General features: G+C 34.5%; 21 protein-coding genes and 1 non-coding gene across 39 annotated transcripts; 10 read left to right on the forward strand and 12 right to left on the reverse strand.

The window, feature by feature from the left end:
• The first annotated feature begins 534 nt into the window (after positions 1-534).
• LOC101220729 (protein IQ-DOMAIN 1) lies at positions 535-5,327 on the forward strand. 6 transcript variants are annotated; one of them, XM_011659935.2, is made up of 7 exons: positions 551-863; positions 976-1,120; positions 1,725-1,832; positions 2,479-2,613; positions 3,580-3,807; positions 4,395-4,508; positions 4,615-5,327. In XM_011659935.2, exons 3-7 carry the CDS (start codon positions 1,758-1,760, stop codon positions 4,993-4,995), a joined length of 933 nt encoding a protein of 310 aa, XP_011658237.1. In that variant the 5' UTR covers positions 551-863; positions 976-1,120; positions 1,725-1,757; the 3' UTR covers positions 4,996-5,327. The 6 variants fall into 6 exon arrangements, with proteins under 6 accessions (XP_031743405.1, XP_031743403.1, XP_031743404.1 ...); XM_031887545.1 differs by having other exon boundaries at positions 535-1,120; positions 4,655-4,940; XM_031887543.1 differs by having other exon boundaries at positions 549-1,120; positions 2,482-2,613.
• Positions 5,328-5,591: 264 nt separating this feature from the next.
• LOC101217880 (nudix hydrolase 15, mitochondrial) lies at positions 5,592-8,370 on the forward strand. Of its 2 annotated transcripts, XM_004134624.3 has the most exons (6): positions 5,593-6,153; positions 6,352-6,494; positions 7,227-7,346; positions 7,457-7,642; positions 7,798-7,950; positions 8,033-8,370. In XM_004134624.3, the coding sequence occupies exons 1-6, from the start codon at positions 5,793-5,795 to the stop codon at positions 8,120-8,122; spliced, it is 1,053 nt and encodes a 350-aa protein (XP_004134672.1). In that variant the 5' UTR covers positions 5,593-5,792; the 3' UTR covers positions 8,123-8,370. The 2 variants fall into 2 exon arrangements, with proteins under 2 accessions (XP_031743402.1, XP_004134672.1); XM_031887542.1 differs by having other exon boundaries at positions 5,592-6,153; positions 7,798-8,370.
• Positions 8,371-8,446: 76 nt separating this feature from the next.
• LOC101217637 (magnesium-chelatase subunit ChlI, chloroplastic) lies at positions 8,447-10,477 on the reverse strand. Its single transcript, XM_004134623.3, has 3 exons — positions 10,244-10,477; positions 9,969-10,075; positions 8,447-9,642 (listed from the first exon to the last, which is right to left on the reverse strand). Exons 1-3 carry the CDS (start codon positions 10,347-10,349, stop codon positions 8,593-8,595), a joined length of 1,263 nt encoding a protein of 420 aa, XP_004134671.1. The 5' UTR covers positions 10,350-10,477; the 3' UTR covers positions 8,447-8,592.
• Positions 10,478-11,429: 952 nt separating this feature from the next.
• Positions 11,430-13,131, reverse strand: LOC101220490 (spermidine coumaroyl-CoA acyltransferase). The gene is made up of 2 exons (XM_004134887.3): positions 12,133-13,131; positions 11,430-12,035 (listed from the first exon to the last, which is right to left on the reverse strand). Exons 1-2 carry the CDS (start codon positions 12,936-12,938, stop codon positions 11,486-11,488), a joined length of 1,356 nt encoding a protein of 451 aa, XP_004134935.1. The 5' UTR covers positions 12,939-13,131; the 3' UTR covers positions 11,430-11,485.
• A 1,125-nt stretch (positions 13,132-14,256) lies between these two features.
• Positions 14,257-23,981, forward strand: LOC101220259 (uncharacterized protein At4g18490). Of its 6 annotated transcripts, none has more exons than XR_004217218.1 (17): positions 14,259-14,568; positions 14,970-14,990; positions 15,093-15,220; positions 15,518-15,608; positions 15,962-16,088; positions 16,305-16,493; positions 16,618-16,905; positions 17,030-17,767; positions 18,071-18,253; positions 18,639-18,740; positions 18,880-19,065; positions 19,162-19,336; positions 19,475-19,542; positions 19,631-19,667; positions 19,760-19,912; positions 20,156-20,449; positions 23,619-23,981. XR_004217218.1 is itself a non-coding variant. In XM_011659941.2 (17 exons), the coding sequence occupies exons 3-16, from the start codon at positions 15,545-15,547 to the stop codon at positions 20,428-20,430; spliced, it is 2,487 nt and encodes an 828-aa protein (XP_011658243.1). In that variant the 5' UTR covers positions 14,260-14,568; positions 15,093-15,220; positions 15,518-15,544; the 3' UTR covers positions 20,431-20,449; positions 23,619-23,981. The 6 variants fall into 6 exon arrangements, 2 of the variants coding, with proteins under 2 accessions (XP_031742549.1, XP_011658243.1); XR_004217219.1 differs by having other exon boundaries at positions 14,975-14,990; XM_011659941.2 differs by lacking the exon at positions 14,970-14,990 and having other exon boundaries at positions 14,260-14,568; positions 20,156-20,266; positions 20,365-20,449.
• Positions 23,982-28,348: 4,367 nt separating this feature from the next.
• Positions 28,349-31,665, reverse strand: LOC101217409 (GDSL esterase/lipase At5g45920). The gene is made up of 5 exons (XM_004134622.3): positions 31,403-31,665; positions 31,027-31,254; positions 30,271-30,338; positions 29,989-30,153; positions 28,349-28,742 (listed from the first exon to the last, which is right to left on the reverse strand). The coding sequence occupies exons 1-5, from the start codon at positions 31,499-31,501 to the stop codon at positions 28,580-28,582; spliced, it is 723 nt and encodes a 240-aa protein (XP_004134670.1). The 5' UTR covers positions 31,502-31,665; the 3' UTR covers positions 28,349-28,579.
• Positions 31,666-32,830: 1,165 nt separating this feature from the next.
• Positions 32,831-35,810, forward strand: LOC101217174 (pyruvate decarboxylase 1). Its single transcript, XM_004134621.3, has 7 exons — positions 32,831-33,456; positions 33,634-33,797; positions 33,975-34,536; positions 34,634-34,722; positions 34,934-35,051; positions 35,140-35,328; positions 35,416-35,810. Exons 1-7 carry the CDS (start codon positions 32,980-32,982, stop codon positions 35,584-35,586), a joined length of 1,770 nt encoding a protein of 589 aa, XP_004134669.1. The 5' UTR covers positions 32,831-32,979; the 3' UTR covers positions 35,587-35,810.
• Positions 35,811-38,251: 2,441 nt separating this feature from the next.
• LOC101220019 (GDSL esterase/lipase At1g28570) lies at positions 38,252-40,100 on the forward strand. The gene is made up of 5 exons (XM_004134885.3): positions 38,252-38,624; positions 38,702-38,938; positions 39,199-39,347; positions 39,444-39,711; positions 39,798-40,100. The coding sequence occupies exons 1-5, from the start codon at positions 38,360-38,362 to the stop codon at positions 40,070-40,072; spliced, it is 1,194 nt and encodes a 397-aa protein (XP_004134933.1). The 5' UTR covers positions 38,252-38,359; the 3' UTR covers positions 40,073-40,100.
• A 581-nt stretch (positions 40,101-40,681) lies between these two features.
• LOC101219778 (pentatricopeptide repeat-containing protein At5g66520) lies at positions 40,682-42,598 on the reverse strand. The gene has a single exon (XM_004134884.3). The coding sequence runs from the start codon at positions 42,596-42,598 to the stop codon at positions 40,682-40,684; it is 1,917 nt and encodes a 638-aa protein (XP_004134932.1).
• A 579-nt stretch (positions 42,599-43,177) lies between these two features.
• On the forward strand, positions 43,178-46,589 carry LOC101219537 (GDSL esterase/lipase At1g28570). Its single transcript, XM_004134883.2, has 5 exons — positions 43,178-43,456; positions 43,567-43,797; positions 45,440-45,585; positions 45,685-45,961; positions 46,157-46,589. The coding sequence occupies exons 1-5, from the start codon at positions 43,222-43,224 to the stop codon at positions 46,408-46,410; spliced, it is 1,143 nt and encodes a 380-aa protein (XP_004134931.1). The 5' UTR covers positions 43,178-43,221; the 3' UTR covers positions 46,411-46,589.
• Positions 46,590-46,959: 370 nt separating this feature from the next.
• LOC101219299 (adenylate-forming reductase 06235) lies at positions 46,960-49,634 on the reverse strand. The gene has a single exon (XM_011659942.2). It carries the CDS (start codon positions 49,285-49,287, stop codon positions 47,656-47,658), a length of 1,632 nt encoding a protein of 543 aa, XP_011658244.1. The 5' UTR covers positions 49,288-49,634; the 3' UTR covers positions 46,960-47,655.
• Positions 49,635-52,523: 2,889 nt separating this feature from the next.
• On the reverse strand, positions 52,524-54,589 carry LOC101219059 (phospholipase A1-IIgamma). The gene is made up of 2 exons (XM_011659943.2): positions 53,633-54,589; positions 52,524-53,326 (listed from the first exon to the last, which is right to left on the reverse strand). The coding sequence occupies exons 1-2, from the start codon at positions 54,344-54,346 to the stop codon at positions 52,709-52,711; spliced, it is 1,332 nt and encodes a 443-aa protein (XP_011658245.1). The 5' UTR covers positions 54,347-54,589; the 3' UTR covers positions 52,524-52,708.
• A 7,301-nt stretch (positions 54,590-61,890) lies between these two features.
• LOC101215972 (protein CHUP1, chloroplastic) lies at positions 61,891-65,714 on the forward strand. The gene is made up of 5 exons (XM_004134617.3): positions 61,891-63,374; positions 63,911-64,224; positions 64,307-64,418; positions 65,154-65,288; positions 65,371-65,714. The coding sequence occupies exons 1-5, from the start codon at positions 62,208-62,210 to the stop codon at positions 65,503-65,505; spliced, it is 1,863 nt and encodes a 620-aa protein (XP_004134665.1). The 5' UTR covers positions 61,891-62,207; the 3' UTR covers positions 65,506-65,714.
• Positions 65,715-66,419: 705 nt separating this feature from the next.
• LOC101216458 lies at positions 66,420-70,617 on the forward strand. 4 transcript variants are annotated; one of them, XR_004217559.1, is made up of 5 exons: positions 66,420-66,796; positions 66,892-66,968; positions 67,218-67,329; positions 69,134-69,346; positions 70,033-70,617. XR_004217559.1 is itself a non-coding variant. In XM_004134619.3 (4 exons), the coding sequence occupies exons 1-4, from the start codon at positions 66,534-66,536 to the stop codon at positions 69,261-69,263; spliced, it is 582 nt and encodes a 193-aa protein (XP_004134667.1). In that variant the 5' UTR covers positions 66,420-66,533; the 3' UTR covers positions 69,264-69,580. The 4 variants fall into 4 exon arrangements, 2 of the variants coding, with proteins under 2 accessions (XP_004134667.1, XP_031743479.1); XR_004217560.1 differs by lacking the exon at positions 70,033-70,617 and adding an exon at positions 67,497-67,795 and having other exon boundaries at positions 69,134-69,580; XM_004134619.3 differs by lacking the exon at positions 70,033-70,617 and having other exon boundaries at positions 69,134-69,580.
• LOC101216213 (protein trichome birefringence-like 38) lies at positions 69,764-72,948 on the reverse strand. 2 transcript variants are annotated; one of them, XM_004134618.3, is made up of 5 exons: positions 72,187-72,945; positions 71,832-72,003; positions 71,354-71,529; positions 71,112-71,270; positions 69,764-70,357 (listed from the first exon to the last, which is right to left on the reverse strand). In XM_004134618.3, exons 1-5 carry the CDS (start codon positions 72,477-72,479, stop codon positions 70,069-70,071), a joined length of 1,089 nt encoding a protein of 362 aa, XP_004134666.1. In that variant the 5' UTR covers positions 72,480-72,945; the 3' UTR covers positions 69,764-70,068. The 2 variants fall into 2 exon arrangements, with proteins under 2 accessions (XP_004134666.1, XP_031743478.1); XM_031887618.1 differs by having other exon boundaries at positions 70,225-70,357; positions 71,071-71,270; positions 72,187-72,948.
• A 3,984-nt stretch (positions 72,949-76,932) lies between these two features.
• LOC101216704 (50S ribosomal protein L34, chloroplastic) lies at positions 76,933-78,167 on the forward strand. The gene is made up of 2 exons (XM_004134620.3): positions 76,933-77,236; positions 77,605-78,167. The coding sequence occupies exons 1-2, from the start codon at positions 77,026-77,028 to the stop codon at positions 77,859-77,861; spliced, it is 468 nt and encodes a 155-aa protein (XP_004134668.1). The 5' UTR covers positions 76,933-77,025; the 3' UTR covers positions 77,862-78,167.
• Positions 78,168-78,347: 180 nt separating this feature from the next.
• On the reverse strand, positions 78,348-80,548 carry LOC101215729. Of its 2 annotated transcripts, XM_011659944.2 has the most exons (5): positions 80,283-80,548; positions 80,068-80,182; positions 79,798-79,954; positions 79,098-79,207; positions 78,348-78,895 (listed from the first exon to the last, which is right to left on the reverse strand). In XM_011659944.2, the coding sequence occupies exons 2-5, from the start codon at positions 80,158-80,160 to the stop codon at positions 78,764-78,766; spliced, it is 492 nt and encodes a 163-aa protein (XP_011658246.1). In that variant the 5' UTR covers positions 80,161-80,182; positions 80,283-80,548; the 3' UTR covers positions 78,348-78,763. The 2 variants fall into 2 exon arrangements, with proteins under 2 accessions (XP_011658246.1, XP_004134664.1); XM_004134616.3 differs by having other exon boundaries at positions 80,068-80,547.
• Positions 80,549-80,964: 416 nt separating this feature from the next.
• On the reverse strand, positions 80,965-83,579 carry LOC101218829 (U-box domain-containing protein 7). Its single transcript, XM_004134880.3, has 2 exons — positions 82,912-83,579; positions 80,965-82,209 (listed from the first exon to the last, which is right to left on the reverse strand). The coding sequence occupies exons 1-2, from the start codon at positions 83,394-83,396 to the stop codon at positions 81,357-81,359; spliced, it is 1,338 nt and encodes a 445-aa protein (XP_004134928.2). The 5' UTR covers positions 83,397-83,579; the 3' UTR covers positions 80,965-81,356.
• A 3,222-nt stretch (positions 83,580-86,801) lies between these two features.
• TRNAG-GCC lies at positions 86,802-86,872 on the reverse strand. Its single transcript has one exon. It is a non-coding gene; the product is annotated as a tRNA-Gly (tRNA).
• Positions 86,873-87,132: 260 nt separating this feature from the next.
• LOC101215499 (ubiquitin-like modifier-activating enzyme atg7) lies at positions 87,133-91,634 on the reverse strand. Of its 2 annotated transcripts, XM_011659945.2 has the most exons (14): positions 91,348-91,632; positions 90,694-90,911; positions 90,399-90,590; positions 90,251-90,305; positions 90,068-90,162; positions 89,719-89,908; positions 89,516-89,621; positions 89,294-89,438; positions 89,071-89,229; positions 88,782-88,970; positions 88,519-88,701; positions 88,319-88,434; positions 87,987-88,146; positions 87,133-87,435 (listed from the first exon to the last, which is right to left on the reverse strand). In XM_011659945.2, the coding sequence occupies exons 1-14, from the start codon at positions 91,478-91,480 to the stop codon at positions 87,256-87,258; spliced, it is 2,121 nt and encodes a 706-aa protein (XP_011658247.1). In that variant the 5' UTR covers positions 91,481-91,632; the 3' UTR covers positions 87,133-87,255. The 2 variants fall into 2 exon arrangements, 1 of the variants encoding a protein (XP_011658247.1); XR_004217764.1 differs by lacking the exon at positions 87,133-87,435 and having other exon boundaries at positions 88,004-88,146; positions 88,247-88,434; positions 91,348-91,634.
• A 974-nt stretch (positions 91,635-92,608) lies between these two features.
• LOC101215258 (olee1-like protein) lies at positions 92,609-96,606 on the forward strand. Its single transcript, XM_031886616.1, has 2 exons — positions 92,609-92,877; positions 96,104-96,606. Exons 1-2 carry the CDS (start codon positions 92,718-92,720, stop codon positions 96,448-96,450), a joined length of 507 nt encoding a protein of 168 aa, XP_031742476.1. The 5' UTR covers positions 92,609-92,717; the 3' UTR covers positions 96,451-96,606.
• A 790-nt stretch (positions 96,607-97,396) lies between these two features.
• On the reverse strand, positions 97,397-98,333 carry LOC101215015 (cyclic dof factor 4). The gene has a single exon (XM_004134613.3). It carries the CDS (start codon positions 98,203-98,205, stop codon positions 97,684-97,686), a length of 522 nt encoding a protein of 173 aa, XP_004134661.2. The 5' UTR covers positions 98,206-98,333; the 3' UTR covers positions 97,397-97,683.
• Positions 98,334-102,020: the final 3,687 nt, after the last annotated feature.

Genomic DNA, 102,020 nt, shown 5'->3' on the forward strand with positions numbered 1-102,020 from the left:
CATCAATGAGTTAAGTTTTTGTTTTTCGGTTAATTCACAATTTTAGTCATTTTTTAATGGTAATAGATCAAATAGGTTAAGATTAAGTTGCCCTCAATCTTCTAATAATTTATTTTTTCTATTTTGTAAAATTTGACATGAAATTTCAAGACTTGATTAAAGGAGGTAAAAGTTATTTATTAAATTTAAAATTTTGTGAACATAATATGTGATAGCTTTTTAAAGCTTACACTTTCGGAACATTCCAATATTTATATTGGTTAGAAACGTTTTATATTTTTAAAAATTCATAGCTTCATTAAATACAAAAAAGAAGAAAAACTTGAGATCAAACTTCGTGTTGTAAACGGAAGCAAAGAAATCAAAGATAAAGAAATTTAGGACTCCGTTAATTTATTACTACATAAGAAATTTAATTATTTATAAATAATAACAATAATTTAAAAAGTGTCTATCTCAAAATAATAATAAGAAGAATAAGAATGAGAATAAAAATAAAAATTGTGAATGATTGATTGCTTAGAAAAGAGAAAAAGAGAAAAAGAAAAAAAAAATGACGGCCGACAAGAATTGCGTAATGTACAGATGTCGCAAAGGAGTGCCGGTGAAATACCAATTTTGTAACGTTTTGCTTAGTTCAATTATTCTATGGTGCTTCTTTCTCAATAATCCACAGATTACACCTGAAATGTTCCTCCGCCGAGGGAGATGAAGGCCGACCCATTTCTCGATCGGAGAGTTCGTTCCCACGTCGCTGTAGAGAAACCCACCAACCCTTTAATGGTGACCGTACGATCTTCCTTCTCATGAGCTGTTGCGCGTTGGTTGAGCCTCTGATTGAGGGCGGGAAGAATATTTTAAGGGTTTTTTTCTTTTCTCTTTAAAATTATTTTCATTGGGAATTTTTTGGGAGAAAAAAGGCTGGTGATGGGCCATGGCCAATCCACATTGCAACAACCACTTTTATTCTCTCAGGATTTGCCTTCATCTTTACTACTACGACTTCACAAAGCTGGACCAGTTGTCGACTGCCTTCTCTTTCCAAATTGGAATGGCTATGCTTTAGAAGTTTAGAACTGTCTCTTCATTGATTTCTTCTCCTGCCTTTTCCTTTTCTCTGGTATGTCTATTCTTCACCCTCCATTTTTTCCCTTTTAATATCACTTACATTTCTATGTTGACATTTGAGATATGGGATTTTGTATTTGGTAACAAATGGTAGATCTGGAAGTCTTAGAAGCTTACTGATGGGGGATTTTATAAGTTCTAGTGCTTGTTGTGGTAAATATTGACTATGTTTTGTGATTCTTTTTCGGATTTCCCATATCTTCTGTGGTGATGACTGTGATAGTAGAACTTATAATATGGTTTTCGCTGTTCTTTGGAGACTCGGAGGAACAGAATATCTGTGTTGCTTGTTAATGAATCTCGTGATCTTGAGCGACTGGTTGAAAAACTAGTTGCATTGATCTGAGATTGATGGTTTTGAAATGCGTGGTATGTTTGGTAGGCAAATGTTCAATTGGTAACATCTTATCTTTGTTTCTTTCGTGATTGGTTTGTTTCAAGCTCAATTCTGCGTTTACTGTGGGATCTGCACTTATAATTTGAAGTTCTTAAGGGGAGACTTAATAATGGAATATTGTTGAAGCAGACAAGGCTTAGTCAACGCTTGCTTACTGATGATATTAGTGACCATTTGATTAACGTAGAACTCTTTCTAGCTTGTTTAGGATACAAGCACTTCGTTTGCAAAGATGGGTTCTGGACGTTGGTTTAAGGCAGTAATTCGCTTAAAAAAAGTGAAAACCAGCAGTTCGAAACAAACTAAGGTATGACTATGCCATTTCCTGTGCTTAGATTGTGGCTGTTTTAATTCATTTTTCTTTGTTCAAATTATGATTCTTGGCTCTTCGGTATGGAAAAGAAGGGAAATGAAATGGAGAAGTTTTAAACTTCAATTCATTAGTTCGCATTCTTTCACTCTCTTGTACATGTCTTCCATGTTCTATAAGGTTTGGGCATTCTGTTATAGTTAGGACTGGTCTTCTTTAAGCTTGCCCTAGCTCGATCATCTTTTCATCTGTATGCTTTTGCTAACCTCAAAGGTTAGATTGATACTTTAAGGGATCACTTGGTGGAAAAAAACTTGGGTAGAACTCAATTCTCATTAGTAATTAGAATATAAACATTTTTGCGGAGAAAAAAACAACTAGTTGGGATTCATGATGTTTTTGCCGGAGTTAGTCTTTCCCAGCGATTTCATAGTACCAGTTAGGGTTATTTCCTTTGGTTGAACAAAGAGCTGTTGAATAGTCATACAAGCCGTTTCCCCCTTTTGATAGCTGGTTTCCCAGTCCTGCTAGCTGCTCAAAAACTAACTGGATTTTTACAGATTGGTGTTCAACTGTTAATATACTCCTGTCTTAGTAGTTTTCTTTCTTCTTTTTTTTTTTTTTATGGAAATCATCATGTCAGGAGAAATTGGATGATTTTCAAAAAGATTCCCCAAGGTTTAAAAGTGATGGTGCTAATGGGAACAGTAAGTCTCTTTCAATGCCGATTGAAGATGTAGCTGCAGTTCGGATTCAGACGGCATACCGAGCATATCGTGTGAGTTACTATGTCTACTTGGCCTTCTTCCCATCTAAAATATAGACTCCAAGATGGGTTTATTAATCTCACATGCTTCGTTTGTTTGTTACCCATATGCTTTTAAAAATGGTGTTTATCATTTCTAGATTTCATAACCAGGATTGTTGGAACATGCAAACATTTAGAACCCTGGCTGTTTGTGTATCTCAAGAAATGAGGAATTTGTAAATGCAGTAATCTTACCATGTGAGAAAGTGATAGAGCGAGATAAATCAACTTGAGCGTAACTCAAATGTTAAGATATTATAATCTCAGTCAAAAGGTTGGAGGTTTGAATTTCCACCTTTAGATATTGTTGAATGCGTGAGAGAACTTGTTAATGCGCTATAGAAGGAGGCCAACTTGAAAATAATTCAATTATAACCTCAAACAGAACTTTGAGCTTTAGTAGGTAATGGTTTTGTGGAAGAAGGATTTGCCTCACTTCCTACCAACGAGACAATCTTTGACTAGCTCCAGCTGTGTGGCTGGTCAAGGCATTATTTCAACGTCAGAAAGTCCCAAATACCTTTTAATACATGGTTGTAATTGGAAACTTGATTTAAATGAGCAAATAACATAAAAACTGATTCTTAAAATTATATTTTGTTATCACTCTCAATGATTATGTAATGGAGATGCTTAAGCCTTTTTTTTTTTTTCCTTTTAATTTCTTTTTTTTTGAAAATATATGCTGGTTTGGGATTTTATGTAACCAAAGGGTGAGTGTAAACATCACCTGGATATGGAAGTCATAGGATCAGAAGCAGATAAAGTCTCTCCATGTCCGTATAGAGATAAAGTTTTGCTTCCTCGAATTTTGCAATAATAGATCTAAATTGCCTATTATGTGTTATAAATAAGCATAGTAGGCTGCGGGCAGGATTTTATTATCTTGTGTGTTCACATAGCTGTTAATGCTTTTTATATTTTTATATATTTTAGGCCAGGAAAAATTTACGTCTCTTGAAAGGGGCCTTCAGACTGCAGAATTTGACTCAAGGTCATTCCGTTAGAAAGCATGCTACATCTACATTAGGTTATCTTCATTCATGGAGCCATATACAGGCTCAAATTAGGGCTCGTCGACTTTGTATGGTGACAGAAGGACGACAGAGACAAAAAAGATTAGAAAATCAACGAAAACTTGAAGCTAAGCTTCATGATATAGAGGTCAGTCTGCCTTTTCTCATATGTGTTTTAAGTTCTCACATCTACTTGATTTTACTCTCGATATACAGTTCTTGTTTTCTATTTTGTTTTTTGCATCCTGCAGTTAACCATTCAACCAAGGCTTTTCTTGATCATTTTCTTTTTCACGTGGCTTAATGATTATTCTCGCTCTCACTCTCTAGCTGAGTGAGACCAGGAAAAGGACTTTGAAATGGTACAAGGAAAACTAAGCTTATAGTTACAGAAAGCTTGTTCAAGCCATATATGCCAAAAGAAATTCAAATAAGCTGTAACCACAGACTTTCCTCCCCTATTTCCCAGATGACCATCGATTGAGAGCAAATGTGAGGAGAGGCTAATTGGTGTGGAGAACTGTGCGCCAATTGAAGTTGAGAAAAGCTTGAGACTACAAAATTGCTTGCCAAAATGACATTTTAAGAATAAACGACTCTTTATGCAATTGGTTTGAATAAAAAGAATGATGTTTGAAAATTGCAATTATTTACCTTTTCCATATTTCCTGCACAAAGAGCAAAATGATCATGGTCATATTGGTCCTATTAAGCAGTAGTTTGAATGGATTGCAGGTGGAGTGGTGTGGGGGTGCAGACTCCATGGACGGGATTCTTTCAAGGATACATGATAGAGAAGAAGCAGCTGTTAAGCGCGAGCGTGCTATGGCATACGCATTCTCACATCAGGTATGGTAATCCCTTAAAACGTTACATTTGGTACATCACAGTGACCATAATCTCCATTCATGCAATCTAACAAAGGGTTCATTTCATAATGCCCTAAAATTTTTAGTGGAGAGCAAACTCTAATGAGATGTATGGGTTGGGTAAAGATGAACTTGGTAAAGCTGATTGGGGTTGGAGCTGGAAAGAACGATGGATAGCTGCTCGTCCATGGGAAAGCCGTGTACCATCTCAGTTTGTTAGTCCAAAGAAATCTACAATCAGACAATCAAGCAAAGTCAGTAAGAGAAACTCACCATCCCCTAAAGCACGAGGTCCAATGAAACCTCCTTCCCCGAATGGGAAATCATCTGCAAAGGCTCGGAGGTTGTCTTATCCAGCAACAGAGAAAGCCGAGAAACTGGCTACACAAGAGAAAGGCGTCAAAGAAAGCGTTAAAAATGACAAGAATGACGAAGGGAACACCAAGAAAGAAGAAACAACACCCTAATCGATGCCATTTATAGAATGCAAAACGTGTTCATATTTTATCAAAGAAAACCAGAGAGGAAAATAAAAAATGTAGAAGCCATTTGTTTTCTGTATGTAATTTCTGATGATGTTCATTCATTGAGTGGTGTGAGGTAATGTATTATTGGCATGCAGACTGATCCCCGTGTCATTATTTCTTATATGTCCTTTCCTTTTTCTTGTTATGTATATTTGAAAGAAAAAGAAAGTATTACCTAAGTTATAATGTATATGATACGAACAGTGTTGATGATTTTGACATTATTTGGTAGCTTGAGATTGCTATATAACCTCCATAAATGGTTTCAAATCTTTCTTTTCCTGTATCTAAACAACCATAATGAAAACAAAGAAACTTTTGTATGGTAATCTAGTCACGTTCAAATTCCTCCGTGTAAAGTTATGATCTGTTACAACACCTGTTCTCCTTTGCGATCCATGTTCGTGAAGATGCAATAAGTGAATAGTGAGCCAATTCTCAGAGTTACCTTTTGAATATTCACGGTTCATGTTAGGTATTTTAACGTGTCACGTAAACAGTGGAAATAGCCATTTATTAATAGCCATTTATGAACTTTTTTCGAGAAAGAGAAGAAAAAGGAAAGCTTTTGAGTTTCCACGTTCTTTCTTCCAATCGCAGAGGCCAGAATCAAACTCCTCATACAAACCAATGCCTAAAGCTAGAGAAGGCCAAAAACCCACCAATTGTTGTCGGTAACGGATTGTCTCATTTATTTGATGATTTATTCGTGAAGAAATTTGAAGGGCTTTAAATTCATGATTTCAATATTAAGAAGGCTATCGAAACCATTTTTGTGCACTACTCGTGTCTCAAAACTCATGGATTCTTCTGCGGACTCTTCTGGGTGCTCAAGAAGATTAGTCGCTTTGGCTCAGCAACTCCGCCTTTACAAGCCGCCTCCATTGTTGGACGACATAGAGGAGCCAAGCAGTGAGGAGAGCAATGGAAAGGTTGTTTCTCAAGTGGGTTTTCCTGAATCAACCACTCCAATTCCTCGAGACCCAGAAAGATTCAGACCCAAGAGAGCGGCTGTGTTGATTTGCCTTTTTGAAGGGAATGATGGCGATCTGCGGGTCATTCTCACCAAACGATCCTCGAGGCTGTCTACTCACTCGGGTCAGTGCAGTTTTGGTTGCCCCTTTTGGTTTCGATTGAATCTAAGAATAAGGAAATTAGAATTTACTTTGATTTTTTCCCCCGAAAATGGAAAAGGATTCATATATCTATTGACTACATATCAAGTCAACCCGAACCATGTTACAATTTTCCTTTTATTAGTCGTTAAGCTATAATTTGGGGGGAATTTGTTTGCAGGTGAAGTTGCATTGCCTGGAGGAAAAGCAGAGGAAGGAGATGAAGACGATGGGGCGACTGCGACGAGAGAAGCAAAGGAGGAGATTGGCTTGGATCCTTCGCTTGTAAATGTTGTTACTGTTCTCGAACCATTCTTGTCTAAGGTATTTACTCTACCTCTCCCACAAAATTTCTGGACTTTCGATAACTGATGAGTATTTGATTGATCATTGAGGCACCTTCTTGTGTGGTACAAAACAGACTTTATTCTTAAATCATAGGAAACAATTGGTTTATATTTAAGATCAAATTAAGTAAAAGCTTCAAATTTTGGTACTCTAATGCATGAAACGATTCTGTTTCCAAGAGTTTTTGTGAAAATTCTCTCTACCTGAGTGCAGATTTCTAGGTAAACTTCTGCTAATCCCAACTATAAATAACTATTGTTAAACAAAAAATGAGGATTTAGGGAATGTCAGAAGGTTTATTTGCTGGTACAATGGAGTTTTATGATGATTTGGAGTTTGGTTCCATCACTTATAGGGCTTCTTAACGTCGAGTTATGAAGACTCGAAGACGTTTCCAATGCTTTCTATGATTAGGTAACTACACTTGGCCTATATAGAAACACCAATAGTAATTATTCTTTTGTTCCTTTGGGACTCGAAGAAACCAAAGTTTCTTTAAGAAATCTCACTTCTTTCAGTGGAAGAACTATCGTGTATCCTTGTCCAGGATTCACCAGCATCGTGTCATCTCTGAGTTTATAAGCTTCGTTAGACTCCAGAGCCTAACCTTCGGAATTTTAGTAGTTTTGACTGCAGCAAGAAGCATATACTTACACTAGGGATTGTGATGATCAGCTCAGTACATGTACCATATTTTTTTCTTTGCAGCATCTCCTAAGAGTGGTTCCTGTTATCGGCATTATGAATGAAAGAAATGCATTCAATCCCAGGCCGAATCCTGCTGAAGTGGATGAAGTATTTGATGCTCCACTTGATATGTTTCTTAAGGTTATTATCTTCATTTGGTGGATAATTAAAAATACAACTATCTTCTGTAATTGTTCTTGAACCCTTTATTGAATTCTCGATGTAAATGTTCTCCTAAACATCTGATGCAGGATGAAAATCGGAGATCGGAGGAAAGAGAGTGGATGGGATGCAAATACCTTGTTCATTTCTTTGATTATGAGACTGAGAATAAGAAATTTGTGATATGGGGTTTAACTGCTGGGATCTTGATAAGGGCTGCATCAATAGTACTTCAAAGCTCACCACCTTTTCTGGAGCAAAACCCTATCTTCAAGGTTCCAAGAATTGTAGCTAAAGATACTATTATGCCTTAGAGTTGAGATTGTTGTTGGGGGTGTAGACTACATTACAGTCCTGTGTTATTATGGTTTCAAAGTCGGACATTAACTGAAATAAGATTTTGATGTTAATGTTTGATATGAATAAAAAGGTAGAAGATTCCAAAGATTATTGCACTCATCTGGAGCCAAAAATAAAATTCCAGAGTAGAGGAAGCCACCAGTATCATGTGCTGAGGAAAATATCTTTGAGAGTGAATGCTAGGAACAAACTTGCTGCAGTTGCTGGTATAACGTCTTCAATGGTATATCTCTCTCTTCCGTTTTTGCTCTATGCTTGGTGCAGAACTCTCCATAACTTTAAGGCATCTGATATTGAAAATGCAGAACACGATTCACAGCATGGAGAGCTTAAGCAGCTGTCCGTTAACAGGGCTGGCAAGTGTACGTGGGTTCAGAACTCATTCGTTCTTCTAGATGATAACATTACTTACCATCGTCTATGGTTCCAAAGTTCAATAGTGATGTTGACCAAAGTGGCTAATTTGATTAGTAGCAAAGACAAATTATTGTAAATCAAAAACCGATTGCTTGTGCTGCAAAAACTTCACTGCTAATCTTGATGTTCCTTCAATGTAAATATATTCTTCAACTTGAGCTTTTCTTGTAGACAACATTCATTTTACTGTTGGATTGAAATGGAGATACTCAAATGAATTATAGGATGCATGAAGTTCTAAGGGGAAATAACTGGACCTTGTTTTACAGCAAAGTAGATATCATAAATTTCTCTCCATATAATTAAGTATTAAATTACCTGTGCATTGGAAATCTGTAAATTCTGCTCATATAAACGGAAGGGGAAACATGAAAAAAAGCACACTGGTGTCACTTTGTTACAACTAACAAAAAGAGTTGCAAAGAGAAGGCTATTTATTTCACCTTTCTCAGCTAAATACCTCATAAAATTTCTCAATGACAAGTAAACCGGAATCAATAGACTCCAGTGGATCCTTTCTAAGACGATGTCTTAAGCAGTTGGGAATGACGGTAGCTATGTCCTCAGCAGCAACTTTATCCCTTCCCTTCAGAGCTGCAAGAGCCTTTGCAGCTCTATTTGTCACTATGTCTCCTCTCAATCCATCGACATTCAACTCGGCACAAACCCGGGAGATTTTCACTTTCAGATCCTGATCTATCTGAACAGAAGAAAGGGAACTCCTAGCTGACGAAATTTGTTGCTGCAACTTTTCTTGCTCTGCCTTGTAAGATTCACGGAATTCCTTAGGATTCTGGTCGAACCGAGCCCTCTCCTCGACAATCTTCACTCTCAACTCTGCATCTCTTACAGTACCAACTTGTGCATGCATTCCAAACCGATCGAGTAACTGTGGCCTAAGCTCCCCTTCTTCTGGATTTCCCGAACCAATCAAAATGAATCGAGCAGGATGGGAAATGGAAATGCCCTCTCTCTCAACTGTGTTCCAACCAGAGGCAGCCGAATCCAGTAGGACGTCAACTAAATGATCATCCAAAAGATTTACTTCATCCACATAGAGAATACCTCTGTTAGCTTTAGCAAGAAGTCCAGGCTCGAATGCCTTCACACCTTCAGTGAGTGCTTTTTCAATGTCAATAGTCCCACAAACCCTGTCTTCGGTAGCACCCAATGGCAGATCAACCATATTAATTTTGGTCATCACCACTGATAATTGCTCTCCTTTCCCCAGACTTTCCCTCACTTCAATACCCATTGATTCAGGGTCCTCAGGGTCAGAATTGTAGGGATCTCCAAACACAACCCTGATTTCAGGGAGCAAATCAACCAAGGACCTAACTGTGGTTGATTTTCCTGTTCCTCTATCACCCATGATCATGACACCTCCAATTTTTGGGTCAATAACGTTCAGTAGAAGACATAGTTTCATCTCATCCTGCCCTACTATGGCAGCAAAAGGATAAACTGGCCTCTGACTCTCTTTTGAGATATTCACAGCCTGAAAAATCAGTAATATATTATTATTCACTCGTATGACCTTGAAACAAACAATCAAACAATTTTCTACGTCATTTTTTCAATGGTAGAATTTTCCCCTTTGTTATTCACTCTTAAAGAAACTGTAAAAAGAATCGTTTAAATCAAGATCCATTTAGTTCATTGACCGGTAAAGATATCAAATTTCTTCAGTTAGCTTTCACAATGCAGTATACATTTAGATTACTGGAACTGGAACGCGAACAGCAATTTAAAGTTTTAAACAGCTTCATGAGTGCAGCTTGTATACACAGAAACAGACTAAATTCCAGGTGGGGAATAACAAACCTGCTCGGCAGTGTTTATTTCAGTCGCAACATTGCATTGGACCTGAGGCCTTCCCTTCTTCCCCTGAATCCTAATACTCCCAATAGATTTCTTCCCATTACCATGAGCTGCAAAATTACCAAATGCTTTACATCTCCATGAGAACAACAAATAGAGACGAGTAAAAGAAATTAAAAACGAAACCGGAAACATAAAAGAGGAATTAAAAGACGGCAATAAGCAAGAAACGGAAGAGTAAAGAAAGAAGAGATTGAATAATTTGTAAGGAAATGTACCTGGGGTTAGAGAGAGGAGAGGTAGGAAATGCCTAGGGGAGGGAGAAGAGAGGGATCGAGAGGCCAAGATCGCAGTTGAGGAAGATCCTCCGAGAGCGAACGCCATGGCCGAGTTTCTGTTCTGCAATGGGTGGGAATCCTTAGTGATTCGTTCCCAACTTTAATAAATGGTTTGTATTGGTTTGTTAGGTTGCGGATAAGAGAGGATAGATTTCAATACAAACGTCTGCCTTTTGCTTCTCGTCTAACATCCAAGCCTACTCATACTATGCAAATACCCAAATTTTTAGTGCCACGCTAGCCCATACTACCAATTTCATTTATTAACTTACGCTAAGTGGTTAACAATAAACTAAGGTAGTAAGAAAACTTTTCCGTAAAACTATATTACTAAAAAAGAATTTCATACCGATGCTCATAAAAATAGATCAGATAAAAATAGGTCGAATAGTTTATTTTTAGTCTCGTACAAAAAAGTTAGATCTTAGTTCATATGAATTATTAACAAGTTTTCGTCAAGTTTTAGCGATCAAATTTTTATTTTTAGAAGTATAGAGACTAGAATTTGCAATTTCCCAAAAAAATATCTTTGATATTTTGCATATTTTAAAAAAACATTCCAATTTTTTCAAAAGTTACCCCGGATTGTATGAAAGCTTCAAAACTGATTTGAGAAAAAACAAATTAACAAAATCAATTTTTCCAATTAGACAATAATTTTTTTGAGTGATTTTTTAACAAAAATTATCTATCGCCTAATTCCTGATTTTGATTAAAGAAAATGTAAGGTGACCTTTTCAAAATCACTCCAAAGTTCAACTCTTATAAGTAATTTTTATTTTTTTTTAATTTAAGGGATAATAATGATAGACTTATGTAAAAATAGCAAAAAAGAAATTATAATAATAGAATTCATATTATAACATTTTTTAAATTTACAAAAATAGCAAATTTAAAAATGACAACACTATGTTAGTATTATAATTATTATTTGTTAGTCATATGATTATCATATAGACGTATAATATTACTAATTTTACAATATTCACAATATGGAGATGAAAAAAAAAGTGCCATTAGCTATTTTTTTTTTTTACATTCTAAATAAAACTAAAAGTCTATTAAGTAATTACACATTTTTGATATATTTGCAGGTTTATTAAATATGATTATTTTTCAATCGAGAAAAGTAAATCAAAATAAAAAAATTATTCTGAAATTCTTTTATATTATTCCGTTAATTTAGTGTCGCGAATTTAGGTCAACAACCCCGAAATGATCAGCACCGAATTTCTTCATCTCCTCCCTAAAAGAAGGCATCGCGGTTTTTCTCAAAGTGACGGAGACCTTAAAACCAGCCTCACTTGAAGTTGCACAAGAATGAGGCAAGAAAAAGCAAGGCTCTACGCTTCCGAGAAGGAAACGAGAAACCGGCAACACCGTAACCGGACCTCCCCAGCCAAAATCCACCGTCGAATGCCCCAAATGTCTCCAGTCTGTGAACGCACTCACCTCTTTCCCCCCCGTGATTCCATCCTCACGATGAATCTCTTGGAAGTCCACGAACGACCGAACATACCCATCATTTATATTGATTTTGCTCTTCTGGATCTTCATCGCCGTCTCCCAAATGGGCTGCTCTCTGAGCTCCTCCGCAGTGACTGTAACGTAAATTGGAACACAACCGTTCCCCCAGTAACCCACTGGCAACGGCGGTTTTAGTTGTTTACGGATGTTCGTTGAATACACGAATTTCACTTTCTCACTCCCTGCAATTGCCGAGGCTTTTACTCTGAAAAATGGAAAGAAATCCCAAACAAAAAGTAAGAACAATCAAAGATCAGACACCAGGGATATCAAATTAGCAGAAATACTAAAATTCAACTCACTTGGCCCGCCATATATATGCACCCAAGGCTTCAAAGGCGGTGAATCGAGAACCAGACTGTTTGAACAAAATGCTTTTGAACTTCTCCAATTGATCGTCCGAAACAGGGAAGCACTCTCTCACCACCTCTCCAACTTCTTGACTGTAGGGTAAATTTCCATGTTCTAAACTCAAAAATTCCCCGATTGGTGCCTCAATTCGGGGCAGATTCCTCGGGCCCAGCAAATTTGCTCTATCCCAGACTGGCTCGATCGAGACCGTCCTCGCTCCACGAGCCAATTCAGCCACAGCATTGAAAAACTGAGTTGCTCCAAGTCCATCGCACACAGAATGATGAATGGAAGCTCCAAGAGTGAACCCACCACATTCGAAGAGCGTAACTTGTAGAATACAAGGGTGATTCAGCCCCTCATTCTCGTCCGGATCGGGCACCAACTGTTCCACAAAAGTTTCATCCGGGTTATCGAGGTAATCAACGGACGCGAGTTCACAGTCCACAGTGGCGCGAATGAGAGGGACGCCTTGACCGTGTGCACAGAACAGCTCGAGACGGTGGCTGTGACGACGAAGAGTTCCGGCGAGGGGATAGTAATGGAGAAGGGCGGAGGAGAGGGCAGTGGCAATGACGTCGAAGGGATCAGGGGAAGGAGATTGGGGGGTGTTGGTGGAAACATAGGCCCGAAGGTAACGAAAATTGACACGGAGATTGGGATCTGTGTCGAGAGGAGAAAGAAAGAGGACATGGTTGTGAGCGAAGGTGGGCCGAGAAGGAAGAACCGGAGTGGTTGCTGATACCGTGACTCGCATGGCTGTATTGTTCGAGTTATGGTTGCTGAAGGTGCATCCGATCTCTATTGATTTTGTAGTGCGTTTTCACTTTTGCAACGGAACTCGGTAGCGGGGGTTGGTGGGGGTTAGGGCCAGGGGTACGTTGCTTTTTGCTGAGTGGTGAATGCCAATGGGCGCGACGTGGAGCATACTGCTTCTCTAATAAACTCTTAACCTAACATTTTATATTTTCTCAACATTAAAAAAAACATTTATGTAATTACTTATGTAATTTTATTTTGATTTGTGTGATTTCTTGTTCCACTTAATAAAATATAACAATAAAATTTAATTCCATTTACTTTATAATGGGATTATTAGGAAAAAAAAGGTGTTTTAATTTTTTTAAAAAAATAGGTTTTCAAAACTATTTAGATAAAAAGGTGATTTTTTTTTGGTGTGACGGGTTCATTTCTATAAATTATTCTTATTATTATTTAATTATAAAAAAATTAGTTGAACAATCGAAATGGTAACTTTATTGTTTAATTTATTTCGTTTTTAATAAAATTAACTATCTTTTTTTAACTTTATAACTTTTGATATTGTATAGATTCAATTTCAACAGTCTAACTTTTGATATTGTATAGATTCAATTTTCAAATGATTCATTTTGTTACAAAAAAAATTTAGTAATTTTAAATTCATGAAAATTACAAATTATTTATTATTAAAAATAAAGGTAATAGGAAATGGAAGGATAAATTTAAGGATAAGATATAAATCAATAATAAATCAATTATGTGTATATGCTTGTGATTGAAGAACAAAAAGTAAATCATCCTTTTTAATTTTATGAAAATAATTTTACAAAAATTTTATTTTTATGTGGATTTTGTTATTTTTAATTTTTAATATTGTAAACTTATAACAAATGTTGGAACATTGTACCATCTTATAAATTCAAATTTTTACTTAAAATGTATACAAAATCGTATTTAAAAGCATGTATGTGTATATACATAGGTAGATAGATATATAGATATATAGATAGAGCAATAAAATAATAATAATAATATTATTATTATTATTAATAAAAATATTAAGAATAATATTAATATTAATAAATATTATTAAGAATATTAATAATAATAATGATACTAAAAATAATAATTGATAATAATTAAAAATAATAAATTAAATGAGATGGGACACTTACGCTTTCTTTTCCTTCTTTTAGGTATCAAGAAGTGAGAAAAAAAATGACTCAAGAGACCCGTTCTAATAAAACAAAAAATCTACCATTTTTATTCAAATACTTTTCGAAACACCTTTTTATCGATTTAAAAAAAAACCATCCATTTCTTCCATTAGCCTCAGTCAAATAATTTCAGATTGTGCCAAAATTGCTATAGTTTATTATTAACATTGACATATTTGCAATTGAAAAAAGAGAAGTTGAAATCAACGGACTTGCGCGCCATGGACGAAGGAGATTGGGGGGCGTTGATGATCCTTGCGCGCCATGGACACAAAAAATGCATATAAATAGAGACATTTGAATAAAGCTCTCCATGTTCCGTTCTCGACGAGAGCCTTCTCTGGCCTCAGCCACTTCCGACGAAACACAGGCATTGTTCGCTTCTCTATTCTATCGCTGAAATTCCAGGTCTCCCTCTATCTCTATCTCTCTGATATCTATCTAACTCGCAGATATTGTTGTTTGTGAAAACCTCATCGCTCATTTTGCTTCTTATATCAATATTTTTTTTGGATCTTTTCATTACCGTTCAATGTGCAGTGGAAAAAGTAAAGGACGAAGTAAAGCTGTTCTCCGCTGAATCTGTTTTCGTTTGATTCTGTATGATTAGTGTCCGTTAATTTCTTTGAAGTTCATCTGTCATCCTTTGGAGATTTTTGTTTCTGCATTCTTTGCATTTTGTATTTGTCGGAATAATTTGCTTTCTTTCTGTGCTTGATTTTTTTTTTTTTAGTCAATAATTTTCGCTGATTGGTTCATTTGATAGTTCGTTGGAATTTGATAGTTTATCATCTTTTAATGCGTCTCAGTGCAGGTGCTTGTTGTACATGGTACATTATCGAACTATGTTCAATCTTGTTTGCATTATAACTCATCTTGTTCTAGAACACCATTCATAGAGATCTCAGTTGATGCTTTTGTTTCAACTTTAGACAAGTTCTCTCTGGAACACGTTCTCAAGCAATTTGGTGTAGACTAATCGCTGGAGTTTGTGGTTCCCCATCAGAAGAATTATCGAGGGCTATTTTGTATTTTGTGTGTGTTTAATCCTTAATTACAGGTTAGCAGCTCTGCAGCTTGTTCATTTTTTAAGATTTTCACTATGTTTCCAAAGAATAAATTTGTTTAATTTAGCATCCTGTTTCCTTTGTATATTAGTCGAATTTACAATCTTAGCCAATCAGGCAAAAAATTTAGATTATTCAATCGACCATGATTTAGCCGTAGAGTTTATTTTTTTTATTTCTTGATAGGAATAGAAAATATTGAGAAATTTAGGCGAATGCTTAGTGGGAACACCATCTTCAAATAGTTTATTCTCTATGGAAACATCATCTTGTCTGATCACTGTCTCTAGGGGTCTCAACGAGTCCAGCATAAGCGGATGGCAGAATCAAGGAAAGGAGCATCTTCAGCTACTGATCTTAGAAAAAAGGATTCTCTTCTTGGTATGCACTTTTAGCTTTCAAATATAGAAGGAACATAGCTTAGTACTTTGTTTGTATTACCCTACTAAGAAAAGATAGATACATAACTTAATTTTTAATTTGCTTTCTTGCCATAATCCTTTTTGTTAGCAGTTTGCAAAGTTAGAAACTATGACTCCTGAATTGTTATAAATAAGGGAAAGGATACCTTTGAATGTCACGTTAGTATTCTAGGCATAGGATGAAGTGTGAAGCAAGTTTATCTATCTATTTTCAGATGCCGTGTTCAAACTCCAATTAATGTAAACATGGCTGAATTTCTGATTGTAAGGTCCTAAAAAAAGGTAATGGAACCTCTACTCTCCTTGACACAGATGAGGACATCGATAACGAATTTATGAAGTCCTGGAAATCAATATCAGTGACAGAGGATGACATGGTGGACTTCAGTTTTAGTACGGCCTCAAAAGGGAAGATTAAGGCCTTTGATTTCGGAACTTTGTAAGTATCACAAACTAGAAATTTGAAGTATTTTGGATAGACCTTCAATCATCTTCCAAGCCTTATCAGTCTCATTTATGGATAGTTGTCTTGCCACAATGTCATTTTCATGTTCATGCACTAAAAGATCCAGCGATGTGGGATCTCAAACTCCATGGCAGGAAATAATTAATGGATGCTACATGTCATTGAAAAATATTATTTATTTTCTTCCAGGGATGATGATTTCAATCTGGATGGAAGTTTTGAAAAGTTATCATCGTTCAAGATTGACATGCCAGATCTCGACTTTTCATCCCCACCCAAAAAGACTGAAAAGGCTAGGAGTAGCGGTAAAGAAGGATCATCCAATGGAAATATTCAAAAAGATATAGACAACTTAAATTTCTCTTTTGATTTTAAAGAGTAAGTGGAGAACACAATTAGAGAAAAGTTTCTTATTACTCAAGAACTGTCTTTTGAATTTTAGACAGCCATGCGATTGAAACCTAACTTACAACTTCTCATTTTTACTCATGTCTGGAATAAGATTGGATAGCTTTGATGTTGATAAAAGTTTACAAAATGGAGAAAAGACTTGTATACAACAGCAAGATTCCAAGGCAGTTTCTTCTTCTAGAGTTGAGTGTGAAGCTTCTAATATTCACAGAGCTGAAGAAAACACTGCAATTGATAATAGTATAGCCAAGAGACTTCCAGCATCAGGAAACGAGAAGAAAAAGATTGAAAAGGCCAGGAATAGCGGTAAAGAAGGATCATCCCTTGGAAATATTAAAAAGGATATAGACAACTTAAATTTCTCTTTCGATTTTAAAGAGTAAGTGGAGAACACAATTAGAGAAACGTTTCTTATTACTCAAGAACTACCTTTTGAATTTTAGATAGCCATGTGATTGAACCGTAACTTACAACTTCTCATTTTTACTTATGTCTGGAATAAGATTGGATAGCTTTGATGTTGATAAAAGCTTACAAAATGGAGAAAAGACTTGTATACAACAGCAAGATTCCAAGGCAGTTTCTTCTTCTAGAGTTGAGTGTGAAGCTTCTAATATCCACATAGCTGAAGAAAATACTGCAATTGATAATAGTATAGCCAAGAGACTTTCAGCATCAGGAAACGAGACTAGTTCTACAGTCGAGAATTTTCAGGGAGATTGTGGTGAGCTAGTGTCGGAAGAAGCGGATGGTACATCACATGAAGCAATAACTTCAACACCAACTACAAATGAAGAGGAAAAAGGTTGCTTGTCTGAAAAAGAAGTGGCAAAGAGTAGTCATCAAGTCATTCATGATGTACCGGTCAACTGTGTTGCCAGAAATGCACCTGAAAGTACTTCAGAAACCCAGTCTGAAATTTGTTCGGAAAGAGGAGAACTAACATCAGTTTCAGGTGGAACTAGAAATGTCACTGATGAAAACATAGAGTCTGATGTAACTTGCTCTAGAAAATTGCCTCAAAGCTATTTGTCTCTAATAAATATCCCTGCATCGGAAAAGAATAAGTCAGAATGCAACCAGCTGAATAAACTTGTTGATAATGTTCAACTGGCTGAAGTTCATTTAGATCTCAAAGATTTTTCAAATTCAGATGTCCCGAGGAAGCTTTTGCCTGACACGCAGAAAATCAGAGAAAACCAAAATTTGAAATTGAAATTGTCTACAGTTCCCTTAAGCAGGTTAAATATTCTGCTTTATCATATTACAGTATTGGATAAACAAAATATTTTAGTACAAAAATTTACTTTAGATTAATTAATTCTGATCTTCTCCATTGGAAATGTGAAAGTCGTTGAACAGAAGTACACAGCTGGAAATTATTTGCCTCATGTATTTGCACAAACTCTAAACTCATGTTTAATGAATTACTGTGCTAGAGATGTTGTGCAATAATGAATAGCACATCCATGACTTGAGCTTTCAAAGAAATGCATGATAGGATCTCATAAATTTGTTTTTTCTTTTGCGAACTCCTGATGCAGAGGACCGCCGCCAATAAATGAAGTGACAGTTAAAGAAAAAGAAATGGGTAGGAATTCATCATTGTCAAGGACAGATGATAGCAAACCTCAGCTACATCAATCATCATCTATTAGTACAAAACTTTTCTCTTTAGGCACGAATAAAACTGATGCTCCAAATCAAATTCCGGCAGCTGGAGACGGGTACGCTGTTTTCTAATTACTAATGCCCCTTATGAAAATGTGCTTTATATTACAATCGCACTACTGGAGCCTGGAGGCCAGTTGATCAACTATATGGTATGACATTTGATGGTTGACAAACAACAAACACGATGATTGCAGTATATGACCATGGAAAGACTTTAATAGCAGCATTGGTAATGTCAAGCTAGGCTTCTTAATATGAACTTTTCAGTTCGAGCCTCTACAGCTTCATATTGGCTTTGTTAAATGTCATTTTACTATAAACGTTTGAAATTCCGATTTCATGACAGTTGGAAATTGCACTTTTCCCATGATTTGGCAATGGCCATTCCATACAATAATATGGCCACGATGTTTTCTTCTGATTATAGACAAATCACAGGAACCTCTGCAGAGACTCTCGATCACATAATAAAGGAGCAAAGACAGCTCCGCCAGTTGCAATACAACGTGAAAAGAACTTAGGAAAGCTTGGTGCTTTAAGGTTAGGCATACTATTGGGTGTTCTATTTTACGTTTGGACTATGTCTTAAACTTCATTTTGAGATGGAATCGCCTATGCCTAACAAGGGTGTGCAGAATAGTATATGTTTTATTTTTTATATTATTTCTTATTCTTGCAGTGCCAGAGTTAATCCTAGCAATTCGTGTGTAAGAAAAAGTACTCAAACACATTGCAGTATGGAACCACAAAAATCATCAATGCTACATAGTCAAAACGCAAAGACCATTTCAGCTCAAGGGAATAAACTATGTTCTATTAAAGCTAGCTTAATATTTCCGAATCCTTCCAGCTTGAAGACTTCTAGGTATGGTGTTCGTGTGTTCTTTTTTTTTTTTTTCAAACCTCTCTTCAAAACATACTGATTAATATTTGTAAGATCACGTCATTCTTTTTTGTTTAGAGGATTTGGAGGAAAGCAAGTCCTTTTGAGTACTGGAGGTGTGCAAGAAAAGAAATTATCAGAACAAGCTACGGAAGCAAGACAAAGAAGTAAAAAGTTTGACATTGGCTACTGTGCTGAAAACCCGGAGAAACAAAAACTTCCGATCTCCAACATGAAGCGTAAAGCACTAGAGGTTTATATCTTTAGCTCATAAGTCCACGTCACTAAGGTGTTTAGAATAATTTTTCTTTTTAGTCCCCAGACCTCAAAAAATTCTCTCCCTAAGATTCAAGTAGACATTACAGATTTTTTACTCCAAAACTATTTACAGGGACCAAATGTAGATTCAATGTTGTTAAAACCTCTGAAGCTCTTTTGTATATCACCTGGTGAATTTAGGTGACATCATACCATTAATCTCATTCATCTTTTTCATTCATTGGATGATTCTCTTGATTAATTAGTTGCTTTCCCAAATCACTTGCAGAAACTCCAAAGAGCCATTGGAGAAAAAGATAGAACAGGTTCGGCAATTGGTTGAATGGATTTAAGAAATAAAAATACGAATCAATGTCTGTTATTTTTCCATTCTGTTTTCCATTTTTGGTGAAATCAGGTTGAACGAATGAACACTGCCTCCCATGATCAATTGCCCAACAGTTTTGAAGATACTTGTGTGCCAAATATGATGGAATTGAAAGTATCTTTGGTTTTTGAAAATAATCGAAATGTTGAAAAAGCAGAAGCCTATTCACAGCAGCTTGAGGATGTAAGTGAACTGCAGAATATTTTGTCCTTTGTCAGATTGAAAAGTAACATTCTGGTGATTTTCATTTGGAAAAAGGAGCTAAAGATGTACAATGACCACGTTGAATTGACAAAATGGAAACATGAAAACAACCTTGCATCGGAAAATGAAATGCTTTCAGTAATGTTGCAAATACAACCTTTAAGCTTTTAGAGTAACCTGATGTAGAGACCTCATGAATCTATTGTTTAAATTTCTTACCAGATGTGCAATATGCTGAAAAAGAAGCAAAATGAGGCCAAGGATATATTAGTCCGAGCCCTTGTTAACGACAATAATCTACTCATGCTCAATCATCCCAACTATGAGGAAAAGATATCCTTCTATGGCATTTTCATTTTTAAAATTTTGGGGTTTTCTTTTCTCACTTCTTTATCCAAAGCCCAACTCTGAATTCCTTCACGATTTTGAACATTATGAAGGTACAGAAATTTGCTACCCAACTGTTGTCCAAGAAGCTTCAGACAGAAGCAGCTTGAGCCTTAATTCCATTTACAGGTATGCAAATATCTAACCAATTCGAGACCCTCTGCACACATTTTGTTGGGTTCATTAGGCATTTTTTCGCTTTGTTTCGGAGTAAATGGAGAACTAAAATGTATATCATGTTGGGAATGGCGGGTTCTCATTTTCCTAAGCGACAGACTAATGAGATATAATTTTCTAGGACAATGAATAATGTTTACACACCTAAAGATATGGAGTGAAAACTTTAGTTATTATACATCTTTTTATCTCTTTCTTTTCTGCTGTTCGAATCGCAGATGGGATTGCAGATCAAGAGTGAAAACTTGGGTTCTAGGTAGATCCTATTTTTAAGATAAAAGACTGAAGAAAATCAATTCAATAGAGATTTGTTGGACTTTACGGATTAACTTTATAAATTGTGGATTTGGAAAAGCGTTTAAAATAGGTGTTTTATCTTAATGATTTTTAAACTACATTCAGATTAGCTCAAAACTGCCGAAGATGGGTTTGGAACAAGCTCAATAGTTCACCTTCATTTACTAGGGATGAAATTAGATATCAACTTCCAGTTCTCAGTTAGAAAAGAGGAAATGACTTGCTCAAATAAGAGTGCACCTAAAATAAGCTCCAGTTTGTCTTGGTCCATTTGTTGCGGCGGGCAATTTGCCAGTGGCCAATTTCCCATTGCTAGCATTCGCATTAACTTCAACTGGCCGCTTCTTCTTTAAACTTCATCCAATGTCTACATTTCTTTTCCTCTTTAAACCGTCCAACTCTTTTTGACTGCCTTCCACAAATCTGACATGTATACGATATCAAAACGTGGCCACAGGGAATAATAAGACAAATTTTTTATTTTTGGTTCAAATGCTAGTCAACATCGAAAAAGTCTTAACCAAAAGACAAAAATAGAAAATAGTAAACTACCACTAACATATATTTGATTTCTATTAGTTCTTTAAGTTGATAAGTTGGATAAAATTGAGACTCTGGGCGGAAAAAAAAACAAAAAAAAAAACAAAACAAAACAAAACCAGACAAACAAACAAAGGGGAAATTAGGCTGACTATTTGCTGAACTACAAAGGAGCTGGGCGATGAGGACCATCTTTTCAACTTTGGCTAGCCAGATAGACAAATCCAATTATCACTCTGCACTTTATCACATCTACGTACACCAACCTCAGAACAACCTATGTATGAGTCGTTGTACCAGATTTCTCTTTGGGATATATTTATTTATTCAAATGAAATCTCTTTGGGATATATTTGATCTAGTTTTATATAAAAGTAATATACAGAGTAGCTTCATAAGAAAATTTAAACCTCCTCATGTTTATCCTTGGTGCATCGTCAAGAGATAACTAAAAAACACTCGCAAGTAATTAAAAGAAAGAGTAAAGAAGGTTTATAAGAAAAAGCCGCAATAGTCTTAAAAAAAAGAAGAAGATGTAGATAAAACAACTATATCTTTGTTTTTTTTATCATTCCTCTTCTGTGGGCCTCAAATCCTCTAACAGTGCCTCAAGAATTAGCTGAAAATTTTATGGCAGTTTGTGGATGCTTTATATACGGCATTGAATTGGTACTTGGAACCGTATTATATCATTTACTTCAAGTTGTCAATTAGGTTCCAGCCTCTAGAGTATTATCAATTTCTCGGGACATTTATTGCAGAATATTAGGTCATGGTAGGCTGTAAAGCAAATTCTGTTAAAGGAGGATTAAAATGGAAATATCTTTTGTGAAAATAAGGTAGTGTTCCTTAGATGAAGTAAAGGATGGATACCAGCTAATTTCAGAAGCTTTCATTACTTTGGATATTTTCATTTTCCACGGGCTGTTTTTCTTTACAATCATATGATTCCCTTCGTTTCCTCTCTTTCATGCCTAGTTCCAGTCGAGGCTTCCTCTAACTGTCTTAAAGAATTAAATGAATGGTTTAGCATGAATAATATTAGAGAAGTGTAAATAGCTGCCAAATTGGATTCACCAACCAACCCTATCGAAGTATTAGGAAATGGAAATTTGAATTGCAGTATCACAAAAACCACTACCTCTTGAAAATACAATGTATTCATCTCATTTGAGGATAACAAAAACAATCGTCCTGACTAGGATTGAGGAGAAAAGTTCTAGCACTATGGTAGTATGGGATGCTTATTGGCTAGTGATTGATTTCTATTCATTTTTAATTACATTATTAGTTGTTTTAATATTTCATTTTAGGTTATTATAAGCTTCTTTTTTGAACTTTAAGACTTGTACGTGTTTATTTAATTTGTGATTTCCTAAACCTTTAGAATTAACCATATAACCTTTATACTTCGAAAAAGTTTCTAAATAATATCGCCTATAAAATTTTAATTTTGTTTAATAGATCTGCCATTCCTTCACTTGGTTTAACAATTTTTAAGTCCATTGAAATCAACTTGCCATGTAGTATCCTTAAGTATTGTGCCTGATCAACGTTAAAAGTATAGTATAGAGACTAAATGGATACAATTACAATTAACTTGAGAGTTTTGAGACAACTAATTGGTTGATGTGTTATAATTTTGCCCAAAAGGTTAGATGTTGAAATTCTCAACTAAAAGCAATTATTGAAAGAAAAAAAAATTCACATTATAATTTACCAAAAACATTTAACTTTTGGGATTATGGAAGCTTGGTGATCTAGGTAGAGACAGGGAGCCGACCGACAGTTGCTCCAAAGGCCTCGTCTTTAAAAAATAATCAGAATAAAGTCTTAAAAATTAATTAGGATGTATTCTTGTGTAGATCATTTTTTTTTCCTGTTAGGCTTCACCTCGAGTCATTCGTTGCTTTGCCTCGCTAATCCCAAGTAACAATTACATTTCCCTATTTGAGTGAATGAAGTATTGATCAACAGATTTTTCACGACAGTTTAAAGATCTAAACAATTTTCTGCTTAATTGGCCCGATAGATATCATGCTAAAGCTATGTAAGAGGACAAAATATGAATTCTTTAAGTTGAGCCAATAAATTCAGTTAGGAATAATTAGATTAAAAAAACGTAAAGATGGTTTTGGCTCGAGTATAAAAAGCTGCCATATCCCAACACTACTTAACACATCGCCAAAAACTATTGCTTCAAATACAAACAGATATTAAATAGCAATGGCCAAGCTTAGCTTGTGGGTATGCCTGATCTTGGTGGCCTCCTACTGTTTTGCAGGCTCTGAATCTCGGCAACTTGAACCAAAATTAGCTGCTAAGTCACATCGGCCAGCGCTGTTGGGTTCCAGAGACAACTTTCACATTGGAATGGTAGCCGTCGAAGGCTCCGGAAGCATTCCTCAACGAGGGGTGGCTCGCCTGTCACCGGGAGGCCCTGATCCCCGCCACCATTGATCTTTAGAATCCTTCTCCATGTGTTGTGTAAGAGAAGTTAGTCTAGCAGGCTCCGATTCTGTTATTACCGTTTGACGTAGGAGATCTGAAACTAAAAAAATTGGTATTTGGATTTCACAATTGAATAACTTTTCGTCCATTTGACAGTAATGACATTTTTTTTTCACTTCTCCTTATCACCTTGCAATTTTGTGCCCTTTGGAAGTTTTGAAAGTAATTGTTTCAATATTGAAGGTTGGTGGATTTGAATAATCTTTTGTTTGCCTCATGTAACTAACACATCAATAGCTATCCACATGACATTCAGTCTCAGACAAGAATATTCCTGTTCAAAATCCTTCACTTTCATTCTTGGATGATCTTCAACAACGTGGAAACATTTTAGTGTTTTTACAAGTTTTTGCCACGTAATCAATAATTTGTTTTTTTGCCACGTAATCAATAATTTGTTTTGAAATGAAAATGAGAATCGTATCAACTTCTTTTTTCTTCACACAAACGACAATAAATATCAAAATTCGAATAGCGTGCCTTCAAAAGTCTACCATAGAATTACATTATTTTCTAAGTCAAATACCAATTAAACCACATTTATAGGAATTTAAAATTCTAAAGCTCTTAAAATTTCTTGTTTCATTGGCTAGATATGTTATTACATCATATTTTATAGAAAAAATGTTTAGGTTTGCTCTTCACTCTGTACCTAACGGTTTTTTTCCTTAAAAAAGAATATATATATTTAAAGTTTTCTTCTTTTCTGCGTAAAAAAAATTATACGAGAGGTCGGCAATTGGTCAAGATCACATCATATTAGTTCTACCAATTGTTTAAGTTGAACCAACAAATCCAGTACGGAATAGTTGGATTAAAAAAAGCAAAGATGGTTTCGGCACTAAAGTACTATAAAAACCTGCCACATCTCAACACACTACTACTTAACACGTCGCTACGAAAACTATTGCTAATTGATATTCAAATTCAAATACAACTTCCCTTAATATTAATAACAAGCAATATGGCCAAGTACTTTAGGTTGTGGGTTTGCCTCATCTTGTTAGCCTCCTACTACTTTGCAGCCTCCAATTCTCGACTACTTCAATCAGCTGATTTTGAGGCTAAGTCATATAAGCCAGCTCTGTTGGGTTCCAAACACAACTTTCAACTTGCCCTTGTGGCCGTCGTCGAAGATTTTGGAACCATTCATCAACGTGAGGCAGCACGTCAGTCACCGGGAGGCCCTGATCCCCACCACCACTAATCTTCGTAAAATCTTTTCATTCTCACATGTTATTGTATTATAAGATTAGGAATTGGCTTGAGGATTTGTGATATATTATTATTGGTGTTGTGATGCCGAAGATGCACAAAAAAAACTACAAATATTGGGAATTGACTATGTATTCCTCTAATTAATGTCAAGTTTGTGTTTTTCTTTCGGAATATTTTTGTAATTTTGTGGCCTCCAAGTTTTTCTTTTTGATCCAATTTTATTAGTTCTTTGTTCACTACGTTGTATACTCTTGCCTGACTTCTTTTATGAAACTAAACAGCGGTCCTAATTTCTTAATCTTAAAGTTGAGAAATTAACTTCTTCCTCCACCCTTCCTTTTTTCCATCTTAATTAATCTCTACTTTTGCAATTATCGCAATCATGGATAACCTCCGTCATACTATCGATAACTCTAAAGGATTATTTAATTCAACAAAAGTATTTTGAGATTCGTTTTTTAACAGAAAAATTAGTTTTGAGATAAAATCTCGTATTATTTAGTATGTTTGAACACTCGATCTAGAATGTCAAATAATAAAAAAAATATATTTTGAAAGACAATTTTAAACCATTGAATCGTATACTTTGTTTAAGATTAATTTATGAGTTGTTTAAGATTAATTTATGAGTGGTAAGAGAGATAATAAAAAATAGATTCCTTGTTGCTAATATTTTACGAGGAAGAAAGTTCATAAATCTCATTTTAAGAGCAGAATTCTTCTATTCTTATTCATTGTTTTAATTATCATAATTTGTTCAAGAGGTTTTCATGTAAAACTCCCGTGTTATTCTCTTCTTCTTCTCTTCTTTCAATATTTTTACAATGTAAAAATATTTTGAAAGACAATTTTAAACCCTTGAATCTTACACTTTGTTTAATATCAATTTATAAGAAAGAAAGTTCATAAATCTCATTTTAACAGTAGAATTCTTCTATTCTTACTCATTGTTTTAGTTATCATAATTTGTTCATGTAAAATTCCCGTGCTATTCTCTTCTTCTTTCCATTATTATTATTATTCTCAATCTATTTTAACTTCCTTTCTCAACCTAAAAATCTCCAGATTAAGAAGATGTTTTATAAGAAAGGTGAGTACCAAATCATAAAAGTTCATCCCCAATTCTGTGACATCACATATTCTTAGCGTCGACTAACGATACATTAGGAATTAAAAACATACTTTTAGTTAGAACTATACTTTTATTTAGAAAACAAGAAGTTTAGAACACAATTAAGAATTGAAATAACGACAGAATATTTCAGGCGATGGAATATCTACAATAAACTATATAAGAAGTAGAATATGTTGAGGTCATTCGTACAAATAATGATAATGCACATTGCATACCCACACCCCCTTTTTGTTACCTTTTGTTTTGTGTGTGTGTGTGTGTATATTATATATATATATGTTTACTGTATGAAAATTAATTAGTGTGAAAGCAGCCGCCACTGAGATGGCCGTAAATACAAAAACGACAGAAAAATAAAGGAAGAAGAGAACCACAAAGCTCAAATGTGAAGCCGTTTTTTTTCTTCTTTTTCTTTTTCCTTTTTCCCTCTTTGTTTTTCTAGTAGGGAAAGTATATTTTAAAGAAAAATGGAAGGTAAGAAGAATGAAAAGTGATGAGCAAAGACAAAAAGGATGGAATCTGCCTTCTCATTTTATTTAAACCCTAAAAGGGTATTGCGTCCAAATAATCGCATGTAAAGTGTATAAGTCTGAGTTGGTTTTCCACATTTGGGCACTCCCCATTCAAAATTAATACTCCATTTTTCAAAATGCACGCCCACGTGGCTGCCACATCATTTTCATTTACCATTCATTTTTCAACTCTAAATTCTTTGCAAAAAACAAAATCAATTGACTTTTTGCTCAAACTAAAACCACTTTTACTTCTCTCTAACATTAATACTCCATTTTTCAAAATGACTTTTTGCTGAAATATTCAGTGAATATTTCCTTCTCTATCTCAAGATTTTCAATTCCTATTCTCATACTAAAAGATATATATTTAGTTTAAGATGAAAATGTGAAGTAATTTTTTAATCCCAATTCCCAAGTGTTCCAAAAGGGCTTCTCCTTTTTCTTCTTCTTTAATACTTGAAAATTTGACACATATTGGTTGATGATACATGCATAAATGTGTTTTCAACTAATCATTCTTTTAATTTGAAACTTAATATTTTAATTTCTTAACATAGTTACAGATTAGTACTAATACATATTATATATAGAATGGTTATTTATATTTTTGTCCGTAGTGGTATGCTGTAGAGATTTTGGCGACGTCATATAGATGTTTTCTTTTTTCATTTATTCATCCTAAGATTTGTGCATTATCTTTTTCAAGGTAAAAACAAAATTTCGTTTTGGCTCTATTATTATATAACGAAATTCCTTTTTCTGTACTCGAAAAAAAACAAAATCCAATTTCCATTATGTTAAAGTATGATTTACATTTCTATATTTTAACGTTGTAGTTATTATATATATATAATCTCATTAGAATCTCCAAATTATTCCATTATGTTAAAGTATGATTTTTAATTTCTCTTATAATCTCACTTGTTCATTGTTTATGCTATTAGTTTTATATTAACATCTCTATATTAATGACAAGTCAATGGTGGTCTACATTACATCACATCTCATTTTGAATGGTTGGTGCCAATGTATAATATAATTTAACAGTATCTATATAATAAATGAAAAAAATTGGGCAAGTGTTACAAAAATGTTTTGGGTTATATATAGCAAACTAGTATCCTTTTGTAATAATTTTTTTTTTTAGTATTTTCATTTTTTTCCTAATCATAATCTACTGTTGATTTTGATATCATTTTGTGAATCTTAGTATATCAAAGTCATAAAAGTCACACTATGATATTTTATTGTTATTTTACATAAAAGCATCATCCTTTTCATCGATGTAATTTTATAGATGAATGATATTCTTTGAATGCTAAAATACAAGGTACAAGTAAAGTCTATCATGTATAGTCAATATTAGTAAACTTAATTTTATTAGTTATGTCGGTCATTGCCATACTAAACTCAGATAATTCTTCTTAAAAAATTTCTTTTTTCAGTTGTTTGGAGTAATTTGAATTCATGGTTAAATTTGCCATACTATAAATTAGCAGCATTGTTACACTTAAACTTTTGTCTGCCCCACCTATTGAATCGTAGAAAAATATAAAGCTTGTGCACGTAGTCATCTTATGATTGAGTTTTATCCCTGTTTGGTTAATATCATTACTAATTATCCATCGAATTGTATGTTGTATAATTGGAGAAAGACCATTTATTTATTGACAGATCTGCATGCTCACAATCCCATAGATGTCTAATAAAGAAGTTTTGAACGAATGAAATCCAACTCTTAATGGTAATTAAGCATTATTATCATCTGTAGAGGAGTTTCAATTTCATTCTCACATCTCAATGGTTGTGAATAAGTTGCAGTGCTCCTCGTCCTCGATGGCATCCTCGGTTTCAGTTAACTGATTATTATAATTTTTCGAAAGCTTGCAGTGGATTATTAAAGTCTATTTCTGAAATAAGTGGAAGATCAGCAGGCAACGTTACTGGACTCAATCCTTCTTCTTCCAGCCTCTTGACAACTTCCTCGAACACAATCGTGTTTCCATTTCGAGTCAGGTGCAGTCCATCACTGCAAACAAATGGATAGATTAGGTTCAGATCTTGTAGAGCAAAGAGTGAAGGTTTCATATAATAAGTTGTTCTAATTTCTATGAAATCTAGATGCTTCTAATACAAAAATCTGACTTGATAGATAATCTTTCCAAGTTACTTTTCATTCAAGTTTGTTTTCAAAGGTATTTTTAACTTAGGAGTAAGGATAAGAGAGAACACAAACCAGGAATGCTGATGCACATTAATGATAAACATGATCATAAAGAAGTTTCTAAATATCGGAAGAAAAGACACTCAGACAGCATCTTAAGCAGAACCACGAGCAACAGATATGCATGCTATAGGCTCTTAATATAAGCTCAGAGCAGCATGCCAGCACCAAATGTCTGAGCTAGCTAGTTTTGCTATGTCCCAATCTCGCCTGTTTGGTAAACCTTTTCGAGAAGAGTGAAAGGGAAAACCGGGGAGTAGAAGCCATCACCAGCACATGCAAAGATTAACTAACACCCCCTTTTGATAACCATTTAGCTTGTGGTTCATGGCTTATGAAAATTACTTCTGCATATGATTTTTTTTCTTTGTTATCTATGTTTTACAAATGCTTTTAAAATTTTGAAAACTAAAAAAATTAGTCTTTAAAAACTTGTTCTGGTTTTTGGAATTTGGCAAAATGTTCAAATGATTCCCTAAGAATAAAATCATCATAAAGAAATAATGATAAAACAAATTCCATTGTAAAAAACTGAAACAGAAACAAATAGTTCTTGTTGAAAGGCAAAGTAGAGATATAGTATCATATTAGCCAAGGGTAAAATGTGACTTACGAGTGAAGTATTAGTCCTCTCTAACTAAGCGTTTCATACTGAATAGCCTCATTTTTGTTTTGTTTTAGCAATCTGAACAATAGCTCCAGAGCTTTTCAATGGCCAGATATTTAAGAGAATACAGAACGAAATTGTTAGGAAAGATAAGAGTTTTGACAGTTCCTAACTGTCCACCAACACGAGGGGAAGAGGGCAACTTAAGCTTAAGCACTCTATTACATCTAATTTTATGGCCACGTGATGTGGCAAAAATGTACTCTTGTCCAAGTTTACAAATTCTAATATACTGAAATCATTCCACATCTTGTTATTTCCGAAATCTATACATAATCAGAGTCCAACAAAACATACTAATAGATGGTCATGATGCAAGTAGAATATACGAATCAATTGCTTATGTAAAAGATATCAGAAACATAAGAGTGAATCTATGAATACCTTAAACAAGCTTTTTCCCAGCCAGGAACTTGCTGCATCTTAGTCCAAATATCAATAACAGAAACCCCACATTCTTTAGCAACAGCAATGCAAGCCTTGGCATAAGCACCAGCAGCATCGTTAGTCCTCTCAGGCTCATTTACTGGATTTGAAACATAAGGGTTCCTGCAGAGATTGTATCATTTCCCATTATCAGAACTACAATTAAAAAACTGAGAGAATCGAGATCTCTCAAAATAATTTGTGCCAAACAAAGAAAGTGGGAGAGATAGATAACCATACTGTAAACGCCCTTCTTCATCAATAGGAGGAGGAGTGATAAGCAAAATACGTGTTGCAGGCCATTTCTTCTGAAAATCCAATAGAAACAAACTTAGACTCGACTTGAATTGCTAGAAAAGATAAGTTCAATGGATAAAAATTATTGTGTTTGTTGTTTTGTTTGTGAATAGAAGAACATGTAGGCACCACAACCGAAACACTATACTTAATTTCAATAACAAAAAGTTTTCACAAGAAGATTTAGAATAAAGGTATAGTCACATTATAAAGTAAAACTTCACCTACAAAGCATTTACCATTACAGTAAGAGAATCCAACAAAAAACAAATTCTAATCATCAAAAGAAAAGCCAATTAAAAGTGATCCTCCTTATTCAAGCCAACCAAAAGGGTGTCTTTCCCAAAAAAGCTGCTAATTTTCCTTGGAAAAAATATTAGGCTAACACATATAAATCACATCTTTAAATAGTATAACACCATCCCCCGATCCCTTTGGGCCCAAATCTCACATTGTTTTACTTTAAAATTCATCGCCCTTCATTCGATATCCAATCTAACATCTTCTCCACTTCTAGCCAATGTTCAAATTCCAACACAATAAATCCAAAATTTTGGGATGAACCGGAGGGCCCTTTCAACAAATCCTTGGCTAAATCAATAAAGAATAACCAGGCAACGAAAAATAGCTTACACTTCGGCAACGACAGATTCTACATATGTGGGGAAACAACATTGCAGCCGTGAAGCAAGAATATACCTTGAAAAAGGAGACGATTGAAATGAGGTTTTGCTTGTATTCATGAAGGGGCACATGTTGGAAGGCGCCATATCTATCTGGAAGACAAGCGTCATTAGCTCCAAAGAACACCGTCACCGCAAGCGGCGAGGCAGCTTCACGTTCTTCTGATGGCGGGAAGACTCGTTCAATGACCTTAAGCGCCCATCTCGTGTTGTAGCCACTGTATCCTCTAACCACCACATCGGCCTAATCACATTCAAACAAAAGAAAAACACCCAAAAATTTTCAGACTCGAAACAGATGATGAAAGGGAAGTTGGGAATCAAATTTTATAGCGGGTTAACGCAAACAGTGGAAGAAAAAAACAAAGAGAAGAAAAGAAAAGCAGCCGAACCTTGCGAGTGAAATGATTGGTTAGAGCGGATCCCCAGCCGCCATCAGCGAAAGAAAATTCTGTAATGGAATCGCCAAAAAGATAGATCTTTGGTCTCATCTTTCAAATGGGTTATTTGCAAAGAAGCATCCCGAAGATTATCACTTCCAAATATTGAATCTCCCACATTACTATAATCAGGAAATTCCAGCTCCAAATGTTTTTCGACATTTTTTTAATATCGTAAATTTTAGAAGTTTATATAAAACTATATACTTCTCGACCTTCTTTTTCTCCAAGTATGGTAGTTTTTATGAAGAATATAGCAACGTTTAGACAAATGTCGAACGTCCAAAATACTAACCAATAGATCATTAGAAATGATTCATCTCATCAATAATTGAGTCCATCACTAACATATGTAGATTTTGCTTGAATTTTTGTTTTTCTAGAAAATGAAAGGTCTAATCAACCAAGAATTTTTTATTTGATTTAAAGTAAAAATAGTAATATTAAATGAAGAGATTTAAATGTAAAAGTTGTACCTATAGACTTTAGTTGGTTGGATGGGTAAATTTGTGTTTGAATCATGATTTTAGGTTAACTATTATACAATAAATACATATAAAGTTGGTGTGTAAAACTAATGAAGAAAGTCCTTTTGTCGAAAAGAAACCTTAAATGAGCAATTTTAAGAAATTATCCAACCTTTTCAAATCACAAATTTAACAAAATGGTGCAAGGAAATATTTTGTATAAAAGATTGGCACCCAAAACTCCGAAAACCGGGTTGGAACTGGAGTTCACAATTCTGTCCCACTCTCCTCCTTATTCTGTTCCATCAAATTATTCTGCATCAAATTCCATCAACACTCAGTATGGAAAATTTAACGGGAAATTCCCACAAATTTGGAATTTGTTTCTGTCACCTCACATCTAAACAAAATTCCCATCAACATCATCCACTTTTCCTTTTACTCACCCTAATTAAAGGGCTGTTCTTTTGATGGTTCATCCATGGCGGAAACAATGGATAGGTAAAGAACTATACCTCCATTTCTGACCATCGAGAGGCAAGGAATTCCTATGCAAGTCGTCATAAACAGCGGAATAACATATGGTTTCGGGTTTGAAACAGGGGTCAAACCTCATATGAGTCCATGACCAAAACAGTCAACAATAATACTATTATAAAAATAGATTTTGAGGAATAATCAGATCCACCCTGCACCACGTTAGATCGAAATCTTTCTTTCCATGTCGGGTTCCACTCCCAATTGCAAATTGGTTATTGCTATTAGGTACAATGAAAAGTGGGGGATTATTTTAAAGAAAAATACTTGAGGAAACTACAGTGCTGACAAACAGGGTGGTAAGCTGGTCATGGTTTTGTTTCAAAAGAATCCACTGGTTGTAAAGTTGGGCTGTTTTTAATGAAGACAAATGTTGGAGTTTCACTTTAGAAATTAAAGAATCATCGGGACGCCCATAGTTTTCAGAAAACCATCTCAAGTTTCAAGCTTTTCACATTCTCCAATGATCCTATAATAAGAACACCAAAACTCACAAATAGTAACTTCAAATCGGAACCTATTCATATGGAATCTGCTAATTCGATTGGCTCAGGGGCTCCTCCCACTTCAGTTTCAGTGCCGGTGGCACCCAATGCTTCAAGCGGCACGCTCGGCAGTCACCTTGCTCGGCGGCTCGTCGAGATTGGAGTCAGCGATGTGTTCTCTGTTCCTGGGGATTTCAATTTGACCCTTTTGGATCACTTGATATCCGAGCCCCAACTCAACTTGATCGGCTGCTGTAACGAACTCAACGCCGGCTACGCTGCCGATGGCTATGCTCGTGCCAAGGGCGTGGGTGCATGTGTCGTCACTTTCACTGTTGGTGGTCTTAGCGTATTGAACGCTATTGCTGGTGCTTATAGTGAGAATTTGCCTGTGATTTGCATTGTGGGTGGCCCAAATTCCAACGATTATGGTACTAACAGGATCTTGCATCACACAATTGGGCTTCCTGATTTCACCCAAGAGCTTCGATGCTTTCAAACAGTCACTTGTTACCAGGTAACTCTTTTGATATTTCAAAGTTTTTTTTTTTAAAAAAAATGGAAATCTGCCTTTTGGTTTTACTTTGGAAGCTGAATAAATGAAAATTCTGGCATTAAACTCGACAAGAGTGAACAAGTATCCAACGTTTTTCAAATTGAGTTTAGTTAAGTTTATTAAATGTTAATGTGGCAGGCAATTGTGAATGATTTGGATGGTGCGCACGAATTGATAGATACTGCGATTTCAACTGCTTTAAAGGAAAGCAAACCTGTTTATATCAGCATAAGTTGCAATCTTCCTGGAATCTGTCATCCAACTTTTGCTAGGGATCCTGTTCCCTTCTTTCTTGCGCCGAAGTATGATCATTCCTCTTCAATTATATCTCCCCTTCCTTTCCAATTATGATTGGTTATAGTCTGATTAATAGCATTGCTTTAATGGAATGTTATATTCAATACCCATACATTGGTAAGTGTACATAAGTTTGAGAATTCGTGTGATCTCACATAAAATTATGGATTCGCCACTCACAGGATCAGTAACCAATGGGGGTTGGAAGCAGCAGTTGAAGCAACTGCAGATTTTCTGAACAATGCAGTGAAGCCAGTGATTGTGGGAGGTCCCAAGCTTAGAGTAGCAAAGGCACAACGGGCATTCGTCGAGCTTGCGGATGCAAGTGGATATCCAATCGCCGTTATGCCGTCTGGGAAAGGGCTGGTGCCAGAGCACCATCCACAGTTTATAGGGACGTATTGGGGCGCTGTGAGCTCCAGTTTCTGTGGGGAGATAGTTGAATCAGCTGATGCTTATGTCTTCGTTGGGCCAATTTTCAATGATTATAGCTCTGTTGGGTACTCTTTGCTTGTCAAAAAGGAGAAAGCTGTGATGGTGAATGTGAACCGTGTGACCATCGGCAATGGGCCATCATTTGGCTGGGTTTTCATGGCTGATTTTCTAACTGCATTGGCCAAAAGGTTGAAGAGAAACCCCACTGCTCTTGAGAATCATCACCGAATATATGTCCCTCCTGGAATGCCTCTCAACTATGCGAAGGACGAACCTTTACGAGTCAATGTTCTCTTCAAACATATTCAGGTTAGCCATTGAATTAAAATCAAAATTTTTAATGATCAGAGGATAAAATTTCAACTTTTTTGACAATGGGTTTTCATTCATTCTTACTTTCCAACAGCAAATGTTGTCTGGTGACACTGCGGTAATTGCTGAAACTGGTGATTCATGGTTCAACTGTCAGAAGCTTCGTCTCCCTGAAAATTGCGGGTGAGCTTGTTTTTTTAGTTTGTTAGAATGTGTTGAATATGTGGTTTCACTTATGACAATAGTTGATCTCTTCCATTTGCTCGTGGACATTGCTAACTCAAGCCACATAAATCTTTGCGTTGATTTTACTATTGAGTTTTCTAGATTACTTTTATTTGTCAATTTCATAATATGGTTAAGAGTTGTAAACCCTTTGGTGTGGCTGGTTCAGCTATGAATTCCAAATGCAATATGGATCGATTGGATGGTCAGTTGGAGCCACTTTGGGATATGCTCAGGCCACTAAACATAAGCGTATAATCGCCTGTATTGGTGACGGGAGTTTCCAGGTTTGTGATTCGTTAGATGAATGTGTTTGATTTGTATGAACTCTAACTTAAGAACCTGGAATCTATGATAAACCTTTGGGATTTTCAGGTTACAGCTCAAGATATTTCAACGATGATTAGATGTGGGCAAAGGACCATCATCTTTCTCATCAACAATGGCGGATATACGATTGAAGTAGAAATTCACGATGGTCCATACAACGTTATCAAGAACTGGAATTATACTGGTTTGGTTGACGCCATCCATAATGGTGAAGGAAAATGCTGGACTGCCAAGGTTAGCGCAAAATTTTTTACTCAAACATTCTTCATAGTTTAGGCCTTTGAGTTGATGGTTGATTCAACTTCTACTTGATCGTTACAGGTAGGAACAGAGCAAGAACTAACAGAAGCAATTGCGACAGCGAGGGATGAACACAAAGAATCTTTGTGTTTCATCGAAGTTTTGGTACACAAAGATGACACGAGTAAAGAGCTACTAGAATGGGGCTCTCGTGTGGCTTCTGCCAATGGTCGCCCTCCAAATCCTCAATAAGTGGCTGTTGTTGAGTAACATCAAATAGTGAATAAAGAGAATAAAAATAGCAAAGTTTTTCATTCATTGTATGTTGTGTTCAAATGAAGAGCTTCCTCTGCTCTTTGGTGTTGTTGTAAATGTATGGTTATGGGTTTGATTGACATTTTTAAACCCTTCAGTCACTGAAATACTTTATGCATGAACTATTTAATATAATATTACATCAATTAGTTGCTCAATCACTACAAAATATACATAAATAAATATTTTCATTTAATACATTTATTTTGATTTAACTATTAAAAATAACTAAATAATTAATTAAATAATAAATAGGACTCATGTTACAATTTAAAAGCCCCTCTAATAGTCGAACTATATATGAATTATTTCATATTTGTCCTATTTACAAAAGAAAACGAAAAAAAATGATGTAATTTCCGTACAATCTAATTATTTCCCTCATAACCCACAAACACAACAGCGACGTATGCCTGAAAGCCGATCAAACGTTAAAGACTTGAAAAACCAAATTTTAAAAAGAAGAGATTTGGGACAAATGGGTACATGAAATATCTGAATTACCCTTTAGTTTAAAAAAGCTCTAAAATTTTGAAACCCCCCATTTCTCCCCCACGCAACACATATTCTGCAGGTGACTCCATTCGCATTAAGGGAAATGGAAATGGAACAAATTAAGAAAAAAAAAGGTCACAGCCATTTTTCTCAAATTTTGTTCTGTTCACCTTTTTTTTTTCTTTATGAACATTATTGAAAACTTCTATCTACGGAAAAGGAAGGAAGACACTAATGGATTGAAAAATTATCTAATTGTTGATGGATTTTGTACTTGCTCAAATATATTAAATTCTATCATTCGACCTCAACTTTCTATAACTAATATATAAATTACTTTGATTCACACTTCATAGATGTAGAAAGACCAGAAGAAACAAGTTGTGGGTCGTCTAGTTTCAAAGTTGATGTAAATTTTCCTAGTTCATTAGCAACTGCTGCACTCAAGTATTTTTCCATAAAATAGTGCATAGTGCAAGAAGCAAATAAGAGATGAAGAAGAAGCAAACCATTAATTTGTGAACTTCTTGAATGGTTCTTTTTATCAGTTTTCTCCGTAGTTTTTTTTTTTCCTCATTTTTTCCTTCTAGTTACGTTCTGTTTTGCAACATGAACGAACATTATATGTAAGGTTGGTGCTAAATTGCGATTTCTTTTTCTTAAGTTAATTTTGCTGTTAAGATAGTAAGTTTATTAGGTTCTTATGTTTTATCTCGCGGCATCTTGCACCTATCTCGTACACATCTCGCACATATTTTGCACATTTCAAACTTTTACTATTAGTTTCACAATCAAATTGCTACCGTTCCTAAACAATTTAGCGTGATACTATGCATCTTTAGTAAGTTTATTAGACCCTTATGTTTTATCTCGCACACATATCACACCTATCTTACAACATCTCACACACATGTCGTAGCATCTCGCACCTATCTAGTAAGGGTTGGAATAATACATTAAAGACAATGAAAGAACAAAATTCTTCTCAATCACATCGGTCACAGCCTCTATATCACAAATGATCAACTTCAAAAATACAATTAAATGGTTCGGCATAAGTTCAAAGAGATACAAAACAGTAACTCCAATTTCTGAAATGTCTACCCTAAACCTAATTACACCATGTGTCTCCATATCTTTTACTTTTAATAAGGCATCAAGCGTTGTTTGATACTTGCTTTCCACTAGTTGTCTAATCTTCAACTAGAGCAGCCAAATTTTCTACGTGGTATACATAAGTAACATATAAACAATAAAAATGAGGAAAAAAATCTATCGAGAAAACCGATAAAAAGAACCACTAAAAAAGTTCACAAATTAATGGTTTGCTTCTTCTTCATCTGATTCATTCTTCTTCATCTGATTCATCTCTTATTTATGCACCATTTTATGGATCCTTTTCAAGATATTACTTTTTTGAATTCACTATTATTGGATCAAAATTTAATTTAATTTTTTTAATGAGTTGAATATTCATTTTAGTTTAAGGATTTGATACCATATTAGATAGCATGAGGCTTCTTTCAAAATTAATTGGTAATGATAGAATTGACTCATCTATCTTATAAACATTATGGAGCCCTTGATTGGAATCATCGTAACTAATGTGGGTAAAAACTTAATAACTAAGGATGGTAAGCCAAGTTAGACCTTGATTGGAATCATTGTAACTAACGTGGGTAGAAACTTAATAATTAAGGATGGCAAGCCAAGTTAGAGAAACGTATATCATCCAAAAACCTTGTTGCCCAACCCAAAATTTAAACCATTAAGAACAGAACTAAATGAAGCTAAAGAACTTTTTGAAATCGACTCCCTTCCAACAAACTGACTTCGGTTTGATCGGTCAACTTGATTTTTCGATCTATCATGCTTACTTCTATCTCCATAGTAATATATTTGTAAAATTTATCTCACACAAAATTTATAAAAAAGAAATAAATGTATTTAAAATTTTGGGATGATAACACACAAATTCCAAATAATACGTAAACTCAACATCATCTTCAACGTATATATATATATTTTAAATTGTCACATTTGTATATACAAGTAAATGCATATTCTAATTCTGGCTCACTCAACAACTTCAACTTCTTTCTAATATATAATACGAGAATGGTTGGAGCCACCTTCCACCCACCTAAACCAAAATACTTCTCTTTCCTTCCTTCCATCCCATTTCTAAAAGTCAATCAAACCTTTTTCTTCTTCCATGGATTCATCCTTAATCTTATGCCTGAATCGATGGTTTATCATATTTTTTGTGGCAACACCCTTCAGTCCATCCACAAATGTTTTGGCCAACTGCTTTAACTCCATCTTCAACTTCGGAGATTCCCTTTCCGATACTGGAAACCTCTTCATCAATTGTAATTCTAACAACCCTCCCAATTTTTGCTTTACTCCATATGGAGACACATTCTTCCATCGTCCCACCGGCCGATTCTCCGACGGACGTCTTATTATAGACTTCATTGGTAATTGATTTCCTTTTCTTGATCCATGACACTCTGTTTTGCTCTGTTTTTATCTGTTTTCAATTTGCTCTTCACAGCTCAATCTCTGGGGATTCCCTTGCTACAGCCATATCTGGGTGTAGAAACACAGAGGATGAGCATTGATGAATTTGAGAAGGGGTTGAATTTTGCGGTCGGCGGAGCAACGGCTCTCAATGCATCGTATCTTCGAGAAAAGGTGTTTGTTGAAGTACCCACGAATTACTCTTTGTCTGTTCAGTTGGAATGGTTCAGGAAGGCTTATTCTTTGGCTTGTCCGTCCTCTTCCTCTACAAGTACGTCTCTTTCTTTTTTCATGTTACTATATTCCCTACTAATAATAATACTCCAATGCCATACTTTACTTCTTTGTGTACTCAATTTCTATGTTTTTCAAGTGAAGGACTTGTTGAAACAAAATGGTTGGGAGAAATAAGCTAGAAGTTTGGATGTAATTTTGAAGCCAACTTTTCCCCTTAATTTTCTGCCCTTGATAGACTGATAATCTTATTTATGTCTCCAACTTAGGCTGAGATAATATGATTTTGATTCACAGGATGCACAGAAATCCTGAAGAAATCGCTATTTGTGGTGGGAGAAATAGGAGGCAATGATTACAATTACCCATTTTTCAAGCAACATAGCTTTGAAGAAATTAAATCACTCGTGCCATTGGTGGTTAAATCAATTGGTTCAACAATTACAGTATGCATATATAATATTCCCATTTCCCACTCCTTAGTTTTGCCAAATGCTTACCCAATTTTAATGACCAAATCTTTCCAATTTTGATTGCTATAGGAATTGATTCATTTGGGTGCACAGAGTTTACTGGTTCCTGGAAATCTTCCAATTGGGTGTAGTTCAAAATATCTCCAAATTTATTCAACTTCAATCCAAGACTCTAAAAATGGTTGTTTGGATTGGCTGAATCAATTTTCTGAATATCACAACAAATATCTTCAAGAAGAATTGAACCGAATTCGATCTCGACATCCCAATGTACAAATCATATATGCAGATTACCACAATTCTGCCATGCAATTCTACAATCACCCAGAAAATTTTGGTACGAAATAGATTTGCTTTCCAAGTTTTCAAGAAAAGGTTTGTTTTCTTCTTCTTGTAAGGAAGTGTTTTGAATGTGTAATGCAGGATTGAAAAATACCTTGGAGGCTTGTTTGGTGGATAGAAACGAAACATTGAAGAAAGATGGGAAATATGGATTAGGAGGAAAAACAAAAACAAAAACAAAAATAGAATGTGATGATCCTTCCAAATATGTTAGTTGGGATGGTGTTCACTTGACAGAAGCAGCATATAGGTTAATTGCCATGGGTTTATTACAAGGTCCATACACTCACCCTCAATTCACTACTTCATGTATTATTTCACACAATCTCCCTACTAACTTATTTCAATTGCAATGAACTCTAAGTTGTTCTTATTTTTTGTCCTCCTCTTTTTGCTTATTTGTGTTCCAAACTTCTGTATGTACTAATTTATCTGCAATAGTTTCTTATATTTTTCGTCTTACTAATTAAAACAATCAACTAAATTTAAATATATATATTTTTTATCTACATTTTGATATGTGTAAATTGACTATCTATATTATTAAAAAAAAGTTGAATTGAGTGGAAAAAGAGAAATTTCACCTTTTTGTGTAAGGCCATGACATAGGCCTTAGGCCTTATCTATGAGAAATTCAGATGTGAATGCAGAATTCTGAGGTCAAATCTAGAAATTTTGTACCAAACAAGAGTATCAGAAATTCTTATTAATTCTCATCCTAATTCTCTTATACCAAACAACCCCTTAAATGATTGAAGGTGCCACTTAATCATTGTTACTTTATTCTCCCATCACTTTTGAACTTGAGCATTGAATATAGAATTTTTATCTTCAAGAACTCTTCAGCCAACTTCTACAGTTCCTGTTGCAGGTGAATGGATCCTCATTTCCACAATTGTTGAACCTTTTCTTTTTTTTCTTTTTTGAATTTTGGTGTTTAGAATTTGGATGGATTAAATCATCTTTCACCAATAATCTTGACAAGAACAAATACCCTTCTTAAAATGGTGAAATCTACTGCCATCTCTAACAATGATCTCTCTTTCAAACACTAGAGAAATTATCTTGCTTACCTCGTGGCAATCGCCACAAACTCTTAAATTCTTGATGATACGAATACAATCCCCATCTTTAGTCACCAGTAAGCCAAAGGCAATCGCCAATCTTTCACTGTGCTCTTTAATGGCATTTTCTTTTTCTTCTTCTTCAATGTCATGAAGAACTGATGAAACATTTGCCGAGTATCCTGCTGCTGCTATTCTTACTCCCATTATCTCCAACATCTTGTAGATCTCAGTAGTTCGCTCATGTTCCTTATCTCCAGCAACAAATCGGTGAACTCTTCCTTCTGCTTCAATCAAGCTCCAGCCTGCAATTTTGTTAGAGTTTCTTTCCGCCATTAGCCTTCTAACTTTGCTTACGTCTTCCCACTTTCTTAGTCTGGCAAAGATACGAGCCAACTGGACATAATGCCCATTGTGTGTGGGATCCATTTGAATCAACTTGTTTCCAATTTCTTCACCCAGTTCTATAAACCCGTGAACTTGGCAAGAACCAAGCACCGATGCCCACAAGACAGGGTCTGGAGGAGCAGGCATTCTGTTAATCATTTCTACAGCATCATAAACAAACCCGGCTCGGCTTAAGAGATCAACCATGCAACCATAATGTTCCATCTCTGGTTCAATGCCATATGTGTCCGTCATTAGCTTAAAGAAATGTTTTCCCTCACTAACTAAACCAGCTCTGCTACACGCAGTCAAGACTCCAATGAATGTCACATTGACTGGGTGGAAACCCTGTGTAAGAAACTTTTCAAATAATGCAAGGGCTTCTTGCCCAAGACCATGAGTTGCTAGCCCACAAATCATAACATTCCAAGACCATTTATCCTTCTCAGGCATTCTGTCAAACAAGAATCTGGACTCATCTATACAGCCGCACTTAGCATACATGTCAACTAGTGCTGTGCCAAGAGAAGCAGTCATTGGGAATCTCAACGAGTTTGCAATGGAATGGATCCTTTTCCCATACTCAAGCGTACCAAGTTGAGCTGCTGCTGCGAGCAAGGACACCAATATTGCCTCATTCGGCCTCAGTTTTTGTTCTCCCAACTCTTTAAAGTAATCTAACGCCTTTTCCAATTCCCCATTTTGAACACACCCAGATATTATCGTGCCCCATGAAATCACATCTTTCTCAGGCATTTCAACAAACAGTTTCTGTGCAACACTGATTTGTCCAAGTCTAACAAAACCTACTATCATCGAATTCCAAGATACAACATCTCGACTACTAGGAACTTCATCAAACACCTGTTTAGCAGATTCAACTCTGCAACAAGTACAATACAAGTGAATCAACGCATTTCGAACGAAAACGTCTTTGACAAAACCAAGTTTAATCACATGGGTTTGAACTTGGGCCCCTTCGCGAATGGCGAAAGCGTTACTGCAAGCCTGTAACACAAAGGTGAGAGTATGTTTATTAGGCGCCGCCACAAAACTTCGGCACATGTGTGAGTAAAGAGAAATGGAGTGGCGAGGTAAGTCCCCTTTTACGAAGCAGCGTATCATGTTATTGGTGGCAAAAACAGTTGGATGAGAAATAGAATTATAAATCGATAGGGCGTAATCAGAGGGAAGTGAAGAGGAAGAAATGGCAAGAAAAGCGAGGAGGTGAGAGGTGATGCGTCCATCGTTAGCAAGGCCAAGGACGAGAATGCGGGCATGAGCTTGCTTAATTTGGGTGATCCCAGGTGTTGGAGGAAGAGAAGAAAAAGGCGGAGGTAAGCGAGGGTTAGGAAGAGTGGAGAAGAAGTGGAAATTCAATCTCTGTTTTGAAATCCAGAAGAAGAGGAAGTTAGGCCTACAGAGTAGCATAAAGAATGATGGGCAGTCGAAGAATCGGAAGTTTATGTTCAATGACCGCAATAACAGATGTTTGGTAGATGCAATGCAATTCTGCCTACATCCTCATGCTCCTATTCCCGACTCCAAGTATTTCGTGCTAAACTATGTATATATTGAAATAGAGTCAAACGGAAATGAATCACTGCGTAATTAAAACCCCAGAAGATTAAGGAGAAAGCTCTTCCTTCTGTTTTACTTCTAATTGTCAATTATAAGACTACTTGATCGATGCTACCAATAGTTGGAACATCTCCAAATTATTCTTTACATTTATATATTGTAGAAAAATTAAAAAAATATAGATGGTAAATATTTTGTCCATTTTTTACAGTTTTTGAGAACAAAATGATTTTTAAAAAAAGAGCTAGAGAGAATAGGACAATGTTGGTAGGTGCACAAAATATCTGTAATTTTGGCACATGTAAAGTGTGAGCGAATTAATTGAATTGTGTCCCCCCCCAGTTGAGGAAGTGGATAGACGGGGAGAAAAAAATGAACTCTCGTTTCAACTACCAAACTCCCTATCACTTATAATATATATACATATATACATAATAAAACAATCCATTTCCATTCACTCCTTGACCACACAAATGGATCCATCCTTCATTCTTCATCTTCCTTGTTTTATCTTCTTCCTTCCCTCTGTTCTTGGATGCTACACTTCCATCTTCAACTTCGGAGATTCCCTTTCTGATACCGGAAATCTCTATTTCACCTGTTCTTCTCCCAATCCTTCCCATGCTTGCTTCTTTCCTTACGGCGAGACCTTCTTCCATCTTCCCACTGGCCGATTCTCCAACGGCCGTCTCGTTCTCGATTTCTTTGGTCTCAATTTCCCCCCCTTTCTTCCTCAATTAATTCATTCCTCTTTAACTTCTTCTCCTCTTAATTTCGGTACGGTGTTTCTTTTTCTTTTTGCCATTTTTCATTTGCAGCCATGTCCTTGGGGCTTCCACCGGTACAACCATATCGGAGTGTGGAACAGGGGTTTACCGCTGAGGATTTTCAGAAGGGCTTGAATTTCGCGGTTGGTGGAGCAACTGCACTCGATTTGTCGTTTTTTCAACAAAGTGGAATCAATTTACCTCGTGCCGTCGATTCCCTCAGGATCCAATTCAATTCCTTCAACCAATCTTACTCTTCCATTTGCGCCTCTTCCCCTCCAAGTACGCTCTATTCTTCTTCTTTTTCTATCTACTCTCTCAATTTAACTGGAGGACAACATGAATGGTGAATCCCACTTATAGCAAAATTCAGATTATATGTGATACATCATAAACGCTACTCGGGTTTGTCAGTCATACAATCAACATTATCATTATAGGGTAGTCGAGTTTGTGGTTGATATTTAGTTTTGAGACAGGTAAAATAAATTATAATAATTAAGTCTAGAAATAAAGTCGCACGGATCAAAAGATAAAATATCATAAATGTCTTTATTACTAATATACGTTTTATACATCTTATACACTATCTGATACACCTAATATTTATTGATACATCGAATAATACACATACCTAATACCTATTGATACACATGATAATACACATGACACATTTGATATATTCTATACTTTTTGATACACACCTAAACCATTACTAATATATGTTTGATATATCTGATGAACTGAAAATACATTTAGTATTCTTCACTTATATAAATGATTGATTAAATGCACCTAGATATGTTTGAAGTTTTACTTATACACTTGATATATTATTGATATACATTTGTAAACTTTGATTCATAATTTGATAGTGATTCGCTTTACTGATATGTTTTAACAATATATTGTTAATATATTTGATAATGATACACTAAGTTACATTATTCATATACTTAATAATACTCTAATAAATCGCATAAAAATTGAAAAAACGAAAATTATTTAGTAAGTATACTAACCAACTAATACATATAGATAAAGTAAAACCAAAACAAAATTAATATAAAAAATAAAACAAAATAATTTAGAATTAAATTCAACTAAAAAAAAGACATCAAAGAAATTAAAAAAAGTTACAAATTAAATTAAATTACTCCGATCAACATCTATATATTTCATATTACAATTATTGTATTATTAATATTCTAAAATTAAGATTAAAACAGAAAAAATAAATAATTTTTCTAGTATAAAAATAAACAAATAAGTAGGACGTTCAAAAGTGGGAGAATAAATAAATAATTAGTGGAACATTAAAAAGAGGAAAAAAAATAAGTATTGAATGGTAGCTTAGAAATAATAACAAATTTAAAATAGAAAAGTAAAATTTTTACCATATTTACAAAATTCTAAAAGAATGTATTATAATTACTCTATCATATTTTCAAAATAAGCAATTTCTCTTTAATTCATGGTATGGTATTAGTGCATGTATTGTTTCTTGTTATTATGAGTTATAAGTTATATTTCATTTTCTATTTTGATAATTTATTATTATTATTATATTTAAATTTAAAGTTTTTTTATTTAATGATCCAAGGGATGAATATGTTTGAATTTTATTCTTTTTAGAATAGAAAAAGAATTCAATAATATATCCATTATAAAATTACTTTTTAAATTTATTTACTTTTAATTCAAAAGTTTTACATATTTAAGGTAAGGTTTTTTTTTTTTCACTCATTAGCTTAAAATTTTGAGTTAAATTAGTGATTTACAATATTATCAAAACAGAATTCTGATATTATTGCTTTCTTTACCTTCAATATTGATTTTTCTTTGTTTTTTTTAAGGATATAACGGTAAAGGATATTTTTGAACACGAGTTTGAGTTGAGAGTTAGTTATATTTTGGTATGTAGAGTGTAAGGATACCTTGAAAAGTTCGGTATTCATCGTGGGAGAAATAGGAGGAAATGATTACGCTTACTTCCTCTACGATAAACGCATTGAAGAATTGAAGTCTCTTGTTCTATTGGTGATCAACGAAATTGCTTCAGTCATCCTGGTATGTCTTTAATTTCTGCTTCTAATTTCATTTATTCAAAACCAATTATATTTTAAACACTAATAATTGAAAAAAAAAAACCATTTATTTTACATTTAGGAATTGATTGAGTTAGGTGTTGAGACTTTGATGGTTCCATCAAACATTCCCATGGGGTGTATTCCAGTACTTATTCAATTGTATAAGACATCGGATGACAGCCAATTTGACCCTCAAAATGGTTGTTTGAAATGGTTGAATAAATTTTCTGAGTACCATAATCAACAACTCCAACAACAACTCAAACGAATTCGAGTTCTCCACCCTCATGTCCATCTCATATATGTAGATTATTTTAATGCTGCTATGCGTATCTACAATGCTCCAAAAGATTTCGGTATGTATATATCTGTCCTTTTTTTTTTTTTCTTTTTCTTTTTCATACTTAAAAACACTCTTCATAAATGTTTCAAAGCCAAATTTGATGTAGAAATCAGGACCTGAAACAGAGAACCAATTCTTGGGTTCTAAATGTCACTTCAAGTTTGAATATGTGTGTTGGTGTGACAAGTTGTTTTTTTTCATTTTGTAGGATTGATAGAGCCGCTGCAAGTTTGTTGTGTGGACAAGAATGGATCATACTCCATTCCAACGCCATGTGGAACGGCAGGGACAATTGTGTGTGATGACCCCTCCAAATATGTTAGTTGGGATGGGATTCATTTAACAGAAGCAGCTTATGAATTGATGGCGACTAGCATAGTAAACGGTTCATTCACCTTTCCTCAATTCAGTCTTTCATGTCTTCAGCGAAATACCTCATCCCAGTTGCTTCAGTTGCAATAACTTTCTATCTTTTCCCGTCTATGGAGGAGTGCGTAGCTAGAGTTTTAATTTGTTTCTATATATGCTTTTCGAGTTTATTAATCATGTGTTTGATAGATTATGTGGTTTCAAATTTATATCTAGTAGGCAAAATGTTAAATTAATGTTATAATATATATATATTTGCATTTAATTGGTCATAGATCCATAGCTCTATAAATTTTTCTTAAATATCATAATTATACCCTTTTAAAAAAAATAGTTTCTCCATAAACACAAGATGTATTGGAAAGGACAACTTGAATCTACAACCTTCGCTATCAAGCCTTCCCCCACTACCACTACAACGTTTTCAAATTTGAGTAGAAAATGTGGACTTATATATTTAAAACTTATATTAAAAATTATGGTAGTGTGAGGACGAAAGCGTAGACAAGCCAAGCGATGAATAAAACTCCCACTAGCATGTGTTTTTCTGATCACTGTGTAGACTCTACGGTGTGTATGTAACTACGTACTAATTTTATGAATATTTGAGTTATGAACTAAGTCAATAATTAGCTATTTAACTTTAAAGATAATTTTTTTGATTATATGATCCCATTTAAGTTTATAAAAGTGAGACTCCAAGTTGGATCTCTCAATCATAAATTGGTGTGGTGTGATGTTTGGTATGGCTATGTCTATGTCTAGGGTTGAGTTTGGTTTGTTTGTATAAATTATGAAAACATATTTTATGGTGTGTGTGTTTGTTAAAGAAAAATAAAAGTCATTATTTAACGAATAATCTGAATAAAGAAATATAAGTTAAGAATGAATGAGTTTAGTTTTATGAAATTTAATTGGGAGTGTTATTATATCACTAAATTTGAAGCACTAACTAAAAGGGAATTAAGGAGGTTGCGGGGTGCAACCAACAATCAGTAACCTACTGATCATCCTAAAGAATATCGGAGACGAGTATTACCAAATTGATGTAAAAATCTAAAGCTATATATATATATATATATATATATATAAGCAGTGGGTAGGTGTTGTTTTAATTATGATTACAGTAAGAGAGAATATCTCCATCGTTGACTATATTTTGATAATTATATCCAAAAAGTGCAACTCACACATACCATAAACACAGTTTTTTATTTGTTTACTAAATGAATAATAAGTAAGAGCAAAATTCGGAGACGTGACTGAGTAGGTAGTAATAGTAATACTAGTTAAGAATATATGGCATCATTAATTCTGTTTAATTTTTGTATGTTTTTTTCAAGAGTCCCAAATCGGACCGAAAGCTGCAATTCCAGCGCTTTTGCATGCATTCACCACGTCTCTACTCCCTTCCGGATTACTTGTAACAATCACCACCTCCGTTTTCCACTTTCCTGCCGCCATCACACTCAGCTCCGCCACATTCGGCCGCCCCAAAACCGCCGTATCATGAACTATCACCTTCTCCTTCGGATACCCATTCACCATCCCCTTAATCTCCTTCCCGAAGTTCTCCTCAATCCCTTTCGCCACCCATACCAAATACACGTCAGCCCTACTTCTCTGCAGCAGAAACGACAAAAACACACAAATCCCAGATCCCGTCGCCACCACCAGAGCTCTCTCGTACATATTCACCAAATATGGAAGTCCGGCAAAGTGGACTCCTCGTACCCACAAGTGACTAGGTGGGTTCGACACCAAGGATTTCGTGAAATCCCCTACCGCTCCGGCTAACATCATGTGCTCTTTTTCGCCGTCGGAAATGATACCAAAGGCATGCCACTCTGATAATGGCGATGGGCTTATCCGACCCAGTAACCCGGGCTTTACCCCGCCGCTGAATTTGATAATGGAGGCATGACCAGAGGGAGCAGAGATTTGAACAGGAACACGCCTGACCGTAACCCATGGGAGAATGATTAGGAAGGTGATTGCTGCTGTGAACCAAAATTCCTGTGTTTGGAACAAACGTGAAGGGACGTCTTTATTGTAAGAATTGGTTATGGGATCGTAAGTGAGCGTTAGAATTAGGAAAGCCCAGAGGAGGGCGAGAGCGGTCCATCCCGCGAAACGGTGGATACGCTCGAAGACATTGTGGTGGAGGTGGCGTACGAGAGGGAATGCAGCCAATGAAGAGAGACAAAGAAGGGCTAGAATTGAAGACGCAACAGCAATGATGGGTGTGGATCTATTGAATGGATCGGTTAGAGTGAGGACCAAAGCGTAGACAAGCCAAGCGATGGAAGAAACTCCACAGCCGCTGTGGACCCCGCCAAGGCTCTGTAGGAGGGAAGTTACGGCGGTTTTGAAAGCTAATGGGACCCATGGTCTCCCCAAGACAGTGACGGCTAACCAAAACACTACACGCAGAAATGCCTCGCTACGGCAAACCGACAAGGCCAATATGTTGCCGATTGAAAACACACTCGGGTTTGCTCTTGCATATGGGAAATACCCGGTGGCCGCGAGAACGAGAGCGGTGATGTTTAATGCAAGACAGAGGAGAAAGAGCCGTTTGTAGACGGTGAAGAGGCCTTGGTCGAGGAGAATGACGGAGAGTCTGGATTTTGGGTTGTTCTTTGGAGGGTGAGAGGGTTTAGGGTTTTGTACTGGGGTGTGTGGATCACCTTCTTCAAGGTCGTATTCTTGTTGTTCTTGATCGGAGACGTCACAGAAATGGCTGCTGGGTCTGCTTAGTGATCTTAGAAGTGAAGAAGGGGCCGACGGGGAAGGGAATATTTGAAAAGAGTTGGGGCGGGGCCAGAAGGGAGTGTTGGTGGTGATGTTGCTGCTTGCGCTTGGGTGTGATGATGGGGAAATGGGTTTTGAGATGGAGAAGTGGTGCTCGTGAGGCTTCACTTCAAAGGCAACGCCTCTACAGCTCGAGAACCTTACAGGCGTTTCCATTGTGTTATTATTAAGTTTGAGTTAATTATATTCAATCTCTTCCTTTTGGAAGAAAGAATAATGGAAATGGGAGGAAGCTGGGAGAGAAATGAATAAGGAGAGAACAGGTTACAGGTGGGATATATAGGCTTTTCAAGTTTGGCTTTGTGGATATTATCTTTATTAATTATATGTTATGTGTTGAGTATTCAAATGTCAAAGTTAACAACAGTATCCAAATTCAGCTTCTTTTTTTTCTTAATTCAATAAGCATGGAGGAAAGAGAAAAAAAAAACCTTTTAATAATTAACCACATAAATTCATTATCCATGTTTCAAATAAAAAAAGAAATGGAATACTCCCATAAATGAAGCCATAAGCCTCATGTATTGATGACAATATAAAAACAGATACAAAGCACATATCATTTTAATTATACTCCCCCATTCTTCATATATTTGCTTAGAGAAGTGTTGAATTGAAAGTAAACACAATCCATCCCCCAATAATGTCTAAACAATGCCTTATTATGCTTTAATTTGATTGCTATTTATGAATTATTTGTCTTTAATGCACTTTTTTTTTTTAACTATACTGTTTATCATATATTGAATATACACAAATATATATACTCCATATAATCTCATGCAATTGTTTTTTATATAAGACGCTATCCAACTTTTACTTCAAGGATATCCAACTCATATCTGACCTATATTATATTCAAATATATCTATATTACTCTTTCAATGCGTCTAAAATTGCCTATAATTTTGACCCTTTTTTTGTTTTGTTTTGTTTTCTTTTTTTTTTTTGGACAAATTGATTTCTTAAACTTGCTTATGTAAGGATGAATTTAGGTTTAGGTAAGTTCGGAATTAATTTAAGGAATGGTAATATATAAATCCAAATAATTTTCTTTTTGTAGCTTATAATTTGTAGTGGAGTGGGAACCTAGCCAATGGGCATTGTACACATTTATGAACTTAAACATAGAGTACTAGTAGTGGACATATTACATATACTTAAGAACAACATGATAATTATTTGTTACGTACAATTTACAACTAGCAAAATAATTAAGAGGCTTCACCATGTGACTTCCTATTTTATTTCCCTTATTTTGCTCTTCATAATTTCTCATCCTCATTTGCTAATATTAATGCTTTGTTTGGTATTCATTTAATCTATTTTTTATTTTTTTTAGTAATTTGGCTAAGATTAACTTAACTTTTAAAAATAAAAAACCGAATATGAAATCTCAACAGGTCATTAGTTTATTTTTTAATTTTAGTTTTTGAAATTTGTCTTTGTTTTCTCCTAATTTCATTCATTTATCAATTTTCAAAATAAAAAAAGAGTTTTAAAAAATATTTTTAATTTTCAACTTTTGAATTGAAAACACGAAAATGTAAATAACAAAAGAGTGAAAATTTCATTTAAAAAGAATCGTTATGGACTGAGGCCGGAATAATCAAGAAATAAATAAAACATAATCAAATTAAGATTAGCAAAGAAATGATCTCCCTGGCCAAATTGGAGGATACAGTACTTGAAGAAGATACATGTTATGATCACGACATGTCGACATAAGCATTCCGCTTATTGTCAACTCCATATTTAATCAAATATGTACTTTCAAAGTGACTTAAAATAAATAATAACAATAAGAAGAAGGTCTTGATGAACATAAGTGGATCGGACTTGAATGGTTCAGTTTTTCCAAAGAGAATAAATTGGGAAGCTTCTTAATTTTGGAATTATTTTAATATAGTCAAGTTGGGTGATGAAATTCCAAGTGTGCAGCCAACGGTTGATATGGTCAAGGACAAAGTGAATCGTCAGTGGTCAAGAAAAGTGGATTGAAGCTGAACTAAGTTCATGGGCATGATTTGTAATTCAAAATATGCAACGCATTTGAAAGAAGAAGATAATAAAATGGCTTTATACATAATATATGTAGCCCCTACATAATGGGGTTGAATTTGAAGCTCAATCACACACATATATATGTATAGAAATTTGTCAAAGCTATAATATAACGGCGGAGACCGGCGTATGTCACATCAAGACAAAAATGATAGAAGTAAATTAGAGCAATTTATTCATTTGAACGAAACCGTGTTGTTGAAAAAGTACGAAGTGTGTAATGTTAAATTCAACTAGATGATGAATAATTCTGTATTCTTTTGCAAATAGAAAGTTAGAATATGTTGATTTCATCAAAATTATGATTGATATTAATGGAAAATTCAAATATGGGTTGGTTATATTAATTGTAGGGATGATGAATGAATTTGTATAAATAATTATTTAGGATGGAAGATACATATAGGAGAGGACAACAAGAAAATGGGTCACAAGATTGTATAATGTTTTACAAAATTGGATTGTAGAATTTGCGTAATTGGGGTAAATTCTACTTTTATATATGTGCTGTGGGAAAGGAATGCTGCTATAAATTCTCAAAGAAAATAAATGTATATTACTTCATGGAATGTGCATGTTTAACTAACAATAATCATATTCTTTTGGTAAATTTTTCGAAAAATCAATTTTATTTTGTTATATGATATATAAAACTGGATTGTGAAACTATGTGTGGAGTTGACCATGTCATGTCCTCCACAATAGTGGAGTCATCCTTCTTCATGGGTCGGCGTGATGTAGTGCAACTCTAAAACATAAAGGTTCGAGTTGGGTCCAAGTTTGAAGATACTATTTGAATTTGAGTAATTATAATGGATAACAATTTTAAGAATAATAATCTAGGTTATAACAACAATTTTAGAAAATTGCAATATAGCAAAGTAGTTTATGTTCTACCTTGGTTCGCTCTAATGGTCTGTTAGTAATAAGTCAATATTTGCAATATAGTTTCTTGTTAATTGAGTTCAACCATGGACAGACTCTGACTTTAATAGATATTTTGTTATATTTGTAATTTTTTAAATTTTTACTATATATGTTAAAAATATATTTTAAATATAATTGTTATATTTGGAGCGGTCTTCTTGAGTTTTGACAGAGTCAAACTATCATTTAATGGATGAGTCTAGATGTTATGATTTTATGGTTTTATTCTTTATGTTAAAAAATATATTAACTATGCCTTGTAAAGAAGGAACGGAAGAAACCAAAAGTTGTAAAAGAATCATCAATTATGAACTTCACACTTGATCAATTGTAAATGTTTAGATGAGCCACGAAAAGATAATTAAACGTTTTGTCCTAAGCACCGATCCTCACAAACGACATTACAAATTAGATGAATCTTTTGTATATCAAAAGTAGAAACATTAGTTGTAGCTGAAAAGCACACAATTAACAAATACAAAAAAATAATGTTGATCAGTCTATATTTACGCATAATTAACAAAGCCAAATTTATAAATCAACCACAACAAATATAATGAATAATGAACAAGTAATTAAGAATACATTAACGATGGAAAAACTCATCATCCTCCTCATGATCCATCAACTTCCAAGACCCATCACTCTGTTGAACCATACCCTTATTTTGCAGACACCGCCATGCCACAGGCACAAGATACTCATCCTTCAATGCATCAAGGCTTTTGTTTAACAACGCAATATCCCTCTCAATCTCCAGCCTAAACCCTCCTTTATTCTTCCCTTGTGTCCCTGCAACCCCATGCAAGTACGCTTCCAAATTATGCCAACTGCTCAAGCTCCCTGGGCTCTTCAAGTATTTCGATTTACGAGTATCGATTTCTAGTTCCTCCCCCACCTCCGAGTACCCGATGATCGGGTAATTAGGGACCACGTCCATGGCGTTTTTTACTCGTAACACGTGCACGTCTTTGTACTCTGAAAATGCTCTTTTGAAATCTGAATCTCCAACTCTTGGGCTTGCAAAAACGAAGGATGTCACTGGATAGGCTTCCCCTGTTGTAGCTGCAACGTTGAGTTTATTTGCTGCCATGTCAAAGGCGTTCAGCGTTGCTAGTGCTGCGCCGAGACTGTGGCCTGTTGTAACTATGCTAATTTCTTCGTTCTTGTATTCCTCTACCAATCTTTTTACTTCGCCTATAACCTGATCACCCATGAACGATAGAATTTATTACTGCAGGTATAAGAATACCCTTAATTTATTAAAATTCTTCTCATTTGTTTAAGAAAACATTTGAAGTTATAGTCAAATTTTAAAAACAAAAACATAATTTTTGAACATGCTGTTTTGCTAATTTTCAAATTCAGTTTAGATTATGAAACGGCATTGGGATGGTTGATTCTCAATAATAATTCATAGAAATAAGATCGTTTTAGATAATAAATGAAGAAAACGCTATAATAGAAAAAGTGACAAAAAGAAAAATTGATGGGAAGAAAGAACTCTTGCCTGATTTCTGACGCTGTTATTGGTAAACGGTGATCGCCGATCGTCAGAAGTGTAAATAGAATACCAACCCTGATGAATCTTCACGTCGCTAGATTCCCCAAATATTTTCGGAGCCGAAACCAAACCAAACTCAAAATCATCCATCCACTCCAAGCTTCTCACAGTCCCTCTCCAAGCAATCACAACATCACGCCGCCCCAATTCCGCCGCGCCTTCATCGGTACCCACTGCCACATACCCAATCCAATTCGACTCTTTGCTCCAAGCCTCCCTCGACAACGACCTCACAATAAAAGCATCAGGCACTTGAACTTGCGATGTTGCGTACAAGAATTTGGTTACTCTATATTTATATGGGCCAGTCTTCCCCTTTTCCAGCCCAATTTTGGCGAAGAAATCTTGCTTGGAATACCGGCTGCTTCCGGCGAATTTTGAGGCCTTCTCGGTGTTGAATGTATCGTAAGTTGCCTGAGCCATTTGTCCGTAGTGAATCAAGTAGCGACGGAGGTCGATATGAAGAGGCTCCAGAAGGCCTTTCCAATTGTCTGACCCCATTAATTGTTTCCAATTATTCTCTGATTTGCCGGACGTATGATCCATTGCCGCCGTCTTTGTTGTCTTCTTTTTCTTACCAAAACATTTCCAAAATCGTATACTTTTTCTGCCACATTTGATTCCCACTACTGCTCTTTTTATTCGTGAATTGCAATTCATTTATACCATGCATTAATTAAAAAAATTCGTGTGCAGAGAATTTGAGAGGATGAGGCAGGGGGGTGGGTTTAATTAATTCCCAACAACTTAGGAGAGATTAAATTGAATGAAGGTTGGTTAGTTGAAAAATGAGGATTTGGGAATATTGAGAAAGATATGCTTGGCTTTGAAGTCATAGAGTTGTAGCATGAAAATGGAAGGTGTGGAAGGTGCTTGCGAGCTTGTCAAGGCAAGTATCACCCACCAGTCCACCACGTCCTTCACTTTCCTTCTCCTTCCATTTTCTCTTTTGTTTTCCTTTTTATTACTAAATATTTTATATTCATTTTAAATAATCATGTAGAAAATATTTGTATCGCTATAGTTCAATTTCACAACATCAACATTCAACAACAACCAACTTATTATCAAATATAAGGTTTGAGTTTCTAACTAGTTGCATCTCTAATAAGAAAATACAATAATTTTTATTTTTATAGATGAAAATACTAATAAAATAGAACTTTCAATTAAAATACTAATAAAATAAAACTTATAATAAAATTGAAAGTAAGATCATTTATAGTTGATGATAGAATCGTGTAGAATTCACACGAAAAATATTTAATAAATTAATATATCATTTAATGACGTGTCAAATAATCAATGGAGGTAGTATGTACTACCATAACACTATAATTTGTTTTCATTTTTTGTTGGACAATCGGTACATATATGCATATTGCATAAAGATGGATAAAGTGTAGGCTAGCCAAGTATTTCACTTACTAAATTTATAGATTGAAAAATAAGGAATTCATACATGTTTATGCATCCCAATTATCATTCACACACCAAAAAGTAAAACATATTTTTTCTTTTCAAACAGGTTCTTGAGCGATCATCCGAATTGTCTTCCTAATGGTCCATTAGACTGGGCCTCCATCCACTAACAGCCCAACTTACTTACGGCTATCGCAAATGTACGCCCCACAACTTACTTCACACGCTTACACAAATTCATTCATACAATTATTTGTTGTAATCGATACATCTTACAAAGTTTGGACTATAAATTGATGTTTGTCCAAAATATTTTATTCTTACCGTAAACATATTTTTTCATTTCACATTACTACTGTTTCATTTAGTAACAATTTTTTTGTTTTATTTTAAATTTTATATTTGTTTCATATCAATATTTAATTATAATTTTCTTCTATTTAAATTCTAGCCAAATCCAAAAACAAAGTGAACTTTTCACAACTTAGTTTGAGTTTTAGAAGTATTTAATATTAAGTGATTTGAGAATTATTCAATTTCTCTCTGAACCTGTGATGGGATGATTCAAATTCCCTCCAAATCTTTTGTATATTAAAATAATATTGTAAAGAGAGAAAAGAAAATATGATAGATAAAGCACATAAGAAGAAGTGAAAAGAAAAAAAAACATATTGAAAGCGGGAGTGGGAAGGGAAAAAGAGATTTCAAAATTCAAAAATGAGAGAAGAGAAATGGAAAAAGGTTGTATTGGGAAATGAAATGGAGAAGAGATTTGGAAGGGAAGAGAGCATTGATGGCTTTGGCAATGGCATTTAGTGAAAGACATGGCCCTAACCTTCAACTCTCTTTTTCCACACTTTCCTTTTTTTGGCTTTATATAAACAATCCCTATTCATAATACTTTTTAGTTTTTTCAATAAAAAAGAATTCTTAAAATACATTCAAATTAATATATTGTGTTTGAAATTCTAAATAATATTATATTGTGTTTAAAGAATGTGATTTTTTCTTTTAAATGCTTCAAATGAATTAAATAGGGTTTTGTGTTGTTGTTGTTGATAAGGATCCACTATGGATATATCTAAGACGAGGTGGCCGGGTAGGAGGAAACAACAATAGCTTTGTAGGTGTAGCCTTTCTTTTTAATGCCTCCATCTCCGATGCATATACCTGTGTGCTTTTCTGCTATTAATACACAATTTGGTACATATATTTCGAAATATTGTTCATTTTAATTCATTTATTTATTACCAAGGAATAAAGTTAAATGGCAGCCACATAAATTGGTAGACTAGACTAGTATTGATTAGAGAAATTTTCAAAGTATTACACACACACAACTTTTCTATCTTCATATAGATCTTACAGTAAAAGTAATACCAATTTTTTTATGTTTTTGGGTCCACGAAATATATTAATAATAACTTAATAATGTATTAAATAATGAAGGAGAATAGTTTGTAAGATTTTGCATTTGATGAAAGTATTTGGTGTTAAGAAAAGAAAAGACAGCCATCAAATGAATTAAAAGTAATTGAATATGTGTAGCGGTGATACTATATTAGGGTTGCATGCATACTCATTGTGTGTACTCCAAAATAAGCAATTAGTTGAGCGTCCAAACAAAGTTAGCTAAATGTTTTTCTTAACTCGTTTTTAACCTTTTTTTTTTTCTTTTTTCCTTTTAATCTCAATTTATAGGAATATAAAATTGTCACGTTATACTTCTAACTTATAATTGATTATCTGGGTGAACGTTACAAAGATAGGTACAACCTATAATGCATTAAAAGAAGTAGGTCGACGTTAATTAAAATTAAAACAATAAATCCCACAAATTGCAATAATATTTGTTTTTGGAAAGAAAGAAAAAAGAGTCCGTAAACCCCAACCCAAATGGAGAGACAGAGACAAAATTTGAAGGAAGGATAGAGAGATTGGGAAGGTTTTGGAACATTTGGGCAATTGCTTGGTTGGCACATTATGATGACCATGCTGTTGAAGAACAATAAGGCTTAAGGACCACAATTCCTACCTCTTCAATTCTTATATGCCTCTCTCTCTCTCTCTATAATATCTAAATGTAGATTTACATTTATATATGCAATATATACATATTAATTGTAAATTGTGGCATTCGTTTTCATGCTAGCTATTCTCACATGATACCGCTCCCCCCTCTCACTTCTCACATTCATTTTTATTATTTTACTCAACCTCTTAACTCTTTAACCCTTTACACACTCAATTCTTTATGTATCACCTCCTTCACTAAATGTGCATATGAATGCATTTAATATTTTTTTCTTTATAAATATATAGTATTTTGGATAGTTGAATCAATTGAACTTTTAACTTTAAAATTCATAACACACATGCATCCACCATACTAGTTAAGATATGTGCACACAAAAGAAGAGTGAAATTGAGTATATATTGATGAAAACTATTAAGAAATGATATATAATTAGATAATATATAGAGAGAGATCATTTGACTAAAAATACATCATTGTCATTATATAATCACAAATTGTCTTGACTTCTATACCTTTTGTCTTATGAGCTGTTTTCTAATGGAATTAACAATATGATGGGCTCATAGCTTCATCTGAATACTAGTGATAATAAGAAACAAAAAAGATATATATATTATATATTTAATCTTAGTTATAAAAGTAGCCTATGATATTTTTTTTTCTTCTTTTATATTTCATCAGTCAGAGAGAACTTTAATTGCAGTATTATATACCCAAATTTCTGTGAGAGGGAAGAAAATCAAGTTTAATTTTGCTATGTTTTCTTTAAAATAAAAAACTAAAAATATATCAAGAGCTTAAAGAGAAAAAAAAAAACTTGAGTACGTATTATTTCCTCATATAACATTGGATATATATGAACAAAATAGGACTGATAGAAAACAAAAAAAATAAAAAGAACTTGGAAAAGAAGTAAGATGCCTAAAACGACTGAACTAGAGTGATGTTTGGTGTTGAATAGCTTTTAATAAGACAATATTATAAAGAAAAAACCAAAAGGGGTATTGGTGTGGGGTGGGATCCGTCAAAATGTTGTATTTTCAGGTAATATGATTTATGAATATTCAAACATGGTAATGCTTTACTTCCAAGTTGGCATGTTCATCTTTATTAACCACATATACACAACCATATCAAAACCTACAACAACAACATAACAAATAATATTAATTATTATTGTAATATTCAAAGCGTAGAAATAACATTAAACCCAAATAAAGTTAAGTGTTTAATTAATTTCTACAAAGAAAATAAATACCCGTCAAAAAGAAGAAAAATATTGTCGTACTTGAAGCTTTTGTTTAACAAGATCAGTAGTGTCTTAATTGCAAACTTTTGCAGTATATAGAATGATTAATTTCAATCTCTTAATTATTTCATGCCTCCACTTAATGATCAAGCACCATGGTCTTCAAATACATATAAACTATGTATCTAAACCCTACTTTTGTCTTCATAATTGTTACCTAATTGATAAATAAAGAATAAACTAACCTGCATATTTACAAGATTTAGGGTTTAGAATTTAATCGTTTGAACGGCCAAATAGCATAATGAAAACACGATCTATAGTTTGATATTTGTCTCTAAAAATAAATTATTGTTCTCTCTTTCTCCTTTTTTGAATGTAGCCAATACAGTAAGTTTCAATATTCATTTCTCTGCTACTTATGCTTTGTGTCAATTTCGAGAAATGGTCGACGGTGGAAAAGGGCTCTCCCTTTTTGTGCATTTTGAAGCATCAGAGGGCTAGCTCAGTGAGCAGCTTTTCTTCTTCTTCATCTTCTTTTTCTCTTTTTTTTTGGGTGTGTAAGGAATTCTGAAAGTTTATGGAAATAGGCCAAAAATGATGTGTTGTGAAAAAGAAAACACAAGAAGGGTGGGGTTATGAAGTAAGTTAGTTAATGGTCAGTGTTGAGACATTGAGTGAGGAGTGAAAATGATGTATCAGCCATATAATCTCTAAAAACAAAAAACCCATTTGCCACTTTTTTAATTTCAACTCACATGCATGTGGCTCTCCCATTTTCTTTTATATCCTCCAAACCTGAATCAGCTATTCCTTTGCTTGCTGTCATATTTGGATCACTCTGATTTCCCTCTTGGAGATGTAACTTCGTATTTAATCTTTTTTTTTTTTTTTTGTGTGATTCAATTTTTTAGTACTGAAGTTTAATTTGGTTGGTAATGATCTGTATAGGTGTATAATGTAGATGTGTATCGATCAATATATATATTTGTCTTTATCACGACCCATGCATTATCATAACTTAGGTTTGGTGGATTTGATCTATGTATTGTAGTGTTGTTGAATAGATTATTTGGTTTTGATTATTTTCAGAAATCAATTAATTATTCGGTATACAACAACTTTCATGACAATTAAAGTCAGTTTAATGACTATAAGATTTTCTAATTACTAAACGTTTAATTATTGGCTAACTAAATTCTATAAAAGAAACGTTAAATAAATAAAATCTACTTTATCTAGCTTTTTAAAAGCTTGACTTGTAATTAAAAACACCCCTAGAAATAGTTAGAGATTGACAATAGAAATCAATGAAAAGTTTAACTTCTATTTGATATGAATGAAGCCTAAGAAGATCAAATCTCAAACCTTAAAATTCACTTAGGGTGGATTTATATTATGGCCAAACAACCTTCATTTATATCACTAATTATGGATTCTTTTTCTTAATTGTCAAATAGTAATTGTCACTTTAATTTCACGAGTGAGTAGAAAAACAAAAATGGTTTAACTTTGGGATGCAAATGAAATGGTGAATCAAACAAAGCATCCTCTTTCTTTTAATTAGTCTAATTAACCATTGTGTTTAGCTTTAAGTCGACAACTTTTTTTATTTATTTTCTTTAACCTTTTCCACTTATTCATTGATAAAACGTATCAATGAACCCCCCCTTTTATATTTAAAATCATTTGGCATTGAATTGAATACTTCTGTTTATTAATATATATTTTTTATATATATATTAACAAACAAATATTTTGCTTTAATTTACTTTCTAACATATATCAAAATTATTTAATTCTAAAATGTCAAACAAGAATTAAAAAATGTGTGCTTTGAATTAATCCTTAATTAATTTGGTAAACCCATAAATAAGAATTAAAAAATTGGCATTATATTGTTCTTTTATTTATATTTTATTTTATAATAAAAGTAAAATATTGTTGGTGGAAAAGATTGTATTAAAGGAAGAGAGTCTCAAAAGCTTAATAAAAAATCAGTGGGAGGGTTTTAATTGGCAATGATTAAGATGTTAGTAAGAAGGCAAGTTAGCATAACTATTGAAACAAATTTCAAACACAAAGATACATGAAATTAACAAAATGATGTGCCTTTTTCTTAACCTTTATATTTTGCTGTTCCCACTAATATAATTTAATCTGCTTTTATTAGGTTTCAACACACACCTTATAGATTTGAAACTGCTTCTCTTCCACTACACATTAATGGTAACTCTTCCAAATTTTACCCATTATTTACATTACTCATTCAATACACCATAATGCAATTAATGTTTATTTTATATGTGTGTTGACTGGACACTGCATCTCAACAATTTCTCTCAATTCAAATTTATTATATATCTCAAGTAATTTTATTTTGTTACTTTTCTTCTCTGTTGTAATAATATAATATCGCATCTAATTAATGTTTTTCTTCTTAAATCTGTTTCTCTTGCTCTCTACCATAACTTTATTTATTTATTTCTTTAATTTTAGTACCTACAAGTTTTGAACACATCTCAAATTATATACCAACAAATGAACACATTATACAGTTTCTAAATTTGATAATATATATCATGATTTAGATTTCGGGATTAAAAACTATTGTAGGCTGAAAAATTGAAAAGTGGATTCTAGCTTATTTTTAGATATTTATCTCTAGATTTTTAATTTATGATCGAATGCCCAAATTAATTGTACTACTAAGATTTTAATTATGTAAGATTAGTGAACATGTAACTTTATGATAAAACATTAATAAACAAATTTAACAAATATAGTCCCCCACATTGTTTATTCCCGTGACAAATGAAACCAAAGGGGCTAAGTAATTGAGTGTAGTCCAATAATTTTCTTATTAAAGTTGAATAAAGTAAATAGAGACAAGTATTTAGAGTACTTGTAAGCTAAATTATGAAATAGAGAGAAATTTGTGAGAAACAAATTGAAATGCATTTATTGAACCATATGATAAAATTAAAAGCGCAATATATCACTTTTTGAAATATGATAGAAAGACAAAAAAAAAATATAAAAAATTATTCCTTAAATTTGAGAGTGAAAATAAAAGAAAAGAAGTGTAAAGTGGAATGAGAAAGAAGGAGGATTTGTTTAATAAATATAACATAAAGATGGGGAAGAAGAAGTATTTAAAAAAACAACAATTGTCAAAGAGAAAGATGGGGAGAAAAAGGAAAGAAAGAAAAACTCATGTGTGCCAAAATACCGGGAGAAATTGGTTGAAAAAATTATTGAGCTGACCGTTGGAAGTGGAAGGGCTTTTCTACTCTGTGAACATTTTATTACTTGGGTACCTGCTCCACCTTCACACACCCACGCGCTCCAAATTCCAACAACTCACGCGTCTCCTCTTTTCACGCCTTCATTCCTTGCTCTTCCATTACGCCTATGCTACGAAGCGAGTATTCGTATTTATATAGTCGAGGCGATTTGTGTATTTAACTTTTTCTTATATTTTCCATTTTAAAAATTAGATCCAAAGAAATACGACCGTTCCTCGTGATCGACGCCACTGCCCTCCGTCTTTCTCTTCTCTTCCCTTCCCTTCCCACTCAAACGTTTTCTATTACTTACTACCTTCTTTTTTTATTTTAATTTTTTCGCAAACTCCAACTTTCTTCATCTCTCTTTTTCTCTTTCAGATGAGACGAAGATAAAGACGTTTCGTTCACACTCTAAAGTAGATTGAAAAATTGAAGGACTGTAAAAACTCACTCCCGACCTTACCCTCCAAGCATAGAGAGAGGTGAGAGAGAGACATACACACACGCGGTGAGAGTTTAGAGATGGTAGCTGGGAAGGTGAAGGTCGCAATGGGGTTGCAGAAGTCTCCGGCGAGTAGAAAGGTTGAGAGCTCACCGAAGACATCGACGCCGGCGCAGCCTTCTCCGAGCTCCGGTAAGGTTTCTCAGAAAACGGTTTTCTCTCGCTCATTTGGTGTCTATTTCCCTCGTTCTTCTGCTCAGGTTCAGCCTCGACCGCCTGACGTCACGGAGCTCCTTCGTATGGTTGAGGAGTTGCGTGACAGAGAGGCGCGATTGAAGACTGACCTATTGGAGCATAAGTTGTTGAAGGAATCTGTCGCCATTGTGCCTGTGCTTGAGAATGAGATATCTACGAAAGATGCGGAGATTGAAAGAGCGTCTAAGCGGATTCTGTTCTTGGAGGCGGAGAATGAGCGGTTGAGAGTTCAAGTGGAGGAAGCTAAACAGAGTGTTGAGGAGGAGAGGAGAGAAAGTCAAGAGAGAATAAAGGCAATGGAAGGTGAAGTCGCTGAGCTGAAGAAAATGGCGTTGGATCGAAGCAGAATGGAGCTTATTTTGGAGAACGATGAGCTTTCGGCGTCACAGAGGTTTCAGGGATTAATGGAGGTCTCGGGAAAGTCTAACCTAATCAGGAACTTGAAAAGAGCGACTAAATGTTCGGATGCTGTTGTTAACCAAGACAATCATAAGGTCGAACATCCGGAGGCAAAGAAAGAAGAAGTTGAAACCGAGAGGCCGAGACACTCGCGTTGTAACTCGGAAGAACTTGCTGAGTCCACCCTCTCCAACATAAAATCGAGAATACCTAGGGTTCCAAAACCTCCTCCGAAACCTTCTTCATCTTCCTCTTCTTCTGCCACTACCTCCACCTCTTCCTCATCAACTGGCTCTTCTGCTGACATAGAGAAAGCGATCCCAGCCCCACCCCCTGTTCCAACCAAGGCAATGCCGCCTCCTCCGCCGCCACCATCGAAATCCGCACCCCCTCCCCCTCCACCACCTCCCAAGGGTAAGAGGCTCATGCCAGCGAAGGTACGGCGAATACCGGAGGTTGTTGAGTTCTATCATTCGTTAATGCGGAGAGATTCCCGGCGAGATTCCGGCTCCGGCGTTACGGAGCCGCCATCGACCGCCAATGCTCGGGACATGATCGGAGAGATTGAGAACCGGTCGGCTCACTTACTCGCTGTAAGTCACCGGTCACGTACTCTGTGTCCCTTAATTTTTTGTTCAGTAAAATAATTTACAATGATGCCACTAGGGTGAGCTTTTGTCAGTAAGACTTGACTGGTCCTCAATTGTTTTTATTAGGTGCCCCTATTGGTTTTCTTTGGATTTTATTGTCAAAATCGGAATATTGCTTCCTTTCATTGGGTTGCCCTCCTCATTCAAAACTGTCTTTTTGCATTCCCATTTTTACTCAAATTCGTGGCTTTTTGGAGGAGGTTCAATAATTCAAATTTACCCTCCCCCTTCCCTCTCTTGTTTTTCCATAAAAACAAACAAACAAAGCATAAAAGGTAATCATGGAGAATATATTTTCTTTGAAGCCAATTAAAGATTGATTTTGAGAGGAAGATTTCAAACTCTTGATGATGGATTGCTTTAATATCAAATCTAATTACCTATAATAATAAAAAAAAAGTTACTTTAATTATTATTCTCTTAGGGTTTTGATTTTATCATGATTGATTCTCATTATCAATCTCTCGTGTTACTTGCAGATAAAGACAGATGTAGAAACTCAGGGAGATTTCATAAGATTCTTGATAAAAGAAGTCGAAAATGCTTCATTTACTGACATTGAAGACGTTGTACCATTTGTCAAATGGTTGGATGATGAGCTCTCATTTCTGGTAGATGAAAGAGCCGTGCTTAAACACTTCCAGTGGCCGGAGCAAAAGGCTGATGCTCTGCGTGAGGCTGCATTTGGCTATTGCGATCTGAAGAAGCTGGAATCCGAAGCCTCATCGTTTCGTGGTGATGCCCGCCAGCCCTGCGGATCGGCTCTCAAGAAGATGCAAGCTTTGCTTGAAAAGTATTCAAGATTGTTCACGTGCCTAATTCTAATTTCCTTGCATTTTAGTTTCATTTCCTAATATCTGTCCTTGATGCATCAGGTTGGAGCATGGCGTATACAATTTGTCTAGAATGCGTGAATCTGCCGCTAAGAGATATAAAGCATTTCAAATTCCAGTGGAATGGATGCTTGATGGTGGAATTGTGAGTCAGGTAAATTCCATCTCTAAGCCAATTTAACAAATATAGTTTAGTTCTAGCTTAGTTCGGCGGGTGGGGGAAGGGGGAATCCAAGAAGAGAAGACTGCTGATTTAATAATAATTTCCTTGACTTGAAATGCAACGATTATTAAAATAATTAAGTTGTTCCATTTAGGTGTGTCTCTCAGGTGGTCCCTTTTAATGGATCCGTTCTGAAGAGACAGAGAAATAACTCTGACAACGTATACCGAGCAATGTAATATAAATATGGAGAATGGTTAAGAAGATGACAAAAAGGATGTTTTGATTTAGCCTTGTTTTCCTCTGCCCTTTACCTGCACGCGCACATGGGAATTCCCAGATTTCTAAACTACATCTTCTTGTCTGCTTTATAGCTCTTTTAAGTTATAGGGCTAACAAGAGAATCGGATTCCCCTTGTTTGCTCTGTGCAAATATGATACTTTTTAAAAGTTTATTTAGAAATGAGCACACTGGGATTTGTTTGTTAATAAATATTCACTTACTTCACAACTACAATAATAAACCCTTGGAAGAAGCTCCAAGAATCATCTCTCTCAAGCAATGCATTATTTAAAAAGGACAAATCGTTTTGCCTTCAAGGTGTGGTATCAATGGTCCCCTTGGCGCCAAGTTGGGTGTTGGTTTAATACTTTCACGTGGTAATAGTTACTCGATTGATGTGTTTCTGATCCAAGGCAATTGTGTGCTTCAATTAATGTGTACAGATCAAGCTTGTCTCTGTAAAATTAGCAATGAAGTACATGAAGAGAGTATCCGCAGAACTTGAAACAGTCGGTGGTGGACCTGAAGAAGAAGAGCTGATTGTTCAAGGCGTTAGATTTGCCTTCCGTGTGCATCAGGTAATGTTTGGAGAGTGACCCTTTCTATTGACTGACATAGGCAAGTGACTGTGGTTAAGCTCTTGAACTTGTTAATGTGCAGTTTGCTGGAGGGTTTGATGTAGAAACAATGAGGGCATTTCAAGAGCTGAGGGACAAGGCAAGTTCATGTCATGTACAATGCCAAAACCAGCAACAACATAAGTACGTGTGGAGTAGCAGGCCTACAACTTGTTAATCTGCAGCAATCTCAGCTTCAGTGGAGAGGGCTCTTGTTTTTTTGGTTTGTAAAGAATAGATTGTTGTTATCATGTCTGTGAATATTAATGGGCAGAGGCTTGTCTTTGGGATGGAATGGAACTCCAATTTATTCATTTAAAAGAAAATGAACTGAGGTGATTAATTAATATATTGGAAAAAGGAAGGGAACCCATTTTCTTCATTGAATATGCATTCAACTTTACATGCTTCTCATCCTCTTTAAATATGCACTGCCACTGCCATATTCTGACCACTTCTCTCCACTGGCTCGATGCAGAATGAAGGGTGTTTTGTTTATTCTTCTTCCAATTTCTTGGTGTGTTGAGAAAAAAAAAAAGAAGGAAATTTAGAGGAATAATTGACCTGGAAATAATTTCGAAAAGCTTAAACAATTTTTTTGCTCATAAAATCATTTGACGAGTGATGATATATATTCTTTAATTAAATTTATATGTAGAATATGAATCATATTATCCTTGTAAGTTTATTTGTGGCCTAAGCAAACTTCTGTTATTGTTAGCAACATCTAAGAAACATATTATCGTTTTAAAAAAAAATAATTTATTTTAAAAAATGTCGATACAAAATTATTTACCTTTTTTGGAGGTTCAATTATTGGCTCTATTTGATAATTTTAAACTAAGGTTAAGATTCAGAATTTTTTTTTTGGTCTTTTTTAACTAAAATATTTATTATAAAAATTTTGTAAATACTTTGGAAGTTTTTGTTATTTTCAATATTTCTTTAAAAAATAGTAATAGATGTACTTTTCTTTTAAACCAATGAAGTTAACCTAAACAAATTATATGTACTATTTCTGTGAATTATTAAGAAAATAAGGGCAAAAATTGTTAAAATGGAACCACTCCATTTTTTTTTTTAATAAAAGAAATAGATTTTTAAATACGAAAAATGGTATTTGAATGTAATAAAGGAAAGCTTCGTAATTCCCTTCCAACTACGGACATGGATACGTAGCTCTTTTTTACGCATCTAGCAGCTCAGATGACAAGCTCCATACTTCTAAATCTGCAATTTCTTTCGATAACTGATTCTAGGTTTCGTTCTTACTCTCTTTCCAATCATCTTTCTTCATCTCCGCATTTGATCTGCTCTCTTACACGCCCTCGAATTTCTCGCCTTATCAAAGTTACTGCTGTATCCTCCATGGAGGTCGAGCAAGGTGGAGAATCTGCACCTGTTGACAGCACAGTTCCGCCCATGAAGCTCTTGTTCGTTGAAATGGGTGTTGGCTACGATCAACACGGGTGAATTCTCAGCTCTTTCTCTTGTTTTAAGTGTTCATTTCAGTAATAGAACTGCAAACAATGAGATTAACGAGTGGATTTCTATTTTGCCACAGCCAAGACGTCACGGCTGCTGCAATGCGAGCCTGCAGGGATGCAATCTCTTCCAATTCGATTCCAGCATTCCGTAGAGGTATATGTATCCCAGTGGGTTTTATATTCTCGCGGTATTTGTTATTTGCTTAGTTAATCACGTTTGACAGAAGATAAGAGTTTCTGAAATCAGCTACTTCTTCTGGCACCGCCCTGGATTTATTTTCAAGTTTAGAATCTCAATTTTATGGTTACTTCTGGCTTCTACATATTGCGTGTATATTGAAAGACGTTTCTGCTTTTATTATGTTAATATTATAATTAGGACTAATAACAAAGTGTTATGTAGGTTCCATTCCTGGAGTCTCATTTGGAGAGATGAAACTACAGATCAAACTTGGGGTTCCACATTCTCTTCAACAATCTTTGGATCTTGAAAAAGTCAAGTCCGTCTTCCCATAGTGAGTGATGAAGTATTTTAAGTTTTACTATTTTCTTTTTGGGAAAAACGCAGAGCTCTCTGTCTTGTTAGCACCTAACATTGGGTATGCAGTTAGACTTGTTAGATGATATATAATTAGATTTACCTACACCCACTAGCTTAAACTTTTGGATCAATTGGCTGCAGTGTTCTTGATACAAAAGCACAAATGAGCCTTTATAAACCTAACGACTGGAGGGATAAGTTAAACTACTAACTCAACCATCTTAACAAAATAACCGAGCAGAGGGAGAGGGGAGGAAAAGTAACTTAGGTACAAAAGCAAGTGATGCAAGTCAAACCCAATGGATGCTGTACAAAGATTTCTCGAGGCTGCTGAGCTGTAGAAGGCTAATGAGATTAAGATGCAGCCTTGTTTAGTGGCTTGGTTTCACATCCCCCCAAACTCGTGGGTGTTTCAATCACTCCAAGCTTCTTGCTTCAAGGTGAAGATTGCTTAAAACGTTTGTCCTTTTATGGCAAATAAGGTTTGCAGCTGCAGTATTGACACTATTGCTAATCACATCAGCTAAAGTTTACACGCTGATTCTGCACTTGATTTGAATACAAAATTCTGTTTCTTGGGCTCCCATGAAATTAGATTTTCACTTAGAAAGACTTACTATGAATATTACAAGGCTTTGTATAGAGACCGATTTTCTATACCTCTTTCAAGTATTCAAGGATTTTTCTTGCCCTTTGCCAAGGACGAGTGACCAGGCTTTGCAAGTATTGGCTGGGTTTCCTGCATGATAAGTTGTGCAGAGTCCCCCTATCGCACTGAAAATTATTAGATAACTTTTCAATCGATTTCTGTAAATTTTGATTCCTTGCGTATTGACAAGCTTCCACCTCATTATAGGTTAATTGAGATGTTTCTTTTCTTTCTTCCACCACAAATATGCATTTTAATTCATGAGGATCAAGGGAGAAAGTCAGAACAAAATCTGTAAGGAATGCTTTTATCCTCACTTTTGCTGTAAAACTTTCTACACTTAGACCTAACTGACTTGATCACTTGAATCTTGGAGGAGTTTGACAGCAAAGGGATTGAGGCTGTGACTATTCTCTGATAGTGGGGTTGGATGATATAATGGAGAGCTTACTAGGGTTTTCTTTTTATTAATAATTTTTTTATAATTTTTTAAATCTAGGGCCATAGGCACTCATACGACATTTCTCAGTTTTAAAAGACTAGATGGATGCTAGATATTTAGGTCATTTATTTATTTTAAAATTTAGGCTCTGGCGTAAAAGCTGTCTCTGGCATTGATCTGTGGTAGGCGTGTGCTTAGCCTCTAATCCAGCTGTAGATTGTAATGGAGACGATTCAGTCTGCGATTGAGATCCTTTTACAATTATGGCATGATTTTCGAATTATGTTAATCTATTTGCTTAATGCTTCTTTCTTTTTCACGTAGATTTCATGTCTCAAGTTACTTACCTTGACTTTACTTTAACCACCACAAGATCCTTCAATTGTTTTCAATGTTCTGGGCTACTTATACTGCAACCTCCAGAGTGATTGGACTAAACGACCAAGGAGAAGTTGAGCATTAGTTTAGTAACTCACTTCGTCAATTTGGCTCCAAAGTTTGTTTTTCTGTGTGGATGTTCCTATTTGAGTATCAATTCATAATTAACTAGCCTATTGCTCGCTTGACTGTTGGTCTTCCATTTCGATTTAGTATTGACTGGCAGTACCTTTCAATGATGATAGTAAACTCCTCCAAACTATCCTCTTCAAAGTTTATTGAATCTTTCCATAATTTGATCGACTGCAGTGGAAAAATTTTGAATGTTGAGGTCGTCGATGGTGGCTTAATATGCTCCAGTGGTGTGCATGTGGAAGAAATGGGAGACAAAAATGACGACTGTTACATAGTAAATGCTGCTGTATATGTTGGCTACTAATTTTCGTTGCAACATTCCCCTTCGAGGATCTTGGGGTTACGCGTTGTAGACTGCTAATCAATGTAAAACCATGCATGCTCCAGGTACTTAGTCATCTATGATTGTAATTATACAGTTAGCTAAGCTTGCCGTATACATTGACATTTCAGTTTCCTTGAGAATATCGTGACAACCACATGGTTCTTTCCTATCTGGATTAAGCGCTTGATTTTAATTTTTTATGTGATTCAACATTCTGTAATTTTCTGTTAGAACTCATATTTTAGTTATCAGCATCTATGATCATGAAATGAACTCTCCATATCCAGTTCGTGGAATGATCTTTGAGAACGTGAAGGAGTTATATCAGGTCGATCATGTGTGTTTATTTTTCTGGTTTCATGTAGTTCCATATGTGTGAGGATTGGTGGCCTATAAGATCTGCACTTAGCTCAATAATATGATTCTTGGAAAATATTGAATTTTTCTGAAAGCCAAACTCAAATTCAATTGGACCCATCTAATATAGCATGTTATCCAATTTAATTTCAAACAGCTATCTTCATTCCATGTCTCACCAGTCACCAGTATTCTTTCTTTCCTTGTCGATTTGAAACTATTTTCAGAAAATCCAACAACTAAAATACTTTATACAATTGCTTTGTTGCCATTACATTAATTTTAGTACAATTGCTTTGTTGCATTACATTTCTTGCTTCCAATTACCGTTAAGGTGGTTAATCAAATGAATGAAGTTCTATCATCTAACACGCCCTTTGAGGAATCGCAGAGACGAAAAGAGCTTCAAGTGTTTCGCGGTTGGCCTTCACATGGTGAAAGCTGCGTAGAGAAGCTCATTCCAAGTGTCGGGCAAACCGGGAAGGCACCAATGGCTGCAATCTCTCCCATGCTCGCCACTGTAAGTAGAGGGATGAGCATCTTTCCGCAGTTGTGACAACGTTGTAATGTCCAGCAAGAAAACTGGCTTCCTCATTCTACTCAGCACTCTCTTCACAATTTCTGCAGCGGGGGGTGTCCCTGCTGGATACAGTGACCCCGAGAGTGGTACACTTTCTCCGTTGCAACTCCTCTTTGGTTGGTTCCAATCCTTTCCCCTGATAAGGTAGAAACTTAAGATTTTAGAGTTAAGAAGAAAATGCAAAGTCTTATTCCTATATTATGCAGATAATTAGTTTTCTGGTCTGAGAATTACTCCTCAACGAGAAAATAGGTACAAGAAAAATAAGAATAGTAATGCATTAAATTGAGCTGGACAAAATTTGGACAACTTATTTTCGTCGGCAGACCAGTTAAAATAATTTTTTGTCCTCGAACTGCACGTCAATTTCCACTTTCGTATGTATAGTTTGACCAATTTTATCGCTACCAACTACCTATGATAAAATTACAAAAGAAAATATAAAATTTACTGTGAATTTTATGATGAGGGTATCGATTATTAAAGGAATTAATGTCACAGCATCCGACATGGATACGTGACAATGCTGCCTTCTCCGTGGACAGAAGTGTTTATAAATGTTCTGAGCTTGCCAAAATGCTGGAGAAGTATTAAAATGGATACATAGCCAAATGACGAAAATTTTACTTTAACCTCTCGTGGTGTGGGGATATATATATATATATATATCACAACTTGGAAGGGTGGGGTCGGGATTCACACCTCGTCCTTAACCCAGTAGAGGAAAAAACTTGTGATTCACACCTCGTCCTTAACCCAGTAGAGGAAAAAACTTGTTTTCTTGTCTTTATAGAAATGAAGATTTATCAAATATATATTTTGAAAGTTTTAAAGTTTAGAAAAAATTACTTTGATAGAAGAAGGAATGGCAGCCATTGATCTGTACTTACTCATAATGAGTGGGGGAGATTCCCTGGAAAATGACCTTGGTTTTACTGGGATCAACATTCATTTCCACCCATCTCGCCCAGGTGGTCAACCCTTGATAGAATGCCTCTAGACGGTCCATATCTTTCTTCACTGTGTTTCCTACTTGCACATAATCCCACCTGATCAACAACACTCACAACCGTCAGATTTTACCATCACCTACCACATCAGAATGATCATGAAAATAAGAGATTGATCATACGGCTGGGATCTTCCTGTGTGGGTCCACCAGTGCCATGAGTTGAATATGAGCACATCCATTCCCTTCCACACATTGCCTCCTTCAATGGAATCAAGCTTTAGTACTCTTCCAATCCTCTCTTTCACTACGTCCACAAGGTAGGGCGTTCTGTAAAGAAGCAAGCTTACTCCATAGTCCTGCACACACCGGATTTTTCCTCTTCTTCATTGGTTTGGTATTATTATAAATTATTGAACAGCGAAAATTATTATTCCTGTTAATTATTATTACTACTATTATTATTATTATTATTATATGGTTTTCTTGCATTATTTGTCTTGTCCTGTTTCAGGATAGCAAGCCCAGGATAACCCAAAAAACAGCTTTTGAAAAAGTGAATAAAGAACAGAGAATAAAGGAAACAGACAATTATTATACTGTGAAGTGGGAGACTTTGAATCTGGAAGTTCGAGGAAAAGAAAAAGGGGAAAGAACTCGCCTGGAAAATCACAGTAGAGATTGACTCCCTCCTGACTACGGAGGTTTTGGTTTTTGGGGCCGAAGCTCGAATCATACATGTTAAGGACTGCCACATGTTAAGACTCAGTGAGTCACCTACAAACATTATCTTCTTCCCTCTCCACCTCCTCAGAAGTTCCAACCCGTCAAACCTTTAAACAAATGAACGCATATTTCTGTGAGAGAGAGGGCTAGCAGCTTTGGTTTTACTCATTCTCAGAGAAGAAAGTTTGACATTTGCATAACAATGTCGCATGAAGGAAAGCAGGAATACGTCTAAAATGGAAAACCTTTGGAAACAAAAGGATGGAAGAAAAATGAATGAGAGGTAGTACCTTGGAAGATCACAGAAGTCGGGTTTCCAAGTGTACTTGAGGTAGGATCGATCCGGTCTGCCATACTTTTGGCAGTTAAACTCAGGGTCTATGAAGGGACAGCTTGAAGATTCATAAAGAGGTAAAGAAGGATCAAAAACCCATTTTCCTTCAAACAAATTACAGGTCCTCACTTGCTTCCCACTTCCCACATTGCTTATGTTGTAGAAATCTTCAGCTTTTGCACTTTCTAGTGAAATGAAAAACAGAACTTGTAAAAGCAGGCGGGACAGAGCTCTGATTCGAAAACCCATCTCAGATTTTGGGCTCTGACTGAAAAGAAGGGAGGACTTTGGGGAATAGAAATAGGTAGAAGCAAGTGGGTCTATATAGGGACAAACAAGTGGGGAGAGAGAGAGGGAGAGAGAGAGAACCTTCCCTGATTATTATTATTATTACTCTTTTTTAATCCTTCAAAAATTTATGCCATGAGCTGGGAATTGAATTATTTTTGCTGGATTGATCAAGGGAAATACAAGAGTTTGTGGGGAGTTGAAATTGAGAGTTGCGTCGCAGTGTGTGCTGTTTTGTACATCAAGGGCCATCGCATATTGCCCACCAAGCAATGTTGCACATGGCTCAATGATGTGTTGGTTATCTAACTACCAAACTTTTTTTTTTCCTTTGTATATATATAAATGGTTCTACTTTTTGGCTTCTACATTCTATTGTTCTATTTTAATTAAGAAAGTATATAAGTAAAGATGATTATCTCTATTGTTTTTAGAGTGGTTCATAAGGTAAAGTTTTAGACTTTATGTCCAAAATGGACGATATCACACAATTATGAAGATAGATGAAAACTTTTTCATCTTCATCAATTTGTATTAGCATCATGGTCTAAACCGTGTGATTTGTGCTTGGACTAAAGTGCTATTTGAATTTGACTTGAAAATGAATTGGAGGTGTCTCGAGATTATAAACGATACTTTGTTCCAAGGTAATTTGCTAGGAGGGCACACTAAGCGAGTCCCACAATGGGTAGAGAAGAAAATAATTTGTGTATGTAAATGATTACAATTGTCTTTATTGGTATGAGAAATTTTTTATGGTTCTAAAAGTGAAACAATGATATAGTTTATACATAGAATGAACAATAGCATACTACTCTTGAGATAAGTGAAAGTTTCGACGCTATGCCTTTTCAAGTAATTTTTCCTTCATTTTACTCAACTATTTCTTTACCTATTACAAACAAATTGAAACTTTTTTTAGTGGGTATGAATGCTAAACTTGAAAGTTCAAAATGTTTGCATCTCCTAATATACAATTGTTATTTTATTTTTTTTACTTGCAAATATTTTTACATTAACCAGTAAGACAAAAGTTATTTAATTGATTAATGCCCTTTCTTGATTGATGAACTCATTGAAAGTAACAGGCATTAGAATTTAAAATAGGTTTGAATCATTTGGCGGAATCAAGTCTGTCCCATCACACTAACGTGTTGCCAAAGCTTTTGTTGATTCCCATGTATGAAGAAAACCTTGGCCTTAAAAGAAAAAGATAAAGATAAAGAAACAGAAAAAGAAAATCCTCTATCACATATTGGAATCATAAGATAGTTTTACTACATAAGAATCCCTAATAAATAATACCCTCATTTTGGAAGAGCCATGCACATGTAAAACAAAACACAACTCCTGTTTTTTTGTACTTCTCTCTCGCTTTCTTTTCCTTTTATTTAATATTGTGTGAACATCAGACAATAACTCATTTGGCATTTTAGATTATCTTTATTCTTGGAAATAAAAATATTAACTAACTTGTGAAAAGTACTTGGATCTTTTTTAATGCATGCTTTGATGTAATTTGTGTGGTTAAAGAGAAAGAAATCATAAATGGTTAAAAATGAAATTAAACACACACACATATATATTCAAATAAATATCAACTTAGTTATAGTTATATATACTCGTAGATTGAGTTTAATTAATATATAAAAAAGTGATTGAGGAAATTAATTGAATGGGAGAGTAAGTTTAAAAGGGAGTATATGTAATATGAAATGGAATGATGTAGGAGTAGGACGTCCTTTCTTTGTTACAGCTAAGAAGAAATTAATAATAGTGAAGTGAGCACCACATACTTAACCTCTCACAATTCCTTTGCTCCCCCAACGTGTGAAAGTTAAAAACAATTAATTGGGATAGCGACCTTTTTTCCCTTGTGTTTATATATATATATATATATAACTTATTATAACATATGGAATTTTCGTTTTCAAAAAAATATGCAAATTGAAAATTGAAAAAATGATTTGGATTGTGAGAAAATGGTTCAAAGCCGCCAGCCCCACCTCCAAACCAAATGAACTTTCACAACAAAACAAAGCAGAACTTGTCATATCATAATTCTTTCTTTATTCTTAATCAAAACTGTTTGTATATTAGGACAAATTTCGGGCCTTTTTTAAAAAAGTTATAATTAACTAATTTCTAATCTTGAGGAGATTGGGTTGATTATGAACTATGATGATTAGTTAGGTGAAAAAGTGAAAAGGGGAATGAAAAATGTATTCTTTCATAATTGTTTCAGTGGTTATTTCAATTAAACTAAAACTTTACGCCTCCATTGATGGATTTGTCCTTTTGGCAGTTGCCTAAGTGGAGGAGTTGCTTTTTCTAGAACAATAGCTTCAAAAAGTTTGATTTTTATTGCTGTCATTTACCCTTACATTAAATTAACTTATTAACTTCCTCAGAATCACATTCATGTTTGAACCCATTTGTCCTCTTCTATAAACTTCTTTTTTCTATATTAATAGCGAGGGCATAGAGCTACGGTTTCAATTATTCATTTCAAACTCTTAAACAATTATAACAAAATCTTATAATAATTTAATTTTTATTTTCAAAATTGAGTGTTTATACTTTGAAATTTATTAATTGTAGTACTTATACTTTCCATAATCCAACTTTAGTTTTCGTATTTTTAACAAATCATAAACATATTTAGTTCCCAATATAAGTATGATGTTCATTTTTATTATTTAATCAATTTGAATAAAAATTAATGTGAACGATTTATTGAAAGTGGGAAGATTGAAGAATTGAAAGTACAGAAGCATGAAAATGGTATTTTGACCTATTTTTTCATCTTAGGTGGAGAGGATTTTGGTTAATAGAAAAGAAAAATTAAGAGATTATCGTCTAAAAATGGTCAATTTAGTACCAAATTTAGATAATTAGAGAGAAAAAAAGAAATGGGTATGGGCCAGAGGGAGAGGGAGAGGCAAACCCATTAATGTCTATGTTAAAATGAGGCTGCTTAGGTGGGCTAGCTGTCTTCATTTGATGGTGAAGGCCCACTCACAATCATCATTAATTCTCATTTGCAACTTGAATTTGGTGAAGGCCACTTCTTTATCCAATCAAATTCCTTTTCAATTAGACCTTTTTTTTGCACATTCTTTTCCTTTCAATCTCTCATTTTTACTCAATATTTTCCCTAAACTTTTCTGGCGTGTGTTTACGCTCATTTATTCTCCTTCAACACAACAAATCATTAAATATGATGGCATCTAAATACCATATTTTTTAACGGATGTCTTTACATAAAAACGATTGTAGACCAATTAAGAAAATACAATTTTTTTATAATGAGTTCCTAATTCTCCAGCCTAGCATGTTTCATAACTTTTTTAATTCTCATAATGCAAAACCATTTGTTGATGAGTGATGAGGTTAGTTAGAGCACATGTAGGGTATATGCAACTAACTACATAGGCTTTGGTGCACCAACCATTTGGTTGCAATACCTTATTGTTTTTTCTCCCAATCACAAAGAGGAATTATCCAATTTTTCTTTACCAGACAATCCTTTTAAGCTTTCAACATCCTCATCAATATCTAAGGCAAAGGCATAGTCCCATCAGCTTCCCAATGGTTTTGCTTTATTTCTCTTTCATTCATTTCTACTTCTTTCCCTATAGATAAATATATACATAACATCAACTTGGGTCAAGTTTTGCTACTCTCGCACACCATTGTTGTCAATACCTAATTTTGGCAAAGGGTATGCAAGAATGCTTGTGGTGTTTTTCAATTTTTATCTTTTCAGCTTACTTTTATTATGTATATGTTCTTATTTTCAATCAATATCAACATAAATGGAACGATAATTCATCACTAACCAAAACAAAAGTCTATAATTCAATAATAATCATGACAAAATTTGGGTGAGAGATCCTAAATATGCATATCTATTTTTCTCTTTCTAAATCTTTGGGTTGACTATGGTATCATGAAAAGATACATTTTCCTTGTCGTAGGAGTGGGAGAAACACAAAACAAACTTAATGCTAATTAAACCATACACATTTCTACGATTTATTATCAACTTACCACACCACATGAACTAATGATTAAGTAATGTTGTTTTCTTACAACCCTTTTACCATCACTAGAAAAGTACAATAGAAGATGGAATGCTTGAGAAATTTTAGATCTCTTGATTATTAATAGAAAAATTTTATAACTCTAACGTATTAATTTCATATTTCATATTTCATATTAGGAAGATTGACGCTTTTTTTCTCTTCTTATTTACCTAAAATGTTTTCCACATCCATGTGGACCAAATATGTGAGAGGCAAATAATGATGAGAAATTTGACCCAAGGATCATGGGCTTTGGAAAGTCCATATTTTGAATTGGGCTTTTCCCGGATTATGGCCCAAATGGTAGGCTGGATCTGGAAAACCGACCCGATTAAGTTGAAACCATATGAGGATGGATAAGGCTCCTCCCTCATCCTCCGCTAGCAGAATTAGCTGAAAGAGGGAAACACACAGTAACAATGGCAGCGATATCAGTATTATCGACCCCATGGGTTTCCACCGGAGCCATTGCCGTCCGCGTTCCTTCAGCCTCTCTTGTATTCTCCACTGGTTCTAGAGGTTACTGCTCCGTATCTCTGAACACCGTCAACAACAATTCTGCCCGTTCTGGACTGCTCCATTGTTCATTTCTTCCATCTTCCTCCCTCTCCTGCTCTTCATCTTTCTCAGGTGACGAATTTATACTCTCAAATTTCTCTCTCAGTTCAAATGATTTAATGGTTATTTCTCACTAATTTGCCTATGTAATGGAGTGTTATAGTAGTTCGTTGAGGAATTCATTTGCTGTCGTTTGTGTTTATCTCTTTCGTTTGACTTAATAATTTCACAGCTGCCTGATTTCTGCTTGCATTCGATTTGTTACGACTTCTCTCGTTTTTATATCTACTAATTCTTTGTGTTTCACATGTTAAGGGGAAAATAAAAGAATATCTGTGCACCCTCTCCTGCAATATTGCGGAGCTTCTCTTGCATTGCTTAATTCTATTGATCAAGATTTTGTACCATTATCTTTACGCGGCAGTACTCGTTATTTGCAGGTTTATCTTTGGGTTTGGATTGGAGCTCTAAGGTTGGGGTCGGACAAGGGAAGGGTCGGGGCTTAGTGGTCAGGGCTGGCAAGGCTGCACTATGTCAGACTAAAAGAAACAGGTCGCGAAAATCCTTAGCTCGGACTCATGGGTTTCGCAGACGAATGAGAACCACCAATGGTAGAGCTGTTCTCAAACGCAGACGTGCCAAGGGTAGGAAGGTCCTGTGCACAAAATCCAACCCCAGCAGTGGAAAGCGTGCTTAAGTTTTTATCGCTTTAACCATTTGTAGGTTAATTAGGCGATGTTGTCTAATTCACTCTTCCAATGACCGGTCAAGGTAGCTCACTATATTACATGATGCTTTGTTATTGATTCATTTGAAAGTTTCTTAATTGTCAATGTTAAATTCAAATGTCTTGACGGAACAAGCTTATGTGATTGATGCGTTCGTATTCTTTTGAAAATCTCCTCTGATCTGAAATATGTACATCTTCTTAAAACCTGAGGTTTGTATTTGTTGTTACTAACCTAATACTAGGCCTTCTCGTCATTCATTTTTAGGCCTGAAATCTGATTTGTACCAGTTTCTCTCTAGTATTGTCTTTGCTTGAGCTATTCTGTAGCTTTTCATGTCAAAACACAATTGTTATTGACATTTCAAATTTAAGTATGTTGTTCATTGTGATGTCTGACAAGGCCGAACAAGGAAAAAAATACAAAGAAGTATGGTCGTAGTGGTATTCATTAGCTCTGGGAAAGCCAGTTGTGTGAGTCCGATAGAAAGGACCTAGAAGTTAAAAGTTTCAACTTTCAATGTCCTTTTAATTACTTTCCTCCTGATAATAGAAGGAAAACTAAACTCCCTTCAGTCTTGGTGATTGCTAATAGGCTGAGAAAACTGAAAAACAGTGAAAGCAACAAAACGAGTAGCGTAGCATTACAGGATAAATCTCTATAGGTTAGTATTTGGAGGATTGTCATGAATTTTATAGCCTGGTGAGCACTTCCTCTGCTTTTAGAAGGAAAGTAATATTAATACATATATCTAAATAATCTATATGTATAGGATTGCAGGATGATTCTTTATAGGAGTAATAGTGGGAGGATCAACACTAATTTTATTGTTTCACCACCTCTGCTTTTAGAAGGAAAGCAATTCATAGATTTAAATAATCTCCCAGTCGGAAAATTCATCATTTTGAATGGTGGATGGAGAAAACTTTACTATTTCTTTTGCTTTTTGGCTCTGCTTCCTTGATGGCCTTGATATATTTGCTTTAACATTCTTGTTTTCGATCTGAATGAATGTCAAAGAGGGCAAGAAATATGAGTTGGTACCATGCGTTGGTAGAGAGCATAAATGTAAGCATTCATGAAGTCTATAAACAGTCTATCTTGATTTATAATTTGACCAAACCGAACCAGTTTCTGCTTGAATATCATGTGTTAATCCAAGCACCACCAAATTTCACAAACTTCATGGATGGTAATAATAATACCTTGAGAGCTCCACATACTTCTTGGTTCGCTGAGAAATGGTTTGATTCAATTGGAGGATGATTCTGTTTATCGGATGATTGAATTCTCCCTTGGTCTACAAGATGCTCCTCTGTAACAGTAAAAATTCAATTATATGAATGATGTATGTAACAAAAGCATATACTATTGCTCTTTCTCTTATTTCTTCAAAGCTGATGGATGTCCATTTACAGGTTTTTTTTATATATGTGCCTATATCTCCTTTCTTTACAGGATATGACACTCAAGAATTTAAAAAATATTATCATAGAAGCATCTGAAATCCTGATTCTTTCGAGAAATCCAAACATTGCCTAATCTGGTATGTTAAATTTCACTGCTTAAAACTATAGATAATATTATTGCAATTTTTTTTTTTAAATTATTGAACTTCAGCCCACATTTGCTCGTTCCAGGCAAGAGAACCCACAACAATAATTGCATATTTTCACTGGAAATGTCACCTTCCAATTGCAAAAGAAGTAAATGGTGCCATTGTTGCAACTTATGCATTATTAATTTGTCAAACATCCACGTCTCCTAACCTTCTATGGATTTGATTTACTTTTTTGCTTTATTTGCAATGTAATATTATTTTAGAAAATAATAATTCAACAAGAGGGATAGCTGGTGCAGAAAACCAAGAGTGAGACCCATTTCATAAATTTCAATCAAAATTACCTGTAGCTTTACTAAGAGCACCCGCAGAAGATGCATCTTGATTTGCCCAATGTTCCTTCTCAGGAGACTGATCTTCTCCAAGACCCAAGTGTGGGTGTTGGAAGTGATCTTCACTACCAACTGAGTTTGGTTGCCCTTTTGCATATTTCAACCATTCCTGTTTCAAGAATGTGGAGATCGAATTGGTAATTTTTAAGAACGTCACCGCTAGTCAAAGAGTTGGGAAATTGTGGAACTATATGAAGTGAACAAGAGATAGCGTAGTTTTACCTTCTCCAAGACATCACACATCTCCAAGCACCTGCCCTCCATCTTGTTGAAGACATTAATAAACCAGTCCAAGCCATTAGAGTTTTGCCCCATGTTTAGATGAAGGAGATTAAAACTGATGTCCAAAACTTGAAGTGATTAAAAGGTTTCAATGTAAACCAATAAACTAGTTTAGATTTTTAGCAAATAGAGGAAGAAGAAAAAAACCCATGAACCTGATTGAAAGAAGTTGGAAGCAGAAGTAAAGTTAGAAGTAAAATCGTGAAGTTGCTTGAGAACCCGATTCTACCATTTCTAAATAAACTTCATAAAACAGGATGAGAGAGAAAGCGTTGGCAGTGAGTGTCTAAAAAGGACGAAACTTCAATCACCTAAAAGAGTACAGGGAAGAGAGGCCCCAACGTAAAGAGTTTACTGAAATATTTTCCGTATATTCTCTTTTATTTACCTTGTACCTTTTATCTGTCCTAAAATTTTAAAGGGACGTTTGGCTTTGGCAATTGATTCATTTCAGATGGATGAAAACTGTTACCACTTTAGAAAATAATATCATAATGTAAATGAATTGAAGGTGTAGGTAATAAACGTCTAATATATATCTTTATTTTAATAAGTTTGGATTGACAAATTTGGAGATTCAAATTTTAATGAGAGAGATATGGAGGAGATGAAATCTTCAACTTTAACTTGAAAGAGGTAGATATGTGAACCATTTGAATTTGAATTTATACATTGAAGATAGGTATATGTTTGGTTTGTAATTTTATAGCTTCACATGCTATCATCAATTTTATAGCTTGATAAAAGCAAACCCATCTACTTCTTTCATTTTTTTTTTTTTTTCTCAATGAAAATTGTTGAATAAGAAAAAGAAAAAAAAAAACTCTTTCCGAAGAGTTCTCAAGATTTTTAAGAGAAAAAATATACTTCTATGTTCGCAAAGATTTTCTTAATAGGTAGTGTTCATAAAATACCTACCTAAATTTCTAGACCAAATTTGTTGACATCAAGAAGAGCAACAGATTAAAAACTCAAGTCGAGTTTTTGTAGGCTCAATTCTTACAAAGAATAATGGAACCAAAAAATTCTCGGGTCATTTATTTTTCCACATGATCAGAGCTGTACAACAAAAAATGAAGCTCCTTTAAGCAAATTCTTTTCTTGCTTCTCCAGACAATACTCGCTTTTCTTCTAAGTCTAACCATCTTCTGCAATCTTAGGGTCGTTGCTGAAGAGTATTTTTGTGCTTCTGATGGGAAAAAAAAAATTATGGAGCACAGAAATTAACTTCAGAAAGGTAAACTTTTGGAACTGGTGCTAATAACCAAGTTCTTTAGCTTTGCTGGGTCTCCCGCACTAGCTCGCCCAGTAATCAACTCCATATTCTTATACAAGCTTTGTTTCACCAAGTTCTTCATCATTTTTCTCCCTTCCTGAACTTCTCTTTGATTTACAGGCGACCCAATCACTATTCTTCCTGTCTGTGGCCCAGAATGTGGATCCATTTTTGCTTGCTTCTCATTCTTAAACCATTGTAATAGCTTTAGGGCCCTCTTTTGAGCTAATGGACTACCGAGTAATGCCACTTCAAGAAGCACGGCGACAATACCAGATTTTGCCATCTTCTCTCTCTGTTCTGAGCTCTGATGTGCTAACATCATTAAGATATAAGCAGATAACTCCGTAGATTTTGGTTTGTCCTCCCATGTCATAATCTTTATAAGGCTATCCGGGACCATTTGGCTGCTCTCCATTTCCCTTTTTCCCTGTGAAGTCACCACCAAGTTCCCTAATGCTGCGAGTGCTCGATCTGAAAGGCCTTTGGATGAGGACATTTTCAAGAGGATGTGCACCACACCATTTGAGACCAGAGGTCCTACATTTTCTAGCACTGTGGAGATGTTATACAGAGTTTCAAGGCAGCATTTTTGGGTCTCGAAATTTGAGGTTGAATCAAGAATGTCCACAAGGAAGGGAATTCCTCTTTCATTCGTCTGTAAAGCAATTGTGAAATGGGAGTTGATCAGAGATGACAGTGACAACAGCAGTCTTGCAAAGTCATGCTTTGCTGATTCATCCATGGCTTGGATGTTACTTGGAAGTTTGTGTAAGATTCCTGCCTCCACCATGAGGGCCTTGTTCCTAAAGAATAGTACAGACAAAGAAAAATAAGTCCAACTTTTGGTTAAGATTCTTGAAAAACAAAAGTCCGAGTCGGGCCAAAATGGCAAATGCTGACTTTAGCCAAAACCGCTCAGACTTTAGGGGCAGATGAAATACCAACCCGCAAACACACTAGACATAAACTAGAAGTAAACATCTTTTTTATTAGTATGATGTAACTAACCATTTGATTTATAATTTGAATTAAGACAGATCCAAAACTTCACTGCACTAACCACATGCCCATCTTGCCAGAATATAGAGTTGACCCATATGCTTAATATTTATATTTTTTCCCTTTCTCTCTCTTAATTAATTCCTTAGAGCTTTTGGTTATTTATGTATACCCTTTTTCAAATTTTGGAATATCGAGGACATCCTAACTACTGCACATCCTTCTGTAAAGTTCTATTTTCAATTTGAATATTGGCTTCTGCATGCCTAAACTACTGTTTCACTTTCACTTTTATTTGTTTTGATATCATATGATGGTGAAGCTAAATCTGAGCCTTTAAAGTGTAAGTTTGAGATAATAGATGATCAAAACTCTAAAAAGAGATGAAATTTCCCATCAAATTACTTCTATTTAGCATTAGGGAAAGTTGTTCCTACTCAAAAGATGGATGAATGCAATACGTAAAACAGAGGACAGATTTTTTTTAATAACTTTAAATAACTTACTCGAAGCTTCCTTTAGCAAGCTCAAGCAACGCTTTAACAGCCACCTCCGGCCGCCCCACGGCATCGGATGCCACCATCAAAACCAAGGCGGGTACAACCCGGAGGTCCACCATTAAGTTTTTCACCTCAACGTCCTCTTTAGACATTTTCTCAATCATCTTGGCTGCCATCTCCTTCTCTTCCCAGCTCCCGAAGTGTAGCTTCTTAACTGTCATCCGTAACGCCGCCGCAGATACATCAGCGCCACCTTCAATTCTACTATTACAGTCCCAACCAGCACCTGCAACTTGCATAACTTCATTACCGGTTGGTGTAACGTTGATTGAGTCCTTGGTTGAGACATATGGCTTCTTAGGCGTTTTGGAACGAAGGAACCTTCGGATTCGATTAAAAAATCGAAGTTTGATGTATGAATATACCCAAATGGGTGTTTGAGGAGAAGAAGAAGAAGAAGAAGAAGAAGGAAGAGGGGAGATGGGATTCATGTTGAGAGAAAGAAAGAAACGGAAGTTTAATGAAATGTGTGTGTGTGTGTGAGAGAGAGAGAAGAGAGAGAGAGAGAGAGATGATTTTTGGAGCAAACAGAGGTAAGGGAAGGGAAGGTAAGGGAAAAGGCAATTAGGCACATGCACTCACTCACAACTCCCAACCCAATAGTAATATCATCCCATGCCCTCTTAATAAATTAACCATTCAATTCCAAATTAAATAAAACCAATAAACACAAAAATAAGAAATAACGTACGAAGGAGACCGCTCTTAACCCTTATTATTATTATTATTATTTAGATCATCTAATCATATTAATTATTCAGACCTTAATACTAATTTATCATTTTTCATCTTTTTCTAATTTGGTTCATGTACCTCTCTTTTCATATTTTTCAAATTAAGATTCTTTATAAACTAATTGTCTTTTGTTCGTTTTTTCCCCCCTTTTTGGTTAATTTTTCTACCACTTTACTCATCATTAAAATGTTGTCCTTCTTCATTCATAACTATATGTCAACTTTTTTGCAAACGGCATCAGAACTAAAACCAGATTTCAAATATTACAATGACAGGAATAAACAAATTAAATACCATAATGATGAACATTTTTTTAATTAACCCTAAAACAATATATTTATAAGTTAATTATTGTCTGGGGTGTAGATCGGACGTGATTAAAGAAACCACGTTTCATGTTCCAAGAAAATAAATTTTGCTTCCGGGAGGAATTAGTGTAATAATGGAGGCATCAAGAACAGATCTCTTGATATTAATTGTTAATAAGTAGATTAAATTTCTTAAATAAGTTTAAAAGATTTTGTCGGTAAGGCTACAGCTAAAAATGGGAACAAAATTCTGAATTATGAATCCTAAAAGTCTATACCAAGAGATTGTCCTATCTTAACACCCATTTTTCTTATTTGTTCATTAATTGTATTTCTCATTTTCTACTTTCTTATTTCATTTAAATGTATCTATTAAGCTATGAAATAAGTCAACCAATTGCTACAACCTTTTTTTCAAAAAAAAGGAACCAAAATTTTCATGGGACTAACCTTTCTTTTTGTGGATATAGAAATTTGATTTTATAAAGTATGTCCTTTTGACTTCCTTTTTATTTTACTTCTCAAGTTTGAAAAACAAAACCATGGCCTAAAACTAACAATACAAATCTCCTCTACAACGAACATTTGTTTTTATCATAAAAATAAACGAACCCTAGCTAGCCATGCAAGAAAAACTTAGGTATATAAAGAAAAATAAGATGTTTGAATATCAATTTTTATATTTTAATCCTGGTTTGAGTACACTTGAGATGATTATAATTTAATGATAAAGATTTACAAAGAACTTCAAATAATGGATTGTGTAGATATTAGGGCACTAATGGGAAGAATGTTTGACTCTGTAATCACCAATTTTGACCACTCTAAAATGTTTGGTATGAATGTGGGTGGACTTGCAATAGGGAGAAAGAGAGGGATACACTTCTTTCTTGCAAATTTCAATGCCTATCCCCACATCATATTTCCACTACCTATCTTATTTAATTTCCATTTTCTTTCTGCATACTTCTCATTTGGAGGGTTCCAAAGTTGTCCAGGTGCCAAACAAATATAGATTCTTCTTCTATATGATAATGGAAAAAAAAATGTGTTCAATGAAGACAGGGTAATCCTATATACTATTACTCAAAATAATGGTCAGAGATAAATTCTAATATATGATTACGTAATACAATTTTACTATATCATTACTGTTGAAGCCTGAAGGTAGATTCTGAAATTCTATTTTTACAATCTTTCACATACATTTATCAATATATTATGATAGTTTTATCGAATAATGTTATAATGTATTGTGAGAGTAATGTTTATCCTTAATAAGTGATATTTTGAAATAAAAGGACGGCCGAAAAGTGCAATATGGTGCTTTTATGAGGTGTGCCACAGTCGCAACCAACGTATTAAAATGGATGCAATTCTTTTCTTATTGTATGATGACACATGCATGTTATAAATGTTTTACTTCTTTTTTATTATTGATATTGTTATTATATATTTAAATGACCTAATCTTCAAATATTATTTTACTTTCAACCCAGATAAACAAAATCAATGGCAAATAGTGTTTGGTGTTGGAGTTCACTATATAGATCAATTGCCAGTTTCTGTTTCTGTCTAATGGGTAGTTACAATTTGGTATACTCTCAATAGAAAGAAAAAAAAACAATCATCTCTCAAGATATTTTGCTTTAGATGTCTATAGCATTATACAAAAATGATCTTTAAACATAATTCATTTTATACAAAAACTATCTATTAATTGCAATTTGATTCATTTTTCAATAGAAGTATCAGAAGGAAATGGATTTAAGAAAGAAAAAAAATAGGTGTGATTTTGATTTCAAATTGTCCTAATAAAAAAATTGAGAAATATAATACCCATACTTTAGAAGTAGCATTTCAATTTTACCCTATAAATGTTAAGTTGGTGAGTGGGAGAATGTTTTGAGAATGTGTTTTGTAATTGAGAAATGAAATAAAAAATTGTGTGGAAGTAATCTTTTTTATATACATAGTGGAGTTTCTTTTCAAGTGGATTATGATTTGTGTATCGATCATTTCAGAGTTTTGAAAGTAAATGAATGCAGTTCTTGCAATATTTGCCATTTAATTTTAATTTCTCAATCATTTAATTAATTTATCTAATTGAAGGCATATACATACATACCAATTGAGCATTAATTATTATATGTAATTCACCCATTCAAAACTGGGGTGTAGAAATGGGACGATTGTCTCATAACACACAACAGTTAGAAGAAAAGACACAGAAAGTGAGACATAAAACCCACTAACGATTGATTAATCCAAACACAAGAAAGACTTGAAGACTTGGCCAAGAACACTCAAGTTTTCCACGAAATGTCCTTGTATTGCTTTTCAACCAATCTGTGTTTTGAGCAAAGCCAATTTGACTTTGCAATTCAAGTTTTGATAATAATAAAAAAAAAAGTATAGTAGAAAGATTCAAATCCATTATTAGGCTAATCGCACGATATGTTTGGTTGTAAGAAAGAGCCATATGGAATTGAAATCTTGAAAATGGATATTGAAAGACCGTCCAAAATATATAGTTGAAGGAAGCGCCAACTTTAACCAAAGCCTCCCTCTGGCTATAACCTACGGCTTTTGGAAATTTGCAATTATTGTACCCAATATTATTTATTATTATGTCACACAACTAGGACTTCTATTTATTAGTATTACATTACATCTTTCAAATCCCTTTTCTCTTCACCCAATTTTGACGATTAATAATAAGTTTATTAATGAGGATAATCCAACCACTTAGCTTATAGTACATTTCAAAAATGGTCACTGGAAAAAAAGCAATGCACCAGCCGGGAATCGAACCCGGGTCTGTACCGTGGCAGGGTACTATTCTACCACTAGACCACTGGTGCTAGTTGAGAACAAGTTGCGTTTTTATCAATTCCAAGGACAAACAAATCGATTTCCATTGGGCCTTATGGGCAGAGGCACCTAAAAGGTATCGTAAAAAGTGGACATTTCGTTGGGTTGTGTTGTTCTGTTTATTAATGTAATATGTTAAAATATTAATTTCATCTTTGATATATTATCTATGCACATCACCGAGCATTAAAACGATAATAAACAAAATACCAGAGAAAGTTATGTATTCAGCGATCTGGAAGCAACCAGATTTTTACCTACCAAGTAAAACTGAAGACATACCAAATTTGGAATTTCATTTGTTCAGTATTTATGTACAAAAAAATGTTGTTGAATTGATGTAATTTGTATACAAGCAAGATGAAAGTTTGTATCAAATTTCAATACATCCATCATCATCACCACTACCATCTGAGTCATTGTCCCAGTCCAATTGAAAAGAGCTAGTTGACTTCATTAACTCAGTAAGTCCGGTCAAATCCTCCAAATAAGTTGGATGGTTAATCGCTTGAAGAATAAAATCCATCCCCCTATTTCGGTATTCAGATACAACCTGCACAATTCCACCGTATTTTGAAATTAAAAGGAAGGGAAACTAACCCAAGAAAATTCAAGGATATTAATCTTCGTCAAAACGAAACAGGTTAGGCAAAATGCGAGAAGAAACTTCTAACAGATTTAGGCTTACACTCTCTCCCCGTTTTTCTAGACTATTATTGAATCATCATATTGCACAATTCAGCGGTTCTAAAACTTAAAACACTCTACATATTTGATATCATTGTTTCTACACGGCTGTATTCTGAAAGGACTTGAGCTATAGCCCTTGCATCTTCAGATAAATTCAATAATTCTTTGAATAGGTACGATTGGAGAGTTTAGGTGAGCAATGATATTGTTTGAAGAAGTTCTCACATAGACATTTGCTGTAAGTACTTATTAAAATAAAATCTGTTTGAAGTATTCAAGTATTCGAATTAATATGAAGTTGAATTGTTAAGCGTCAATGCTCAACCCGAAGTGAAATAAGAAATTTAAATTAAAAGATGTTAAGTGCAAAGGAACAAATAAGAAAATATGGGACAAATGAGCAGCATAACTTACCATGCTGGAGCAAGCTGTACAACTATCTGATGAGCGGCCAACAAGTGTCATCTGAGAAAACTGTGAGAAGAAACCTCGAATTTGATGAGGCAGGATTCCAAGAGGCTGCTCAGAAGCTCCAGCAATCCCAGAGTTCAAAAGTTCACCTTCAGCATATATTCTGCACAGTTTAGAGTAAAGATCAATACGACATGCTCAAGCCCCTTTGAAACTCAGTTTGAACTTTGAACCCTCAATTAACTCCACTTCAACTATCACACCTAAGCATCTTTTCAGTAGTCAAGCCACAAAGAAATCTCAAGCCTTTATCACCACTGTCTGCGAGGACTTACCCTTCAGGATGATGTAAAATTCCAACAAGAAGTTCAACTGCAATCGCTGATGCAATGGGAGCAAGCCCTGGGCGAGTAACAGTGCACTGCTGGTCCAATGTCCGATTGGCAGTTGACTGCAAGAACAGCATGTAACTCGAGAATAAACACAAAACAAATAAATCAACCAAAATACATCACGTGAGCTTTAGATATATTACATCAATAGGCGCAACAACATCATTACAGAAGTAACAGCCCAATCTCTGCCTCGTGTTTGTAGTATTTAAGGAAAGGTTAGCTATATTAGTTTGAGATGTGGAGTCATGCCAGGAACCAGAAGGACCAGCTCCATGGCGCATAACTAAGAAACTGTCAAACCCCAATGCTGCGGTGATAGTAACCTTCAAATCAGAAGCAGACATTAAATTGAGACACCAAGTATGAGAAACCTATGCACACAACTTGTACGACAAAAATATACCTTGTTTGCATTGGCACATAGAAGTGTAGGAAGCCACCTACTTTCCCTAGTATCAGTCAACAAGAAAATTGCATCATGAGAATTAATTAAGTCATCAAGTCGTCTGCAATCATCAATTGTGCTGGCTGCTTCATGGTCTGGAACAGGATGCCCAGGCATTGGTATGGAAATCACAACACCTTCAGCTTCCTAGGTATTTTTTATTAATAATTAAAAAGGAAGAAGCAAGAAAGAAATAGAAGACAAAATAAGGCAGTTTTCTGTATTGGGGTCATGCATCAAATTTTACCATGGCGGGAAAAATTCGATTGAGACTTTTAACTGCTGCTTCAGCTTTAAAGTTACCACCATTAAGGCAGTCCTCCAATGTGTAAAGTGATTGCCTCAATGGATTAGACATAGCTACCCTTCCACTGTCCACTAGTGTAATTTTTCGTACACCCCATGCCTACAAGGTACCTTTGTTAAGGAATAGATTGAAACTTGACCACAACTTTCTAGAAGGCACTCACCATAAGCATACGAGCAACCTGACAGCCAAGAGTACCTGCCCCTAGCAAGAGACACTTGAGAGAAGACAACATGTTTATGTTTAAAGAAGGCAAAGCACGCCACCTCATTAGTCTCAAATTCAAATCTGCTGCTGATATAGCTAACCTGTCAAGAAAGTACATATTACTTAATAACTGGACCTCATCTTCCTCCATTAAAATGCTAGGTGCATACAAATATACCGAGTTGGGTCCATGGATTTTGCAAGGTTGATAGTTTTGTAGAATTTCTTCCCTCTTTTCAGTTCCCATCCAACCGGATTAGGCATACAGGATGGATCTCTGAACCCTGTAGAAAGAGAGAGACAGAGAGACAGAGAGTTAGCTGCGCTACTTTGCAAAGGAGTAGAGAAAAAGCTCGTGCTGTTACAAATTTCTTCTAGTACCTTTGGGATCATCAATCAGGGCTGTACCAACAAGGGATAACCTAAGATCAGCAAAACCACGGTTCTCTCTATAGCATAAAAAGTCAACTGACTTCAGATTCCACTTCGAATAAATCAGAGCTAAGAAGTTGCGAAGAGGCCAGCCGGGATTACTTGGAAGATGACAAGGGTCATAAAAGCCAAAAAGTAGCTGCAAAAAAAGACTAAGCTAGCTATAAGAAAGTTTCATTAATAATTTTATGGTCATGGGACTTCATAACACTATGAATCACCAAACTATCTCTGTAGTAAAGACTTGAAAGACAATTTGGCTACTTCCTCACTGACTAGAGTTGTAACCCCAACAGACCTTTCCCCCATTGTTTTGGCAGGTTTCAAAATCTCTCAGATGCTTAATGCTAGCTTGAGAACTGGAATCAATATTCACCAAGAAAAAAGGTATGTCTGCAGTAGGATGCAAAAAAAACTGTAATGAACCAAAGATTGACTTTTAATTTACAAAACTCCGAACAGTGAAGGAATGCAAGCCTACCAGAAGTTAGATCTGAGCTGCGCCACTGACCAAAAGCTGTGAACAATGATTCAGCCTAAGCAATGAAACAAAAAGTAGAGAGAAAAATCAAAACATCTCTTCGACTCTTGAACAACATAATATAGATTATGATAAAAATCCAGCATACCTCTTTGAAGTTAAACCACTGTGAAGCAGATGTCAGTCCAACTACAGTTGCTGGAGGATCAAGAACAAGAGCAGGGAAAGCAAAGCAATAGTGAAAGTTCCATATTTTCAAGTCTGCGAATGAGATTAAAAGGAACCTTGCAAGTACTGAACTATCCTCTAAAGCTTTGCCGCTGCGAATATCCTCCCAAATCTATTCAGAACAACGGAAAACTGATCTTACTATAAACAAGAAATTGGAATTTCCAATGCCCGTGTACTGTAACAAGATATGAAAATCATTTGAGATAATATACCTTATTTGCTTCAGACTTTAGTAAGCTAAGCCTGTCAAGAGCATGGAAGCTCTCTACAGTATTAGTATTGTATAAAATTCCAGGAACAGCGCACCTATTCCTATTGCCTTTAGTAGTTAATGGTGTCGATGAGTCCCTCCTTACTTCGATAGGCAATGACTCAGATAGAAGTGTCAAATGATTGGACAGTAGGGAATGTGAACAAGGAGCAAAGAAACCTACAAGGAGTTGGTTCTTGATTATCTTGTTTATGTGCATGAACAACAGATAGTGATCATAGTTATGTATCTTTTATTTCCATTTCTGATTGCAGAGAAAAATAACAAAATATAAACAAAACCAACCATGTACTTTAGGAGTTAGAATCTTAGGATGCCAAAACAAATTATACAAATTCAAACTCAAAACTCATTAAATATACTACTCCGTTTGATCAACAACATTCTTTCCTGGTTCAAGGGTTTGAGTTTTACTGATCGCCAGAAACTTAATTTTGGTCATAAGATCATATAAAAGAAATCCAAAAAACCAAGAACAGGATAGTTGCTGGTGGCTAGTAATCGTGAATTACATAGAAGAAAGAAAGAAAGGAAGAAAGGAAGGAAGAAAGAAAGAAAGAAAGAAAGAAAGAGCGAGAGAGAGAGAGAAGCAGACCAGTGATGGGGATAGGGGAATCGTCGATGCCTAGCTGGTTGAGCTTCAAGGAAGAGAGTCTATGCCAGAACCCTTCGTCGACAGCGCTTTGAAGTGGTGCGAATTGCAATATAGATCCGTAATCGTAGGCCATATTCTTGTTCTTGTGGCTCAAATTTCTGTATAGATGCCGGTGAGGAGGAATTCTTGAAGAAGAAGTAGAAGAAGAAGAAGAAGAAGAAGAAGTAGATTCCCGTCTTAGGACAAAGGAGGGAAGAAAGTGAGAAGAGAATTAACCTCCCTATTCCTTTCTTAACTTTTATATTGAAAAACCCCCCAATTTCTTTAATATTCAAATAATAGAAAAACACAAACTCTCAAAAACATATATTAAAATATCTTATAACTAAAACTCACTCTATCTCAATTACCATACGCCACTCAAACACTTTACCGATTTCAAATCTTTCCCATAACACATTATGGGCCTTTGGCCCAACTTATTCTCAATAACCATTCCCTGCATTCAATCAAATCTTTTGATTTACAAAATTATTTTGATTCGTTTGGTTATATTGTATTTTAATTGTATTTTAATTGAGTTCTACCATTTATTTTATTTCATAAAGCTAAAAAAGAATGACTATTCAATTAAAGAATTCGTAGCGCAGTTGTTAAAAAATTGGAATGAAGTGTGGAGCTTAAGAAATGGGAATTGGAAATGACATTGGAGCTTATGTCAGATGCTCCAATTTTTATTTTAATAAATTTGTACATCTTTTCGTAAGAGAGGAGAAGGAGAACAACTGGTGAAAGTGATCTGATCTCTCATCTCATGCTCATCTCATGAAGATGCAACAAGAAACAAAACTGCACTATTTAAATACAATCTTAATTTTTAAAAAAGGAAATTCCAAGTGGAGATATGGCCATATGCAATCGATACTCAATTACGTGTTTGGTGGTTTGTGTAAATCTATAAAGTGGAACTTGGATAGTTGGACTCCTATTAATCTTTGTCATCTATATATAAACTATATGCCTAGCTAAGCTCGTTTTAGTGTACGTATCTGATAAAGTTCTAAATTTGGTAAACAATAATATAAAATTAATTGCGTCAATTAAGGATTAAATACTAATAACAGCCATTAAGATTAATAAGAAGAAGAAAAGAAGAAGACATAATCTCCACCACTAATAAACACCACAACCAGCTAAAAGAACTTAGATCCACAAAAACCCAACAAATTCAACCTCCAAAAACAAAAACAAAGTGATCAAGTCCCTCCTATAAAACACATTCTCCTCTCTCACCATTCAATTCAATCCTCCATCCTCCCAAACCAAAGAGGAAAAAACAGAGAGCAGGCAGACATATATATAATATAAAAATGGCAAAATCGTGTGCAATCATTCTTGTTTCTGCCCTTTGCTTTCTGTCCTTCCTCGACATCGCCCTCTCCTCCAAGGATCGCTTCTTCATTGAGGGAAAGGTGTATTGCGACACTTGCCGAATCCAGTTCTTCACTCGCGTCAGCAAATACTTGCCCGGTATAGAATCAATTAATTAATTTAACACGTAAATGTTCATATTATATGTAATGGATGTGATATATATACATAATCAGGGGCTAAGGTGAAATTGGTATGTCGGGAGGAGGCAAATGCCGGAAACGAGACATTCACCGGGGAGGGGGTGACGGACAAGAACGGAGTATACAAAATAGAGGTGGATGGAGACCATGAGGAGGAGATTTGCGAAGTGTCATTGTTGGAGAGTGCGGATACGGGATGCGGTGAGATTCCTACAGATGGTTATGGACATTTTGCCAGGGTTAGCATTACTGGTAACAATGGTATTATTAATCCTGTTCGTCAAGCCAACCCACTTGGGTTCATGAAGAAGGATGCTCTTCCACAGTGCAAGGAGGTTCTTCGTGAGCTTGGCTTTGATGATGCTGGCATCCTTGTTTGATTTCCACCCCTAAAACCCAACTAATTCATTCACACTCTTCAAAATACATTTTGTTTTTTTAAAGAAAAAATCCTTGCTTCTCTTTCATGTATTGAGTGAGGCTGTTGTTTGGCAAGGTTTGTGATATATCCTCTTTCTAATCAAACATTCATTTTGACCTTCAATTTGGATATATATTTATGTTTTATAATTTGTTCCTTTTCTACTTCATACTCTATATTACTCACTACGGTTGCACCTATTCTGACCCCAAACTCTATATGAGAATGGTAAATTGAAGTGAATAACAACTTAATTTTGTAAAATTAATGTATACAATTTTACCAAAAAAAAACAAAACTTTGAAGTACAAAAATGATTTGGATCCAAACCTCCAAATTTGCCCAAATATGAAAAGCTTTGTTACACTATCTTTTGCACTGGAAATAGGAGAAATAATACTAAGAACTTATGAATGTCGTCGTTATTTTCTTCAGCTTATTAGTTATAGAATAATTTATCATTTTGATCCATGCCAATATTTTCTAACCACCTTTTATTTACATATAATCTATGTATCTTTTGAGAAAAAAATCAAATCAATTCAACAGTAACTAAAAAACCATGTAAATGGCTAATTCATGTGATAAATAAATGTAAATCGAAATTGCTTAAAGTTTCTAACAAAACAAAATAATTTAGCTATTAATTCATTCCTATACATAATCTAATTATTCACATGATCCAACTACTATACTTTCGAATACAACAAAGGGTTAGGAGATTTTGTACTTTCTGTAACCCAAAAAATGTACATACATATATGTATGTATATAAACTAACATAGTATCGATACTACTAATTAGTTCAGTGTTAAATTTGAAATTTAGAACCTACCTTTTACATTTATTTAGATTATTTCTACTAAATTACAAACTCTTTTGTCAACAAAAATTTCAAATTGTCACTGCACCCTTTCCATTCGACTTGTTGCATGTGCACAGGCTTATGAGCTAGAAATGTGTTGGCAAGGTTTTCCCCTCCGGACTTCAGCTTCAATGGCCCATGGCCTCTACTAATTGCTTTAGTTCAAGAAATAAAGAGTTACTAATGTAATAAAGTTATTATTACATTATATTATAATTAAATATATAGTAACATTTTTAAAATGTTTAAAATATAGTAAAATATATCATCGATACCTTCTATTAGTGATTGACTTTTATAATATATCAATATTTGTACTATAGTCGATCTTGATGTGATAAACTCCAACAAAATTTGGTATATTTGTAATTTTTTAAAATATTGCTATATATGTTAATACTTTGAATCTAATCGTTATACTTTTAAATGTCACGATATAGTAATTAGATTTAAAATATTTGTAATATAGAAAAAAAATATAAATATAGTAAAATTTAAATCAAATTCTCAAAGTTTATTTATCTTTATTTACGGTAGACCATATTGGTGGTAGAAGTTTATCAATGATAAAGTCTATAAGCATCATTAGAATATCATGGATTTTGTTATATATTTGCCATACATATATGCCTAAAAATGGTAAATTAATTATAAATCATAATCACAAAGTAATAAATAATTACAAAGAGAGCCATTAAATTTAAAATAGTTAAATATATAACATCCATTTTTAAATTAAAAAAATAATGAAATATGTCGCAATTATAAATATTAGAATATGACTAGTAAACAATAAATAAAATCTATACATAATTATTATTTTCTTAAATTACTGTCCATCGTAATTGTCTTAAATTAATTTTGAAAACAACCTGCAAAAGTATGCTACTGAGTCAAATTAATTGTATTTGTTCCAAGTGGAAATTTGAACTTCAATTAAGTTAATAGTAGAAACATTATTAGTTCAATTTTTCTTATTTTGGTGTCAACTAGTTGTATTTATTGGGCATCAACAATATAATACTCATAAGAAGTTAATTTATTATTTCATCTTTTCTTTTAAATTAAGCTAGTATCAATTTAGGGAGGTTTTTTAAAAAAAAGAAGAAGAACAAAACTAACAAACTACACTTCCATACGAAAAAAAATTAATATTATGCAATATAAATATTTTATCAATTTTAGTGACAAATTTCTATCCATTTATCTAAAACAGTGGCATTTGTAGTTAAATTATAAAAACTAAACAAATTTTTAAGTTTTAAAATTTTGATTTGGTTTTGAAAAACATGAGCAAGAAGTAAATTCAAAAAGTTGAGAGGTGAAATGAGTGTTTATAGATATAATCTAGAAAGAAAGAAAAAATGAAATAATAATTTTTAGTTTTTAAAATTTGGATATTGTTTTTGTAATAATACATTGATAAAAAACTAATTATTGAGGCAGTTAGAAAAGAAGAGGAGGAGGTCAAAGAAACGATGTCTCCAATACTAAGACCCGCGAAATTAACTACCATCCACAAAAATCCCAAATTGATCTCGCAAAAGAACAACCAATCAACTCCCCTATTAAAACCCATCTTCCATCCCTCAACCAAAATCAAATACAATACACCAATACAAAAGCAGAGAGCACAAACAGTAAATAAATAAGAAATGGCAAAATCATGCGCCATCATTCTTGTTTCTGCCCTTTGCTTTCTCTCCTTTCTTGACATCGCCCTCTCCTCCAAGGATCGTTTCTTCATCGAGGGAAAGGTCTACTGTGACACTTGCCGCATCCAGTTCTTCACCCGCGTCAGCAAATACTTGCCCGGTATTATTGTTATTATTTAACACATTCATTTTCATATCATAATTATATATATGTAATAATCACATCACATATTATAATCAGGGGCTAAGGTGAAATTGGTTTGTCGGGAGGAGGCGAATGCCGGGAACGAGACATTCACCGGGGAGGGGGTGACGGACAAGAACGGAGTTTACAAGATAGAGGTTGACGGAGACCATGAGGAGGAGATTTGCGAAGTGTCATTGTTGGAGAGTGCGGATGAGGAATGCAGTGACATTCCTACCGATGGTTATGGACATTTTGCCAGAGTTAGCATTACTGGTAACAATGGTATTATTAATCCTGTTCGTCAAGCCAATCCACTTGGGTTTTTGAAGAAGGATGCTCTTCCACAATGCAAGGAGGTTCTTCGTGAGCTTGGCTTTGATGATGTTGGCATTCTCGTTTAATTCTTTTTAACCATTCATGTGCATCTAATTAACTTCAATCTCCCATGTGTTACCACCCTCACTCCTTCTCCTTCGATGTATTGTGTTGAGAGAAGCCCTGTTGTTTAATTAACAAACTATATAGAACACTCAATCACGCATGGCTTTTCTTTAATATCTCTTAACTGCTCCCTCTACTTTTCTTTTCCTCCAGCTTTCACCACAACAAACACTCTACCAAATAAATAAATAGTAAAAACATAGCAGCTAATTAGGTATTTTAAAATAATATTTACATATCCCAAACACCTTTTAAATCTCCCTCTATATAAAGAGTTGACTATACCAATGCATATATAATCCAACTCAATCCTTAAAATTCAAATTTGCTTATCTTATTACTTATTATTAGTAGTAGTAATTGACTAAAATTTCTTAGCAATTAAATACAATGTTCATTAAGAGCTAAACTTATGGAATTAAGATTGAATTGGTTCAAACCCAAAACATTTATTTAAATTGTGATTCAACTCAACTAGCCACACAAAAATAGTACTACAGAAATTAACCTAATCAAACACTTACAGTTTGGGTTGCATAATTCGAATGGTTGGCAGATTTTAAAAAATAATTCAACTTTTCATTTAAAAAGAAAAGAAAAAAAAAACCCATCCATTTTTAACCCTAAATTGATACTCGTGTTATATATATTATATATAATTGGATTATCTCATCATATATTATATTTTATTATTGATTAGATGTAATGGAGTATAAATTGCAACAAAACGTTGTAATTTGGTATTAAACAGATTTTAAAAAGCCTTAATTTTCTTAGTTGTCAAAGCTCAGTTCTTTAGTTGGAAAAAGAAAGTGAAATTAATCAAAGAGTTGATATCTTCTCTCTCTCGTTCTTTTCTTTACGTATATATATGTTTATATTAAAAAAAACAAAAAAAGAGAGATAGAAATTTCAACCGCCGTGCATCACACGCTATATTTTTTTTTCAAATTAATTATCATTAATTTCGATAGCCCACTTTAGAAACCTTGCAAATTTGAAAATTAATCCTCATCATCTCAATCCCATATATCCCATCCCCCAATATGAATCATCGGATCATCAGCTCTTGATTAACCACACAGATAAATATGTATTTACATTATCATATCTCTCCAGTAATTAATTTAAACTCTATATCTCTAATTTCCACATAAAGTCATCAAAGAAAAAAAAAAAAGAAGAAGAAGAAGTTAAGACGATTGACCGTGTTGACCGATAATCTTCCGGCGTTTGAAAGGAAAAACTTTGGTAAAATCCTGTTCCGCCACCGTCAGATGCCACCCCTCCACCGTATCCAATTCAAGCTGATGAATAATCCCAGAAGCCGCATCGTAATACTGCCCATAATCCTCAGACAGCTCGCCGGAAAGGGTCCGGCAATTAGGCGGCGGCTTGGCTCTTCGACGACCAGCTCCGATGGGTACGTTACGGAGCGCCCCACCGGCCGTCCAGTACCTTTGACAACCCTTGCAGAAATGTCTAGGCTGATTAACATTGTAATTGTTGAAGTAACAGAATTTGGTGTCCATACTCTTACATCTTGGACATGGAATAATCTTTTCCGGCCTCTTCATCTCTGTTTCATCACCTTCACCACCGCCGGCGACCGATCCTCCTTTCTCTGGTTCCTCCTTCAATTTTCGGGTTTGTAAATGAATCATAGTTCCAAAAAGTTTAATTCCATCGGTGTTGCTACTATGAACCTCAGCCATATGTAAAAACAGAGAGAGAAACAGAGACCACACAGGAACTTTTTCCCCCCCACCTCCCTAAATTATTCTGTGTGTTTTGGAAGAGTGTATTGTGTAGAGAAGACATATAGGGAAATGGGTTTATATATGAATTGAGATAATGGAGGTAAAAGTACTTAAAAAGAAAATGCTTTATAATTTATAAAAGCAGTAAAACATGAGAATCAATGGGACAAAACAGACGCCAATTAGTCAAATTGATATGGTGGGAAAGAGTGAATGACTGGGTATGAGCCTTTTTTTCCCCCTTTCTTTTAAAATATATACATCATTTGCTTCATGTCATCATCAGATTCTCTATCAATAAAGAGAAAAAGGAAAAGGAAAAAGAAGTGGGAAATTTTTATTTTTTTAGAAAGCAAAAAAAAAAAAAAGTATCTGAAAAGTAGTTCCTAATCTAAGGAGTGATATTGGTTAATGGGTACTTTTGGTAGAAACTTAAAGAGATCAAAAACTTATTCTTATTGGAAATTTCCACTCTCTTGATTAGTCTTCCATTCTTTATGAAAGAAAAAAAGAAAAGAGAGAGCATCAAAAAATAGATTATATTCAGAAGTTTAGGAATAAATAGTGCATCTGGTCTCCTTCTTCTTGTTTAAGTTTCACATAATTCTTTCTTTCTTTCTTTCTTTCTTTCTTTCTTTCTCTCTCTCTCTCTCTCTCTCTCTCTATCTTTTGGATTGTTCGTCTTTAAAGACTCAACTTTTTGAATTTTTTTTTTTTAAGTAGTGAAAAAGTTGCATTGATACTTAAAGTTGAGAGCTTTTGTTAGGGCTTTGTTGATATATCCCTCCTCTTCCAAAAAGCCTCATTTTATGGTTGAAATCTAATGGGTGGTGATCAACTTTTCATTGGGTTTTTTTCTTCCCCTTTTTAATATTAAATTTGAATTTTGTGTTATGGACAAGTGTACAAGTATCTTTCATATATTGCAAATATATGATAAGAAAAGAAAGCAAGCTTTGATATGGAGGATATATATATATATATATATATATATATATATATATATATATATATATATATATATATACATATTTTAACAAATAAGAGAGATTCTTCTTTATCTATGTGAACAAAGGTTTGGGGAAACTTGAAAATTTCATCTTTATTTTAATTTGAAAAGTGGGGCCTTGACCTAAGGAAAGAAGAGATAAAAAGACGTATAGAAAAATATAGTGAAGAAGACTTTTATTTATTTATTTATTTATTAAAAAGAAGTGTCTTTTTAAATAGAAAATAAATAAAAAAATTAGAAGAAGAAAATATATGTATACATATTCTAAAAATGTATAAATGTAAAATCTTGCTTTCTTTTTGTTGGGAAAGTTGGGAAAAAAGATGCAGTTTCCTTTTCCTTTTTGGGGAGAAAAAAGAAAGAGAAGAAAAGAACAGAAAAGGCATCCTTTATTTTGAGTGCTTCCCTTTTAATTGCATTTTAAATGTTAAAAATACATTACCCTACCAACCAAACCCATTTTCATTTTATTTAAATTCACATTATAATTTTCACAAACCATTCCAACATACGAATCATCCACTACTTTCCTAAACTTCACATTTTTAAAACCAACATTCATTCCCTTTTATTACATTCTTTAATCACTTCTCCATTTCTCCTCCTTCTCTTATACAAATTCCTCACAACTAACAATCACCTTCAAATAATAACACATACTACCAAAATTTATGATACAACATACAATATATATATATATATACACGAAGCTCAACGCTTATCCATCATAGACCAATATGTAATCACAATAGACATAAATTGCTTAATACACATGGGTATGACCAAAGGATATGAGCATATGTGTTTACTATTTAATAAAATGTGAATCATATTTTAAATTAATCCAACAGTAACGTCATGTTTACTAGAATTGCCACCTCCATTTCTTTCCATTTTACACTATCTGTTGGATAGAAATGCATTTTCCTTTTTTAGAGCAAACAAATTAGATGGGAGTAAGGGATGATTGTAATTGTAATTGTCTATAAACATTTTATATTTTTTGGAACATTGTCTATCTTGTATTCACGGCAATCAATATGGAACATTTAATATAAACTGCCAAACAAATATCAAATTGCAATTTTGGTTGAGGACATAGATGATTAATCAACAATAATTTGATATCATATGTTAACGTGATATAGTTCAAAATCAATTGACATAAGAGTATATTAAAAGTTTGACTATAGATGAAATATTTAAACCTCTAACTTCTCTTATTGAGAACATAAATGTCTATGTAATTAAACCTGGGAGTAAACATGTATTAATTTGGAAACTTTATGGGTGTTGATGACACCCACTAAATTTAACAAAAAGCGAAGAAAAAAGATTGATAAAGGATGCCGATGAAAAGGTGGGTTGATGTAGAAGATCAAAATCTTAAACAAATCTCTCAAACTCACGAAATTTAGCAACAGATCTGGGTTACGTTTGATGTGGTTTTCTTTTCAGAAGAAAAAAGAAAAACTTTTTCGATTTCGTTCCATCTATAATTTTATTGTATTTGTATAAAATAAAACTAGAAGGTGAAGATTGAAATAAGATTTGTTTTATAAAGAAAAGAGGAGGATAAGTAATGTGAAATTGTGTAAGCGAACCGGGCCTCATGCGTCGGCCCAACTATGAAATTGGGCTAAAGCATCACACCGAAACACTATCTTCTCAAAAATTTCTCAGCAACTCGAGTTTTTCCTCGTCTCTCTCTCTTACAGTTCACAACTACTTCCCCTCCCCCATTTTTTAAACTTTTCAGATTCAGTTGAAGAGTATCAAATATTTCCAAAACAAATGGGTTTCAAAACCCACCTTCACATACGGTAAATTTAGAGAATAAAGTAATTTATACCATAAAAAAAAGTATAGAAATCCAAGTGGTTCTTATCACTCTAGCTCTGATGATTAGATCAGAAAGTGCAACTCTATAGCTAGAAGAAGAAAGTTTTGTGAGTATTTTTCCTTGGAATCATCATGATGTTTTTACATTTCTTGACCTAATCCCTTCCTCTTAGGATTGTTGAGTTACATTGAATTATTCTTTAGCTCAATCAACTGTGCATGTGGAAGCATGCCTAGTATTTTACTAATATCAACTTCAATTAGGTCAAACTTCTTTATTTAGCTAAATTAGGGAACTAATATGATCCTAAGCAAGGGCATACATCCCATTAAGCATTTAATAAAGCTCAATATAGACCGATTAAGGTCAAGCACTCTAGCTAAGCCCATGTTTAACCCATTCTTTTATGTTCATTTTAGTCTTAAATTTGTCAACTTTAGCCTAAATCATGTTATTTTCAAATGGATTTTGTTGTTTTTGTCTTTTGGGAAATGTGAATTATAGTTTAAAATCACCCCTAAAAAAAGGTAGTATTTATAAAATGATTTTATTTTTGATAAAAACTTATATCAAATGGTTTTAATTGGTTACGGAACAAACAAAACCATACTCTATTACGTTAAACAATGGTCTCCAAAAAAAACTATCCCCCCATAAGTACAAAATTGTTAAGTTTTACAAACTATCCTTACATTTTAAATGCCTTTCAAATTTTGAGCATTGTTTCATTTGAATCCTTTTATGTAACAAAAATATATATATAATATATCACTTACCGTTTAAGGGTTTATTTGGGTTTTGGGTTTGGAAGAGGAAAATTGAAAAGAAAGTAGGATCCACTTCACGTGGGTTGGACAAAGTTATCCCTTCCCCAATTGAATTTATTATTGTTTGTAGACAGATAGATCGATAGAT

The sequence above is a fragment of the Cucumis sativus genome, chromosome 6 (assembly GCF_000004075.3).
Source record: "Cucumis sativus cultivar 9930 chromosome 6, Cucumber_9930_V3, whole genome shotgun sequence".
In the NCBI taxonomy this organism is placed as follows: domain Eukaryota; kingdom Viridiplantae; phylum Streptophyta; class Magnoliopsida; order Cucurbitales; family Cucurbitaceae; genus Cucumis; species Cucumis sativus.

What these genes read in the sequence shown, in the direction of transcription:
- LOC101220729 (XM_011659934.2), top strand. Translation starts at nt 1,758, where the DNA reads ATGGGTTCTGGACGTTGGTTTAAGGCAGTAATTCGCTTAAAAAAAGTG. An exon ending in CGGCATACCGAGCATATCGT is followed by an intron (nt 2,614 to 3,579) that starts GTGAGTTACTAT and finishes TATATATTTTAG; the next exon opens with GCCAGGAAAAATTTACGTCT. An exon ending in CATACGCATTCTCACATCAG is followed by an intron (nt 4,509 to 4,614) that starts GTATGGTAATCC and finishes TAAAATTTTTAG; the next exon opens with TGGAGAGCAAACTCTAATGA.
- LOC101217880 (XM_031887542.1), top strand. Translation starts at nt 5,793, where the DNA reads ATGATTTCAATATTAAGAAGGCTATCGAAACCATTTTTGTGCACTACT. An exon ending in CACTTGATATGTTTCTTAAG is followed by an intron (nt 7,347 to 7,456) that starts GTTATTATCTTC and finishes CATCTGATGCAG; the next exon opens with GATGAAAATCGGAGATCGGA. An exon ending in AGCAAAACCCTATCTTCAAG is followed by an intron (nt 7,643 to 7,797) that starts GTTCCAAGAATT and finishes ATGAATAAAAAG; the next exon opens with GTAGAAGATTCCAAAGATTA.
- LOC101217637 (XM_004134623.3), bottom strand. Translation starts at nt 10,349, where the DNA reads ATGGCGTTCGCTCTCGGAGGATCTTCCTCAACTGCGATCTTGGCCTCT. An exon ending in TCTCCTCTCTCTAACCCCAG is followed by an intron (nt 10,076 to 10,243) that starts GTACATTTCCTT and finishes GTAATTTTGCAG; the next exon opens with CTCATGGTAATGGGAAGAAA. An exon ending in AAATAAACACTGCCGAGCAG is followed by an intron (nt 9,643 to 9,968) that starts GTTTGTTATTCC and finishes CTGATTTTTCAG; the next exon opens with GCTGTGAATATCTCAAAAGA.
- LOC101220490 (XM_004134887.3), bottom strand. Translation starts at nt 12,938, where the DNA reads ATGCGAGTCACGGTATCAGCAACCACTCCGGTTCTTCCTTCTCGGCCC. An exon ending in GCATATATATGGCGGGCCAA is followed by an intron (nt 12,036 to 12,132) that starts GTGAGTTGAATT and finishes TCCATTTTTCAG; the next exon opens with AGTAAAAGCCTCGGCAATTG.
- LOC101220259 (XM_011659941.2), top strand. Translation starts at nt 15,545, where the DNA reads ATGGCAGAATCAAGGAAAGGAGCATCTTCAGCTACTGATCTTAGAAAA. An exon ending in GCCTTTGATTTCGGAACTTT is followed by an intron (nt 16,089 to 16,304) that starts GTAAGTATCACA and finishes ATTTTCTTCCAG; the next exon opens with GGATGATGATTTCAATCTGG. An exon ending in ATATCACCTGGTGAATTTAG is followed by an intron (nt 19,543 to 19,630) that starts GTGACATCATAC and finishes AATCACTTGCAG; the next exon opens with AAACTCCAAAGAGCCATTGG.
- LOC101217409 (XM_004134622.3), bottom strand. Translation starts at nt 31,501, where the DNA reads ATGAGACCAAAGATCTATCTTTTTGGCGATTCCATTACAGAATTTTCT. An exon ending in GATGAAGAAGGGCGTTTACA is followed by an intron (nt 30,154 to 30,270) that starts GTATGGTTATCT and finishes CAATCTCTGCAG; the next exon opens with GAACCCTTATGTTTCAAATC. An exon ending in TGGGAAAAAGCTTGTTTAAG is followed by an intron (nt 28,743 to 29,988) that starts GTATTCATAGAT and finishes ATTTGTTTGCAG; the next exon opens with TGATGGACTGCACCTGACTC.
- LOC101217174 (XM_004134621.3), top strand. Translation starts at nt 32,980, where the DNA reads ATGGAATCTGCTAATTCGATTGGCTCAGGGGCTCCTCCCACTTCAGTT. An exon ending in AAACAGTCACTTGTTACCAG is followed by an intron (nt 33,457 to 33,633) that starts GTAACTCTTTTG and finishes TTAATGTGGCAG; the next exon opens with GCAATTGTGAATGATTTGGA. An exon ending in GAAAATGCTGGACTGCCAAG is followed by an intron (nt 35,329 to 35,415) that starts GTTAGCGCAAAA and finishes TGATCGTTACAG; the next exon opens with GTAGGAACAGAGCAAGAACT.
- LOC101220019 (XM_004134885.3), top strand. Translation starts at nt 38,360, where the DNA reads ATGGATTCATCCTTAATCTTATGCCTGAATCGATGGTTTATCATATTT. An exon ending in TCTTATTATAGACTTCATTG is followed by an intron (nt 38,625 to 38,701) that starts GTAATTGATTTC and finishes TGCTCTTCACAG; the next exon opens with CTCAATCTCTGGGGATTCCC. An exon ending in CAATCACCCAGAAAATTTTG is followed by an intron (nt 39,712 to 39,797) that starts GTACGAAATAGA and finishes TGTGTAATGCAG; the next exon opens with GATTGAAAAATACCTTGGAG.
- LOC101219778 (XM_004134884.3), bottom strand. Translation starts at nt 42,598, where the DNA reads ATGCTACTCTGTAGGCCTAACTTCCTCTTCTTCTGGATTTCAAAACAG.
- LOC101219537 (XM_004134883.2), top strand. Translation starts at nt 43,222, where the DNA reads ATGGATCCATCCTTCATTCTTCATCTTCCTTGTTTTATCTTCTTCCTT. An exon ending in TCTCGTTCTCGATTTCTTTG is followed by an intron (nt 43,457 to 43,566) that starts GTCTCAATTTCC and finishes TTTCATTTGCAG; the next exon opens with CCATGTCCTTGGGGCTTCCA. An exon ending in CAATGCTCCAAAAGATTTCG is followed by an intron (nt 45,962 to 46,156) that starts GTATGTATATAT and finishes TTCATTTTGTAG; the next exon opens with GATTGATAGAGCCGCTGCAA.
- LOC101219299 (XM_011659942.2), bottom strand. Translation starts at nt 49,287, where the DNA reads ATGGAAACGCCTGTAAGGTTCTCGAGCTGTAGAGGCGTTGCCTTTGAA.
- LOC101219059 (XM_011659943.2), bottom strand. Translation starts at nt 54,346, where the DNA reads ATGAATTGCAATTCACGAATAAAAAGAGCAGTAGTGGGAATCAAATGT. An exon ending in ATAACAGCGTCAGAAATCAG is followed by an intron (nt 53,327 to 53,632) that starts GCAAGAGTTCTT and finishes ATGGGTGATCAG; the next exon opens with GTTATAGGCGAAGTAAAAAG.
- LOC101215972 (XM_004134617.3), top strand. Translation starts at nt 62,208, where the DNA reads ATGGTAGCTGGGAAGGTGAAGGTCGCAATGGGGTTGCAGAAGTCTCCG. An exon ending in ATGCAAGCTTTGCTTGAAAA is followed by an intron (nt 64,225 to 64,306) that starts GTATTCAAGATT and finishes TTGATGCATCAG; the next exon opens with GTTGGAGCATGGCGTATACA. An exon ending in TTGCCTTCCGTGTGCATCAG is followed by an intron (nt 65,289 to 65,370) that starts GTAATGTTTGGA and finishes GTTAATGTGCAG; the next exon opens with TTTGCTGGAGGGTTTGATGT.
- LOC101216458 (XM_004134619.3), top strand. Translation starts at nt 66,534, where the DNA reads ATGACAAGCTCCATACTTCTAAATCTGCAATTTCTTTCGATAACTGAT. An exon ending in GATTCCAGCATTCCGTAGAG is followed by an intron (nt 66,969 to 67,217) that starts GTATATGTATCC and finishes AGTGTTATGTAG; the next exon opens with GTTCCATTCCTGGAGTCTCA. An exon ending in GTCAAGTCCGTCTTCCCATA is followed by an intron (nt 67,330 to 69,133) that starts GTGAGTGATGAA and finishes GATCGACTGCAG; the next exon opens with TGGAAAAATTTTGAATGTTG.
- LOC101216213 (XM_004134618.3), bottom strand. Translation starts at nt 72,479, where the DNA reads ATGGGTTTTCGAATCAGAGCTCTGTCCCGCCTGCTTTTACAAGTTCTG. An exon ending in GACTTCTGTGATCTTCCAAG is followed by an intron (nt 72,004 to 72,186) that starts GTACTACCTCTC and finishes ATTTGTTTAAAG; the next exon opens with GTTTGACGGGTTGGAACTTC. An exon ending in CACACAGGAAGATCCCAGCC is followed by an intron (nt 71,271 to 71,353) that starts GTATGATCAATC and finishes GTTGTTGATCAG; the next exon opens with GTGGGATTATGTGCAAGTAG.
- LOC101216704 (XM_004134620.3), top strand. Translation starts at nt 77,026, where the DNA reads ATGGCAGCGATATCAGTATTATCGACCCCATGGGTTTCCACCGGAGCC. An exon ending in CTGCTCTTCATCTTTCTCAG is followed by an intron (nt 77,237 to 77,604) that starts GTGACGAATTTA and finishes CGTTATTTGCAG; the next exon opens with GTTTATCTTTGGGTTTGGAT.
- LOC101215729 (XM_011659944.2), bottom strand. Translation starts at nt 80,160, where the DNA reads ATGGGGCAAAACTCTAATGGCTTGGACTGGTTTATTAATGTCTTCAAC. An exon ending in TGTGTGATGTCTTGGAGAAG is followed by an intron (nt 79,955 to 80,067) that starts GTAAAACTACGC and finishes TTCTTGAAACAG; the next exon opens with GAATGGTTGAAATATGCAAA. An exon ending in AAGTATGTGGAGCTCTCAAG is followed by an intron (nt 78,896 to 79,097) that starts GTATTATTATTA and finishes ACATTCATTCAG; the next exon opens with ATCGAAAACAAGAATGTTAA.
- LOC101218829 (XM_004134880.3), bottom strand. Translation starts at nt 83,396, where the DNA reads ATGAATCCCATCTCCCCTCTTCCTTCTTCTTCTTCTTCTTCTTCTTCT. An exon ending in CTTGCTAAAGGAAGCTTCGA is followed by an intron (nt 82,210 to 82,911) that starts GTAAGTTATTTA and finishes ACTATTCTTTAG; the next exon opens with GAACAAGGCCCTCATGGTGG.
- LOC101215499 (XM_011659945.2), bottom strand. Translation starts at nt 91,480, where the DNA reads ATGGCCTACGATTACGGATCTATATTGCAATTCGCACCACTTCAAAGC. An exon ending in TATGTGCCAATGCAAACAAG is followed by an intron (nt 88,702 to 88,781) that starts GTATATTTTTGT and finishes TCTGATTTGAAG; the next exon opens with GTTACTATCACCGCAGCATT. An exon ending in ATGTTGTTGCGCCTATTGAT is followed by an intron (nt 88,435 to 88,518) that starts GTAATATATCTA and finishes CTGTTCTTGCAG; the next exon opens with TCAACTGCCAATCGGACATT.
- LOC101215258 (XM_031886616.1), top strand. Translation starts at nt 92,718, where the DNA reads ATGGCAAAATCGTGTGCAATCATTCTTGTTTCTGCCCTTTGCTTTCTG. An exon ending in CGTCAGCAAATACTTGCCCG is followed by an intron (nt 92,878 to 96,103) that starts GTATAGAATCAA and finishes TATTATAATCAG; the next exon opens with GGGCTAAGGTGAAATTGGTT.
- LOC101215015 (XM_004134613.3), bottom strand. Translation starts at nt 98,205, where the DNA reads ATGGCTGAGGTTCATAGTAGCAACACCGATGGAATTAAACTTTTTGGA.